This window comes from Pseudochaenichthys georgianus, chromosome 7, assembly GCF_902827115.2.
Source record: "Pseudochaenichthys georgianus chromosome 7, fPseGeo1.2, whole genome shotgun sequence".
Classification (NCBI taxonomy): domain Eukaryota; kingdom Metazoa; phylum Chordata; class Actinopteri; order Perciformes; family Channichthyidae; genus Pseudochaenichthys; species Pseudochaenichthys georgianus.
The window spans coordinates 23,273,963-23,418,141 of record NC_047509.1 but is presented as its reverse complement, the minus strand read 5'-3'; the positions used below and the strand labels follow the sequence as shown (position 1 = coordinate 23,418,141).

At 40.4% G+C, this 144,179-nt stretch overlaps 5 protein-coding genes across 20 annotated transcripts in view; all 5 read right to left on the bottom strand.

Moving 5' to 3' along the window:
• Positions 1-33,201: 33,201 nt before the first annotated feature.
• On the bottom strand, positions 33,202-40,818 carry ciroz (ciliated left-right organizer protein containing ZP-N domains). The gene is made up of 11 exons (XM_034086197.2): positions 40,742-40,818; positions 40,572-40,654; positions 40,388-40,489; positions 40,177-40,301; positions 39,942-40,085; positions 39,793-39,831; positions 39,060-39,197; positions 38,873-38,957; positions 37,808-38,004; positions 37,593-37,710; positions 33,202-33,677 (listed from the first exon to the last, which is right to left on the bottom strand). Exons 1-11 carry the CDS (start codon positions 40,777-40,779, stop codon positions 33,202-33,204), a joined length of 1,545 nt encoding a protein of 514 aa, XP_033942088.1. The 5' UTR covers positions 40,780-40,818.
• Positions 40,819-44,183: 3,365 nt separating this feature from the next.
• Positions 44,184-48,760, bottom strand: tardbpa (TAR DNA binding protein a). Of its 3 annotated transcripts, XR_004552458.2 has the most exons (7): positions 48,026-48,759; positions 47,371-47,534; positions 47,101-47,241; positions 46,670-46,840; positions 46,493-46,577; positions 45,539-45,685; positions 44,184-44,790 (listed from the first exon to the last, which is right to left on the bottom strand). XR_004552458.2 is itself a non-coding variant. In XM_071203808.1 (6 exons), exons 1-6 carry the CDS (start codon positions 48,264-48,266, stop codon positions 44,723-44,725), a joined length of 870 nt encoding a protein of 289 aa, XP_071059909.1. In that variant the 5' UTR covers positions 48,267-48,760; the 3' UTR covers positions 44,184-44,722. The 3 variants fall into 3 exon arrangements, 2 of the variants coding, with proteins under 2 accessions (XP_071059909.1, XP_033942557.1); XM_071203808.1 differs by lacking the exon at positions 45,539-45,685 and having other exon boundaries at positions 48,026-48,760; XM_034086666.2 differs by lacking the exon at positions 44,184-44,790 and having other exon boundaries at positions 45,592-46,577; positions 48,026-48,760.
• Positions 48,761-51,564: 2,804 nt separating this feature from the next.
• On the bottom strand, positions 51,565-59,724 carry pgd (phosphogluconate dehydrogenase). Its single transcript, XM_034086606.2, has 13 exons — positions 59,615-59,724; positions 57,076-57,151; positions 56,784-56,963; positions 56,636-56,701; positions 56,431-56,549; positions 56,234-56,303; positions 56,013-56,147; positions 55,708-55,897; positions 54,255-54,385; positions 53,602-53,735; positions 52,950-53,049; positions 52,206-52,328; positions 51,565-51,821 (listed from the first exon to the last, which is right to left on the bottom strand). Exons 1-13 carry the CDS (start codon positions 59,620-59,622, stop codon positions 51,702-51,704), a joined length of 1,452 nt encoding a protein of 483 aa, XP_033942497.1. The 5' UTR covers positions 59,623-59,724; the 3' UTR covers positions 51,565-51,701.
• Positions 59,725-60,685: 961 nt separating this feature from the next.
• kif1b (kinesin family member 1B) lies at positions 60,686-125,176 on the bottom strand. 13 transcript variants are annotated; one of them, XM_071203801.1, is made up of 50 exons: positions 124,879-125,167; positions 123,565-123,718; positions 108,015-108,091; positions 107,690-107,869; positions 107,177-107,245; positions 106,615-106,793; positions 105,871-105,982; positions 105,248-105,325; positions 105,089-105,154; positions 104,892-104,909; positions 104,465-104,540; positions 103,862-103,940; positions 103,632-103,774; positions 103,010-103,051; positions 100,941-101,152; positions 99,430-99,509; positions 98,838-98,913; positions 97,554-97,633; positions 97,076-97,182; positions 96,742-96,825; positions 96,248-96,428; positions 96,032-96,104; positions 88,106-88,220; positions 87,975-87,992; positions 87,183-87,331; positions 86,162-86,340; positions 85,236-85,373; positions 83,843-84,094; positions 81,409-81,527; positions 80,761-80,846; positions 80,063-80,192; positions 79,601-79,754; positions 75,170-75,260; positions 74,957-75,075; positions 74,694-74,749; positions 73,491-73,599; positions 72,911-72,977; positions 72,228-72,312; positions 71,303-71,408; positions 69,589-69,703; positions 69,277-69,410; positions 67,824-67,885; positions 67,595-67,740; positions 66,580-66,840; positions 66,384-66,455; positions 65,714-65,835; positions 65,467-65,619; positions 65,063-65,255; positions 64,016-64,134; positions 60,686-63,931 (listed from the first exon to the last, which is right to left on the bottom strand). In XM_071203801.1, exons 2-50 carry the CDS (start codon positions 123,668-123,670, stop codon positions 63,889-63,891), a joined length of 5,511 nt encoding a protein of 1,836 aa, XP_071059902.1. In that variant the 5' UTR covers positions 123,671-123,718; positions 124,879-125,167; the 3' UTR covers positions 60,686-63,888. The 13 variants fall into 13 exon arrangements, with proteins under 13 accessions (XP_071059902.1, XP_033942485.1, XP_071059903.1 ...); XM_034086594.2 differs by lacking the exon at positions 87,975-87,992; XM_071203802.1 differs by lacking the exon at positions 104,892-104,909.
• Positions 125,177-126,206: 1,030 nt separating this feature from the next.
• ube4b (ubiquitination factor E4B, UFD2 homolog (S. cerevisiae)) overlaps positions 126,207-144,179 on the bottom strand; it is a 19,428-nt gene continuing 1,455 nt past the window's right edge. The window contains exons 2-29 of one of the 2 annotated variants that reach the window (XM_034086610.2): positions 143,921-144,134; positions 141,999-142,134; positions 141,623-141,710; positions 141,168-141,312; positions 140,417-140,642; positions 139,678-140,157; positions 138,307-138,411; positions 137,182-137,320; positions 136,695-136,795; positions 135,202-135,316; positions 134,739-134,822; positions 134,378-134,434; positions 133,704-133,820; positions 133,464-133,562; positions 133,263-133,376; positions 132,574-132,772; positions 131,984-132,122; positions 131,764-131,863; positions 131,432-131,559; positions 131,168-131,266; positions 130,774-131,009; positions 130,529-130,655; positions 130,286-130,430; positions 129,809-129,943; positions 129,448-129,639; positions 128,700-128,874; positions 127,534-127,680; positions 126,207-127,310 (exon numbers count right to left, since the gene is read on the bottom strand). In XM_034086610.2, coding sequence (XP_033942501.1) covers positions 127,246-127,310; positions 127,534-127,680; positions 128,700-128,874; positions 129,448-129,639; positions 129,809-129,943; positions 130,286-130,430; positions 130,529-130,655; positions 130,774-131,009; positions 131,168-131,266; positions 131,432-131,559; positions 131,764-131,863; positions 131,984-132,122; positions 132,574-132,772; positions 133,263-133,376; positions 133,464-133,562; positions 133,704-133,820; positions 134,378-134,434; positions 134,739-134,822; positions 135,202-135,316; positions 136,695-136,795; positions 137,182-137,320; positions 138,307-138,411; positions 139,678-140,157; positions 140,417-140,642; positions 141,168-141,312; positions 141,623-141,710; positions 141,999-142,134; positions 143,921-144,134 — 4,107 coding nt within the window. In that variant the 3' untranslated portion in view covers positions 126,207-127,245. The remainder of the gene's footprint in view (positions 127,311-127,533; positions 127,681-128,699; positions 128,875-129,447; positions 129,640-129,808; positions 129,944-130,285; positions 130,431-130,528; positions 130,656-130,773; positions 131,010-131,167; positions 131,267-131,431; positions 131,560-131,763; positions 131,864-131,983; positions 132,123-132,573; positions 132,773-133,262; positions 133,377-133,463; positions 133,563-133,703; positions 133,821-134,377; positions 134,435-134,738; positions 134,823-135,201; positions 135,317-136,694; positions 136,796-137,181; positions 137,321-138,306; positions 138,412-139,677; positions 140,158-140,416; positions 140,643-141,167; positions 141,313-141,622; positions 141,711-141,998; positions 142,135-143,920; positions 144,135-144,179) is intronic. The other variant, XM_034086612.2, reaches the window with a different exon arrangement.

The following is a 144,179-nucleotide window of genomic DNA, read 5'->3' as shown; positions in this document are numbered from 1 at the left end:
TTGCAGTTGTTACAGAAATGTGCCCCTTGCAAATAATCACTAACCAAACATTTAAATCCTATTTACGTCCCTAAAGCCCTTGCGGCTCCTCCCCTCTCTAAGACACCATATGTCTCGGTGGATCAACTTCAGAAGTTTTCCGTAACCATGGTGTATGATTACATGAGAATTTCTCTCAGAGAAGGCCTCCAGGAGGAGTAAAATGCTAAATGCTATTTTTGAAATGAAATTCTCCTTCATGTGGCTGCACCTGTTTCCCTGGGAGAGTAAACAGAGCAGACGCCTGATCGAGTGGGCCTGCTCCTGACACACACCTAATTCTAAAATATTTATTAGCTTTTGACACTCTTTAAAGTCCCAGCCTGGGACAAAGGGTACCCTGTTCTTCTTGCACTTGTGTGTATACTTATTCCTCTCCCCTCTTCACTGTGCTGCTTCAGCTGCTTATCTGTGACGACAGTGACAGAGACATTAAATGCAACTAGCTCCAGTACGCACTGGTGCTGACCTCACACAGGTCGACATGACACAGACATCTTCCCGCTGTTGGGCCCAATCAACAGCACTGAAATTAATGATTTGCTTTTGTTATGATTTGCTTGTGCATGTGCATTTTTTATACACAACTGAGCATTCGTAGGGGAGCAAGCGTCCTCACTTGTGCATGTGCGTGCGGGGAGGGATCATTATTTGGCATGCCTCGTCAAGCCATCATGAAGGCAATGGGGACATTTGAATAATTGATTGAAATAATGTAAAGTAATCCATCCAGCTTTCATTCTTGGCTCACCTGAACCTAATTCTAAGACTGCTCTCAGTTGACAGGGGACAGGGAGGGACATTTCAGGACATGGGAGTGACATGGAGAGGCACATTTTACCCACCATTACCCATCGTCTCTTATTTCTCCCCCTTCATATCAGCAATGTTGTCCGAAATAAAATGATGTGTTATACCACCTTGAAATCCTAGGGGCCCACAATCACCAATAAGAAAACAAGTTATCTATAAAACATAGCACTTTGCTGCTACTTCATATTAGGCGTAAAGGGAATTCATTTCAAAATGATTTCCAGTAAGATCACCTGTTAAGTAAACCGAGGCTAAAATGTTGATAAACTGGTATTAGACGAAACTGCTGTACTGTAGGTTATACAGCATGTCATAATTATTCTTACTGCCCAAAAATAATGAATAGGAATGTCTTAACTTTGTTTAAGTGTGGCGCGTTATAGACTTTAACACTACATGAGAAATGTAAACTTGGTATAGGAAAGAGTATAAGTGATAACCTTTAGGGGTTTGAAGAATGAAACACATCAGTCACGCATGTCTGAGCGTATTTGTTTAGACTGCATTGGAACAATCAGCTTAGACTGTGTCACTCTGCTTTCTCACACTGTGATGAAGTTTTATGATTGACCATAATTATTCCCTGAGGATCTGATGGCTCCTTCTAAAATTATTTTTTTTAACATTTCGTGCCTTTAATAAAATCAAAGCATTAGGAATGTATGAAGGCACAGTTTTTGTGGGGGGTGTGTGTGTGTGTGTGTGTGTGTGTGTGTGTGTGTGTGTGTGTGTGTGTGTGTGTGTGTGTGTGTGTGTGTGTGTGTGTGTGTGTGTGTGTGTGTGTGTGTGTGTGTGTGTGTGTGTGTGTGTGTGTGTGTGTGTGTGCGTGCGTGCGTGTTTGTGTTTTTGATCATCTCTCCTGGTTACTGGAGTAACTCCAGGTGTCATTAACAGATGCATGCAGGCACACCTGTGCTCCACTTAACGCCTGGCAACAGTGCAAATTCTATTCATTCCTACTGTAGGTTACATATTGCTCAACTGCTGTAATTGTTTTATCATTTATCAAAGGGCCTTTTTGGGGAAATTGCTGAACATCCTCTGGTCTCTGTGTCCACGTTTGCCCCAGGCTGCCAGTTATACTGTTATGCTCTGGATTGGTAATTCCTCCCCAAAGCAGCTCTATTTAACATTTGAATATGTTTTAAAATTATCCCTTATTTGTCCTTCCCCGTTTACACCTTGAGCAACAGTAAGAGCTGTTTCAACAGTAAATAGGTGGTTGCTTAACTCCAAGGATACAGTAGGTGTTGAAAACTTCCCTGGCAGGCTCTGCAATCCCCCTCCTACTGCATTTGTTGAAACACCATAGGGACAAGCTGCGTTCTTTTCAGTGTGTCACGCTGAGTGCGGCTGGGTACACTAAACACCTGATATGGCGTTTATCCTTGAAGGCTTCATTGAATGCCTCAAACTCCCTTGGCAGGGACAGAACTTGACATGTCTGTCCTCACTACAGCTGCTTTTGTGTAGTCAAACTGGTCTCATTTAACATGTTGACATTATTTTAAAAGGGTGTAAAAAATTTAAACATATCTTTTTAAATAACCTATCACATACAAAGGCGAGGTTTCTGTCTCATAAGGCAGTTAAAGCAGTTTGTCGTCCCCTTCTCACTTACTCAACAGCACCCACTGAAAGTGTTCAGTTTTAGGACACAGGGGTCACACCTGTTGTGGAACTTGATAGAAGGCTTATTTATAAACTTTCTGAGCTCTAAATTCCTCCTTCAGAGAAAACGCTGACCCATAAAGAGAGAGGGGGTCAGCTGAAATGCTTGTTTATGAACACAGCAGCAACAGGAAAATCCATATAACTTTGAAATGAGGAAATTAACAAGCCATCTGATCTGGAGACTTGCAGAGTTTAGGTTCGAAGGACAAGAGCTTTGGACAATCACGCCAAATCGATATCATCTCCAAGCTGAAGCAAATCTGTATATATCATTGATAGTATCATTATCATAACATTATTGTGGTGAACAGACAATACACTTTTATTAATGTGCTTAAATTATATATCGTAAAAGTTCTGTATTTTGTCTTTTTGAAGCTCAAACACTGTGTGGGTCATCTGTGTTTTATTTGGCAGCGTTGCGCTCTTAACTGCTCCTGTCGTGAAAACACTCTTTAAATCACGTCACATTGTGTATTCAGGGCGACCTTCACTGAGTCTTCTTGGTTATTTGAAAACTAAACACCTCACAAGGACAGCCTCTGTGAAACACTCTGCTTTGCTCCCAAAAGAGGCAAAAGTCTTCATCGGGTCCAGGGGGGAGCATCTTAATATATTGCCTAAATGTAGGTACTGAGTTATGGCCCAGGAGATATCTGGGTGGGCTCATGTGACGTATGAAAAGTTCTGGAAATGCTGAGTGGATTTGAAGTATAAGAGGGAATACATTATGTCTTTGGGGCAGAGCTCTAAAGCAACTGATTTCATGACAGGTGCAAGTGTCAGATGTGCCCTTTTCAAATGTGAAAGTTGCGTTACTATTTGATCAAAATGTACTGGATACCTACAGTAGAGGCTATTAAAGTACATCAATCAGAATGCTAATAAGTATTTTTTACCAAATATTTCAAATATTAAAATAGACATTTCTCATTGTATCTTTCCTAACAAGTTCACATTTATCTAACAAAACAGATAAATACAAAATAAATGAAACATCAGACAAGGTCCCAATATAGTATAATTTGCAGAAATCTGCTTTAGGGTGCTTTAACAGAAGCGCACTAATAGAAGGATCATCATATTCTGCTGATCCCCTATCTCCGTCACTCTCGCTGTGCCATGTTATGTAATGTTGTTCCTTTAACATTTAGAAGGGTTCAAGTCATTCTGCAGTGGTCAGGAAATTGTAAGGACCAGATTGCGCTCAAGTAAGCAGATACTCCACACTTTATTATAGACATCTGGGTATAATATTAGTCATCTCTGCCAATACCAGCCATCCTAACAGGCAAACCATGTGACAAGGCGCAATACCCGACAAATCGATGCCACAAAATAGATTGCATTGCAGAGATTCCCTTTGCTGACAGGCCACGGGATAGTTTTGGCTTTTAAAAAATAGCGACATCTTTTAAGGTGACCCCTAGAGTGCTTCTTATAAAATTACAAGAGACAGAAATCCATTTGCAACTATGCTATAACACTGAGATTACATTGTTACTTTTAGAGCCTCGGTGCAAATTAATTTGAGGTTCATTTCATGTATTATATAAATGGATGGTGGTGGGAAAATGTAATCCCAGTATTGCGCATTTCTATATATTGTTTTATTTTCTACAGAGGGTGTTTGGATCACAGTGCTTACCATTCAATTGGCCAGCAGGGCAAGGTTCCAGCATATTTAACTCTTTTACTGCTTCAGCTGTCAAGAGAGGACAAGGGCAAAAACAATTCTAGATGCATCGTCCATAAATAAAAGACGAATGGGACTTTAACAAATACATATCTAAAAGTCAAGGACTAATAGTTGCCACTAATATAAATAACTCAAGGTCATGTTTGTGAATTCAAACCCTGAATCAAATATTTTTTGGATCTGCATTTCAAAGCAATAATATGATTTAGCGTCAAATTCAATATCATTTAAATGTGAGAGTTTTCCTGCGCTGCAGGTGTTCAGCTAAATCTGCATCTGCATTTCCAATGCAGTGAGCGCCAGTGAACTCTCCTGATGATTTAAAATCCATGTACTCAGATTGGACTGCAGCATTGTAAAAGAAAAGTTATATTATTGCATTGCTTTGTTTGCTTTAGACTTTTATTTCCAGCTATTAATCATGTTGTATATGCAGGTTATCAAATTGGATAAAGTTACAATCTTTTAAAAGCACGGCAAGTGAAGCTACCATAGTGTTTGATGGGTGCAATCTAATTACAGCTGAAGAATGTGACTACCGCAGACAACATCTCAGGACTTGTGTTTTTAGTCCACACCAGGGAAAACAATACTGAATTTTTCAAAATAGACCACTAGTTTTATTTATTTTTAAAAGCCCCATTACATACTTCACACTCACTGGCCACTTGAATATGTATTACTTTCTTAAGTGATTCAATACAACAGGGCTGCCATAAATGTTTCCTTTACAAATGTAATAATGTTCAGTTTTGATCGGTATTGGAATTGATTTTTCTATGTACATTATTGAGGTTGTAGGCTTAGTGGTGTTGAACTGGAATGCATTATATAGAGAGGTATTTCTAATATTTCGGCCACTCCATTTACATACATGAGAGGGGCAGAATATGAGAAAGACCTTTCAATATAATGCACTCAAGTATACCACCACCCACTACAACTTCAACAATAAACATAAAGTAGAATTATTACCTTTCTGACAGTGTCAACAAAAATTATAATAAGGAATTCATGGGAGAGCTGTTGTGTTGGATTACACAAGTAATGTAGTGAATGGTCAAGTATGTGTTTAAAACCTATAACTTCACATATTTTAAACTGTCTAAATGTACAGACGTGAGTTTCCGCTCAGTAATGTTTTTCACTAAAGTTTGGTGAAAAAATGTCAAAGTGTACCCAACATCCCTGAGCATGTACCTGTACAGTAGTAAACTGTCCAACCTGGGCTCAGCACCCTTTCACCCGAAGGCAGCCACACATATGGAAAGAGAGCACAGCGTGTCAATGGGCCAGTCCTGTCAGGGATGAATATCGGAGCATCTCACACCCTATCTAGGGACCTTGGAGCCATGTGTCGACATGCATCGCACTGTTAGCTACATCGCCTGGTCATATTGGGGACAGGAAAGAAGTGGCGGAACAGAAGCACTCCAGATGTTCTTCATCAGTGGGCCACAGGGGAAGTCTGTTACCACAACACCTGGCTCATTTTGCTCGGAGCTCGGAGGCAGAGCGGTGATGCTCTGCCACAGCCTGGCTATCTGACTGAAAAGAGACCGCTCAAGGATAGTTCGGGATCCTCTGTTCACATGGACTGTGCATGGAAACTTTAGCAACAATCTGTTCTATTAGTAATGAATACTAGATGCACAATGCCTACTGTACTGCACAGGTCTGAACACACGCACATGCAGGTTTGCCATACAATGCCTCAACCCTATTGCATTTAAAATGACACCAGTTTTTACATTAATTTAACAAAATAAGAACATTGTATACACTGTATACACAAAATGCATTTCTTCTGCTCACTATTCATGACTAATGCACTATAAATATTCAATAAATATCTAAAGTAAACGCTGCATGAATGAATGATTTAATGATTGAATAAATGTATAACTTTGTGAATTAATGCTCTATACTACCATTTCATGAGAATACAGTTTAAGGGTGTAAAAGCTTTCCGTTATAAGTCAGTTTTAAAATGAACTGAGATTCATTCTTGGTTTTATTTTCAGATTTGCAACTACAACTGTAACCTCACAGGCATCATATTTGGAGCTTTCACACTGAAGAGAAAGCTGTTTGTTTTCATTATGGCAGTGGAGAGTAGGGAGAGTGAAGAGGGCAGCGGCCCAGGTGAAAAACGACAGATGCCACGCTCAATAATACCAATGTTAAAATCTCCTTGACCTGCGGGTCATCAAATAGCAACCCCAATTCGTTTCATATTTTCTTCGCTGGATCAATGGTAGCATAAATTTGGGGCTCAATGACAAGAATAATTTAAAACAGATCTATAAACGATAGAATGCTATTCCCTGTGGTCACAGATGCATAACAAATTTCCCAGATTGACAGGATGAAGCTCCTAAAGCTTTGCCAAAGATTTGTGGACATGTGGGTGTGAAAAAAAACAGCACACACTATAATATTAGGCATGTGTGTGCACACCTTGCCCTGTTTGGTGGCTCTGTGTCTTTAGCTGGTGAGTTCAAGTACATATTGAGATATTGATCTTTTCTGAATTTCTTAGGCTTTTCTGCTCTGATCAGCAAAGATAGGAAGGACAAATTGTTTAGCATACCTGAATAAATAATAATGTCAATGCTAGACCACCCTCCCCCCACCCCTTTTCCCACTTGAGTCAAATGAGTCTGACTTTCGCCACCTCCAGGGAGTAAAAGGAGAGCAATAAATGTATAAGAAGTGTAAATATTTATAAATGCGCCCCGGAATAGGTGCTGTTGTTTAACATTAACAAAAATCCAGATATTTACTTAGTTATGTTTAAACTTTAGTCTAAAATAAGAATAAAAGAGACATCTGGTAAGCTTATCAGACCCAAACCTGTCTGTTCGAGTCTGCATACAGACACCATTTCCCTGCTTAGAGGACAAGATTATTGGAGTTCACGCTAATACTGTTTTGCAAAGCATAAAAGCCTTTCGCTGATAAATATTAATTTGAGCCTTCATGATGTATTTGAAAATTCCGGCTAAAATGTCACCACATGGAACATTAATGTAATATTTCAAGGCCTGAGAGCAATACTCATATTGATTGCATTTATTTGACTCTGGGGAGGAGAAATAATTCTTCAATGTGGAGACACATCTGGTAGCCAAAGATGCAAAGCAGGGAATGAGAAAATGCAAAATAACAATAAAAAATAATAGGACTTGTATTTAAATGCATTATGCCAGCATTGTTTGGATACCAATGCCTTATTATAGCCGAGAAAAGACAGATGGACCCAGGTCTTTTACTGCTACCTCTGAAAGGTTTAATTTTCTATAAAGTGTTTAATATCCAACAAGAGAAGAGCAGATCGTTTGCATTCGGCTATTTTCTCTCCCTGCTATTTTCAGCAGGTCCCCTGTGATAAAGCTAAACAGCTAAATGACAAGAGTCATGGGAGGGTCTGATTTTGGTCCTTTCTCCTTTAAAGTACGGCGCTGCTCTTTGCCTTTCTGCTCGTGTGCTTTTCTTTTTTTGCAAGGTTATCCGGAAAAATATCCTTAACTTTAAGGCGTTGTCACACGAAGATCCTGTCCTTTGTTATTACCGTTATTGACTCGCAGTGGGTTGAGGCGCCTGATTGTCTTTGTGCAAATGAACTGAAATGTGAGAAACAGCAGCACCTTGACCCCTAGCCCATCCGTCACCAGCTGCACCGACTTCAATAATTGGATCACAATATTTGGGCGTGTGGATCGTAAATTATTTGTTCTCGTTCATGTGTTTTTTATTGTTAAAACTATTTACCTTTTGAACAATAGACCCGCAGCTTTTATCTGTCATGTTAACGACTGCTGCAGACACTCCTATATAGTAAAACGTATAGACATTACGAGACAATTACTGCTTTCAAAGAAGAAAAGAAACGTTGATTAGTATCTCATTGTTTATCCATGTAATCGGCTTCTGCGTTGCACACACAATAATAAATGTCTCGCGAAGTGTTCATGGAAATGTCTTCTCGTTGTTTTCCTCTATGATATTTACAACCTAAATGGGGAAACATTTTAAAACATAGTTTTGAATGTCTTATATGTTCTGTATAATGTACAAAATAAGAGAAGTGTATGTCCGAAAAGTTTTCTCACTTCGAGGAGAAAGCCTCTCCATCGTGCAAACCGGCTCTTTGAAAACGACACGGCTAAAGCGCCTCCCACTGGCGCTTCTCAGTACCAGATCCTGCCTGATCTACACACCTCACCAACTCATTCTCTTCTTATTGCTCTTATTAAAAAAACCCGAATAGAATAGGGGCGGTGTTGGCGAAGTCGTTAGGGAAGTCCTTAGGGACTTGGGTTTGCAACTGGAAGGTCACCAGTTCAAGTCCCGGAAAGACCAAGTGCTACCGAGGTGTTCCTGAGCAAGGCACCGTTCCCTACACTGCTCCCCGGGCGCCGTACATAATGGCAGCCCACTGCTCCTAACACTAGGATGGGTCAAATGCAGAGAAACCGTTTTGTTACATAGTACCTGTACTACGTAATGACAATAAATGTAATCTTCTTCTTCTTCTTCTTCTTTAGGTATTTTTAACATGGATGCTGTTCGTTGGAAAACAATGCCGGCCACACAGAGGTACAGCAGGATAAAGAGGGAGAGAGAGTGTGAGGACACCACTAGACATTAATGCACAAATCATTTTAAGTCCTTTGAATTGTCACATTAGTTAAACATATGACACTCAAATCAATCTGGGGGCTGGCAAACTAAAACATTCCACATTTCCCATTAAATATTCTGTAAATATTTAATGAAATGTCCCTTTAAATTTCATTTAATGTGAAAAATCTGGGGTCATCTTTTAAAAAGGTACCAGCGAGTGTAATGTGTGACTGGTTAAATTATCCACTAAAGACACATTTTTCTGACAGTCACTGCTTAATGGGTGTTAAATTCTGACTTAGGTGAGGGGCCTTACCCACTAAATAAGTCCTTATTGGCCCCGCTAGGCCACTCTAGGCCACTCTGTCTGTGTGGCACCAGCTAACGAAAGCTCTTAACAAAAGATCTGTTTTGCAAAATGAATGTCATTGTTGTTAATTTAATTGTTTTTAAAGACATTGAGGAGCACATTTCTGTTATATTGCCAACTTTACAGAGAAGATAAAGAGGAAATATGGAAGACAGATGATGTGACAATGTATGTACCTTTGCCAAATAAGCCACCAGAATAATTTGATCCATGATACATCTATGTCAAGCTAATCTGTGAGTTAGTTTTCTAGCCAACCCCAGATACGTTTACCATATATTTCTGCTCTTTATTCAAATAAATACACAGCTTCAGTGTTAGGTTAGGATAAAAAGCTGCTGGGCCGCTAAACTGTTCTCATTCGTGTCTCACTTGTCATTAAAACTTTTGAATTTGCACAGGTAAAATATCCAGGGGCCTTTCCTTCATGCTTCACAACACCACCAGGAACCAGGACGTTTTCTCAAAAATCATAACAATAAACATCCAACCAAGGATATCCTAAATAATGGATTTACGCAAAAACCCAAGACAATGTCTTCAAAAAGCAAATACCTTTTATCACCATCTGTAGCAGGCACCTGGGAAAGTGGGCTTTGTTTGGAGCCGAGTGAGGAGGGAAATCACGGTTTTGGCGCAGACAATGTGAGCATTTAAATAAGAAATGGAATCTGAGCCCGGATGTTTACTTTATTTCTCAATTCCCACATCAGTTCACCCACGCAACATGAAAAAAGAAAAAAAACTGAAAGGTGTAAAGAAAAGAAAGTACCCCAGGAAATGACAAGTTCCTAACCAGAGAACAGTGTCACAGTGGGAAAGAGAATGTCGCCATATGATATGTGATGATTATGAACAATCTCTAGTGTACTCCCCCCGTCTCCCGATCCATCTCATACGCTCACTTGTCATTTTCACTTGCCGTTTGGCTGCATTCAATTGCAGGGGAAAAGGTAAAGAATTGAATATCACAACGGTCTCAAAGAAGGCTAGTCTGGCCCTGAACTGTATGTGACATAAAACAGAAGTATGTTAGGGCCAGACGGGTCGGCCAGGCATCAACAGCGGCATCAGTAAAGTGGCTGCACTGTGGCAGGTGATTTAATGGTTGTCACAGCAGCAGTCGAAGTGTACAGAAACAGGATTCCAGTCAAAGCTAATATTTGTGATGAATCACTGTCACGCCAGAGGTAAATGTAACACTAATAGACATGGGGAGATCTACTGTTAGCTGGTTTTGCTAATGAGCATATTCTTTCAGAGAGGTGGTGTCACTTCTGCGTTCTGGTTCCATACAGTAAGGAGAGAAATGAGGGGGCTTATATTGGATTGGGTGTAATGAGAGTGTCACGGTGCTGTGAGACCTCAGAGCTCAGACATGCAGTGCAGGGGGCCTGAGATGCTGAGATTTTGTTGTTGGAAGGCAATCTTTATAAATCATTCTTATACATAGGTGTTATCTGGTTTAATTGTGGCTAGCAAAATATCTGCATACTTGAGCAGAGGTTGGTGCTGTACTGTAGGATAGTTACGACCATCTAGTCTCCATCAACTATATTTCTCTGCAGAAACTTAGAATGAATTACAGCCTTGCATCACTGTGTATTTTTCACATTGTTTATTTTCAAACGGTAATGCACGATTAACCTGAAAGCAAAAACAAAATCCCCAAATTAAATATGCAATCTCCAATTGATATCATCTCTGATTCAGAATCTACCTTATTGATTGGCTCCAGAAACAAGTACCACACTCTAATGCATGTGGTAGGCCTATAATTTAACACAAGGGACCTTTCATCACAATGAGCACGATTACTTTTGACTGTTAACTTTTAAATCCTAAATGTTTTTTTGTCTTTTCCTAACATTAGGATTTTTTATATTTTATTTAAATGAAAATAAACATTATAACTCAAAAAGGTAATTTGCTATCCAATTGAGGATTAATCAACAACGTAATTTTGTAATTGATCAATTGTTCATGACTTCACAAAATACATATCAGCCAGTCAAATGTGAGAAATGTTTTGTTAAATATCATTGCAAAGTAAATATTGTGTTTTTTTATTGTTTTTTTTAGCAATTTAAAGACATTACCTTGGCCTCTGCTATTTTGTTATCATATTTTCACAGGTATAAATAATAACAATAATGAATAGTTGTCATAATGTGAAGCAATTCTTCCACTACTGCTCTTAAGTTCATTATGAAAAATCTCTGCGATGCCACATTTAACCTCCTGACACCTTGTAAGCCTCTTTTGAGTGGCACTGGGATGAGTGTGTTTGTGAAGAGGGGGATTTTGTTTTTGCTGAATGGCAAGTGTTTGGTTTCCTGTTGAGATCAGCCAACTTTAAATCAGGTGCTGTGATACTCAGTGTGAGGAGAGTTTCTTCATGTCCGAAGGTCACGGGGAAGTTAGTGCGACAGAGTGGCTGCGGAAGACTTTCTCACTCATGTGACTCTTTGGTTGACTTTTAAATTGAGTTTTCTCTCCAAGGACTCAAATCTGGTCCGTTTCATTTAATAAATCCAATCCAACTTTATTTATATAGCACTTTAAAACCTTCAGACCAAAGTGCTGTACAGTGAGATAAGCTCACACAACATAATATAAATACATTTAAAATACAAGATACAAACACAAAACAAACCAGAATAAACGTAATAATTAAAAAATAAATAACAGCCATATAATAAAAACAATAGACCACTGAAAGCAAATAAAAGCAACAATCTACTTGTTTCTGAATGCTAAGGAGAAGAGGTGGGTTTTAAGACGGGATTTAAAAACAGATAGTGTGGGAGCCTGTCTGATGAGCAAGGGCAGGTCGTTCCACAGTTTAGGGGCGGCAGCAGAGAAAGAACATTATGAGTGCAGCTAATAAAGACAGCTGCACCTACAGTGTGGATAACAGTACTGAAACACTGCTTTCGTTATTACAGTCAAGTTTTATTGGTTTACAGGACGTCTCAAAAATGTGTAAAGATTACATTTCATGTTTGTAAGTTTGAGCCTGGGTGAGACGTTTTGGGTGCAGAATCATGGATTTCATAAGACATATTTTCCTTTATTTAATTTGACTCTCTATTATTATTGCATGTGAACTAGTTTGAACTGTCTTTAATTATTTGATTCAATCAGAGAAATGTCAGTGTGCATGTGAAGTGGGGAAGATTTTAGATTCTCCAAACAAAACTTTTTAAAGCTTCTTTTTAAAAAACAATTTGAAGCACATTAAATTCAATATGCACATGCAAAAAACGGTTATTAAACAACAAAAAGATTGTGCGGCCATGACAGAACTACTTTCTACAGTGTTTGAGTGAATACAAAAATTCTGTACAAAAAAATAAACCCCTGACAATTTTAAAGTCATTGCACCCTTTCCAGCAGCTTTAGTTGAACCATAAAGTTAGACAGCGATCATATTTCATTTTCAAGTACTGGTGCCAATGTAGATTTACAAATGTGTCTATATAAACCAGGAACCACAAAAAAGCAAAAGTTAGTGATCTCACAATTACTTAGTCCCTTTGGCCGTGCCCCCAGGCTTTGAACTGTATCTTGTGAACTGAGAGTGCCTTCCTCTATTGGAACGAGACGTGGCATCACCACATGATATTGTTCAATCCACTGACTATACAAAATTACAATGCGGTCTGTTACATTTACCGAAGCCAAAAAATATCCTACAGCCTATCAAAGCCTGATGGCCTAATTTGTCTCGTCTCACTCAATCCCCTGCATCCGAGTAACACACAGTGCTCTTTCGCTTAGTACTCCCTCCCAACACATTCAGCCCGAGCCCTCAATTGCTTGTTTAACTTGACACATAATTACTGTGGAAATATTTGTGTATTTTGTACGAGTGCCACAGTCTGCATTGCAACCGACTGCCAAGTCCTCACAGCTCCCACTGCAGCTATCGCAGCCAGAATCCCTGATTAAAACAAGATGCTTTCATTTGGGCCAGCTTTGGAAGAAATCACTCCCAGAGACGGCCTCTCCCTGCCAAGCCCTACTGCAGTGGGTTTGCCATGTGTGGCAAAGCTGACATGCTCATTGTACCAAAAGAGATTTTTTTTTTTTGGTTCAAACCCAAATGTGCTACTGAATCCAGCCTGCTCCATCACAGAGGCGTTCTAAAAGACCACAGTGTAACTCTGTCAGAGCCACTCAGGTCAACATGAAACATCGCTATTAAAACTTTTGAGTTATTATTAAAATCTCATGAAGTCTGAGGTCATCTCTGCACTTTTTCACAAAGTGCCCTTTAATTTAAAGCTTATTTAATAACTTTGTATATTAAGTTGAAGGTAAAATGTGCATGAAATAAGCACTTTAAACAAATAGGAAAAAAATGAAACCAGAGTAAATCCGTTAATTTTGCGGATGCCCCTTAGCCTGCTCTAACGTTAGAGTGGAAACAGACAACTTTAACTTCCTCCCCTATGGGTTACATATTATATGTTATTATGTTTTGTGCAAAACGGTATAGCCTAAATTCATTTTAAGCTGCAAAGGGGATTGACTTTGAGACCGTACGAGTAGCAGACAGCAGGGCAAAGCCAACATAAACCATGATGGTGTTATTCTATAGCCATTAACATGTAATCAACATTTACTTCATAATGATGAATTAAGGTGAGAAATAAAACATGTCTATTGCTATTTGAATGATTAATAGTTTATATAATGTATTTCAAAGGGTTTTGCCTTATACTTGTAGGCCTACCTAATATTTATGGGGGCTCAAATGGTAAATGGACTGTACTTATATTACATCAAGGTTACATCGGGGTGTGCATATGATTGAGAATTGGGGCTTTAATAAGATTTTGCATTTCTCTTATCGTCCATGCCTTGTGAACATATTTATAGTTTTTTTATTTCATATAGCTTTTTTTGTCAGTTTTAATCAATTTAATTATTTGTCAGACAAAACTTATATGTTTGAATTCAAAAAGCATATTGTCTTTGTCTTTATGATTCACGATGAAACAGTTATACAGATCTAATTTCTTATTTTAAATTAGATATACTCGCACATAAAAGGTCTTGAATCACTTATATCAACATATAATTTCATTTATTAATCAAAAAAACGTATGAGAACAAGCAGTTTATGGCAGCTGTGACTACAGAAAGTTCAGAACAAAGCATGCTGGGTGAAATGTCCTCTGACAGGTTGTGAAGTCACTCTCACGCAGCGGTGACTGGACGTCTGAGGAGTCTGCTTTTTGTTGACCCGTCAGCTTTGACTCACCAGCAGCACAACTCAAGAAACTCCAAAGAGTCAGCCCAGCTTCATCCTGACACCTGTCATGCAACTTGAGATCCTGATTTGTTTTGTTTTTAAATTGTTCATTTGAAGTTCCAAGTTAATTTCTGGACAAAACAAATACAGTGCTAACAATCTATCTCTACTGTAATGTGAGAAATACAGTGGCACATTGCAACACACTCAAAGCAGCAAAATAAGTAAAACACACCACTTCAATCAATGTTGGGGGCCACTTTCATGTAAATTGGGACCTCATTCACAATATCCAAAGCAAATTATGTTCATTAGATTTCCAAAACCATGCCACTGATTTGTCAAGCTGTGAATGATAATGAAGTTGCCTGGTTAATGAAGGGCTGGAGATGCAGGCTTTCACAATCATGATCATCTTCTATATAACCCTTATGAATATTTAAGGATCTTAATTCTGCATATAATTGCGCACCAAAGCTTGGCATCTCTATAGACTTCACAAATAAAATATGTATTGGGGGAGGCAGACCAAGCTATATTTCATTAATCATTGACATTAATTAACTGGTGATAATATAGGATGTTACACTTGCAGGATCCACAGAAAACTGTGAAGAAGGAACTGTGCGGAAGGTGAAATTGTACGTGTGTGATTATTCACAGAAACTCACTAACACTTTAAGAGTTTGAACATGTTGCTCAGTCTTTGTATCCTGAGGCGAAAGGAAGCTTTAAATTGTTTTTGTTCCGATGGGAAAGAAACATAGGTTTTGAACATACGTGATATGCCGTGTTTAGCATTTAGAAAACTGTTAATTTATGTTCAGGCTGCAGCTTTGGTATACTGTAATAAGGTTCATGTCATTTAGGGGAAGTAAATCATCCAACAACACATAGAAGTGCACGTGTGACCCAGAGCACAGAGCTGGAAAACAGGAAGTAAATAAGCTCAGTCGTAGTGTGATCCTACCTGGTGCTGCCTGTTCCCAGAACAGCTTTGGGAGTAAACCGGAGTGGATTTGAGTGTCATGGTGGAAATCCTCAGTCAAATAAAACAAAGTGGGGCTGCATCGATGCTCTGTCTTGTTTTATATGATGGCTTGAAATAAATGAACTTTAAATGGAACCTTGGCAGGGACGCGGGCTATTGATCGATCGAAGCAGGAGCTGAAGTTTAAGGGCACAGCTTTCCCGGGGCTGGGGCTGTAACTGGAGTAATGAAATTGATTAGGCCAAGGGAGGGTGACAAGCCAGTAGAGTCAAGCCCTTGATGTAAGGAAACAAGAGTGCCATCTAATTGGGGTGTAATATGGGTCTTTAGAGGACATTAAGCACACAAGTGGCGGAAGGGAAGCCACTCTACTGGATGTTGCCAAGATGATGTTGCACCGGTGTTATTATTTTGTAATTATTCACCCAGCTGATTGGATTATAGGAGTCAAAACTAAGAGTCCAGCCAAGGGTCATCGTATACCCAAACTGTAGTAGCAGCATATAAAGCAACCTCCACTGTCTCGGTCTCCAGATATCTCTGTGATAGTACTGCTAAAAAGGACAAGAAAAAAAAGTGCTTTCTCTGGAAGGGATGGACTTTCTTTTTGGATGTTTTGCTTCCACTGCGGATTTATGTATTTTTACAATCACTATTCTGCTGCTTAATGTATGACTTTGTGAAATCAATTGCAGTGTCGAAGCTAAATGGGATACAAATTAATTAATTGATCCTTCCATTGTTTTGTAAACTGTTATTTTGAATTACGTTCTTTTTTTGGATGCTTTATTTCGATGCATGTTGTTGTTAAACCTTAGACTAACTGACTAATACAAATTACAAGTGTGAAGTGAAAATGGAGAAACTAGCACATAAACCCTTGAACAAAACATTTTTGAAGATTCATGGATGAACAATTATTCAAAGACAGAGAAGGAATTAAAAAGCCTTTAGGTTTTTATTACACAAAGTATAATTTTCTTATTTTTAATTTTCTTATTTGATTTTTTAATAGTAATAATGACAATTTGTTGGTCAAAAGTCAGTGAGACATGTAAAGGGTAAAAGTTTGTTAAAAAGGGCACAATTATATTTGTTATTTAGCAGCTTTTACTATATTTCCATGTGAAACAGAAACTGGATTGGAACACCTAAAAAGAGACATGTGTCAATCAAATGTAATCAATGGAAGGAAGTATGGAAGTCCTGACATCTTTTGACCCACAATGCAGTGCTTACTGGGCCGTCACTGTTGTGAACTACAGATTAACTCTGCTGGGATCACAGGGAGTGCAGTGTCCTCCTGCCAGCAGAGGCCTGTCCGGTGCATGGGGCATTTATCTCCTGGCCTGAACTGTCTCACTCAACAGGATGGCCAGAAGTTACGGTGCATTACAAGCACTTAGCGTAGTGATATCAAGGTTCACCTCCGATTTCCAATCTCAGGCCAGAATAGTGGGCTGGGAGGCCGTCATTAAAAAGCCATTACATGCCCATATTTCATATACCAGTCTCTCCTATGTTTCAAGGTGTTAAAAGCTCAATGTATATTTCCTCTATATTTAAGCGGCAGGACAACGGAGCAGCACATAGCATCTCACTAGCAGCCATTGACCTTGGCCTAGCCAGCCTTCATTAGCTTTTAGACACTTATCAGTCATAACTGGGTTTGTCCTCTCCGCAACGTTTCCTCCTTCACTTCACTTAGGCTGGAAAATAATGGCTGAAATCCATTTATCTGCCATTTCCAACAAGTGTGTGACATTAACAAATTATCTACTTTTCACTAAGTATGGCCAAGGTACCCTCTAAAGGATTCCTCCACTCTGCTGGCCAAGGTCAGTCCTTTTTAGAAACTGACTTTTTTCCCTTCTTCCTGAGCTATTTTCTTGCCTTCCCATCTTTAAATATTCATTCAGCTTTTGCATGCTGGGCTGGGGTTTTATGAGCACTATCAGCCATATTTCTCCAAACACACATCTTTATTTGTTTTTGATTATTTATGCCCCACTCTGACTTTATAACTCACATCCCTAGGAAAACATTGATCCAAGAGGCAAATGAATCTAATTAGGACCTCTTTCTTCTCTGCTGAATATTGACTTGTTTTGAAAGGTGCCTCTCCATTTCAAGCGAATGTCTCTGGAATGCTCTGTCCCACTCTCTTTAAGGAAAACGTCTAAATGCTGATGAGATATTTTTGTCCATAAATGCAATCCATAGTGGCGCCTGCTCGTTCATAATGTATTACATTAATTGCAGGATGTCATCAGTGCACTAATTTCCAGCTCTCAGGAAATCAAAGGCCTCAGTTGTTTTTGTAGTTCTTTTTTTTATGTCCTATTCTTACAATTCTTAAACATCCATTACAAGTGGAGAGACATGTAATCTCTGCAGTGCACTCGAGGGCTCAACCTGTCAATCTAGTCAACGAGGACAGTGAAGGAAGTGATGATGTACCATTAGTCAGGAATGATCTCGGCTAAGAAGAATCTTTGTTCTTGACACAGAAAACTTGTGTTCCATCTCGATCAGCGAGGAAATGGGGCCTGGCGAAGCGTGCGTCGTCTCGCATTTGTCTTGAGTCGCCGTCCCAAGGCACCAGTGCTTGTTCACAGCATTATGCTGCCGGCTTTTGATGTAAAGCCTCTGCATTTTCGCCTTTTCACACAAACCCAAACACTCCGTGGCGTTCCATGTACTTGATTTCTATTTAAAATGGTCATGATTATTTTATTTTGTAACATTAATGGAAGTACATTTGGAGGGTGGAGAAGGGGGGGGGAGGTGATGCTGGTGAGGCATTTGCAATTCATATTCCCCTGCATGATTACATTAAAAGTATGTTCTGTCATATTTGATTAATGCATCGTGTTTTCTTTAAAACAAGATTAAAATATGAAAACCGACAGAAAATGAAACCATTACAAAGAATGATCAATTTTTTATAATCTACTCGAGAAAAAAAAAATGAAGTGCTGCTCAGAAATGCACAGATCAGGATTCTGCAACACTTTGTAATCAGTGTTAGGCTGCAAAAACAAGCTTTGTTTAAGGCACAGACACAATTAACATGAAAGGCTGCCAGGCCAAGCTTTTATGACTTTTATGTTATGCAGCCTGAATTAGAAATATGACTAACTGCGGTTGCCAGGTGTACATGTAGTAACACACTGCATGGCACTTTTATGCTACACTGCCCATATCCTGCTACTTTATTAGCATGCTTTTGTGTGGAAACCCTATTAAAAATGTCCCTTTTTTTTACATCCAGCAACAACTATTGAAGATATATTTTCAATCTTCCCATCATTCACACAAACAATCATAACGTTTAATGCTCAGTCTTTAATTTCAATGGGTGAACGGAAATAATAAATAACAGAGGAATACAGACTTAACTATGAGTGCTTATTGTTGTGAAAAGTGCATTAACTGTCAGTTTCCAAAGAGGACGTAGTAAATCATCCGTTGTACGTTTAGATGTGCACTTTGTTACATATTCTGAAAAACATTTCCAGGAAATGTGCCCAATTCATCTCAGAGGGGAAGACATTTTTAATACACAAGCAAAAAGTACCACATTCAGTGAGATATCTAACCTTGTAGAAACACTGCAGAAAGAGCCGCTCCAGCTCTATTGTCAATGTCAATAGCCATTTTTTAAACAAAGTGTGTGTGTACTGGAATAAACGTGGGCCTCCAATTCCACTGTCAGCCATTTAGCCTGACCATGGGTGACTGTGAATTAAAAAGAGGGGCCTTTATGTGCGACCCCGCAGCACAAAAGGCTACATCCATAACTTATAGAGACAGGAAGGCCATTAGCCGCCACTGCCGGGCCACCTTTACATAATATGGTGTGTGGACTAATCACTGAGCTGAGGAGTCAAACTGCTTTAAGTCTATACTGTGCTACGTCCATATGCAGGGAAGGTGTCCTCCTCTTTCTCAGGGAAGACCTTCTACTCCGAAGATTCAAGTCTGCTACTCCTTAAGTTAGCATTGTATCATCAAATGACGGTTTGTGTGTTTGTGTGTGAATGGAAGCCTGTTTCTCAAAAACAAATCGCATCCATATGGCTTCGAAATGTCTCTGAAAAGCCAATTATTAATGCTCAGGCAATGCTTTTTCTGAGGGCAAGTAAAGACAACAAAGTGTGCTTTAGGAACCAGAACCACATGGGCCGGGCGAAGAGGCTTACACAGAAAGTTCCAACAACAAACTATTAGCAGCTGTCAGTATGGCAGAGTGTGAAGTCCATAGGAGGGGTTTTGTCCCAGGCTAATCAGGTCATAAATTACTTTTATACCTAAATCCTCCATGTGATCTTTTTCTTCTGAATAGTGTGTGCTGCTCCAAATACTTTTCATGTTTCCATTTCTTCTCTTCACTGTAATGAGTACCGTTTATCCTTTATCACATTTTACTGATAAAAAAAAAAGAAGTAAACAATATGAGAAAAATTTAATTGTTTTGATATCGCAATCCTGCCGCTAACCTTTCAAATAAAATGAAACATAAGTGTCTTTGATTGTGCTTATCGAAAACAGTTACACTCATGTTGCTACTTGTGCAGAGATCAGGTAAATGATACCGTGTTTGCTGCTTAAAAAGGATTTGCAAACCATTTGGCCTGACTTCTCTACATATTACCTTAATGTCTCCCAAAAGGCCAAAGCCAAGAATGAATTATTGATAGCCATCATATGGATCGCACGCTGTGGCTCCACATGCCTATTAGAGGGTTTTGTTCATTCATTTACGCTAGCTTGGACTGCTGCCTTTAACGACGCATCACTCTTCTTCTACTTTTACTTTTATCCATTAGCTGTTAACAATAACTGACTTTATGCAGGTTGCTGAGTTTCCAGCAAACAGTAAAAATCAAAGTAACATTGTGGGAGTCATTTGCACGCTCTGTGGTGTGCTGAGGCTGTACTTCCCTGCCTGTAATTTGACCTTTGACGTGTCTGGTTAGCCTCCAGTCCATTTAGGCTCTCTACCATTTCTGCATGGAAATTGGAATAGGGGGAGACAACACTTTCACGTGAAACGATAGTTGGAATGATAATAGCCAAGTTTAAAAAACAGAAATCTAATTGTGTGGATCCCCCAGGAGACTAATATTAGACTATCTTATAAAAGGCCCACGTATTCCAGCAATGATTTATTGCTGAATTCCTGTCATTTTCAATACATTATAGTTTCCAAATTGTGTTTAAATTGAGTGTAGAGGAGAAAAGGCCATTAGGAGATGCAGAAATGAAGATTATATTTAAATATTCATGCACTCGGTACCTTATTATTGAATCTGTACACTAACAAAATCAATATTAAGTGCAGTTTGACATAAATTTATTTATGAATTTCGACTTTCTAAGTACTTGCGTTTTTTCACTCAAAAAAGGATGAGTATAATGCTGTAATGATATCAAAACAGTGTGTCAGGGTGCATTAGTCTGGGAGTTTATGAACCCGCACATAAAAACTCAGGAGCGTCCCTCTGGAAATGCTTACTAGGCAGAAATGTCGCTTTTTACAAACATCAGTCATTTTACAGGCCTGTATCACAGGGCGCTCCTCCGCTGTGGGTGATAGTTAGAGAAAGATGCAGTCATCTTGTTTGTCCTAAATGAGATCTTTGCAATAAGCCTACTGGTATTAAGGCCTGGGAGTGGGACTGTGTAACATTTAATTAAAATGGATGTCTCTCGTCGTGCCTTACCTGTCCCCCTAACTCCCTCTTGTTTTCAGGCCATGTCTTTGTTTAGACAACAGCCCAATGTGACACTTATGACATGAGGACGCTGTGGTTCAGAGGATTTTCTCCTTGCATGAGTCTTAATAAAGCAGCATAACATAACATGTGAATGGCTGTCCCTTGCTGAAAGCCTCAAGGAGAATTATAAATATACTGCCAGTAATAAAATATCAATGTCTTCTCTTTTTATATGGTATTGTGTCAATGAGAGCAAAGTTTCTCATTCATATCACACACGCCTTGCGCGCAGGGATATTGTTAAAATATAATTAATTTCCATAAGTTCTTAAAACAGTTAGTCATCTTTTTGTTTTTTATAGAAACGTGAGCAAAGTTAAAAGGGTCTTTATTGGAGGAGCCACATCTCTGGACACAAGATGATGCCATAAAAGCAGGAAGGCATGGAAAAGCAAAACATCAATCTGAACTAAGAGGGGGGAAGCAATAAATCAGAGAATCATAGCGTCCTGCCCCACCTTTAAAATCATTTAAACAGATTCAAAAAGCCTGATTCTGCTCGAGTCTGTCTGTAAGCACCCCTATAAAGCCTTTATGTGCCTTAGACACAGAGGATAAAACAACAAAACCTCATTGAGACACAGAAAAAGGATGCCCTGTTCCTGGGAAGTGGACGCTTTAAACACTAGTATCGGTATCGGGATCACAGAGCGGAGCTGAGTAAGTAAGGATCAAGGAAGTTGTCCATCCAAAGCATTCCTCTAATATGTTTTACAAACCTTTTCAGGTCTCTGTTCCAATGTCCAGGTCCACTCACATCCAGAGTTAAAGGATTAATATGAGTTTATCAGATGCTTAGGACATCTACAACATTACAAATTCCCTTTTTAGAAAGTATCAGCTGCTCTGCTTAAACTCAATGCCAGTGGATGAGGTGGATGAAGATAAAAGTGTGCATCAATCATTGTAAAGTCTCTCAAGGTAAATATATCTGTGATATAATGTAACAAATTTGATTTAAGTAACAAAATATTGCATTGCTTTTGTACATTATAAAATAAAAACTAATGCTATGTGATTTAGTTCATACCCACATCACAAATAGGCCAATTAGAGTGCATAAAATATGCAAAGGCATCGGAAACATGACCTGCTTTGATAGGGCAGCCCATGAAAACTTCTCCTTCCTTTTTCTTTTACGTATCTTCACTATGGAGCTAACACAAAGCGCAAGCAAACATGTGCAGAGGAAGGGGAAACTCACTCTGCAGATCTGTGTGTACGCTAAGTTAAGGAAATAGCTTCACACTGCAAGTTATCTCAGGGAGCCATAGACGGACAGATACAGGAAAAAAGCAATACAAATTAAGATTAACAAGAAATAATTTGTGTGAAATAAAGTAACTACCAAAGATGTATACATTAATCTGGACTTATTTGACAAATACAATACAAATTTTTCTCAGGAATCAATCATGGTGGAAAGTAAATAAGTACATTTACTCAAGAGCTGTACTTCAGTAAAACCTTAAGGTGCCTTAAACTAGAGTATTTCCATTACCTGCTTACAATGAATTTCTGTCCATATTAATGAAGTTACATTTTCTAAAAAAACAGAGAGATAATTTGGACAAACCAGTTTTATTTGATGTCAGCTAGTTTTAAAAATGTCTTTGATTATTTGTCATTGTTTGCCTCCTATTTCTGTCTCACAAAATTGAATATTTTTTCAAACTGTGATATTAACATTTCTACCCAAATAAAGGATCTGAACACCTCTTTCACTTCCTCTGCACTGAAAAAACTGAAATGTTGACTTTAATTAAAGGTGTTATGTCAAGAGATGTCACATAACTGTATTCTGTAAAGGTTCGAGACGGAGTTCAGTTATCGTTGGTTGGATAAAATAGGAAAACAACTACCCTCTTGTTCCTATAAATGTGAAAATATAAAGAATAACAGATGTTTTGTAGCTCGGGATAGCGCGGCCAGAGATTGCATCTTTTGCGTTTTTGGCATTTACTGAGGTGATGGAAAAGTGATGATTTATATTAAACGGAATTGGAAATATATATTATGTGAGTGCACATTATATTATACCTTCCCATTCTGGTAAGATCCATTACATTTTACTGAATCAGCCGACAGTAAAACAATCCAGTCCTCAGAAGGAAAAACAGTGTACGAATGAGAATAAGAGCGCAGTGTGTTAAATGTGGTGAAAAAGGGATTTTAACAGAGATCCCAGACAATAAAAAATCTGATAATAAGGTAATAAATCTGTAGCTTAACCCAAATGTGCAAATTGTTAATGAGCGATGAATATTTCACACAGCTGTTTCAACAACACATTCAGTTCACAGCCAAGTTCATTCACATTTCTGCATGAATATCTATTTTAGACACTCAACGATCGAGGTTAGTTGGGACATTTTGAGTGAAAAGGTTTCATTGTGTTGGCGGCGGCAAAGTGTTTTTCAATGGCTCCGATGTGTCCTCTGTCTGTTCCAACCCCTCGGCCCTCTTTCATCCCTGTTCACCCAAGAAATGGAATCATAAAAACCATTCATGCTAAATGAAAAAGGGCATCATAAAGCTGCATTACACTGGAGTACACTCCTCTGCACCTTCCATCCTTATCAATATCTCTCTTCCCCCTCTGAAACAAAGCATAAAAGCCTGAGAAAGAGGCACAGTCTGTCATTCCTGTAATATAAGATAAAAGTCTTTAAAAGCTAAAGGCCTGGGTTGTTTTTTTATTCTCCATCGAGCCGGCAGTCTTTAAGGCTGCTCCCCGGGATTAGCAGCATGAAGAACTATATATATTATTTGCAGAAGAGCTTAGTGAGCAGAGTCTGAGCCTATACATATAAGTCAATTTATATTAGAATTTCCATACATGCATTTTCTTGTTAGCGTCAATATGCAAAAATGGTACTTACTAACAAATAATGCATAATGTACTAGAGGCAGAGCATCAATAACTGCATGTGAGCTTTAAAAGAAAATGCAAAAAGGCAGGGCATTAAGATGGGCCGTATGAAATATACAACACATTAAACAGGAAAACGTCAAAAATATAAAGATGGCTCTTTGCTCAGGAGACAGCGAGTCATTTATCTATAAAGAGGAGGCGGAAATAAAAAGCTTCCATCCCCGAGCTCTTGTGTATTTCATAGTCAGGTTATCTGCTTACAGACAACTCTCTTCATCCTGCCAGACCTCCACCCTCCATCAGAGAGAAAGAGACCGGAAGAAAAAGGCGACAGACGTTTACATCTCTCATCCTCTAAGCTCCCCTTTCAAATCAAATACAAAAATATACTCTTTTTCAGCTAATTCAATATTCCCTTAGGGCTATAACACGTGATTTGGTCCTAAAAAAGAGGCTTTCTTGTGTTTAAGACCCGTGGAGGGAATAAAAGACAGTAGTTACTTAAAGAGCAGCAGTTTGGAAGGCACTCTTGAATACAAAACCTGTCAATGTACACCTCCTTCGGGCACTTTGGTACACCACATAACACATGTTCCTCTCTGCCGGCTGCTCGGAGTGGGGGGGATGCTGTGTAGTTTTGTGGTGAGGTGTTCTGTTGCTTCTGTTGCGTTTTCTCCCACTGGTTTGACATTCAAGATCGCTCAATTATGTATGAACGGCAAGCAATATCCTTTACCATCAGGCCCCAATGTAACATATTTCATTTTCAAGGGCTGCAGAGCACAATCAGACCCTCTGTGTAATTACGACTTATTAAAAATGATTCCAAATTATCAGCGGATCTGTGGGCTGGTGTCTGGGTCCAAACTGAGAGCTGTTGCTCTGTATTACTCGCAGAATAACTTCCCATGGGTGGACGGTCTGTCAACAAAGATCCCCGTCCTTAGATCACTGAACACTACAAATTAATTAAAGGAAAATCACAACCATCATGGAATGTGTACACATACATACTGCATAATGCAACAAGTAGCACCTATAGAAGCTGGGGGTTTTTCTCTTTAGAAATTAGTGGCTTTTGGGAATACTCATTATTGGAAAGGCACCCTCACTGACTTGTTGCAATACACTTTGAGCACTTTCGTGACTAGTTTTCGCTCCCAATACATAGTCTCATAATGAGAAAACATAGTTCAGCAGAGAAAAGACATCTCAAACAGCATGTTTACCCTTCACACAACATGGAGGAATTAATAATGGATGAGCGCCCCATCCATTATTTCAGCCTCCAAATGGCAAAATCTGTATAAAGCTCTGAGTATCCGTCTGGGTGAAAATAAATAAATCAAATATGCACTTCAGCGTTTCCTGCTCTTTTTCTGCGTGATATACCGTGCCGTGTTTGTGGAGGGCACATCCTGCTCTTGGAAACATGATGAGCTTTCTAAACGTATATAAATAAACCAAGAGTTTTCAATTAGCTTTCTCATCTTTTCTGTTAATTCAAATGATTTTGTCACTTTTCCGGGGCAGTGCATATAATATTTAAACTACTTTCATACTTCTCCCAGCCCCGTTGTCCCAGCTGAATTCCCCCTATCTGAAGTATTCTAATTTGCAAACACAGTGGTGTCAGAAATGATTTTGCCGCAAAGTCACTAATTATATGCAACATCAATGTGATGTGGGGAAAACGTTAAAAATTTAGCATCACAAGACAAATGGAAAAATGCGTGCTGAAACAAGGAAAAGAAGCACTAACATTCACAGTTTTTCAATGAATAATACATGTTTTTTTCCCTGCTTCGCATGAACTCACCCAGACTGGCTTTAGTGTCGCTCTCATCTTTGTCCAAAAAAAGAAAATATGTGTTTATGACTTCTCATATGCAGCACTGCTGTTTGCATCCACTCATTAAAGGATTTGTTGACTATACGAGGCATTGTACTATGGGTTAATTGTATTAGCTGCATGTCTGTACAGAACTGGAAAACAATAGGAGTAAAAATAAAGAGTCAAGAGTTGAGGAAGACTATAGCTTTTACAATTCAACTAATCAGTACATTCCTCAGCATGAAGACAAGCAATTAAAAAAGCTAAAAAGCTAGTTACACTCGTTTCACTTGCACTGTGAAGAATGAGAATTCAATCATTCTTTAAAAGGGGTTTGAGCATGTTCAGCTTATAGATAATATAAACCAGCTTGTAATTACCTCACCTGTCTGCAACAAGACTGAGCTAAAGTATTAGTGCCTGCTGCGGTTCATTGTGGCTCCCCAGCCGCTCACCAAACAGCAGCCATGTGTGCCGTGTAAAAGAGGTTGATAAACTGTTGGTGCATCAAGTTGATAACAGCTAACACGACCTGCCCTCCGAACTCTGGTAGCCAAGACATTGCTGGACTGACAAACAACTTTGCTTTATTTTGAAGGTGTTTTCGTAGCTCCCTTTACACAGTAATTATATCCTAAATCATTATGCGTTGTAAAGTCTATTGACCCCTTGTAAACTTATATTTACCAATCCGGAACAGTTAATGAAATAGTCTTTTAATTAGCTCTCCTCTTAAGGGTGGGACATCTGAAGGGTCCCTGTTTTGTTTTGGCTTTGTGGTTGACTGAAGGGTGCAGATCCACTGTTCTGAGATAAAACAGTGATATCTTAATTAAGACGTGCCGCTTAACTGTTAACAGTCAAAGTCAGCGCTGTGTACGTCCCTCTGTGCCAGGGGCGGCACCTGCAGTACAGGAATATTCGCCGCACTATGAATCAATAAAACAATATCATAATTTCTTCTTTTGTTGTTTTGTTTTTTTAGGGCGAGGTCGTTTTTCAAGCTTGACTGATTGAAAGTGGTCTGACTACTCAAGGTAACAACTGGAGGGGGGGTTCTTTGCTGCTTGTATAATGCAGTCTTTGGCAGGCTCTCTCTTTGTATTAGATACATTAGGACGGAAAGGTGCACTAACTTAAAAATGCTCATGTGAAAAAACATGGAATGTATTAAATTAATGGTCTCTTTTGCCTCAGGGCAGTAATGAAAAGGGACCCCCAATGAGTTCATTTTTCACGGCTTTGGTTATGCATTCAACGCTCTAATTGAATTTCAATGTAAGTTTTACAAAGTCTTTATCACAGTGACTCTTGATGCAGATTTCATGTGATCTATCCTGGTACTTCCGCCCATTAAGTAATTTAATTGTGACATGCACTTTCTACGCACCTATGCTTTTATGCCTATTCCTCCTCATCTGAATTGTCAGTTTCCTCTGTTATCTGCGCTGTTTATGTGGATTGAGGAAAGTAGTCTGCATACTGTATACTCTCGGCAACTTTCACGAGAACAACTCCTTAAAAGGAGTAATTGCTGTTAAGACAGGGGACAGCACCCGACAGCTAGAGGATTCTGCAGTATACACAAGTCACAAGGATTTGCAGATGACTGCACACAGAGCACATTGTATCTGGGAAAATATTAGATGTACCCTTTGAAGAGGAGGAATACAGCTCTCAGAACTAATACAATGAATCGCATTTCCTAATTTCAAGAGAAGCTTTTTAATAAACACATAAGAATTCAAGAGAAAATGAAAATAAACAGACCGTATATTCTCTTTCTGCAATGAAACCTGGGAGTCAGTTTTCTCTGTCTCCATCTAGTGTTTCTGCCTGAAGTCACTTTTTGAGCTTTCGAACATGCAGAGCACAAATAGAAAACCATCGCCCCCCATTTCCTTTAATATTTGAACACAAAAGGTCTAAACAAAACATTCACACACTAACAAGACGGAAATGTTAATCACAAACTGTGCATTTCACATCAGTAGCCAGGCACTGCGGGCACACGTGTGAACGTGCATGAGACGTCTGAAATACTGAGGCTGAACTGACCTGATCATTAGAAAGGGGAAGAGGCTTGACCTGATATTTCCTCTGTTGTTTGGTCAGGAAAGGGACGTTATTGTAAAAGGGCTGTAAAGATAAATAACCTTGCCGTTACCATGGCAAAGGCACAAACAGCGGCAGCCAAAGACAAAAGAGCACAAGACAATAAATCCAACACTGTCAATTTTGTTTAGTTTTCAGAGTGTTTTTGAGGGAAATATAGTTTCAAAACAACAGGCCACGTCTATTTTTCCACAGAGAAAGGGAAATCAGATCGGTTTTTTCTGGGTTTTTTTAAACAGGCCACAGTTTCATCTTGGAGATTTCTTTCCAGGCCACGCCATCCTGATTGGTAATAGGAATATCTGACACCATATTTTGCCTCTGGATCAGGAAACTCCTTGTACAGCTGCATACATGTTTTTATAGCCTTCGAAAGAAAGGGCATTGTCTTTAAAATCCTAAGAATGCTTTGTCCGGCCTTCAAATTTAAGTGGAAAACCATCCCAGGCACGTCATTTTTTTTTTTACAAGCTGAACAATCAAGAGTGTATATGTGCACATATGCCTTTTTCCTGAGGTCAACTAGAGTTCATTTCATAAGAACAAATACAGATCATCAACGTTTTATATTATACAAGTATGAATTAAGGGGACTTCACACAAGTCTGATTAAAGTTGTTGGGAAGTACAACTGCATGTGCAAACATTTGTATAAAGTATTTTTGTGATATTAGGGAAGTAGAGAGAAATTGGACCAATGTGTTTTTAAACTCACTTCAGTACGTTTCAGTGTGAGCTGAAGACAGTTTGAAATGGAAAACAAATCTGGAGTGGAGTTAGAAAATATAGATCTTACCAGATCCCTGCTGGCTATCTGCTTGAAGCTAGCAGCTCAAGGCTACATCAGGTGCTACTAGCATAACACACCTGAATCTATGCTGGTAATAAAGCTGCATTATGGGTAATGTAGCACCATGTTTGGACAAGGGAGAAAAGTGCATGGAAGAGAAAAAGAAGACATGTAGTGTTTTGCTGCATGAGCTATGGTTAGCAGTTAATTGCTGTATTAAAAGCTCCTTTACTGTATATACAAACTAATTTATTCAAGACTCAAATTAACAGAAAAGATTCAGGTTTAACTTGAACTTTTTTCCAACTTTCTATCATCTCCCAAACACATACAGTGGAAAAAAAACCTCCATTGCTGGCCCCTTCTCTGTCCCCTCCTCAACACGGCCCCATCGACTCATCGCCAGGGGAGAGCATCGTCAGGAGCAAGGCGGGATGAGGAGGAGGCCTTATCACTCCAATACAAGAGCAAACACATGAGTCTTTACAGCACGTCGTCTCAGGAAGCAGCACACGGCAAGATTACTGCCCTTTAAGAAGCCCTAAGACACGGCCAATCCCAAGTAGTGTTTTATCTTGACAGCTTGCAGCGCTTTGTTTGCCTTTTCTGTGAAGCCTGGGGATAAAAGAGCAGCCTCTGTGAGCTGTGTCTGATTAGGATCTAATTGTTAACATTCACTGTTCCTTTTTTATTATCAGCCCGGCGTTGCCATACATGCGGCAGGTAGAGGCCTTTCTACTGTTGTGAAGGACTCTCCCCTTTGCTGCTCTCGTGTGTTACTCAAGTACTAGTTAGCACTAAGGTGGCAGGAGAGGAGCCCCGAGCTCGTCGACATCAACAACAACAACACAACATCAACAAACAGGAATTGATGGCGAGTGTTTATTATCTGGTTTAATTGCTCCTCATCTGGAGGATCTGACAGTTGCGGTTAATGAGAGAGAGAGAGGAGGCACGCACTGTTGGCAGTGAGCTTCATAGTGTAAGACTTGTAAGGGTGTGTGTGTGTGTGTGTGTGTGTGTGTGTGTGTGTGTGTGTGTGTGTGTGTGTGTGTGTGTGTGTGTGTGTGTGTGTGTGTGTGTGTGTGTGTGTGTGTGTGTGTGTGTGTGTGTGTGTGTGTGTGTGTGTGTGTGTGTGTGTGTGTGTGTGTGTGTGTGTGTGTGTGTGTGTGTGTGTGTGTGTGTGTGTGTGTGTGTGTGTGTGTGTGTGTGTGTGTGTGTGTGTGTGTGTGTGTGTGTGTGGTGAAGAAGAGGGTAGACCACATACAGATCTACGGAAGCAACACAAAAAATGTGGGAAACGTCAAACAATTGTTTACCAACTTATCAAAACAGGGCCCTAAAATCAGGAATTTCTAGTCCAACCTGAGGCCTCCTTTTACTGTAAACTGTGTGTCATTACTGCACAAAAACAAGAAATACACCTGTAAAGCTGCACACCCACACACACCCACACACACACACATACTCAGATCTTGCAGGCTGCGTTCACTAATCAGATGCCGAGCAAAGACAGGATATCACTGAAATCGAGCCTCTTCCTCTATATTTCATCTGGCCTGCAGCAGGCTTGGCTCAGGTCCAGCCAGGACCTCCCTGACATTGTGCAGTGTCACGCACACACTGACACACACATCCAGGCCCGGTGTGACAAAGGAAGCATCGGACCAGTAGGCCTTCATGTCCGTTGGGTATGCTTGTAGAAAAGCCGAGAGAATGAGGGAAATTGTACTTCAACTAACGATATTGCCCCTCTATAGAATGCCAGACACACACATAAACACACAATTAAACACACACCACCACAACCACCATCAAAGGCTCATTGTCCCATTCATAAATGTCTCCCCTTGAGGAACACTAGCATATCTTAAACAGGGCCTACCCGCCCCCTTTACTACTCCCGCTCAGCAGGCCCACATGGGAACAATTAGGGGTGTACGCAAGTTTGGCGAAGGTCCGTAGCAACCAGCTGCATCTGTTTTTATTTACCTTTTGCTCTGGTGCTGGATAATGTCATGAGCACATCTGCTACTGTGCAACGTAACCGTGGTTACATGCGTGGTTGACCCATGATTCTGTAATTACCCGGCGAGCGAGATGAAGAGGCCCAGCAAACCACTCAAAGCCACACATAGCCTTCCTCCCCCTCATCCTCCCCACGACTCTCCAGTGGCATGGCATCACGTCTGCCTCGCCAGAACTAACGCTGCAGCGAGGAGGAGGCTGAAGTGGCATTTAATGACCCAAAGTTGTCCACAATAGTAATTTTAACTTCATTTTGGTGTCATTAAATTACCAGTCAGTTAATGACACTCTCTTTCTATTATGAAGGATCAAATGTGGTTATTCTCAAATGAGCTGGGATGAGATGCACTTATCAAATTTCCTGATCTGATCTGATTGCTTGTTTGTGGTCACATGATACAAGCTTCACAGTGTGTTGCCCAGTCTTGTTGCTGGGTCACTCTGGGAGGTCTGGGAACTTTACCTAGAAATATTTCATTTTTGCAGCTTCAGGCAGGTTTGTTCGGATTAGATCACAAAGATCTAATCAGGATAAGCACATAGGCCACCCGAGGACTTACTGTTAAAGTCCTTGCTTAAAAAAATGATGACCCATGCACAACCGGTCACAAAGACACTGGGATTAATCAGCTGCAGGGCAGAGTGCAGAACGATGCCTCAGATGTGTTTCAGATCTGTGAATAAACAGCAAAACGTTTCACTTTCACCAAGGCCCTTTGAAATTCTGAAAGCTCACATTATTGAGCATCTTTACACGGCAAACTCAAAGCGGCCAATCAAGACTGGGCTTGTTTATAATAATGATGAGTGATTATGAGCAATAACAATGAAGACCATATATGGATCACTTCACAGAAGCAGTGTGTGTGGAGGTTGGGTGTCACCATGCTTAGCATCTCCCAGATGTGCAAACCATATGCTCTGACTGAAATTAAAACAAAAGAGAAACAGTGAAACATGAAAGGGATTTTTAACTTTGTAAAGACAGTTAACAGTCGGTACAGATAGGGTAATGACCGAGAGAGGCCACATGAAAGAAGCAGGGATGTTGGTTTGTTTTTTGCACCACTCATTCCCTTTCCTGCTCATAAGTTCACTGAGCAGATGGGGACCAAAGGCACAAGGAAGTTTAGATTTTCTGCCCCACAGCCCATTGTATATGATGCATGTAACTGCGTAACACTGCACTGTTATCATTTACAGACCCTTTGGTGCATACCAGGAGGTCACAATAACACAGGTGGAAAAAAAGGCTGGGAACAAAGGAGAAACATCTTCAGTCATTTCACTCCAAATAATAATTGATGGCAAGAAATACATTTAAGGTATATATTTAAAGCAATTATTTAACTACATTGGCAAAGATGATTTCAAAATAATATAAAATCTTCTTTCATCTAGATTTTGCTATTTTCAGTGGTCATACAGCTCATCTGTCAATGAAGACATATAGTAACTACAAAAATGAAAAGAAATTGAAGTAAAATGTGTTAATGTTAAAATGAGCCTCTTCAGGCAGGCTGCTGGCCTTGCGAGGTTTTCTGAAAACACATGCAACAGTGCCCTCTCCTGTTGGTTCAGCGTACTGCAGCAAAGACACATTTAGCAACATCACAGCTGATTTTTGTCAGAAAATGTATGAATTTTTATCAGAAGAGAAAAACTAAATTAAAAGGTGTCCATTTGTAATGTGTCGATACATAAAGCCTCTGAAAATCAGTTTAAAGTATCTGTTAAATATAAAGTCTTTATTACGAGCCTCTTCTCTGGATGGTGGCAGGCTGCAGGGTCTTCTCTACGTCAGCCTGTTGTGCTGCTCGGGTAGAGACATGTTTATTTAACGCCTGCCTTGTCTGCGTCTGGATAATATCCCCCCTTAGGCAGCGGCTGGCAGGGGCCTGGATGTATTTCTGTTTGTATAATCAACCTTCACAGCGCTGACTGACCACAGCGTCACCTTTCAAGACTGCAAACAGACACAAAGCACCAATGACAATGAGAGTCAAAATGCATAAAAGCAAAAGTTGTCACTGCGATGAAACTGTAACTGTAGTGTGTTGGCACTTGTAAAAACAAGACCAACGAAATTAAATGTAAAAAAACATATGGAGTTTTAAGTAATGGAAACATTGTGTTTGAATTTAAATACATCAGTCTTTTACTTTGGTGATTCAAATGTTGTTTGCCAAGCTTACAACTAAAATGAAATGCAGGTTGTATCATGAGATATTGGAAAAGGTTGATTTATTTAGATTATAAAGATTAGGCCAAATGGACAGTGCTGTTTCTGTCCGTTTTCTAGTCTTCCCAGATCCACTTCAGTCTTCTCTGCTTTTCTTTATTCCCTCGTGTTGTGTTGAATTGTTGGTATCCTGGTTCAGGTGCAGCTGTTTGGAGGACAGATGTTTCTGATGGTTCAGCTGATGACTGAAGGAAATCTGATTCTCCTGAAGTACGTATGGTCACATTTAGAAAATCAAAAAAGCTTATTTCAGTTGAATTGGTGTCTCCGTAAAACCAAGAAGACACATTTCCACTTTGACTCTTTGACAGATCATCAGTGTGGGAATGAGAGCTGCTGTCCTCAGTCTGTGTGCGAGGTGGAATAGTTGTGGAAAACGTTGATGTTGTTTCTTTGTATGGAGCTCTCACGTTTAAGCGGTCCAACAACGTCTGTTCTGTAGCTGAACTCTGGGGTTTAAAGTTCAGAGTGGAGCGGGCTGTGGTGTTGGGACCAGGAGGAGGGGGGGTCCTGTGTGATGCAGCTGGCCTGGCTGTGGACGTATACTTGCATAATTTAGTTACAGTAAATTCATTAACATTCAAAAATGATATTTATGAGTCTATATTTCTAATATTTGGATTTCAGCTGAAGGAGTAACATTAGTAACATCTAGCTCTGAAAAAAATTAAGAGACCACTGCAGCATTATCAGTTTCTATCAGTGGCGAACCGTCAGGGCCTTCAAGCAAGGGCGGACTGGGGGGAAAAAGTGGCCCGGGGATTAATTGACAGACAGGCCCACTTAATGCGTGGCATGTATCGGCCGGCCGGCGACGAAAGTATGTTACTTAACAAAAAATCCTATGCCTTTAATGTTATTTTGGACAATTATTCATATAGTAATCACATTTAGCCCTTGAGTTGCCTAGAGCAAAAATAGTTACGGCATATATTTAGTGATTTTAATGTTAACAGATCATTGATGCAATAACATTTTGACCGAATTTGCCTGACTTGACACATGGAATAAAACATGGGCTACGTACGAAGCATCCTCAATGTGGGTGAGACAATTTAACAGGGGGTGTGGGCAGGTGATGGACCTCACCTCCTCTAGGGGGGTCCGGGGGAAAGCTCCCCCGGGAAGATTTTTTTTTTAAATGTTGAAGTTAAATGCATCAATTTGGTCCATTTTGAGAGCAAAATTAGGGACTAAATCTATGGCAGTCAGTTGGGGCTTGGACTGTGAGCCGTAGGGTCGCCGGTTCAAGTCCCCGACCAGACCTATTTGGAGTGTGGACTTCTACTTGGAGAGGTCCCAGTTCACCTCCTGCCCTGCCGTGGTGCCCTTGAGCAAGAAACCAGACAAGGCTGTACCTTTAGTAATGAATATTACATGTTGTAAGGAAATCTTTCCACCAATAATTCCAATAAGTAATCCAAAATGTATTCACTTCAGGTTTACGAAAGTAACTGTAATCAGATTACTCGTTTTTCAAATGTAACACGAGCTGAATACAGTTACTTGATTTTTGTATTCTGATTACGTAATGCCGTTACATGTATTCCGTTACAACCCAACCCTGGCCACATCCCACTGGGCTGGGCTGGGCCGGAACACTTACAAATGTGGGCCGGTAGGATTTAGGCAAAAAAAAAAGATTTTTTTTTTTTTTTTTTTTGGAAACTTTTTTTTTTTTTTTTTTGGAAACTTTTTTTTTTCACACAGCACCGGCCCACCGGGGAAACTCCCGGTATTCCCAATGGCCAGTCCGCCCCTGGCTTCAAGGTATTCAGAGAATACCCTGGAACACTCAGATAAAACAAACAAAAAAATCGATTTAATTTTATAAATAAAATGTATATAAAATGAATAAATGAGAATCGTATCTGTGTTGTTGATCTAATATTACAGTGTTACGTTGATTTGTTTGTCCTTCTCGGACCATGCACTACGCATTTCAGTGGTTTTGTGTTGAAAAGAAAGCAACCAATCAGATCTTGTTCTGGGTCTCTGGGTAGAATATCCTTCAACCAAGGTATTCTACATCCTTGATCGAATGCACTGAATGAGAGTGTACTGAATGAGAGTGTACGTTTGGACTGACAGTTTGATCAACCAATCATATATTGATTTGTAGCCAATGGGCGTATTCTTTCAGAGTTTCCCTCGGTTCCAGGGTACTCGTCTAGAAGGCCCGCTAGTTAACTGGCTCGAGACAGAGGATCTAGATCAGTGTTTCTCAAACTTTTTCATACCAAGGACCACTTAACCAATAAAAAAACACTCGCGGACCACCTAACTCCACAAATATCCAAAAACACATCGTTTTTTACAAATCGCCTGAAAATGGTACAAACAAGCGGCCACATGTGTGATGAAGGTATTTATCTGGGCTATATCATGCAATCGAAAGTGAAACTTAAGCTTGCTCCATTGCGGAGATATCCCCGCGAGAGTGCGGAAAACTTTAATTTATTTATTTATTTAAAATGTTACCAATATACTCACGGACCACTAGGGGGTGCTCACGGACCACCAGTGGTCCGCGGACCACACTTTGAGAAGCACTGATCTAGATGAATGCGACGAAGCAATTCATGGCGTTTTATTGTTTTTAATGTTGAAATGACAAGTGCAACAGGTGAAGATGAAGTTGTTGCGGAATTGTTGTGAGTACCCTTTTCAAGACGACAATTCAGTGAAAAGACGGACATTATAATGCCGGTTCGCCACTGGTTTCTGTGGATTTATTATTTATAGGTAGCCTATAGCCGCGTTCACACTGCGGTACTTTTCCCACAAAGGTTCATGCGAACTTAGTTCATGCGAACTCTTTAGTTCGCATGAACTAAGTACAGATCGCGTTCACACCAGAAAAAGTCCCTGGGGGTGGATTAGGCAAATGAAGCCGCTGACGTCACTTCTTCTTCTTCTGCTTTGGGTTTACTGGCAGGCCGCCAACCACTTCACGGCGTATACTGCCGCCCAAAGTCCCCGGCCGGAAGTCCCCGGAGTTGGGGACTGGCTTCAGTAGAAGCTGCTGGGAGTCCCAGCAGCTTCTACTGAAGCCTTCCGAGTAAATCGCCAGAACGCCGACACCTCCTCATCTCCACCGCTCCCATGTTTTATTTTGTGTTGCCATAAGTTAGTCTCTCTGCGTTTCTGCGCTGGGCTAATGCTAATGCTAATACGAGGATAATAAAATGGCGGCTTCACAAAACTTTTTGGGAGTTTTACGGGGCGTGGTTTGCAATCCGCCCAGCCAATCAGAAATATAGCTCTTTTCTCAAAAAAGAGCCGCTCGAAAGTCCCTGCTCTCTAGCAGGGACTTTCGAGGGGATTAAAAGGTTCTCATGAACTACTTTTAGTACCGGCTCTTTTTGGTGTGAACGCGATCATGAACTAAATTCGCATGAACCTTTGTGGGAAAAGTACCGCAGTGTGAACGCGGCTTAGGCTATGTGTTTTAGTAAAATCATTTTTTAACTATTCTATAAACTACTGGCAACATTTCTCCGTGTTTGAATTCAACAGACACTGGAATGGAATGGCTGCAATATATGTACAGATTAAGATTTAAGAAAAATAAAGAGTGGTCTCTTTCAGCATGCAGTAACTCCAGAAACTAAAGCATCGCTGTATTTTTAACGTTCCACCAACTTGATTTGCTAGTTAAAGTCCTTCTCCACTCAGACATTGGTTTTGCTTATTCTAACTTTTCTTGGATGTTTGAGCTTCACAAAGATGTATGTGCAGAGTTTGACACTTGAAGGGTGTTTTTGAATGTATATGCTGAAGGGGGGAAATGTATGTGTTCATCGGAAATCTGATTGTAACACGTGGACATATATACGCACATTCACAACTAAGACAATCATGACCCAGTATGTAACTCACACAAGCATGATGCTGAACTTGCAAGCCTTCAGTAAATGAATGTAAGAAATATTGTGCCCAGTAAATTCAACTTTTCAAAAGAATTATAAAAGAATATAACTATTCATAAATATGTTTTGACAAAGGGAGTGTGTAGTTGCACTTTAAAAATGTCTTAATTATCTGATTGATTTTATTATCTGGACACTTGTTTGTATGCAAAGGAAACACATGCGAAATCAACAGATGAAAATAGATGAACATCTTTTCGCCATGAAGATTATCTGCATCTAAATTATACGTTTTAGGTGTTCAAAAATATGGGATTGTATTATTTTATTTTAAAATTGTATTTCTCTCTGTTGTGTTTGTTTCCCATCAATCACCTCTGTTCTCACTTCTCTCTCACTTTGAATTGTTTGAAAGGTGCTAGATAAAGTTCAATGATTAATTGACTGAGCAACAAACAAAAGTAAGTGCTTGGTGTGACTCCACAGTAAAAGCCTTTCAATGGCTAGTGGTCAAAATATCATCCCATAATTAATCACCACTTTAGCTTTACTGTGTTCATCAGCAGCACACTCACCTGTGCATGGCAGGGTGTTCTCCATGCTCCACTGCATTTTGTGATGTGTCTCTTTGAAGGTGAGCACAACATCCACCCGGTAGAAAGGCTGCAGGAGGCGCTTGCTGTCTGCACAGGTCTGTAAAACAAACACACCATAATGAGTCCTTAAATGACACAGAACTTAGACTTTAAGAAATGTCAGAAACAGAAAATGAACCACCATGAGCACCAACCTTGGTCTGGAGTATTTGGGCTGTAGGAATAATCAGTGTCACAAATGCACTCGTCTCGTGCAAGGTGAAGTTATCTGTCTGGTTCACCCACACGTCACTGACAGTCAGAGCTTCGTTTTCCCGGCTGCCTCGCTTGGTTAGACCCATACGCCGTTTGAAAATGTGCAGCACAGTCTCTTCTGCTGTGAATGTGTTCACTGAAAGGGGATACAATGAGTTGCTGGAATTACATTTAATCAAGCACACTTTTTAGGCTCTTTTATTTATATTTTCATATTTTTACAATATTTAAAACTATATTTATGACAGATGTAGTTACTAGAGCCCTTTCAAATCATTGATTTCCGGCTTGTGACCACAACATTTTTAAATTTCAAAAACTAAATCCAAATGTGTTTATTAGAACTTAGTTTGTTCTCCTTTCCAATCCTCGTTGATCATCTAATAACCCTTTTTCTTTGGGGAAACATACTACAAAAAAAACAATAGCAAACTTAATATAAAGAAGTTAAAAAGTTTAGCTCCACCTTGACCGGCTGCAAGAGTCAAATAGAATGTATATATAAACATATATGCATTACCCTGTAAATACATCCATATCTTTCCAAATATATATTTTTGACTTAAGTAGGTGTCTGGTGGCTCAAAACCCGAGGGCCACGAGCCTTCGCAGCAGCTGGCCCCAGGCTCTGGAACACTCTTCCCCTCCATGTGAGGTCGGCCCAGACCCTAGGGGCTTTTAAATCCACACTGAAGACACACTACTTCTCTCTGGCCTTCTAGTTGGAGTGGGGTCACGACTCCTGACTGTTCCATGTGTAGTTTTTATCTGTTGTGATTTATTGTCTTTTATTGTGATGTAATGTGTTTTTATGTGTTTAAATTACATGTACAGCACTTTGGCTCGACCAAAATCGTTTTTAAATGTGCTCTACAAATAAAATTGGATTTGATTTGATTTTTTTATTTGAATGCAGGATTATTCCTTATGCAGGATCTGAGTACCTACAGAGTACTGACTGGGGTAAACACCCTAAAGTTTAGAAAATAACTTCCAGTACTGACCTTTTGGGCATGTAGCTTCCATACTGTAGGCGTACTGACCACTGACCAGCTTCAAGGCCAAGAAGTCCCCCTCATCTTCCATCACCTGTGTGAACCACAGACAGACCAAAACACAGTGATGATCTGAACCTCAGTTGTAATGTTGCCAGAGGCCACTAGGTGGCAGGATGCTGCAAGATAAACCTACTGTGACAGGGCTCAGAACCTCCCCCCTCCTGCCCTGGACTGTGATGTCTGAGCCTCTCATGTCGATGTTCATCTGGATCAGGCTGGCGTCCTCCAGAGCCACGATCAGCTGATCGCTCAGAGACAGAGACCACTGCAGCTGTACCAGCAAACATTAAACACAAAACCAAGGTGAGACAAAACTCCTCTGTTCTCTTTTTATTTTCTCAAATGTATTTAAAGTAGTTGATAGAAGGCTAAGTACATGAACACAAGTACAATACCTGAATAGGCTACTTTACTAATTGTATGCTAGTTTATAGTTCTACTGCAACATTTTTAAGGGAAAATATTGAGTCTTATACTTCACTATGTTCATTTGACAGCTTCACTTACTTTGCAGGTTTAGATTATTGAGATATATAAATCACCAAATATAATATGGTTAATTATTAAGCAGTATATAATTCAGTACCAACTGCAACATTAGGTGATTAACACATTCATAATTAGAATCACATTCAATTGAATGTATTATTCTGAAATGGGACTAGCAATCTTGCTTTTTGTATATTTTCACATCAATACTTTTGAAATGTTCACACCAATAACCCTTTCTACCCTGTTGAATAAATACTTTTACCGAGCTACCTAATACCTTCTTCCACTGCAGGCTATTTGTTCACATTTGTCATGCAATCATATTTTGAAGCGTGATTTCATCAAAGCATTGAGTGATTTATTTCAATGTCTACCTCATTGTCCCAGTTGTCATAGGCAACTTGTCTGGTCACCTACAGGCAAATATAAATCGTATCAGAATAACAAAGCAAAACACTTGTTAAGATGTAGAAATGTCCAATGAAAACAGTGAAACGTTATGAACACTGCAGTCGGCAGTTACCTGGATGTACTCCGGGTCACACTGGATCTTCTCTCTGCTGGGCAGCACAGAACCCAGCGGACACTTCATCATCACACTGTGAGGTCTGCCTCCAAATCTGTTTATCCTCTTCACCAAATTCAGTGTCAGGACATGATGGCCATCCTGAAAGATACATAGCAACCAGATAATTATCACCACAAGGCCCAGCTTTGTTTATATTATGAATTACATATTTCTTAAAAGAGTGACCTACCTGTTGCTGGACCAAACATCCAGTGTAGCTGACTCTAAAAAGAAAGTTGTTGTCAGGGTCTTTGTGCAGTGAGAGTCCACAGGAAGACAGCTGCAGGTTGAGTTGATCCAGAGAAGCCAGGTTGACTTGCAGAAAGATAAAGGAGATGTTGAGGCATTTTATCTCATATCCATGTCAATATGTTGTCCCTTGTTGTGTCAGAAAGAACTACCTCGGATCTTTAAGGCCCCAGACAGCCAGAGCCCCAGCCCTTCAATCCTCACATTGTGAATCCGCATCTCCATGTAATCAGAAAAACATGACACATCTCCTTCTGAAACGCAAAACATTTCTGAGGTAATACTTGAAAGAAGTACCATAACCAATTGTTTTTTATCACAGAAAAATATTTGTACCTGTTAATCTTGCTGTTGAGGCATCAATCCATTCTCTTTTCTGAATGGAAAGTGCACTCCTCAGGATAAAACAATGAAAAACACTGGATAAAACAAGAAGGTATTATTAAGTTCAAATCTGAAAATGATGCGTCCTTTAAGTATTTTTGATTTTCAATTTTGATACTCACAAAGTTTTAAATGAGACCCCAAATCTTATCTGATCCATTTTGCTTCCACTGATGAAAGCTTCCACGGGCAGTTTGACCCTGACTATTTGTAGGTAAGTGGGCAGATGTCACTTTGGAGGAGGAAACATCCCAGTGTGTTTGTTTTGACATGTTAAAGTGAGAAAAAAAGTCTCAAAGAATGATCATTGTTTCCAGCATGGGTGAAAAACAGGTGTTAAGGCTCCATTCAATCAAATACAAATATTTGTTATATATTCTTAGGCACATCTTTTTTTAAATGTATCCTGCCATGGTTCATCATTTTGGAAACTTAGTGGGGTATCCACTCAAATATTAAAATAGAGTTATGTTGGATTTAACAAGGTTTTGCTGCACATAATAAGTATGGGTGTTGGATTCTCACCTTATTATAATACATTTCGAAAAAACATTACATTAAGTCTATCTAAATATTAATCATAATTCAGCACATTTATGTCCTGTAAAACTCTAAGGAATTGTAAACGTACGGCAAATAAAGAAAGATTAAACTTCAAAACAGGGAATAACATTTTTAAATCATTTATGGTAGTATGCTATTTAATCTGTATCAAGAAAACAAAAATAAAATACAAACTTGGGTGTCACTCTTCGTACATTTTAGCGGTACACTCAAAGACATCATAGTATAATTCATGTATAAAGGGTAGGTGTACACCTTTTTATGTCAGTTTAGTTTAGCTGGTTTCACTTTACTTTATACGTTTATCACTTATAAAACAAAAATAAACTAACCAAACAAAACTCTACACTGCTAAAACAAACAGAATTCTTTCCCAACCCCCACAAGCCCCCCAGAGCAGTGAGGGACATTGTACCTGACAGCAGTGCGTCACAGATGCTCTTACACCTGCTGTCACAGTTAACAAAGCCTCACCTCAGTGCACCTGTGCTGCGATGGCTTTTATTCAACCGTCCTGGGACGCTTCAAAGACCTCCTTGTTCGACTCTTCATGTCAGAGCTTTGATCCTGAAGGGGAACACAGCAGAACAAACAATATAAACACTGTCATTCATACACTTTACTACATCCAAACACTTCACACACCAGAACAGGCAGTAGGAGCCCTCTACATATGATTGCTAGGGTTAGGGTTAGGGTAACCCTAGAAATACTCCCATTGGTTAATGAAAACTAAATGTCTGTGCTGCTCTCCCTCTCCCTCTAATGCTTCATGAGACCAAAGTACAGAAGATTTTACTGTTAATGGCCTTGTGCTCTTTATGAGGCCGGATGCCAGGCGGAGGTAGCACTAGAGCAGGAGAGGCCATTAGAGCCCGGTGCAGGTGGAGGAGTAGGAGCTGAGTCATCTGTGGACAAAGCAGCAGCAAGGGGACACCAGTCAGCCTGATGATGCATAATGGAGCAGGCGGAGGAAGAGCGCACAACACATGCTGATGGGTTTCATCAAGATCAAACATCCTCTACATCCTGGATTTCTGATACACCAATAACCAGAGAGTGGATGTCAACAACCACCCTTTAATGCAGCTGGGTAAAATGTTGTGTTTGTTATTAAATATTTTTGTATTTATGTTTATATTTTAGCCCTATATTTTGACTTGCACTGCTGTATATCTTAGAACAAAAAGGTTTATTCTTTGTGCAACAAAGAATACTGACCATAGATTCTCTTTAAGTGAGGAGGAGACGACAAAGGAGATTGTGCCAAACAAAAGAAATAAGCATAACAAAACCAGGTCTATCTCTACATATATCCTCTGAAACCAAAACTCAAACACCCACTAACTAAGCTACTCAGAACTGGACAAAGCAAAATACAGGGGTGGCAACAATCCGCTAACCTCGTGTGTCTAACATTAGTTACCTACGTGATGAGAAATGTACAGGGTACCCCAGACTTACCTAACTCTAAAATAAACAATGCTGCCCAAGCCCATTGTTGCCTACTAGAGATATAGACATAGAAATAGGTAGATTATACATTTTAGTAAACTCAAATAGTGGTAAATAGGTCATTTGCAGGGGAATATATTAATTATGGTAATAGCTGCATGAGTATATCTGGCAGCTGGATGGTGTATTTAATCTGAAATAAACTGCAGTGCAGAAACACTGTGTTCCTAAAAGCTTCTTGACAACAAGGGAGGTCTATGGTACAGAACAACAAGCTGTATCCGACTTTAACACATACATTACTTGTTAGTATCATCAATTCATTGTTGGTGGTCCTTTTATTGGGCTTATTGTACCTCTTGTGCAGTAAATAAATAAATCAGGTATCAAAGTCTGATCTCCAGCAGATTGAACAAAGCAGCCATCACAAGAGAGTGAGAGATATATCCAGCTGGTCTTTATGTTAAGTCCTGTCAGAGATCATATTTATGTTACCAATCAATGAAACATTGGTCATTATCATTCCCTATAATATATACAATTTGAGTTGTGTTGGTGGCTTGTAAGCATTCTCAGGCTTCTCACTTGGACATTTGAAAGATTGAAAACAAATTATTTGAACATGAGTTTGTCTCTGAAGGCAGAAGCAGAAATGATTAAAGGACAGTGCAGGTACATGGATCCAGGGGAAATACCTCAGAAGCTGGAGGACCTTCAGACACCACATCGCCCCCCGGGACAGACCTGCAAGACCCTGTTCTGGAAGATCCACTCAACCTACTATCAATATGAAAAAGCAAATCAATTCACACCAAGTTCCCACAGCAGCGAGGTTCTTTTTTATTAAAGGTATGAAGGGATATCTGTTTCTGGTAAATGTAATGCAAAAAAAAGCCTTTGTATGAAAACATATTGATATCTGTACAAATTATTTGTGTATCAATCTTTTAAATGAATGAATCCAATCAGAACTTCATCATTTCTCACTTTCTCCACACAAAAATGTTTTTCGACAACTTTACACTCTGCTTTTATATTTAATTTAGAGTAATGGAAGAATTATCTACAGGTTTTATGATCTGATCTTTTTTATTTTAAAGTGTCATAGTCACTTAATTAAAATCCAGCAGGAATGTCTTTCAGGTTTGCATCAAACCACACGCCTCTTCAGCGCGGCTGTGCATCCCAGAGGGACTTTTACTACCCCACAAGCATAGAAAAACACAACTCTCCCAACTGTTCACAGCCCAAAGGTTAATGCGGAAATATTTCATGATAAATAAGGTGATTCGAGCTTCTTGTCCCAAAAGCTTTTATAAATTAGCACATCTGCACCAACAGGCAGACACCTAACAGCCAGCAGCATAACAACAAACAGACTCCTTTAGGCATAGTTTAGCCAATGGACCAAATCATGCCTTCAATACAATATCTGAAAAAAGCATTGTATTGAAGGCATTAAACACCTTAAGATAGGGAGCTAGAGGTGGAGCCAGGTGAATAAAATACTTATATATATAAATCTATATGAAAGACGACAGGCAATTAAAAACTCAAAACTTTTATTTTACACCGCAATACTAAAATATTTCAATACAGAAAGTGTGAATTCCTGCTGGCACGTTCAATCAGTTCTTTAAGTCCCTTTGAAAATCTTAGCTTAAACATTCCAACCACTTTACAATCAGAACAGACAACACATCCTGCCTTATTGAAATTATTTTCGATCACATTGAAAATAAACCTACCACGTAATACTTAAATTATTAGACTGTAACGAGGACAAAGAAGAAAAGCATTTACTGACAGATGCATGTTGTAGGTTAAGAAAGCAGACTTTGTGTTGCACATATTTGGAAAAATAACTATGACCACCACCTATTGCAGGTGTGACTTTGGTCCTTTTTGTGACCCGTGTAGGTATAAACAAATACCTCAGCCCAATTGAGGATGGTCCGCTCTAAATTTGGTTATGTGATGGTCCAAGGTTTTCTTGCTAGTGAGGTGAAGAAGATCCTTTTCAGGATTAAGGCAGTCGTGCAGCAATTCCATTGTTGGTTTGTGCCGGTGCCCCAACAATGTCTTCAGCTTCTCCATAACTGACTCCAACCCGGATTCAGACGAAAACCTGGGCTGTCCGTGTCCGAGGTCCCTATACATGTGAATTAAAGTGTTGGCAGTTCAATTAATGTTACGTCAAAAATAAGCCACTGTCAAGATTGTATTATACCTAGTCAAATTCAGTTTTATTTTAGACTTCCCTTTGATTCACAAAACATAGAAAATGCATTCGTAACCACTTCAAACCCAAACTTTCAATGGGAACTTGTCAGACAAACATTCTCCATATCAACCTCAAACTTCAACACACTTTCAGTGTTTTCCCAACACAGACTACACGAACACAAAGTCACATTTTCACACAGAGAGGGTGGTAACAAGGAGAAAAATAAAGCACACAACCAGACACAGCATTCACATCAAACCAGACAGCAAGAGAAAGCTACAAAAAACGTACATATACTCAAAGCACTTGACATTTCATTGTTTTTTAAAGAGTTAATAAGGTTGATAGAAAACAATGAGAGAAAGCAGAAACCATAAGGGATCTCAAGACGCAATAAATGTCCTTGTGATGTCATTAGGGGCACACTCGTACTTGCTTCTTCCTCTCACACTCGCACAAAGCCACTGGTTCTTCTCAACTCTCGCAGGCATTTGTTTCTTTAAAAAAAAAAAAAATGCACAAACAGTCCTTCTCACACTTCTTTCATTTTTCTCTCCCGTTCGCTCACTCACTCGGTCCAACATCAATCCCACTCATTGAGCTTGAGAAGTGAAAAGAGCAGACAAGATTTCTATATCCATAAAAAGGTGAGAGGAAAAAAGACAACACCCACCGTCTAACACAGTATATGCAGAGTGAAGCTGTGTTCTTTGATGGCAAAGCATTTACACATGGGAAGAGGGGAATTGATATTGAGACCGGTCGAACATTGCTGCCAATGAGGCGCTTCCTCCCGGGAAATTGGGGAAAAGTTGGTGAACTGCAGAAGAGATTTTCATGAAGGCGTTTCCAAAGACCACAACAAAAACAAACAAAATAAGCAATCAACTGCATACAGATATACAATTATAATAAGCCCGTTTTACAAAGGGGATGAGGGGCTCTAGAGATACTCGTGCATGTTTATAAATATTTATCTCGCATGCACAGTCATCTCTCTTTAACATTTTCTAAAAAAAAAACAAAGAAAATGGAGTGTGGCAGTTTCCACTAACAAACTAAACTTTTCACCCATTCAATGCATGACTACATTATCAGTCACACGCAAGTATAAACTTTCTCTTTAACAAAATAAAAGGCAGTATATTTTAGTAATAGGAACATAGGATATAAGCAGTCCCCAGCTGTAGGTATACTTACCAGATTAGCCTAATAGCAACTGAAAAGCTTCAAGCTATCTACACTCCCCAACTAGAAGACTTCGACTCCATAGAGGTGCCAAAGCCGGAGCTGAAGCCACTGTTGGAGGCGGTGTTGGTACCTGCCGCCCAGCCTAGGCTGGCTGAGCTGGGGCTGCTGTAACTGGTGCTGGAGGAGCTATAGGTGGGGTCTCGGGCCGTAGTGGCTGTGCCTGCCGCCGTGGTCAGACCCTGCTGGTTAGCCAGCATGCCCATCATCCCCCAACTGCTCTGCAGCGCTGCCTGGGCAGCCGCCACCATTGCCGGGTTAAGGCCGAGAGCCCCAAAGTTAACCCCCCCACTACCGCTGCCTAGCCCTCCACGGTTATTGCCATAGCCCTGACTGAACCCCCCAGCCCCAAACCGCCCTCGATCCATCATTTGCCTACTATTATTGTGTTTTGGCTCAGCGTTGGAGATGTGCACGCTGATGCCCTTGATGATCAAGTCCTCTCCACACAGGGCTTGGGCAACCTGAGAAAAGTGTTAGGAGAAGATTATCACTACAGTCACTATTATACCCTTAATTTATACTGCAACTTATAACACTTTATAGTGAATCTCACCTGGTCATCGGCAAACGTAACAAAGGAAAATGCCCGAAAAGGTTTTGGAATGAAGACATCAGTGACTTCACCATACTGCATGAAGTACTGCCTCAGCTCATCGGTGGTCATGTCCTCTGTACAGCGGCCGACAAAGATTTTACGGCTCCTCATGGGCTCATCGGGACCCGCCTGAGGAAAAGAGGCACAGCGGGAAGTTCGGCCATCTACATGATTGTTGTGTTTTTTCAGGTCGGATTCTAACCAACATTATGAATAGGGAAAATAACTCAATATTAATGTGCATGGCTAAATAGAGATGTCCAACAACAAAAATCCAGATACTGACTACCAATAACTAATCAACTGACCCATGATCCAAAGAAAATCTTATTTATTTGTACAATGAGATTCTTAACAATACAATGTGCTAAAAATGGTGACCAGAATACCTTAGAGTTGGGAAGTTTGCAGTCACACCATCGTCCATCAATCATGTGCCTCTGAGCGACCACTTTGGTTTGTGTCTCATACTCGGTGAACCGGACAAACCCAAATCCTTTTGAGTTGCCAGTCTTCAAATCTCTTTTGACCTGGAGCAAATACAGAAGACATACAAGCTTTAAATACCAATTTTTACAAAACCAGATATAATTATTACACTCTTAGCCTGACAAAGAAATGACGGCAAAGATATTCAGAGCGAGGCGTGTTGTCTGTACCTGCACCATGATGACCTCCCCAAAGGTAGTGAAATAATCTTTCAGGTCTTGTTCTGATGTTTTCCACGGCAGCCCGAGGACAATGAGATCTGACGTCTTCTGAAAGCCCCTTTTTACTTTTACAGCCGAGGCAGCATCTATTTCTTCCATCTTCCTTTTGTTATCTGTGGAGAATAAATAGATGAGTTACACAAGGAAAAACAAAAAGAGCCAATCACATGTAAAACTAATATACAAATCTCCTAGGCTGATAAACCTTTGCTAAGTGCAATTCAAACCAAAGATGCTCCAGAGGTCTATATTAAAAACGTGTTTGCAATATTTATACCAACCCCATATAAATTCTACCTGAATGTAGGTAGGATTTAATTTGTGTTGTAGCTTGGTGAGCATTGCAAATAGCAGCATTTGAGTCGTTATGGACAGGGTTGGCAACATGTTTGGAGTCATACAATGTTGGAATCATAATACAGTTAATTGCCAAGTACGTTGTGACATACAAGGGAATGCGTTGGTGTACATTGGTGCTGATCCTAAGTAAATAACTTAAGTATAAGTATTTCTAAATAAAATATGTTCAATATAGAACTACTTTGGTATATAGTACGACATAATATTATTGTGAAAGGCCAAGCCATTAACACCATCATCTCACCTTTGGGGTAATTGACAACATACACCAGGTTTCCCCAGTCGTTCTCAGGTGCATGCAGGACCCCCTCCACGAGCCGGACCCCTCTCATGCACTGGGACTCCGGGTTCCTGTACCGCAGCCCGCACGCCCCTGGAAACTGTGCTGCTACCGAGGACAGTAAAATTGTCCCATCGTCCTCTGAGGGGATCTCCATGGGCTCTTCGTTTTCATCCTCGGCCACGCGAATGTACAATTCGGACATGGTCACGTATTGGCTGGTCGCTGCTAGTGAAGGCAGCTAACTGAGCTAAAGCTAAACACAGGGACGATGCACACGAGTTTGTAGCGTCGAGTTTGTTAATGTGACGCACCAAAAATGCACACGACAGACGGACGGAGACAAAGCGTGTGAAACGCCAACACTCACTCAACAGCTTTCTAACATACAATATCCCGCGGCCATGAAAACCACGTTATGTTCTTCTCCACTTGCAGCACGCGTAAACAAGTTAGCTTGCTAGCTAAAAAGCTGGCTTGAAAAATGAATGACAATTCAGTTTCGCGCTCTGTTTACCGTCATTAAAGACACGAGTCGTCTTCTTTGTCAATGAGCTTGTGGCCGGAAATTGTAACACACCGACACAATAATGTATTCGGTGAGATTTAAGTATATAAATCGTAAAGGCCACTGAGAATATTTGCAGCAGTAATACGGCTACCCTCTGTAACCTCAAGCTAGCTAACAAAATGGCTGCGCACTTTGTAGCCATGAGATCATTCAGTTGGGCGGGTACATTATTGATTTTTGTAGGGATGTCAAACATGTTTTAATTAAAAACATTAGGTATTAGTTTAAATTCGGGTCATCGGGTTATCGTTCGTCTTCTTTTTTAAATATATTGAAGTGTAATATGGTCAACCTTCTTGTATTTTCCGTGTTTCTTTCTTGCAATGGGCCAAGCTAAAAGGTCGTGGTTTACCCATTGAAGTATTACCATTTCAATTCACCCAAAGAGCCCAAACAAAGGCCCAATCCCAAATCACTCCCTCGACCCTACCCCTCCGTGACGAAATGAACTCCGTCTGTAGCAGTCTATGGTCTGTAGCCACCTCGAAGCTGAATGAAGTTCCCTCCATTAAGGGTTAAGGGTATAAATCATAGACTGTATATAAATGATATAAATACAGCGGCAAGCTTTGGGACGAACTCCCCTCTCTCCGGCAGAAACAGGAAGTGCCGTAACTGTATGTAACAACGGTTTCAAATCAGCATCTCTTTGACAAAAAATGTAAATTAATAACTCAAATAAAACTCCAAACATCTTTAATTGTGTTACTTTTTTGTAAAGCTTTTAGTTTTGAACCTGATGTTTTTAAGCTTCTTAGTTTTTGCAACAGTCTGTAAATATACACAACTTTATAATAAAATGCACACATTTACCTTTTTCTAAACTAAACACAGGTATGATCCTAAGTTAAAAACACATGAGGCTATCATGAGGTTGTTAACATCGCAGTTTATCAGTGGATGTTTGCTGGAACTACTTGTAAACAGCACGGACACACACAGCGTGGAGACCGGTCAGGTAGAGACCGGTCTCAAGTCAGCACCGATGCAGACTCGCTGTTTGAGGGCTTAATAGCCCACTCCCCCTCCACACCCATGCTCCACACCATGCTCCACACTCGTTGGTTTCGGAACTGCCCTCAATATGGCGGACCCTCTGCGTGAATGCGCAAACGGAGGGGTAGGTTGTTGGGGGCGGTTTGGGAATTGGCCAAAAGGTGCGCACTGAGAAAAATAATAAACATAACACTGACGAATATTTAATACATTTGAGACCGATTTACAGCTGTTGTAAATATGTTTAATCTATTTTTTGTTGCTATTTAGTACATTGTGACAGTATGGTTTGGAGATGTTGGCCATTGTTACCATTATATTTCAATGAAGAACTGGACATTTGTGAATATATGAGACTTAAAAATATTCAAGATTACATGAAAGGGCCAAGAAAAAGTGCTCACTTACCTACAAATAAGTCAGACTGCCCGTGTGAGCTTCCTCAGTGGAAGCAAATGGGATTTTAGCATTATAATTCAAATGTGAGCCGTATACAGCATTTTCAAATTAAAGTTCTATACCTTCTTGTTTTAACAGTCTCAAGTCTCAGCCCATTTTTTATGATTAATTTGATGTCTCCTGCTTGTAAAACCTCAACTTTGTACTGCACAATCATGTAATATACATCCTTCCTTTTTAGGACAAACTAAGCTAAGCATATGTAGCCTGCAGGGATGTCTGATGAATGTATGTTACATTGATTTATCATGAGTGGGCTTTTCATTAAGAAAACAGAATTAATTCATAACCCAAGATTATTGTGCTATATGTCCATATATTATTTCTTCATGTTATATTACTTGTCTTCACATACGCAACTTTGTGGTTGTATTAGCCCAAGTTTTCAATTCTTTTGAATTACTTATGTCAGGGTTTAAGGGCCACCTGCTGGTCAATCACTTAAAACACAATACATAAAATGTTTAGTAAACATTTCATATATTGCAACCCATTAGCACTAAAATGTTGTTTATACCCCTGTTTGTTAGCTGGATAACCCCTACACCTGAATGGAAATTTAAATTAAGTGTAGTCTTGCAAAGGACACATTGTAAAGCAGCATTTCCAGATTTTGTGAGAATCGTTCACACTTTTCTAATAAGCCAGTGTACTAACTTGAATACAAAAAATCTGGTAAAAGTATCCCAATACTGTTTGTCACCAGATGTATTCGTCACCCCTGAAGTATCAAATAAAGTACAGTTGTTATATAGCTCCCATGAGTGCAGTATCTTAGCAGATCAACAAGTTACCTTCCAAGCTTAAGTCTGAAGAAGAGCCTCAGCTTGAAGCGTCACTTGTGGATGAGCTAATAAGGGCTATAGTGTGCTGACCTTTGTTTGTTTTAATTGATCTCACTGAAATAGCCATTAAAAGGATTGTACAGCTGTAGGGGTGGTTGGCATTGTTATCTTGCATGATTATATATATATATATTCCTATTTATAATATAATATTAGTATTCACTGTATATGAAAACTATTACTTCAGAAATGTATTGATACACCCTGAATAAGCCAGTGATTCAAAGTGTATAGCACCAGACACTGAATATCCTGTTTTACATATCAGGCAACTTATGTCACTTGTTGCCTTATTTAGTGCTGTACACAAACACATCCCAATCCTGTTGACAGCACCCAGAGCGTAAAGACCATTCAAGCTAATAATAAAGGGATTAACATCTTTATTTAGCCTAATACAGTACAGTGCAATGGTTCACCTTAATCCAGTGTTAACACCGTAAACCCTGGCGCAAACGTGACATGTGAACATTAGCCTGATAGCCAGCATAATATCCAAAATAAAGTCAAAACTTATTTTGCTTAGCCTCTTGTGACTGTAATAACAGTCACTAAACCAAAACACACAGGGTGTAGAGTTCACAACACACATCATTTATGATTCCAATTCTTGATAAATAAAACAGCACATCTTCGAGAGGAATAAAGAGTTTATTTTGGCTCTTAAATATTGAGGCATTTTCTAAAGATGGAATGTGTAACATTTCCTTTTTTCTCACAGAAATGTTCTTCCTTTTTTTCTGTGTTTGGTGTTGTGTGAAGACGATCCTTAAGCATTGTAAGAGGATGAGGAGACATTTCCACCGTGGCCAGTCCAGTTGGTATGGATGTATTTACCAGGGTTTGACAGCAGTTCATAAGTGTGGGCTCCAAAGTAGTCTCGCTGGGCCTATAAAAGACAAAACAAGAAAACTAAGTATGACACAGTAGCAGAGATACTAATGATTCATTTAACTACTGTTAAACGGGTAAATAGTGCTGTTAAACCAGTAATATTTGGAATTTAGCTAAATCTAAAATGTCAAGGTAGTTAAATATATTCCAATAGAGTCCAAAGACAGATGAGTAAAATAGTTTAAAAAGAGTGTATTTGAGTACTAAGAAAGTGCATTATAAATGCAATGTAATAATACAAATAATACAAGTGTTGGGGTCTTAAAGACAAAGATCCCAACACAAACAACAGCTGCACGCTAGCCTTTTAATCTGATATGCTCTACACTCGGCCATACGCTCAGTGGGCTCTGCGGTGCAGCATCAGCTGTCGTGTTACCTGCAGGAGGTTGGCTGGCAGCTTCTCATGTCTGTACCCATCGTAGAAGGACAGAGCTGTGGTGAAACAGGGCATCGGGATGCCGTGCTGCACTCCAGTGCTGACGGTTCTGCGCCATGAATCCTAAACATAGAGATTACAAGGGTTACAAAACTGCTTTATTTTCATCAATATAATGTAATTTGATGTGACTGATGAGGGCTGTACCAAATGTTTTGTTTTTCAAAAAAGACTGTCGTCGTATTTAACAGTCATCACAGAAAAATCCTCAATTAATAATACCTCAAATTGAAGTCGAGTAAATTGTTTTAAAAAAACAAAAAACACTTTTAAAAATATAACTTGTCAGTTCCTCCCTCCCTTTGTGTAACAAGCAGAATATGGACTCGTGGAGTTATTGGCAATGCTAAGATACTTGTTCACAAAAGTCGAAAACATTCCTACGCAGCCAATACTGGAATATAATTCTACAAATAATATAATACCAATTCTAAAAGTGAAGCCTAATTTATCTGAAACGCTTTAGAAATACCGGGTTTGCGCAACCCAACGTCACACTGAGGAGGCCAATGACGAAATCAAAGCCCCATAGTGCCGCACAACCCTGAGAAAAGTTGCGACACCTGGTTTGGTGTGAATGTAGCAAGAAGAGCCGTCTACTCTTTGACAAAGAGGAAGTAACTTATTTTGTGTGTCTTTGCTAATGTGGGTGTTGGAGAGTGGTCTTCGGTTACTTCCTCATACCTGGCAGTCCTGCACCGCGTTACTGAAGAAAGTGTCCAGCAGCAAGTTCTGCAGCTCAGCGTCCCGGTCAAACGCTTCTTTGATTTCACCCAGGAAGACACTGGTGGTGGGGGGGGGGGGGGAAAGGACAGTGGTGGTGAAAATAAGATTCAGCTCATAGAAGGAACTATCTTAGCTAGCTTATCTAAAAATGTATTTAAAAAAGATAAACCGTTTGAATGGAGGCTACAAATTGCAAGTCATACTGAGTATTATATTTGATTAAGGTTTACACAACTTATTTACCAGATTACACAAAGCAAACTCACACTTTCCTCAATCTTTAAAGAAAGGGTCATGTTTCTTTCATCTAGATTTCTAACTCCATCATGACAGTGACAAAATAGAAATCACAACTTCCTATAGGGTGCTATTAGGAATTGAATAAAAAAAAACATATGGAAGACCTAACCCTCAGTACATAGAATTATTCAACATTTAAAATCTTACAAAGTAAAATACATCAATAAAATAAATGTATGAATTGTCTTGCTTTCTCAAGAAGTCTCTCTTGCACTGCCTGACCAGTTTACACCATCATTATGAAATAAGCCTGTTGACATTAAGTTGCACAAGGCAGCAGAGGTATGAGGACACACGAGGTTAATGGCACCTTCGGATGATGCAGCCTCCTCTCCACATCAGAGCGATCGCGCCGTAGTTCAGGGACCAGCAGAACTCTTTGGCCGCCTGCCGCAGCAACATGAAGCCCTGCGCATAGGAGATGATCTTGGAGGCGTATAGGGCCTGGAGAGAGAAGGATGATTTAACGTTTTAGTTTTCAAAAACGTCAATCTTTGATTCAAAATGTTACTATTTTAAATGATTATTGGTCACTGTAAAAACAAGTGTTCAAGTCATCATCGAAAACTCACCCACTCATTGCCTTTGACCCCTAACCCATCACAGCCCCCCTGCTTCCACTCCCACTGCTATTTATTGAATGTTTTACTTTATTATTTGCCCCACTTGTTTGTTGGTTTGTTCACAGCAAGTAAAGCGGCCTTGATTCCCTTGAAAGGCGCAATACAAATTGAATCTATTATTATCATCATCATATATAATATTTGGCATTCATAAAAAAGAAAGTTCTTGACCGCTTGAAAATGTTTCTGGTAAAAAAAAAAAAAAAATTGTAAACTAGAAGCATCTATTCTCTCCATAACAATTTCAATAGAAACTGAATTTATTTCAAGACTGTTTATATTCAATTACATTTAGCTTAGTTCCTAATAAATGACAACTGAGTGTGACTGTGTATTCTACCTTTCTAATGTCCTCCAGGAAGGCAGCCTTGTCCCCGCTGAATTTGACCCCCTGTGGCCCTGAGAGGCTGCGGCTGGCCTCCACTCGCTCATCCTTTAGAGAGGACAGGCATCTGGCAAAGACAGCCTCCCCTGAAGTACAAAGAGGGGGGGAGAGGGGGAGAGCGGGGGGAGAGAGGAGGCACAGAGAGGGACAACAAAGTTAGCTCTCTAAACACGTCACTTTATTGGAGCTTCACACAATAACAGCTTGGTAAACAGCTATTTAATAGTCCTGTCACCTGACACAACAAATGATGTCACAGGTTAGGCTAACCCAGGCCATAGCTACATCATGCTGACATGGAAACAATTCCCAAGGATCAGCATGACTCAGCAGAAGTGACGACACCGTTTAAAAAAACAGGGCTTGCCACTTCTACTTCAGTGCCAGAGGGGACATTACAATGGATAATTATATTCACCGCTGTATCAAGATAAGGGGAAAGCAACTGGTCAATCAGCATGACTCGCCAAAGAGCAGCTCTGCCAGGTGAGGCAATCCTCAGACCAAGGGGCAGAGGGACAGAGATAATGTCCAGAGAGGGAACTGTTCTGGTGAGGAAAGTACACTGCACCGGCCTGTCAGCCTGCTCCACAAACACTGGATCAGCTCTCACACAATGAAGCCCTTTGTAATGCCTCGATCCCTCTTTATATACAGCACTGCGAGGGATTGAGGAAACAAATATTTAAAAGAAATCTAGTGGTTGCAGGGATTTGGTGACAGGCACGTTTCTGCATGATTGCACTTTGACTAAAAGTGTATCATGCATGTCCTTTTAAGTTACACTAGGCATTAAAAGTATCCGTTTAGACGCACAGGACATACAATTATGACTTTTGTCCATTGCTGTTTATAAAACAGAGACGTTCAGAACAAAGAGCAAAGCTGAGGAACAAATCCCCCTTATGTCATTTAAGATGCGCAGCCCTCTAGGAAAGCCTTCAATCTTCTTAGTGGCAGCCACATATCATCACGTTCTCTTAAAGAAGATCACAGGCCATGCTAAACTTCAGCCAAAACAACTCATTATTAGGCCTATCATTTTTTGAAGCAGTGTTGAATGTATTCAACCTTTTTTTAAAGTTGAAAATACAATGTGACAACATTTATAATATAATAAAAACCAAAAAACTCCTAGGCACTAAGGAACACAGAAGAAACGTAATACATTAAGCAATTTTCATTTAGGAAAAATTAAAAAAACGGTAAAGAGCAATTTGGGTAAAAGCTTTAAATGTTGTTCAATGATGCAGGTGCACAAAGAGGTCAACTGTATTTTCAATGCTCCTTTGTGACATGTCCTTTGTCATTTTATGACAAACCAAGCTTACTGGAAGTTGCCAGCATTGGAAGAAGAGAGAAGGAAACCAGATACTTCCTTGTCTACAACCTCCTTTCTTTTTCTTACCGATCAGAGTCACAGGTGTGCCGTACTCCAGGGCTGAAATGGCCGTCCACTTCCCCGTGCCTTTCTGTCCGGCACTGTCGCGGATCTTGGGCAACAGATGTGTGTTGTCGGAGTCGCGGAATTTCAGGATGTTGGCTGTGATCTCGATCAGGAAGGAATCCAACTCTGTCTTGTTCCAGCTGTCGAAAGCCTGAGGGATTTATCGAGTGCGATGAGACAGTCAGCCACATAAATCATCTTCAGTTGATTTTAAAGAGCTGACAGGAAGCATGAATTACTAATAAAGAATAGATAGTGTAGCTAACCTGTGCCATCTCATCGTGGTCCATTCCCAGGACATCCTTCATCAGGTGGTAGGCCTCACAAATCAGCTGCATGTCTCCATACTCAATGCCATTATGGACCATTTTCACAAAATGACCTGCACCCTCATCTCCAACCTGTACAAGCAAGCCAGTCAGATTTAGTTTGTGAGACGACACAAAAACAACTGGTACAACTTACAAAATATTTTTTTTAAACTCACCCAGTCACAACAAGGCTCTCCTGTTCCCACCTTGGCAGCGATGCTCTGGAAGATGTCTTTTATGTGTGGCCTTCAAAATAAAGCAGCAGAAAGTGATTTAATTGTTTCCTTTTTTTTTCTAACCACGTCTGTGTCTTTTGTCCAACATGTAGCGTGAAGTGAAAGTTAGAGCAGTTAAGAAGTTTATGCTGTCTTACCAGGCCTCTTTATGTCCTCCCGGCATCAGTGAGGGTCCATAGCGTGCCCCCTCCTCTCCACCACTGACTCCACTGCCAACAAACAGCAAGCCCTTTGCCTTCATACTCTGACACCGCCGCTGTACGACAGAAATAAACGAACATAATGAGAAAATCCAAAGAGAGAAAACAATGTACTGCTCGACAGTGATTCTGTGCAACTTACCGTCGTGTCTCTGTATTCAGAGTTTCCACCATCAATGATGATATCCCCGGACTCAAGAAGAGGAACCTGAAGAACAACAAAGCCAGTTGAAGTAACCAGTTAAGACTCGTTTTTTCTTAAGGGATTCATGCACAGAAACTATACCAACCAGTTTGTCAATGAAGTCGTCCACAGCCTGTCCAGCCTTAACCAGCAGGATGATCCTCCTGGGCTTCTTCAGCTTGGACACCATGTCCTCCAGAGACTCAGCTCCAATCACCTTGGAGCCCTTCGCCTCATTTTTCAGGAAGTCGTGCACCTTGGACACAGTTCGGTTGTAGGCGCAGACCTGTTGGAGGAAAGGCTTGGTGATCACTGAGTGAACTTAAGAAGAGTAAAGTAGAAAGAGTTTTACTGCCATATATATATATTTGGACTAAACACACAAGTCACCATCTTACCACAAAGCCATGGTCATTCATGTTCATGATGATGTTTTGGCCCATGACAGCCAAACCAATCAGTGCAATGTCTGCTCTGTGAGGAGAAGAGAAATAATCACATTTACTGGGCGTCTGTCTGGTCACAGACTGAGCATCAACAACGACTTTAATAAAGCTTCCCATCATAATATCTGACTTTTTCAAATGAAATACATTTGAAACAATGTATGTTGAACACGCATGTTTAAAATCTATTTTTTACAAAAACAACGCTTTTTGGGTTATTTTCACGCTGAAAGTCTTTCAGGGTTGCCAACTCTCACGCATCTGGCGTGTGACACACGCTTTCACTCTCAATCTCACGCTCTCACGCTGCCCAAACTATTCTCACGCCAAAAACAAGAATACCGAAGACAAGAAACGGTTTTGAAAACTTTTGTCACGTAGTGATCGTCTTCTCAATAGAACATCTTTGATAATGTCTTCTGGCCAATCAGAATCAAGATAACTGCGTGGTGTTGTTGCAGGAAGTCCCCACGGAGAATATGTTTGCTGTAGTACATCTCTATATACATCGATACAACATTACGTGTTGATTTCTATCAACACGCAATGAAATGAGACCCCACGGTTTGATGATTGATAGGTGTGTGGGCTGTCTTTCATTTTGACACACAGAACAATGGGGGCTATCCACCCTTAGTAAAGTAATTCACAGCCTCTTCCCTCTCTCTCAGGTTCAGCTTTCAGAACAAAGTAACACAACTAAAATACCATTTTTTTTTTTTTTTTAAATATGTCGTGTAGTAATAGATGTATTTATCTTTCTTCTCAAGAGAGTACCAGAATGTGTATTTTATGCTAGTATTTCAAAAGAGAAAAGGAGAATCCCCCCCAGACCCCCCTGCAGGGGTTGGGTTTTCAGCATGTCAACTCTTTCACCTGTGGGGAAATTGCAGGATTGGCTCCAGGTCGCCCTTTTTATTTACTACAAGACAAATGTGCCTTTTTATTTCATACAGTTTTATTTGGATTGAGACAGGGAAATAAACTAAACCTCACGCGTGGCGTTTCACTGTTAAGGGAGGCGATATAGCGTGTATGTAATTACATTGCAAATACTGACTTGAGCCCCACCACTGTATAGGTTAGCCCCACCATGGAAAACCCAACAAAAATACTGCCGACCCTAAGATCCGGTAGAAATTATAAAAAGTAAAGTCTGCTGCTTATTGTTCTACTAGGCCAAAATAGAGTCATTAGGCGCATTCACACCGCAGTACTTTTCCCCACAAAGTTCTCATGAACTAAATTCAGATCGCGTTCACACCGGAATACGTCCCTGGGGGAGGATTAAATGAAGCCGCTGACGTCACTTCTTCTTCTTCTGCTTTGGGTTTACTGGCAGGCCGCAAACTACTTCACGGCGCTCAAAGTCCCCGGAGTTGGGGACTGGCTTCTACTGAAGCCTCCCGAGTAAATCGCCAGAACGCCGACACCTCCTCATCTCCACCGCTCCCATGTTTTATTTTGTGTTGCCATAAGTTAGCCTCTCTGCGTTTCTGCGCTGGGCTAATGCTAATGCAAGGATAATAAAATGGCGGCTTCACAAAACTTTTTGGGAGTTTTACGGGGCGTGGTCTGCATTCCGCCCCGCCAATCAGAAATAGGAACCTTTTTCTCCCACGAAAGTCCGTGCTCTCTAGCAGGGACGGAAAAGGGGGTGAAAAGGTTCTCATAACTAATTTTAGTACCGGCTCTTTTTGGTGTGAACGCGACAAAAGAGTTCTCATGAACCTTTGTGGGAAAAGTACTGCGGTGTGAATGCGCCTAAACAGTATATGAGAGTGAGAGTGTGTTAATTAATATATTTGGCAGTTTGGAGTAAGTCTGTAGATTTGTTTGTGTGTGTTTCATGTAAAGGCCTCTCGATAATTAATTTTGTTGGATACATTTTCCCGGAAATTGTTTCGATAAACGATAATATTGTCGGCACCGTTGTATGACAATTTTAGACCACTGACATGATAATATATAACAGTAATTCAAGTACATCCTTTCAAACTGCTAATCAAATCCTCATGTAAATGGCAATGTATCGAGTTCAGTTCTATTTATCGTACGATAAGTCAATGAATTGCTTATCGCGACAGGCACACAATAAAATAGTGGAATCAAACATGTGTTTGACTTTCATTAGTGAATGAAACTTTGTGCCCTTTATAGTCTGTGTCCAATATTGTGCATTTGTATATATATATCCTATATATATATATATGCTAAGGTCCGGCTGCTGACACGATAGCAGTGATTTCGTGCGCATAATGTGTAATCAAACCATACAATCAAACCCATGATACCAAAATCTCACTTCAGCCAGGAACCCAAAGTTGGCAACAGTAACACTGGTTAGCCAACAAGCTAACTAATCAGGAAGATTATTTAAAAACAAATGAAACCACTACAAAGTATACAGTGATTCAACCACACGCATCACCCACAACCTTTCAAAATTAACCGACTATCTAAATAAGTAAAAACTAGTCTGAGCACTTACTGAGCCATGGTTTCCAGAGGGTTAGGAAGTCGTGAAGTAACAGAGTTCAAATGACTGTCAGGCTCCTCTTCACTTATATCTCCTGCTCGCTCGTTTTACTTCCTCAACGTGACAACGGCGAGGGCAAGCTCACGTACGCCTTCTCACAGTATTCACCAATCAGACTACTGCCAGCAAACTGAAGTGATGTTTTAGCGAATTGTCATTGGTCCAAAATCCTGAGCAGAGATATTCGTTCTCCTATTGGCCCTAGCGCCCGCCACACATAATACGTCAGAGCACAACCTCTTTAGAGTTAATGCATCGATGGTTGGAGAGCCGTATATATTTAACAAAAGCTGTGTTGCTATCGGGACAGCAACACAGATGTGTGTGTCCAAATCAAGCTAATGTCAGTTATTTAATTAAGTGCCGTACTTAACGTGTACTTATACTTGTATTACATTGCTGAGGTACATTTACCTTCCAAAAAATAGAATAGGCTTTATTGGCATGACGTTTGACTTGAGTTGCCAAAGCATCAAAAGTAACAGTGAGTAACAATAGTTATAAAAAAAAAAGATGAAAATAGTAAATGCAATTAAATAATAATCATGATATTAAGCTTGTGTTGGTACAATTATATTGTTAATTTCCTTAATCTAAAAGTAACTTAAGGAGGTGGTAAATTGAATATTGAAACAACTATTACATCTATAAATGTCTTCGTCTATTTCCTATAGTTTTGTCTGTTTTGCTCTGGCACGTATTGCAGTCAGAGTAGGCTACAATATTTATTTTCACCTACAATCAGGGGTAATTTCTCCATTTCAGAATTAGAGGCAATTAATTTTAAGATTAAGAAGCACAGGTTACTAATTAATAATTAAGAGACATTATTGATTTTGTCCAAAATAAGAAATAAGATGCTAAAACAAAACATACTACATAAATAAAAGTTACTATGACAAACCACATTTTTGTTCCTCATAAAGATGCTTTTAAAGCACACAGGTATGAGGAATGTGTACCATGTAAAAAACAAACCGATGGGAGTCAACCTGCATAAAGGATAAGACAAACACACAGCACTTGTTCTGCTAATGCACAGTTTGCACTTTTATTGTTGCCTCATTCACTAAACAGTTCAATGGTGCAAGATTACCATACACAGAATTAGGATATCTGCATGACACATCTATGCTATACAGCGAATGGATTATAATTATTACAAATACAGTAAACATATTTACATTTTAATTCAAGCTCCATACAACACGGATATTTACAAAATAAGTATGAAAATGAAACCAGTCTAACAAATAATGTACAGTGTTAATGTTGTGGTTTGTCGTTTTCTTTTATGAACTAATCCAGAGGGAACGCAGTAAACTAATATTACAATGTCAGGAGCTGAGATGGAGAATATCATGGGTAGTTTTGTTTTGCAAGGCATCAACGGAAGAAAAGAAAAAAACAGTGTTGTGAAGAAAGACACCAGCACAACATTACTAAACTGTCTTTTAAGATGTCACGAGCTACTTTGCATTATATTCCCTGATATTAGAAAAAAATAAAAGGAGTTAAAACCACTCTTGTTTTGTTATAATTCAAGTGGCTGGAGTAAATATTCTTAAAGTCCAAAGCAAACTTTCAATCAAACCACTTTCTCATAAAGAGGAAGCACTAATGTAACTCACCTTCTCTGAAAAAGAGGCAGTGAGAAACATATTAGTTCTCTTTTCATCTTTTTTTTTTTTTCAAACGCTGGAAAAACACTTCATAGTACATTCAACGCTCTCCCAGTTCAGACCAGAAGAGGCTGCCCCACCGTCATTTGGTTCACTCAATAGAACAACTAAACCGCACAGTCTTTATTTGATCAGTTAGTTGAACCTTTTATTAATATGTGCAAAGAGCTGCAAACTAATATTTACATTGCAAACAATAAATACACAATCCAAAATACACCTCTGCAAAATAGTCAGCAAAGTGAAAATGTTTGCTCTGACAGGTCCTCATGTTGATATCTCCCACAGTACGCTGAGGTTAATGTGTTGCACTTAGAGCCTGATCAGTGCATAGATGGTTGTTCATTATTATTTTTCTCGACAGACCATTTCTCTTTTCTAATTTCAAAAGTTTTTTGTTTCTCTGACTGGCAGGTTGGCCGACCTGAGGGCAGTGACGCTCTGAAATGGTCACTCATTTTGACTTCCGAGGCAAATGTTTTCTATACTTTAGAAAACATTGAAGACACGTACCTAATAATTCCACTGATACTTGTAACAGGCGATGACTACCTCCGTTTCCTCCCACTCAACCCTATTGTCTTTACATAATATACACTGGGCTACTACTGGTTGGTTGGCCAGAGTTTTTATTGCCCTGCTGTATCACACTTGAAGAGACAGAGGCATCCTTTATGTTTGAGCCAATTGTAGCAGCTGTTTTGTACAGAGCAAATATTTCCACAAACAATATCAGAAATAAAACCTTTGTATATATGTCGTCCCTTTAAATATCACTTCTTTCTTTCTCATAAATAGCTATCCAGTGTAGCCTCGATATGTGCTCTAATCAGTGTTCCTGATACTCAGAAATAATCTTGGACTCAACATGTGTGATCTGCCCTTGTCTTTCTATAGATATGTGTTAATGTGCAAAATAAGGTTAAACACAAGTAAAGCTGGTTACAACTCAAGAAATCAATGCCCTCTGTTACATCTCGTATAAAACGTCACTGTGGAATGGTTAAAAACAATGTTAATAATTTAAAAAAAGGAAAGAAATGTCAACCCAATGAGTTAGATGAGTTTAAATTCAAGAACACAAATAGAAAATGAACACGTGGTAACCTGTGGTGCTGATGAACAGTAAGTACGTCACTATCATGACAGTGAGGGGAGTCATGGGACCGTTCACTATCTGTCCTGCAGGCTATGAGCTAGCAGCTTCATCACTTATCTTCTGGCTTCAAGGCTAGAGCATTGCAACTTCATTCTCTTTCTTACTCGCTTTTCCCCAGGTGTTGTTTTGTCTTCGGTATCACAAGTACAGAACGGCATGGTTAACTAAATACTCTCAACATCCTAGTGTAAGGAAAGAGGAGCCTAGAGGAATGTCTTACATTTGAGTTAACTACCACACTGATTCCAGTACAGACATTATGTACAAATCATATTCTCACTTTAGAGTACCGTCAGTCTTCCTCCTCCTCCTCTACAAAACCTGTTTCTTGAGATGAAATGGCAAAAGGACAGGGACAAATATCTACTCCTAGCAGGAACAATCCATTGTCACATTTTCACTGCTGAGATATGAAATGTTCTTTACACATGTTTGCATGTTAGCGTGTATTTTCGATGTTGACACAAATGCATGATTGTAAGAAATCACTGGCTGACGGCACTATAGGGGTTGGCGATGGTGAATGTGTACGGACTGGGCGGGGTCTATATATTACATGGATGACAGTAGGAACCCAGCGCTGCCTAAGGTCTTGCTGAGACACAATTTTCAGACATTTTGCTTCTAACGGTTGTTTAGTAGACGGCAGAGGGGAGCTACAGGGGGCATCCTATTGCAAATCTCATTAAGAGAAGAAAAACCTATGAATTCATTAGCAGCAATAGATCTTGAAGTAGCCTTGCCTTCTGTAGCAGAACATGAACTGATACGTCACTTTAGGAGATATTTGTATATTTTCCTTTCACGGTTTAAACTTTAAGTTATCAGATTTACATTTATTTTAGGTAAGCAAAACTGGTTTTCTCCTGAGGACTGCTGCAGTTATCATGCGGGCATATTAATAAAAAAAAATAGTTAAACTCTTCTGTGGAGACAGATAACACTGATAGACAATTTCTTTACAGATGATTGGCAAACTGAAAATTAGTGTCCATAAAGAACCGTTTCTGAAGAATCGTGCACACACAAGTAGACTATTACAACATGCTACTAGTTAGGGAGTTAGGGAGTGACAACAAAGCAAATCAAATTAGACCCAAACTTTGTTATAAAGACAAAAACACAAAAAGCGGAGGAGCAGGGAGAGAAAAATAGAGAGCAGGAAGGCTAAGTTGGCATAGGGATGTGGAAGGGAGCGGGGGAGGCAAATGTATCTGGAACTGAAACTTTTAGTCGCATGAAAGGAGACTCAAGCCACAAGTCCACTTACAAGAGAAAACTGTCAAGAATCACAATATGATTAATAAGTGTTAACACTCGGTTTGTTCAAAAGGCTTTCCAGAAAGAGAGGAAGCCGTTGTTTTTCTGCCTGCCGCTCGACCCACTCAGTTCTTAATCGGGCCGCCGCGCCTCCTCGCCAGCTTAGATCTGTGGGAACAGAGTTGAGTGTTGTGACAAGATGGCAACAAAGCTTCCTGCTAAGGGAAGAGTAAGAGAAGTGTCTGTGCATACCTTATCGTTCCTGCCAGCAGGGGGTTAAAAGCGTACAGCCAGTCGTTCATGTCTTTCTCGTTGTTGGCCTGCAGGAGGATTCCTCTGTGTTTTGTGCACACAGCAAATGTGTTGGGAGTCTGAAAAGTAAACAACAGTATTTGTCATGCTGAACATTTCCTTTTTGCTATAGATGAGAGTAACACCTACGTCACTTCCGGGCGAAAATTACAGCCCGTCCACTTTTGGGGGAAAACAACCTGTCATTTGAATGGGGGTCAATACAAATTCTGAAATTTTTGCCAATCCGATCAGACATTTAAGAAAAACCGTGGATTTTTGGATCTTCAAAGAGCCCGATTACGATGGCCAGACAGGCAAACAATTACATTAAATCATTTGAAATCGACAATCGGGTTCGATATATGGTTAAATTAAAATCAGTAGGCGAGGCTGTAATTTTCGCCGGCTGTTACTCTCATGAGCGTGGCGGAAAATAATTGTTTTAACATGCCAAAAAGCTGCTGTGTCGTTTATTGCACCTCAAACATTAAAAAAATGTTCAGTGTTTCTGTACTTCCTCTAAGAAAAAAGCACAGTAAAAGAGGACCTCTGTGGCTTCAGGCTTGATCGCCATTCAAATGACAGCGTTGGTTTCCCCCAAAAGTGGGCGGGGCCGTAAAGTGTCTTAGATGTTACTCTCATCTATGGACATCGATCGCCTACTGCTATATTAAACCATATATCGAGCCCAATCTTGGATTTCCAATGATTTCATGTAATTGTTTGCCTGTCTGGCCATTGTAATCAGGCTCTTTGAATATCCAAAAATCCATGGTTTTCTTACATTTCTGATCGGATTGGCAAAAACTTCAGAATTTGTATTGACCGGCATTCAAATGACAGCTTTGTTTTCCCCCAAAAGTGGGCGGAGCCGTACTTTTTGCCCGGAAATGTGTTACTCTCATGTATATAGTTTAAGGTTGCAGAAGGAGAAGAGATTTTAAAAGTTGTTATATATTGTGTGTTTATTTAGAAGCAGAAATACACTCGGCGTGTTTCCCCTACCTTGAGCATGGCCTGCTGGTCTTCACTGTACTCCACCTGAGCTGTGGAGAGGTTGAGGACCCCCCGCTCCACCGGGTCCTTGTCGCTGTTGTAGATGAAGACATAGGGGCGGCGCACAACCACAAAGTGCTTCACCCACGAGTTGGAGCGCGGCTCCATGAAGCTTAGGAAACCTTTTTTGGAAACTACAGATCTAAAAAGGAGAAGAAAAAAAGAGCAGTCAGGAAAACTCCTTTGTTTGATGCAGTGCTTGTTTTCTGTGGAAGAAAATTTAGTTCACCCAGGTTCAGGAATCAATTCAAATGATATCTGCTTGGATTGTAAAACAGGATTATCTTTTTTTGTTTGTGCTACAAGATGCAGCACATATTGACTTTTGGAAATTACTTCACTGCAACACTCACCCTGGCCTCATTTCTTCAATATCAGGCACCAAGTTGAGGAACTCTTTCTTTCCAGCGCGTGCTAGGTAGGACGTCTCCGGACTGGGAACCATGGGGAAGTTTTCATAGTCCGAGCAGGAGGGACTGGAGGCACGGGAGCTGTTCTCTGGGGTCCTGAGGAGCAAAGCACACTCAGTCAGCATCTTGATCATGACAATAGACATCCCCAATAACAAAGAGGAATTTAGTATAAAGTATAGAGTTTTACTTTTGGTCCATGGATCCACAGCGTGAGTCGGACAGAGAGGGGCAGGTGGAGGAGGGGGTGAGGGTGGCGCTGCTGAAGCTCTGGACTGATGGGTCCCGTCCCATTGGGGAGATGTCAGACAGCTGGGAGGAAGAATGATGAAATATATGTCAAATGCAGTTTTCTGTTTCCAGGACAAATACTGCAAGTAGAAAAATACTAGGGCTGTTCCAAAAGTTTTGTTTTCAAGCTTATCTTTATATATAGTCCATCAAAAAACATGTGATAGACCATTTTGACTTCACAGCGCTCTGGAGTTACTTGGAATCTTATTAAATAGATAGTAAGCTATAAGACTAATAATATTACATTAGCTTGTAGCCCTTTAACTGCACATGTTCAGAAATACCAAGTTTCAATGAATAGACATGCAAAAAAAAGAAGCTGCACAGCATTTAAATGTTGATTTTAATTTCGAAATGTAAGCTTTAAACTATTCACTACAGCGTTTATTGTTTGGAGAGTGCACTGCTGATACTAAAGTAAGTATGAGGGGACAAAAAGTAGATGTATATTTAGGGGTCACTTGCCTATTTGGTAATTCTCTACAGAATATGACTTAAAGCTAAACCGAACCATGAAGACGTTTAAAGTACTTTTAAAGTAAACATTTAATTCCGTCATTACTCACCTTGCAGTCACTGATGCTGTTGACCAATTGGTTGTATTCACTGTTGAAGCTATGTGTCAGGAGGCGCAAGCACTACAACAGAACAAAGATGAGACTGATTTGTACACAGCAGAGGAGTAGAGGTGATGACCATGCAGCACGGCACACAGTACATTTTTCACATGTCAGTATCCCATAATACAGCAGTCGCCCTCACCTTAGTAGCCAGCTCCTTCTCACGATCCACCAGGCTCTCGATGTCGGCCGAGTCGTAGCCGCTGCTCTCGCTGGGCGTGATGGCGCTCTCGAAGGTGGTGCTGGAGATCTGCGAGGAGATGGAGGTGGAGGTGGACAGGCTTCCGGTGCTCATGCTGGGGGACAGCAGCTCGCTCAGGGACTTGGTGGGGGGGGCTGTTCCCACAGGAGCATCGTCTCCCAGCCTCTCCCTCAGCAGGAGCAGGTGGCGGGTCTTCTCCACCTGGACCAATGACAGGGGGGCGTTTAAGTTTACATCGCAGGAAGAACTTTGAAAGTTGGTATTTGTGTCTTTGTGGGATATTAGACAAGGGCAAAGCAGGGAGACACTTTTTATGCTGCTATGGACAGTCTTGCACTAATATACATTTATACCAACTATGTGCAATATGTGCAATTTATATATATATATATATATATATATATATATATATATGCCGTTAATAACTGTGCAATATATACCTGGCTGCTACATCTTCAGAACTGTTATAGGATGTGTATTTTGTAAATTGTGTAATTTTTCAATTGTTTTTTATCTTTAATATTTTTTGTATGCATGCTTCTTGTTAACATTAAGCTCTCTTTTCTTTTGCTGTAACAAATGTAAATGTCCCCTCTGTGGGACGAATAAAAGTATTCTGATTCTGATTTTCTTTACAGTTTTTGAAGTGACTGTTATTTTATATATATTGATTGTTGTGCTTTTAGTTATGTCTTTAATGTGTGCATATGTACAAATGTGTGTATATATATATATATATATATATATACACTGTATATACATATTTTTATATATATTTGTATTTTGTACTCCTCGGGATTGTGGGAAACGGTATTTCGATCTCTATATCTGTACACACAAAGTGAAAGATTGACAATAAAGTTGACTTTGAGGGAGACGAGGGAAAGCTTTGGAAGGTCAAAAAAGGGATGTTTTTGTTTTACTTTAAGAATGCAGATGACCTTTGAGGACCTACCTCATGCAGCTGCTCCATTTTCTCCAGCTCCCATTGGTGCTCCAGGATGAGGCTGTCTCCTCTGGGCCTCCAGCCAGCCAGGTTCTCCTCTCCACGCACGTAGGCCACCGATGTGTCCAGGATCTTCCTCCTCCTCCGCTGCATCCCTGTTCAGGACATAAGCACTCTTTAGGAAAAACTGAGAGGAATCAGGAATAAGTAGCAGCCTCTTTTTGTTTTGTCTGCTCACCTGGGCTGCCTGTGTCGGACATCTTACACAAGCTCAGCTCGTAGATGCCAGTGACGCGATTGCTGTAATGAAACAAAGGAGATTCTGTATTATTCTGTTGTATACTTTAAAAGTCACATTTTATTGAAAGAATAAATGTTACCATTTTTCTTTATTTACTACATATCTTATTTTACAAATAATCTGCTTTAATCCATGGGGGTATAATTCAGGGAAAACTCCGGCTTTCCGGTCATCCGAAGCTGGTTCTCTTTTTAGCAGGCTAGATCTCCATGGTAATATATGCTAAGCAGCTAACCTGGTCGGGACCAGGTTAGGTTGCAGGCTAAGAGCTCAACTCAGTGAAAGCACCGCCTGCTGACCAATCAGAGCTCCGTGTGCGGAGTTTAAAGCGATCAAGTCATATTACAGGAGAAAGGAAATACAGAAAAACTGCCGTCGCAGGAAAGACGGCCGGCAAAAATCACCGACTGTGTGAACGTGAACATGAATAGAATATCACCTCCATCTTCAGAGCAATCTGACTATTATAACATTAGCGTTAAGAAAGCTTACTTAAATATCGGCCACAACATAAGTAACCGGATCAGAGTACATTAAGTACAGTCCGCGGCATATCACTTCATAATGTATCATATATCTCCTTATCTGAGTCAGCTGAGCCGTATCTGGCCGTGCAACACTCAGTGTCACATACTGTATGCAGAAGTATTATTTTAAGCAACACATAAGTTGACGAAACACTCGAGACAAATGTAATTGAAGTCAGATCGTGTTTTAGACGGGGCAGTGATATCATAAACCTGTTAATGTATGCATTCAAACACTTTTTCTTTTGCCAGCTGTATTCACCTTGCAGGTGCAGCTATGTGGCTTTTATCCTGGATAAAGTGTTTAAGTCATGGATGTTTAAAGTTTAACTTCTTCATTTTTGACTAGTATTAAAGTTCACTTTTCATTCAGGAAGTATGACGCTGCGCTGTCAGTGCGCTTCTCCATGTTTGTGATTGGTCGAATGCTCCAAATACCACCCCTTTCATGTGAACGCGCACCTAACTAGATAGGACACGGCTGGCTTGAGCGATCCACTTGATAACCAGCGTCGTAGTACAGTTTAGCGAGAGCGCGTATGTTTTGGATTAGGCCAACCGGCTAACTCAAACATATCCAGGTTAGGTTGAACCAGGTTCGTAGTATAGGCCCCATATGTGTTGGCGTTAAGCTTTTCAAAAACAACATTATGACTATATATTAAAGAGCTGGTAAAAAAACATCCTCCTTAATGCAAAAAGGGAGGCAAGCACTTATGATTTATTTTCATTAAAAAAACAAGACGGATGGTTCACTTGATTGAAATTGAGGATATACATTTTTTTTTATTAAAAAGTTCTAAAAAACAACAACATTTGGAACAGCCCTAGATATATTTCATCCCACTGACATAAAATCTTACCAGTCAGGGGTTTTGGAGTATCCACTCCCGAAGAGGTTCCTGAGGGAACGTGGGGGGGAGATCTTTGCGTCTCTTGAGTAGAAGACCATGCAGATGTCTTTGGTAATAATAGCAGGCTGGATGCAGTGGTCCAGCTGTGAAGAGGAGACAGAGATTTGATTTTCTTCCTGTATGTTCCTGCCTGTGTACATGACATAAGCTGCTGCTCATAACCAATTGCCCCTTGCAGGATTAATAAAGTTGTTGATTGATTGATTTGTTGACCTACAGCTTAATGCAGAACATTTCCAACACATTCGGAGCAATACTGACCTCCAGATATGCAGACAGGGTCATGTAGATTTTCTCTCCATAAGGAGTGACTCGGTTTAGCAGAAGGGAGTTGTGCAGGGAGCTGTCCCACACTGCCTCGAAGCGGTAGAAAGTCCTGAAGGAGAACACCAAAAATATATTTAATTATCAACAACACGAGAGAAATTCACTTACCTAATGTTATCTTCTAATAGCGCTATTAGAAGTCCTAATCAGTGCTGTGTTAACAACAGAGAGTGTAGGATATTTATGCAGCAGTGTTTAAACTACAAGCAAACCAACTAGTCTAATTTGGGTAGTAACCACATAAAGTCACATATTCTGGAACTGATGTGGTGGGTAAAACAACGACAGTGAACGCGCCGCAGTGACTGACACACTTATCCTAAGTCACAACAAGATGTGAGGAACACACCAAGGTGAAAGCTTAACTATAGACACAACAACACGTGTTCAGTGTTAGAAAATGTGGCAAGAGCAGTGAGTCGTGTGTCACAGTTGGCACATACCAAACATGGGAAGCAGGTTAATATGTTCTACATATCATATTTAAGTTTTGATATAAATATTATACCTCATTGTATCAATGTGAAGACTGTTAGAGCATTCACAGTTTAAAAACTAAACTGAATACATACATTTACTGTAATTATTTGCATTTAATAGAAATTACTGTTTTAAAGATCTCCTATCATGCTATTTTTAAGCATATATTATGGGTGAGATTTCGGTACGGAGGAAAGGGGAGAGGGTTTTGTTTTCTGACACTTTGTGAGTGAGTTCCCTGACACATCGGGGGGGACAGTTATGTATAAAGTGCATTTTGCATGATAGGGGACCTTTAAGACTCTTTTAGGATTGACACATTTCCTGTCTTTGGCAGCAGGGGGCGCTGTGCCCTACTGACTGAGAGCCAGCCTGCCCTGTTGGAACCTCAATGGGCTTGGTTGTTATTGAGCTATGGCTCAAACAGTGAATAACAGCTGAGAGAAAAACATTCATTTGGAATCTGGGTGCAACAGCAGACCAACATAACATGATACAAACTAACACAAAAAGGGTTTTGCATTTGCATGTAAGCTTGCCTTTATTTCCATAAATGGTTTACAATTTGATTTCGTTATTCAGATCCTAATATTGATTGGAATAAAGGCAGACCTAATGCAAAAATGCTAACAAAAAAACACAGACTGTGGAGAACTTATTTCTATGAATCTATAGGACTAAAGAGAAGCATAAGGGTCTTTCACAGAAGGAGCCTTATGTTCTCCGCTCACTGGTACCTATCAATATCCTTATCAATAGAAAGCCTGAGCACAATCAAGAGTCCAGCCGCAGCAGGAGGAGAGAGAGAGTGCACAGACAAAAAGAGAGTCAGGCAAACAGAGACAATGGAGCAAATTAACAGGAAAATTAACAGCAGTGAAAATGGAAATGGTCATGCAATGATTACTCCAAGCCTTCAGCCAATATAAAGACACATACACAAATGTTGTTTCTTAACTGTTTTTTAAGGATAAATAAATCAACAACCACATGATCACGATAAGATAACTGAGTTGAGATGTTCTGGATTTAAAACAATATAAAAATGTTATTCAGGTTTGGCTTGGATTAATAAGTGTGCATCAAACCTGTACTTATAGTAGCACCTAAAAAATACGATGGGTTTAAAACGTGTCATGTTTGTACAATTTGAGTGAATCTCAGATACCTGTTGGAGTTGTGAGATGACTTGATGTTTTTGGCAGAGATAATGTTGAGGGACAGGACAGCATCAGCAGCGCTGTCGTCCACCTCAGCCTTGCTCCTGATACGACCTGATGGACACAGAGCAGCACAACTCATCAACATCTTGCCTGGAAATACAAAGGAAGAATACAGGAAATCAGAAATTCCTCTTTTATCAATATTGAAAGTCTAGATTATTTGAAAATGAGGAAAACATTTACATTGTAAACGTCAGAGAACACTTCCATATAAATTAAATGTTCAGGTGTGAGCAAAAATGGGTTGAAAGCAGCACACATGCCTGCTTACTTATGAGTCTCTCTGGATACAAATGTCAGCTTCTCAGAGTATACAATGTAGTTATTTCCGTCCATCGGCGAGAGTATAAACTACTTTTAAAAAGTGGCAACCTGAGGGGAAACTGAAACAAATCCCATAACTGAGGATTTTCTTTTAGTGCAGCCTCACAAAGCAAGCTTCCTTTGAGACGATAATAGGTGCTGCACCAAGTTTTTGATTTTTTTTTTGATTTTGATATACTTTATTAATCCCCGTGGGGAAATTGTTTCTCTGCATTTGACCCATCCTAGTGTTAGGAGCAGTGGGCAGCCATTTTGAACAGCGCCCGGGGAGCAGTGTAGGGAACGGTGCCTTGCTCAGGGACACCTCGGTAGCACTTGGTCTTGCCGGGACTTGAACTGGTGACCTTCCAATTGCCAAGCCAAGTCCCTATCGACTTCGCCACCACCACCGCCCCAAAGTTGTCACTGACTTTGTGAATGAGGAAACAATCATGTAGCAACATCCTGTTTTTTTCTGTTCTACTGTGAAACAGCTGCGTTTGGGTCTCTGCAGCCTGTTTCCTGTAGAAAGATAGTAGTAGTTATCCTCTGAGGAACCCTGCTCACCCACGACCAGCTCACGCACGTCCTTCCAGTGGAGCTCGCTTCCCTTCTCATGGATGAGAGTCACCGTGATCCTGCGCTGGATCCCCTGCAGCGCACATAACGGGAGCTTAGGATCGGAGTATAGACATCTAGAGCGCAATAACACTTCTGAATGTTTCTTGTAAAATAGAAATGGTATTTACTAGGATGTTGTTCGCTTTACTTTTGTCAGTGAATAGTGTGTGTAATAAATCTGACTTTATAATGGTTCACTGAGAACTACACCTGCACACACTAGTCTGTGTTGGACATGGCGCGTGTGTTATGTTGTGATCATGGATGTTGCCCCTTGTGCCCATTATGTGATTGTGATGTGCTATATGTGACATGTATGTAGTGACGTGTGTTGTTTGCATTTTATTGTTCTCTTTTATCCATTCGCCTCTATCTACTTGTCTTTCATCCTTTCTTTATAACTAATGCTGTTGATGTATGGTGATTTTAATGTTGGCTAAAGCTTTCCCATTTACTGTTTTTTGTGACAAAAAAAAGTTGATTAGCTTGATTGATTGACAGCTAAATAAAACTTTGGAATGGTATTTACTAGGGTGTTGTTCGCTTTACTTTTGTAAGGGAATAGTGTGTGCAATAAATCTGACTTTATAAAATTAGTGATTAATGTACTATTTGTAGAAATGCAGCACCTGGTGCAGCAGGTAGGTGCCGTTGCATGGCAGTCCTCCGCTGTGATCCACTACAGCCGGGATGTACCTGTGGAAAGAGCGAGGAAATACTCAATCTGATCATACATAACATATCTCTGGTATTCTAATTGATTAATTGCATTAAAAAAAAAAAGATATCGACCAATTGAAAAAGGGCACACACACAGGCTATTTCTTTTTCAAAGTCAAAGCTCCTAGATCTTAATTCATGGTGATCATACTGACTGATTGGTCATATGTTGCTGGAATATGCCCAAGTAGAGCCATGATATCCACAGACTCTCTAAACTATACTGACACTTAAAAATTCCCACCTCACTATTTTAAGAACCTGTCATATCAGGTTTTTACTATGTTTGTGGTCATGCGTCATATGGAGTAGAACGGGAAGGTTCTGACATTTAAAAACATATTTTTAGGTTTTAGTGGAGCACTTTAGGAATTACAGTAGACCCCACATCATGTTATTTGTTTAATTTCCAGATAAAGAACTAAAAGTAATTGATAGATTTTTATTTTCTTCTGTATGTGAATATAAGATGAATGTGCAGACACTCACTCTCCGGTGGGCTCCAGCTCGCTGATCTCAAACCAGACCAGCAGGTCATATTTGCTGACACACTGACCCAGGTTGGACTTGGTGATGGTGTTCAACTTGGTGGCTGGAACTGACACACACAAACACACATTTGAAGAAGGGATGAATGAAAATAAGTGATAGATATACACTCTATAGATTAAACTGCTGAGCCCTAAGCAATCAGCCTACATTAAACTCAACAGTTGGACATACTGAGATGCTATAAGGAGCTAAATCACAGATTACACCACACCCTGCTGTCTGACACGTCAGGATTATGTTCCTGTTGAAACGGGCTAATCTCTGAGGCACACGGCTACAATTATTTGTGTTCAATATGGTTAAAAAGAACATTATAGCACATGACAAGTACTGTAATTGGACAGCAGCTGAACCAATAAAGGCTTAAGCCTCTGGGTTTATGCTGTGAATGCTAGGTTGCTGATCCTCTATGCTTACTGGTTTTATAATGTACCCGAAGGTGTCAGCAGTGAAAATGACAGTGGAGAGTTTGGCTGATTGACTTATTCTAAACAGACCTGCAGCAGCGAGGCGCAGCAGAGCACACCTCACCACTGCAGAGCTTTGTGGAGCTACTTCCTGCAGTCACACAGCACATGAGACAAACAGAGCTAATTTCTACAACAATGGTACATCTAATGGCTTAGCTACTACAGTGTCTGCTGTACCAACCATGGTGCCTGGGCACAATAAGCACAGGGTCATTGGACACGGGGAGGAAGATGAAATGAGAGAGCTGGTCGGCCTCATCCTCCAGACTGGCCACAGCAGAGGAGGCCAGGGCGTTGGCGTGCTCAGACAGCTGGTCCAGCACTTTGCCGTTCATATAGCCACTCATCAGGTAGCGCACTAACTCTATCTTACGGGCGTGGTCTGGGGTGTCAGTGTGAGATGTTTTACGAATAGCGAGGAAAATTGGAGGTGAATAAGGAGATTTGGGAGTGGGAAGATGGAGTTGGGTAAGAGGATTACGGATGGTGTGAGAGTGATTAAATAAGAACAAAAAATCCAGAGGAAGCGAGAAATGAAAGAAAAGTGGAAGAAAATATGAGGCATGCTGACAGAACCATGACCAACAGAAGAAACATGCTGAAATGAGGATGACAGGTGCAGAACAAATTGCTGTTTCAGAATGGGATGAGATGACAATAGAATCCTTACCTGGTCTAGAGAGAGGCATGGGAATAGGGTAGTACTTCCTTGACTGTGTTGGAGGACTGTGGAAAAGAACGTACACTTACTTAATATAGAAAGCAATTGGAACATTCTCACAAAATGTAACTGTTGCATTCTAGTAGTCTGTTTGCCGGGCATAAAGGGAAAACAATTGAAGAGGAATCTGTGTCGTGATTAGTACAACAAAGGAAAAACACTCAAGGAAAAGAGCATTGCGACTTGAGAATGTCTTTATTAACTGCACAAACCTGATGAGCTCCTGGCCATGAAGGTGCAGCGGGTGCTGCTGGTAGTGGCCGAACACCTCGAACACGATGGGCTTGGTCTTTATGTACTCGATGAAGGACTCTGTTACCTCCACAGAAACCTGCTCCAACAGTAAAGAAAGGTATTGTTAAAATGAAAGTCAGTTACATAGAGCTGTTGAACTAAAGTTTGTGTGTGTGCGTGTGTGTGCTCACGTTCTGGACGTGGTAAAAGCCCAGAGGAGCTCCTTTGCCGGTGTTCTTCAGAGGCTCAGTGGAAAAAGCCTCATCATGACGGTGCAGGAAACTAAGGACAGAAACATAAATGGATGTTACTTTTATTAATAAACAAGATAGGGGTGTTCTGTTATCACACAAAAGACATGTCAGCATTAAGCCTTCATTGTTCTTTGTATTCATTATTGGCAAGGTTCCTATTTGAAAGATAAAGCAGTTCTCATTCATAACACTCCGTTCGATGTCTCACTATGGGATGCGCCTCATCGCGGAGCAAACAGAAGCATCAATCTCATTACGCCAATCCTGATTGGCTGGTGATCTTGACGTCAACGTCAGGGAATCGCCCTCTATAAGTAGCCTGCGCCACAACGCATGCGTCATTCAAACACCTCTTCTCGCTTCAGAGCACATCTCTAATGGTAGCCGGGCTAGCTTAACAGTCCACAGACTGAACCAAAGCTAATTTCGGTCGACGGGCGTTAGCCGGCTACCCTATTCTGCCTCGCAGAAGAGTATGGTATTAACACACCAGTTAGTATTATAGTCAACCTCGCCGTTCTTCCTCTGGAATTAAGGTAAGATTTTGATTCTCAAGCTAGCAACACACCTGCTGCCAGCTTGTGTTTTTTTCCCTCACTGCCGACACCACGGTAGCGAGGACGTTTTTTCTTTTCTCTTCTCACGGAGGAGAAAAGGATTAAAAGAATATTACCACACCAGGTAATATTCTTTGAGGAAAAAGACCCACACTGCCCTTTTTTCTCCGGATTAAAGACACATTGGGAACACCTTTTTTCTCGACGTACCTGTTAAGAGCGGGTCCTCTCCACGCCTCTCTCCCTCACACCAGAGGAGTCAGGAACTCGGAGGCTCGGCTCTGCGGCTGCGGGTTGAAAGTGTCAGGCACAGACTCACACCAGATCTGTTCGTCCTGCCTCGGGCTGGAACACGCCCAGGAGGCCATTGACAACCCCGGCTCGTGCGGGCATTGTGCCCGCCTCACCATGAAGAGCCTCCGCCGAAGGTTAGCACAACAAGCTAGCCTGTCGGGACAGAACCCCCTCATGTCCACTGGTTTGCCGGCTGGCAATCAAGACACGGGGGCGTCCGCCGCAGAGATGGAGCCCCTCACTGGGTCGGTCTGGGGCTCATCGACAGCGGCAACCGCAGAACCGGAATCCCGCGCCATATCAGGCCGAGACCAGGTGGCGGCAAGAGACGCGGGAACGGGGCCCCACGCTTTACCAAGCTGGGGCTCCCGGCTGGACCTCACCATGGTTTCACCCGCGGAAGATGTCCTAGAGTTAGACTACATGGAGGACGAAGAGGATACCTCTAAGTTCCTCCTGTCTGACTCGGATGAACAGTCCTCTGCCCAAGCTGCCTCGAACTCTGCTCGGTTTAAAACACCGAAGACGCAGAGGTCGCAGCCCACCCCGAGTCCCCAGCCCAGGCTGGAGACAAGGGCAAGTTGGCCGAGAAAATCTCCGGTTCCGGCTGCAGCTCAGGCTCAGCCAACCCAGAATTTCGGCCAGCAGTTGAAGAAGAAGCGAGCGGCGTGACAGCCCCTCCTTCTCCCCTCCGTGAATGTGTTCCCGCCGCCTCGAGAGATGCCTAAACACCATCCTCAAGTCCGCACAAACACATGTCACACATTGGTTGATCCTTCTGTCATAAAACATTTGCTGCTGACGCATCCAGGCTTCAGGCCGAGGGCGCAGCTCAAAAAAATGAAGAGAAAATCAATAAAACCAATAAACAGCCCGCCAATTTTCTCCCCTTTTGAGAGCAGCTACGGCATCTCTCAAAAGGCGGATTATTGACGGGTCCGTGAAGCCACCGCCACGCACATGCGCGGTGCCGGCTGGGGTCGTGAAGGCTCCCCCGCCACGGCGTGCGGAGAGTTTTGGTTATTATGTAATGCGTAGTGGCAATACACCCGACTTTTCTAATGCGGGACGCGCCTACAGGTGCTGTCCTTTCACAGAAGGTGGTCACCACGGACGCAGGTCAGACAGGCTGATAGGGGATTTACGAAGGTCGCCGGTGAGAGGTCCCTAGAGCAGAGACCTCCAGCGGGCACACGTAAACTACCCGGAGCTTTTAGCGTTGTTCCCCACCCTAAAACGCTTCCTGCCTTCTCTCAGAGGACACCATGTCCTCGTGAGGACAGACAACACGATATCGTGTATGAACCGCCAGGGGAGGTTGCGTTGTCTCCAGTCACACACACTGGCACACAAACTGATCCCTTGGAGCGGCAGACGTCTCCTCTCTCTGAGAGCGACACAGGTACCGGGAGTGATGCACCCCGGGACAGAACTACTGTCCAGAGGTGCACCACTCTATGCAGACTGGACTCCACATCCAAGGATCGTGAGTCCGCTGTGGGTGCGTTACGGCAGAGCCGCGTTAAGTCTGTTCGCAAAAGGAAAAAATGCTCAATGACAGCTGTTCTCTTTAATGCACGATTTAAACGCACCGTTAGGCGGGGACGCACTCGTACACGATTGACCTCCGGGTCCTCTGTACGCGTTCCCACCCTTGACTCTGTTACCCCCAACTCTGGCCAGAGTGAAGGAGCAAAGCCACACACTTACTCTGATGTTTCCACCCTGGCCCGCAACGTACGGGCTGGCAGAGATATATCAGCTGTTGTGCGGGCAGCCATGGCAGCCCCCACCACGCAGGGACAGATTGTCTCAGGCGGGAGGGGGCGATCCTTCACCCACGCCCAGAGCGCGGGGCACTATGGGCCTGACCCGTGAGTGGTACAATCTGAATACAGTGGGACTCCCTCAGAAGGTGATAAACACTATTCAGAGTGTGAGAGCTTCCTCCACCAGGTCTCTTTACGACTGTAAGTGGAGGGTGTTTGAGGAGTGGTGCATTCAAGAAGGACACATCTCTTTTCAATGTCCTGTCGGGGTGATTTTATCATTTCTACAGGACTTGATCGATAAACACAGAGCTTTCTCCACGATCAAGGTGTACCTGGCTGCTATTGCTGCATGCCATGTGGGCTTTGAGGGTAAGACGGCTAGCCAACATCCTTTGGTTTGCCGTTTTATGAAGGGAGCTCGCAGGCTCCTCCCTGTCTCCAGGTCACTTATGGGACTTGGCAGTGGTTTTAAATGGGCTCAGAATGAAATGGGCTCAGAATGACCCCATTTGAACCCCTGGAAGGAGCTGACATGAAACATCTGTCACTAAAGACAGTGCTGTTACTGGCTCTGGTATCCGCCAAGCGGGTCAGCGATATTCATGCACTGTCTGTACATCCCTCATGCACTCAGTTCGCCCCAGGGCAAACGAGAGTGTTGTTGAAACCCACCCCTGCCTTTACACCAAGGGTGGTTGGTTCGTGTACCCCGATTGACATTGAGGCAGTTCCTCCGCAGCTGGTTTCCTCCGGGGAGCAGCAGCAGGATCTATTGTGTCCAGTCCGGGCTTTACACACATATATGGACAAATCAAAAGAGCTTCGTCTTAATGACCAACTCTTCGTGTCCTGGGCTAACCCTCACAAGGGCAAGCCTTTTACTAAGCAACGGCTCTCCCACTGGATTGTGGAGGCAATTGTTTTGGCCTATACGAGTCAGAATTTGCAAGCACCTTCGGGTCTGCGGGCTCACTCGACTCGGGGCCTGGCTACATCCTGGGCTTTGTTCAAGGGTGTTTCCATCCAAGACATCTGTGCAGCGGCGAGCTGGTCCTCGCCTCTCACTTTTGTCCGCTTTTACAGGCTAGACGTCTCCGCTCCAAGCGTGGCCCGAGCAGTGCTGGGCACCTTGTTGAGTCAGGACTCTACCTGTTAAATTCTGGTTGATCGGTGATCTTCGAGATAAGCTCGTCTGGCAATACGGGAGCTACAATATCCCATAGTGAGACATCGAACGGAGTGTTATGAATGAGAACTATAGGTTACTTACGTAACCCCAGTCTCAGAGTAACATGAAGTGAGATGTCTCACCAGACGGCCCTCCTTGCTATGGTGAAGCGAGAAGAGGTGCTTATTTTGAATGACGCATGCGTCGTGGCGCAGGCTACTTATAGGGGGTGATTTCCCCTGATGCTGACGTCAAGATCACCAGCCAATCAGGATTGGCGTAATGAGATTGATGCTTCTGTTTTCTCCGCGATGAGGCGCATCCCATAGTGAGACATCTCACTTCATGTTACTCCGAGGACTGGTGTTACGTAAGTAACCTATAGTTTCAAAGAGATGTCTTATCCATTTTTTTTAAATAAAATGCCTTTCAAACCTACAGGGCGATAAAATACGGTATCTTATTTAAGTATTATAGTTATTTATGAGTTTCTCCCTCATCAAAGCTGTTCTCAGCCGTATAGCTTTGATTTTAGGATTTAGTATTCACAGCATATTTATGAGGATTGTTGACTCACTTGAACTGGCAGAAGATGTCTGCGTACTCCGGTGGGACGCTGCTGGCCTGGAGCACCGTGACACGGAAGGTAAAGATGCTGCCCACCTCCAGCTGACCTGCCAGACCCTCACCACAGCTCAGCTTGGGGTCAGCCATGTCACCCAGCTTGAGATCTGGAGAAAGCAACAGGGGAAAGTTAGAGAAGGACTTGTGCTCCGATTAATTGAAAATGCTGCACCTGTGTTTTGTTATCTGCATATGAATTCTAAGCTCTGCACAATACAACCAGACTAGTTTCCGCACTTTATGTGATTTGTAAAGACATTCCTTCACAAAGTATGAAAAACTGCATGAGTCTCATTTCCATGACTATACATGTGCAGCCCTCCTTTGCATTCAACTGGAACATCTGCCCAGTGTTTCCCTGCGGGCTGAGAGGTGGAGATTTACGAGTGGAGAGGAAAAAGTCTGGAAGCCTTACCCATGTCATTGATTCTGTTGAGCTCCTCTGAGGGTGTGGTGGCCTCTGAACTCTGGCCCTGACCCTCCACAATGCGCAGCTCTTCCAGGGACAGGCCGGAGTGGGTCATCACCGCGGAGGAAAAGTCATTCTGGGGAGGAGGATAAACAAGACATCAGTATAGAGCTGCTAGAAGGGGTGGAAGAAGTACCCTGATCTTTTACTTTAAATAAGTATTACCAAGGTTTAGAAATATGAAGTTACAAGTAAAGGTCCTGCATTATGTAACTTGGGTAAAAGGACAAAAGTATTAGCAATAAAACATAATTACAAAAAGTAAAAGCGCTCATTATATAGGGTAGCCAATTTCAGAATAACCTATAGAATATATGACTGAATTCTAACCGTTTTACTTTATATAATGTCGGGTAGCATTTGAATTACCCACAATAATCTATTAAGTCTTTACACCATATTACATCATCATTTTATTATTATTAGTATTGTATTATTAACCTGAGTCTGCAAAGTAACTAGTAATGACAGGTATTAAATAAAAGTATTGGAGGAAAGTGTGACATTGTTTGTAGCAAGAACATTAACACATCTCCAGTCTCTGTGACTTTGTTGTAAACTTTGTGTTTGATCCTAAATATTTAACACCCACTCTCTCGCAGTGTCTTAGGTTTGAATCTTCTTCCATCTGACTCAGGGCTCACCTTTTTGAAGTACTCGTCATCAAAGGAAATCTTGGCGGTTCCTGACTGTCTAACTCCTGACCCGTAGTCTGGGGCCTCCTCGTCAGCTACAAAGAAACAAAATAAACTTTTATCAGGATCTGACGCAGACATGGCAGACTCAAACCGACAGAGCACTTTAAAGGAACACACAGAACATCTGAGGGAGTGTTCTCTCTGCCACCAGATCTGTGGCTTTGCAAAACGTTCTCACAATGATATCAAAATAGAAGTGAGAAACAGTTATCTAGCTATTAGGTTTGAGTTACATATATTTTGCCGTCTAAATAATAAAATATGGCACCGATACATGTAATTGAAACATATTATGTAGGTTTTTTTTAACTATATTATTCAAATGTAAGTTAAACAGCCTGTTTCACATGGATATCGCACAGTTTTTATTATCATTAGTTTATGTTTTTATATTCTTAGATCTGTATCTTCTTTTGATTTACCCTCACCCGTCTATTTATGTACACGTGGATTGTTTTTTACGGATGCAGCATGGGTGAAAGCCTAATCTATAAAGCACAATAAAGTGAATGTGGAATGAGTGATTAGCAGGCATAACCTTTGCATGGAGATGCTAGCAGTCGTGCTCATTAGAAAATCTCATTAATTACTCACCAGCTATAGCCTGGACCCCCACACGCAGGAAACCACGCACCTCGCCCTTCTCTGTTACTATGGCAACACGGTGCACCAGTGGCACAGGGTACAGCAGGTTGCTCAGGTACACGAAAGCTCTGCGAGGAAAAGGAGGAGAGAGACTTGAAATTCTGCTGCAGTGTGAAACAGTTGAAGTCCTTGGATCCAGGAGACACATTTTAAATCGTATTAATGATGATTTCTGTTTTTTTGTTGTTATATAACTGCAATGTATTGCAATTAATAAAGCTTATTAAAACAAATTGCATAGCTCCCAATTGAAAAGTATCTGAGTAGTGACAGACAATGTTCTAAAAGCTTTACATTATTTACTGACATACATGTCTTTACAATGATTTAAATATCATAATGTGCAAATAAAGCATATATTAATAACTACTATAACATACAGCATTAGAAACAATAATGTTAAGGATTGAGCAAAATAATGAAAAAAGAAAAAACATGTGAATATTACATTCTAATTGCTCCAGCCCTCTGAAATCAGCAGCAGTTTAAAGCATCCTCTTTATTTTTAAACTGTGTGACAGGGAGATGACAGATCGCCTGGGACGCAGCAGTAAAGGTTGTAAAAGACTTGTTTATTGTGTCGTAATACAGATATAGAGATGTTGGTCTCTCACTCACACACTCGCTGACGTGGTTTTTTTTAGGGCTTGATTTGTTTTGCTGCACCCCTGGTGACCTACTCTTTGTGTGTGTGTGTGTGTGTGTGTGTGTGTGTGTGTGTGTGTGTGTGTGTGTGTGTGTGTGTGTGTGTGTGTGTGTGTGTGTGTGTGTGTGTGTGTGTGTGTGTGTGTGTGTGTGTGTGTGTGTGTGTGTGTGTGTGTGTGTGTGTGTGTGTGTGTGTGTGTGTGTGTGTGTGTGTGTGTGTGTGTGTGTGTGTGTGTCCCTCCTCCTCCTCCTCCTCTCCCTCTAATGGGAGACTCGAGGCCGGGTAGGAGGAATATCAATCTGGAAAATCTCTGAAGTCACAGTGACGAAGAGGCTGAGCTACGTCTGGTGCGCAGTCTGGTGGCGTGCATGGCTTGGCAAATGCTGTTTATGACTCAGCTATGACGTTACCGGTGCTACGGCAACGGTACAGCGTGTGCTCTGATTTCTAATGCTGCTGCAGCACATTACTTCCTCTTGACAATGAATTAAAAACACAAATAAGCATGATAACAACTAACAGTGAGTTAATAATATCTACAATACATTTCAAGAGCAATGTTAAAAAACACATACAGGGTTATAAAACAAATTCATGTTATAAATAAAATAAACAAATAAATCAAACAAGGGCTAAAGGATAAAAAAAAAAATGGACAGACAGCTAATCAACTTAGACACAGCAAATCCACAGATGGAGTTAATACAGTCAGTGCGATGATGGTGGCAGGGGATGAGACATCACGCTGGGAGGAGGTGGAGAGAAGAGGATGGTGGCTTTTCAATTTTTGGAAACGGAGTCTAAATTAAAAGTAAATCATACAAAGTGGGCCTGTGAGCACAGAAGCATGACTAATCATGTTAAATTGCAAAATTGTCCAATGTATCTCTGCAAAGCTGCTATGAATACTTGATCTGTTTCTGAAATTATGCTCTAAGCATGGAGGGATTTGCTGATAAATAATAAAAAAGATATGGTTATTTATTCGCTGAAATGTTTAAATAATCTACTTTGCCAGCTACCATAATAATATATAAAATGATATCTTGTATCCTAAACATCTCCTGAACATGCCTCCAGGGTGAAATCAAAATCCAAAAATGGAGATAATTCTTGATGAATTGAAGGAAATGGGGGATGCGTTTAACAACAGCAAAACTATATTAAAGAATAGCATAAATCTTACTCTCACAGAAAAGAAATGTGCCTGCATAAGTGTAAGACAGAATATGTTGAAGTGTTTTAAATAGCAAGCTTTTAGAGACAAATGTGTTTGGTAAGTAATAAGCATACTAATAAATAAGACTTACTATAATATTGGAAGGGGAGCGTGAGAGTTTCTAAAACGATGTTTTGATAGTTCTGCTGTTGTTGAAAGCATTGAATTCAATTAATCAAGACTTTTTCTATTTATTTGTATACTTTGTTCACCGTGGAGGCCTGAGAGGAAACAAGGAAATTCTTCAAGTATTCAAGATAACATGGGGTCAGTTGGTGACATAGAAAATAATATCTTGAGGGAGAAGCATTACTTTAAATATCATTCATCTGCATTTGATTATGTTGCTCTATATCCTGCACTCATTCATCTTTATGTTATGTATTCCCCCATTTGTGTCACTTTGCTCTATATGTGTATTAAAGATAAACATTATTAAACCAAGCCATCATCCCCCCCTACACCCCTGTTCCAGCCTGTGTGTGGAGGGCGTGGGAATGCCGCTGCCGGTCACCAACCTTCCCACCAGGATGAACCAGGGGGAGCGGTCATAGAAGGGGTCCTGGCCGTCGCTGAAGATGTCCGAGCCCTCCTCGGTGCCGGCATCTGAGCTGGTGTCGTCCACAAAGGCCTCGTCGTCCATCAGGTCGGACATCTCGCTCTGACGCTCGTCCGCCAGCTCGGTGATCTCCGAGTCCGTGGTGGAGAAGGTCGGAGAGGGCGTGCGGTCGGCCAGGCGCTCATTTACACAACCGTTGAAGATCGGGGAGCTGACGGGTTGGAAGTTTGGAAATAGTGGCAAGAACCAAGGAAAGGTACAATGGAGCAATAAAAAGAGTTAAAGAGGCCATCGAGTATAGCTTTGAAAGGACATTTCACCTTGGCATTGTGTTCCCATTAATGGCATGTTGTTTAAAAAGAAACAACATAAATCCATGTACTAACATACAAATAAATGTTATATTGAAATTGCAATGTAATTGCCACAAACGGTATCTGTAAATTCATTGGTAAAGATGTGTTGATTTTTACCTCTATCAATTTTGATCATTAACCAAACCAAATCTATTGAGAACATATTTGTTAATACTACTACTTGGAAGCCATTGCAAGTGCAACATAAGGATTCATTTAATAAAGAGCAGGTATTACAAGTAGCTGCTAGCTGTCAAAGATATATATATTTATAGAAACTATTTTATACCAAAATGAAATGCCACTTTAAAAAGGACTAAATTCACATCTTCTAATGCATGCTGGTTCAAATACAAAATGCCACATGTTTCCACTTTATCCAAATGCACTATGTTATGAACAAGCTTTTGTATGAACTGGAAGGCACATCAATATGAGAATGGCAACAGACAGAAACATTTCACAATGGGTAAATCAAAATGACAGAAATGTGCAATAAAGTTTAAATTAAAAATAAATAAAATGTGATGTCAAATAAAATGTATAAATACAATAGACCGTATATAGATAAATACACAAAGGAATATTTTACAATGAACATGAAATCAAAAACACCAAATGAAATGACAAATTCACCAAATTATACACATGACAAAAAATACAATGAAAGATTCAAAAAGAAAGAACAAAACAAAAAGCTGACATAAATTATGCTTAAACATGTTATACCACTTATACACATGACTCCAATGACAGAAATGTAATCTGTATAACAGAATTTGACGATGAATACGGAAAGATTTTATGGAAGTTAACACATAGATCCATTTTAAATAAATGGATCACAAAAGCTGATTGAGTTTCACCACAAAAACCAAACCTATTACTTAGGACTCAAACAGCAAACAGGCAGCACCACAAACACTATTCATGCAGAATATTAAGTGAGTCACAACATACGCAGTATAGTTTGTCTCCATCGTTCCTGTTACGTACCTCCCAACCAGTTTAAACCAATGGAAGCGATCATAGAAGGGATCATTTCCTGTCAGAGAGCCCTCTCCGTCCTCCTGGTTGGTGGAGGCCATTTCTCCAGCGCGGTCATACATCTCCCTCATCTGCTCCAGCCTCTGCCTGCAGATGACGTCACAGGCCAATTAGCATTAACGGGAAGCAGAACGATAAAATACATCTCATCTAATGGATGGAGGGCGGAGATGTCAGTCTTATAATTTATGGTATTTTTTTTTCTGTTACTCAAGGCATGAGAAATGATCTGACAACAGGCTGATTGAGAAAACTGAGATCAGAACAACATGGGAGCCAAAGCAGACTGAAGAGACTGAATGTGCACAATACACTAGATGTTGCGCTTGTGCTGGCTAAGTATGAAAGGTTCCCTATTATACAATTTTTTATCAATATATTATAGGTCTCAGATATATACAAAGCATGTCTCTGAAGTGTTTGGCTCCAAATACCAAACAGATCATGAATTGTAGCATCCCATAATCCCCTCTGTTTCAGCCCTGTTACAAAAGTGCTGATGAAAATAAGGAGCCACTCCCCACGCCCGTCTGACAGATATTTGGTTAAAAAGAACACAATGGTGCTCTAGGAGGAGATTCAGGTGATAAGGTGGGGGGGGTTACCTTGGTTGGTGATTGGCTAATGGTTACACAAGCCAATCATAAAGTGGCCAAACTCTGATCAGCTCATTTTCAGGTTTTTATATAAATGGATCAGGACAAAAAAAAAGCGACTCTTTTTTCCTGAAACTTTCAGAATCTCTTTACACAGAGGGGACACATGTTTATGTATAAGAGACATGAACAAATGGATTTTGCATAATAGGTGGCCTTTAACATTTAAAACATATTCAACTACAAATAGGATTAGTTAATTTAAGGTATGGGCATTACTTGAGTTTTTCGAGGGACCAGTAGTGTGTGGCTCCGTTCTTCAGGTCCTGAACCTCTACGGCCACCACGGTGCGGGGGAAAGGCCGGGCGTCGCGCTCTTTCTCTGGCTCTGGAGACACGAGCTCAGGGGGCAGCGGAGAGTACAGAGTGTCTGTCAGCAAGACAAACTGGAACTGGACCTGAAGAGTGGGAGAGGTGGTTGGAAATAAAGAATAATTGGAGAGTTTAAAAAAACATCAAGGCAAGTCAAATACAAAAAACATTCAACTAGCATGAGAATCCACTCAAAGGATGATGACTTTAAGCTCTGAACCTTCAAGATTATTTTTCATTAAAAACACTCCGGAGACATCAAGGGATAGGTATTTTTCCATTAAAGATATACCATGATGGAAAGGTCAAACAAATCCATAACGGCTTCCATGTTGTGGTCTTACTCTTCCCAGCATCCTCTGGGGCAAAAATGCTAAACCAATTAACATCACTGGATATAAATAACAGACAGAAAGGAAACCAAAGATAAATAAAACTCCTGTGAAAATGTCTATGTGACAGACGAGCCATCTCCATTATCAATCTAGAAGCGCCTGGAACTGGACCAGTGTATAAATCACACACACTCCGGATGGGAAGGTGGACCCCCAATCGGGTGATGTGAAAGATTGCCTTCTTCACAAACACACATGTTTTAAGATCGATGTCCAGTTTAAGAGGCTAAAGCTGTCAACTGACTTAAATTAGGGCATGAAAAAATAAACGTTACTGTGGCTCTCCAATAACTTATTTTGAATCCATAATTATTTATGTGCCTTTTTCTTTGTATTCATTTTACAAGGTTGACCGCTCAACTGCTTTTTTTCAGATTTTTTAAAAGCAATTTTAAATTTTAAATCTTCCTGCCTTCACTAGCACTAGTTTTGTGCTAAACAAAAAATGTTTCTCTTTAATGTTAAAGCTGGAAAACCGGTCTTAAATCACTGCTTAAGAACAATAACGTAAAGCGCAATATCAGTTTTCTCACTTTCTTCTTTAGCTCCACACTGATGGCGTTGGCCTCCTTCAGGTAGACGGCGCTTCCCCACAGCTGATCACGGAGGGAGGTGAACTGGTGGTACCTCCACTTCCTGAAAGACCACTGAGCTAACTCAAACTCGTGCTGAGTCCACGGCACTGCGGGGGAATCAGGTGATGTTAACATACACGAAAATAAACACACACAATGATAATGCACAAAAAGGACCATGCCAGTGGTTGTACTTGTTTTAGCCCAGTGCACTTTACATTGCTGCCTTCAAATCAACATTATCCATCATGCGGAATATGTTGTCTTCTTTATTTTTACTCAATATTTCTTGCAAGCACTGTGCTGTTAACTTTAAATAAATTACTGTCAGCTTTAAATTATGAAGCACTCATTTATAACAAACAGAAGACAAATTGAGAGGAAATACAGACTTTTAGTGTGTTTCTTGTAAGACCACAGGACAAGTTAAGCTCCATCCCCAAAATTAGAACCCGTTATCGCTCTCAACTTGATTTACAACTGTATTTCTAGTTTCTTCCTTCGGAAAATATAGCCAGTAATGTAGAAGAAACTTTGGGCTAAAACATGCAAATCTTTAATTATGGTCAAAGTAAAATGTGTTTTGTTTAATTAGTAGTATGTTTATTTCAAAGAAAGTATAGGATATTGCATTTATGGACTAGTTTGACTTAAAACCTTGAATTTGTAATTAGTTAAGACATTTCAATTAATCTAAATGAAGTTGATATTATATTCTTCTGGTTATGAAATGGGAAATACTATACGCACATCCCAGAAGTTTAGGCTCTGGATAGAAAATGTGAAAGAAAACAAACATTGCATTTAAATATTTATACTTTTTAGCCCTAAATACATTTGATAAAGAAAATGCTGCAGGGCTGAAGATTAACAGTACACACCTTCCTCCTCCTCCTCCTCCTCATCCTCCTCCAACTCTTCTTCATCAGGTGTCTCGGTAACCACAGAAATAGTCTCCACCTGTTTCTGAAGCTCCTGCAATTTGCTCTCGTACACCTGCACACCAACACACAGGGACGAGGAGAGAAAACATGAACAATTCTCCATCAGCCGCAAGAAAACTGTGAAATTAGACTGCCATCTGTACCACATTTAACCCAAAATACACAGTGATATGTTGGGAATACTCGATACTACCAGAGTTTTATTTCTATATTAGAGGCATGTACTGAGAACTTTGGCTATACTGATCCAAATGATACATGCAGCTGGATGTATAAATAATGCAATGATACACAGAATTAGGTTTACAAATACATTAAATATTATACAGTAATATTTTCTTATACTGTACATTTCCAGACCCGTTATTAAATACTGTGTGTTTTGGATGTAAAACACTCGCAGTGAAAGCTATTGATAACTTGAAGAGGTTAAAATATATTACACTAATCATAAATAATAACATGTCTATTGTTATCAAGGAAACATATGACACAATCCAAAACCAAAAAATATTTAATAGTTCTAGCCGAAAAAGCAAAAAAAGCCCAAGAAATGTTTAACTTTTTATATACGAAAAAGTGGGTATCCGAATCCTAGAGCCGATGCAATTGAACATTTAAAAAAAAATATTCTGAAATAAATAAAATGAAAACAAAATCATGTTATAGTCAGAGAGAAAGGCTGGGATGGAAGAGCAGAGCTGCTGGTGGGAGCTGAGTCAACTGTAATCCAATGAGAGGCGCCATCATCATCAGGGCAGGACAGGCCGTGGTCCCGATGACCTCATCCTGTTTGTTCAGTGTCTTCTGGGAAGACAATGCAGCCTTTTCATTCGTCATTAACCTCGTCCCTGCTGAAATCCCACCAACAAGCCAACAGCTAAATTCTATCCATTCAAGAACATTTAGAAATCTAAAAAAGCAAGTTTTACTGAATGTAGAGATCTGCATTTGTAGCAATGTGCACCGAAATGGTTCATGTGAATACAGTATTTCAAGCCCATTCAAAAAAGTCTATTAAAATTCACAAATTACGTTGCAGCATGGCAAAGACTACATTTAGTGCCTCGATTTATGTTGATGGGATGAAGTGAATAGCACCTAATCACACTTTCATCCCTATCCCATGTTAAAGTATATGTGATGTGATTTCAGTAATAACAAATAGCTTATAAAACCCTTAGCAATGTATATGGTTAAAGTATAAAGACATGTACCACATTCATTTAAAATGTTTTAAAAATAGAAATGAAAACAGCCCATATCTGACGTAAGGTGTTGTACAGTGTCTCACATTGGTACTCCTGTTTAGTTCATTCATGCAAAAAGGCCTGCCACGATAAATACATTATGGTAAATACTTATGGACCCCGACCATTTTAGCTGACCTCGATAATGCTCTTTGTGTTTACATATGCAAGGGTTTAAATAAGGATGTCACCAACATTCAAGCCAGCATGAGGCCAGAATGAACAGCAGGGTTTTGCCTACTTTTAAGACTTTTTGTTGTCAGATCCTGAGTCCATTTTTTGTCGTTTTGATTGTGTGTTTTTTTTTAATAGTATTTACAATTTATTTATAAAAAGGCCACTTTAATCTGATTTAGCAATACCATTCCAGTGATTGAATTCTTAAGTATAAGAAGTATAATGCTCTTTAAAAGGGTGCTCTTACATTATTTTTGCTATTATAACCATATAAATGCTATTAAATGACAATATTGATTTTCGAGGTCATTTATGTGACTGTATATTGGCCAACTAAAGTAGTTATTGTGACAGGCCTAATGGACAGATGAGATGATGTCCCTAAACCGGTTTAATGGCAGTGAAAAACAAATACTACCCATATAAAACAAATAACTGCACTTGGAGCATGTCGTTTTATTTCAGTCATATTTTGAAAATCCTCCAGCAACACAGAGACTCAGTATATTCTTACCTTGTTCACATATGTATGTTTGCACAAAGTGCTTGATTAAGGAGCAACACAACTTGGTACACAGCTGCACTGAGGCACTTGATATTGCAGATTCAGAAAGCAGACGCACAACACTCAACAGACACTTTGAGCTGAGACCTAACACAGACATATATGTATTTCAAAAGAACAGCGCACTGTTCATTTGAAGTGGTTTACTTTCCAGCTTCCCTGGTCACCATTGGCACCAGTGCATACGCTAAATAACGTTCTTTAATGGAGCACTTATTAGGGATGAAGAAATGTAAGCTATCGCATGCAAAGATAGTCAAAGATATGAGGCGTAAGGTTGAGAGACTTGCACATGTCATTATATCATTTGGTTTTTGTTACAGCAGAGAAAGGCAGAGTATATACTGTCAAAACGTAGAGTATAAAACACAGAAAATCATTTCATCATTGTGAACCAATGTAACATTTTGAAAACCTCAAAAGGCCTCTGCTTTCTGCTCAGTGTCACTGATTCTCAGATGATTTATAGGCCATCTTGTACTTAAATGTTCAAATGAATCAACATTTCTTTTAAAGAAATTAATGCAGCAAGAAAAGGCAGATTGACAGGCAGGTAATTCAAATAAGCATCAGCTATAGCACAGAGGCAAAACACTGACTGAGTTCAGAAGCCATCGCTCTGATAGATCTATCCAGGTAGTGGCGTTTTGATGCAGCTAAATCAAGGCAGTCTTCAAAATCTCCATTGACATTGTAGTTCTCCCAAATAACATTATTCAAACACGTCAAGCCTTTGTCCTCTCTCCAACATTTTTAAGCCAAGTCTTTGGGAGCCATGACAACACTCTGAAGGACACTGAATTGAAACACGGAGAACTCTGTGCTTACTCAGTGAACCACAAACCCAGAATGTCATTTTAAGAAATCAGAGCTCAACTGAGGAAGTGTGGTTGATACAGGAAGAAACTCAATTTGTTTTTTAACTTTCTGGATTAGTGGAACTTGTGAAACATAAAAATAGATTTTGTGGAACTTGTGTTAAAGTTAGGTCCACCCCCCTAGGATTTCAGCATAGTGGTTCTTGTATTTAATAAGCTCTGTGGGTAGTTTTTAAAAAACAGTTTTAATAGGGTAATTTATGACTTAACATTGAAATGTGTGTCTTTACCAACTAATTCATTATTCATGAGGAAGTGCAAGTACTGAAATACAAGATGAAAGTTATATATTTGAAATACATCTAAGAAAGAAAGGTTGGGATCCAGCAATCAAGTGGCTTGAACTAAGCATTTGAATAAATCAGTGTTATTACTTAAAAAAGGTTAGTTTGGTTAGGCAAGTTAAGAAGATTCCTTTGCACATTTTAGCTTAAAACCCTGTGCATGAAAACTGAATTAAAAAGCAAAGAAAGAAAATATTGAATTTGTAATGCACAGCGGGATTAATATGTTAAGGCATAAAGGCACCTTTTGAATACCACTTTCTTTAAACCAATATTTCAGTCTGTTTAAAAAGGCAGTCACGCAATTGACTAGTGCATCAAGTTATTCCATTATTTAAAATGTCCAGCAGGCTGGTCTTTTGATTCTAGGCCAATGGTAGTTTATGACAGTAAATGTTTTATGAAGTACAGCAAAAAAAAATAATGAAAAACTGCAAAGATAACTGATGTTTCCATCCTGAAATTCAGTTACATGGTACATCAAAAAAAAAAAAAAAAGAAAAAAAAAAAATATATATATATATATATATATATATGGTGTTTAGGGTACAATCACAACCAAAGTCTAGACACTTCAGTGTGTTTATATTGTAGTGGCTAAAAACATTCAAGATAGATCAATGATAAAATGGCAAATATGTAAACTCAGAAATTCAACCATGAAGACAATTTTGGCAAATCAAAGCATGATTGATGAATTGTCACACATGATAAAAGATGAGCAGAGTAGGCATGGCATGTCTCTTCAGAAAAAAACAAAAGAACAGTCCCTTTATCATCTGTTGGCTTCAATTCCTTATGACAGCTCTCCCAATGCTAGTGATCACAGGGCACACAATGCAGCACAAACTCGTAAAACGGCATATATTATGGTGATGATGATGATAAAATGTCTTCTTATAATACATACAATACTTTTGGATCAACCAATAACACACTGATCAAGTGCAAAAGTCACAGTCGGTTTGAATTGTGTGACTCACATGATTCTGAGCTGTTGTGATCTGTAATGTATTTTTTTACTACTCAAAGTATATTAAAACTAGTTCCTCATTCCACATGTCCCACTCAAACTGCAGTCTCTCTGCTGGCTTTTAGATTTGGAGCAGACATCTGCCTGCGCATTCTCGGAGGTGGCTGAAAGTTGATTGGATGGTTAGCGTGGTCAGTGTGCTGGTACTGCTGATAGCCATTGTATCTACCATCTGTATACATCATGTTATCGTAGTGGCAGGGCTGTTGTTGTTGGTGGTGTTGCTGGGGATGAGCCTGATGTTGGCGGGGCAGGTAGAAAGCTTGTGTGTGCCTCCTGTTGCTTTCAGACTGCTGCAGTGACTCCATGGAGCCAGAGGGCCGCTGGCGGTAATTAAAAGAGTTGCTGCGGCTTCGTTCATGGGGCTGCTGGTTCTGGTTGTTCCTATAGTTATGTCTGTGACCCTGGCTTAAACCTTGCTCCAAGTCTTTGCTCCTGAACTGGACTGATGGGCTTGGTAATGGAGGACTGACTTGGATCAGTGAAGCAGCCATCCTTTCTTTAGACTGCAGTCCTTCTCCATTCAGGCTTTCGCCCTCGTCTTCCTCTACAGCTTCTTTGGGCACCTTTAGCTCAATGACTTGCTGATCTGTGATTATAATATGAGTGCCTGGGCTCCATGAGTTGCGGTGCTGAGGGTTGCTTTTGAAGGGGAAGCGCAGCTTGCGGTCTTCTGGGGGTATGAAGCGGTGTGGTCCGGTCTGCCGGCGGAGCTGTTTTGAGATCTCTTGTTGCTGAAGGTTCTTGAGGCGCACCTGCTCTTGACGCATCCAGCGCATGTGGCCTCGCTTCAGGGTAGAGTCATCGCCTGCACTTTGGCCTGTTGGTGAATCTACATCCTCATAATCAGGCTTTTCTGGCAAGGGAGGTTTAGCTTCTCTTGGGGATGTGGCAGAGGTAGTGGAGGTGGCTACAGGAGGCTTTTCTTGGCTCTCTGGGGTGATGAGTGGAAGAACCTTTTCCATTTTAACCATCTTATTTCTGAGGGTACGGATCTCCTCATCCTTCATATTGTTTTGCTTCTTTACCTCGTGCAAGATGTCTTCAAGTTTATCAATGTGCACCTTCAGGTCATCCATTACAACCACTCCTGGTCGTGGCCCATTGGTAACGACGTCCTCAATGCGCTCATCACCGACCCCTACAGTGTCCCAAACGTCCCGAGCCACCGCCCTCCACGAGTCCCGCTCGTTGGGGTCCTTCTTGCTGTAGCTAGCACAAAGCTCCTTCATTTTTACTATGGCCAGTGCTTCGATTTCCTGCCGTGTTTGGCGGAAGTCATTGAGGGCTACTTCATAACAAATTTCTTTGACTGCCTGGATCTTCAGGTCGGAGATGGTCACCCACTTGGAGTCCTTGGTGATGCGACGCCGCTGAGGGACCTGGTACATTTTAACTTGCTCTCTTATCTTCCCACTGCTGGGTAATCCACACTTTCTCACTATGGACTGTAGCTTGCTGGGTGGCAGCTTTTCCCTCAAGGAAGTGATCAGTCTCCAGCTCTCTTCACAAGACCTCTTATCTGAGTCATCCCCACTATCAGAGTCTCCATCCTTGAGAAAACAACAGGACACAAACCAAAAGGTTCCCAAAAAAAGGAGAAATTAAAATGAGAAATCAAAGAGAAGATGAAGGGGCGACTTTTAAAATAAAAGAATGATTAAAAGTTATGAATATGCAACATGGGAACTTCAACTATGAGTAAAGTTAAAGCTTGATTAGACAGAGCTTTGTGCTTCAGAATTGTGAGATTTAGGATATTTGCCAAAGATGACTATTACACTGTAATGTTTAATAAATATTGTGCATACATCATTATTTTACGATGTATGGCAACATGCAGTATACATCCATCCATAATTATGTTCAAAATAAAGATAGAAATACAAATAAATATCCAACAATCAGTGGCTTCCATTGACTTGCTTGCCTGTCAGTTTGTTGTTCTGATATCGTCTCTAGTGAAATGGTGATATTGATAAAAATAAATGCATATTAATATAAGTATCTATAGCTCAAAGGCTTTTCAGATATAATAAATGGGGTTATCAGCTTTAACAATATTGTTCCCAATGTTGCACATTGATATTAAAAGTAAAGGTAAAGCATGTCTATCATGATTCGAAAATAAATATCAATAGAGGATAGTGGATGATCGGAGCACTTCTGTTCGTTTGTCATGTTCATCTTCTTAATTAAATGTATTTTGATTTGAAAGCTGGATCCCAAACATGCTACAGCGGCATGCATGTAGATGCATTTTGGAGCTTTCTCCCTTTAGTCCAGAAGGTTTGAAAGGCTTTTGTGTTAGCAGTGAGTTAGAAGACAAAGTGTTCTTGCGGTTGATCAGAAAGCCAGTAGAGAGAGGAGAGGCAGGCGAGAGGGTAAGTGTTAATCCACTACAAGAAAGATGTTAGTTGGAAAAAAATGCAGTTTCTCATTTTTCGTAGACAAAGTACATTACAGATCACAACCATTTGGTACAAATAATTCATGTATTGTGTATGTAGTGTATCTATAGCTAGAATTGGATGTGTTATGTTGCTGGGAGTCTGAACCCCTATGCCTGAGGCTCTGCACATAATACCAGTCGTATGAGTAGAGGTCTGTGATTCACTGATTTAAGCAGCGATAACTCTGTTGTTGAGCCGTGCCCTCAGTGTGCTATGCCGGTGCTATGTAAGGCTAGCAAAGAGAGGTAGCCAAAGAAGTCAATGAGAAACCACATTGTCACTATCTGTCAAAAAACTATAGCGGGATATTTTTGTTATCACAATGCATTGGACATGTCAGCAACTGCATTGGAGAGATGAAACTCAGGATAAAAACAGAGCAAGAAAACTAGAGTAGAAATCTAATCCAAGCAAATCAACAGCCGCTTCGAAGCTGACCAGCTCAACAGCAAACACTGCAACTTAGTCCAGAACCAGTACTGAACGAGTTAGGAAAACATGCTATTAACATGAACCATGCAAAAGCAGCGTCACTTTATAAAAACGAGGCAATGTGTTTCAATCGTTACTGACCAATATTCAGGTTTAAGATTAATTTTGAATATAATATCAAAAAACGTTAGCCGTAAGTTGCTGTTTTGCAAGATTCAGATCCACTATAGAAGACACAAGAAAAATGAAAACATGGATTTGGAAAGCTTCAACATCTAATTCTCGCTCAATTAAAATGCTATGGAGAACCCAAGAGATGGGCAATCTTTCTCAAACCAGAAAACCAACCATGCAAGAAGAACAGACATGCGCTAGCAGTATAAGTGTGAATCACGCACACAGACATCTCAAAAGTGTCAGAGCACAGAGTGAGAATTAGTACTAGTCAGATTTAAAAAGGACCAAGTGAAGCTATCATCCAAAAAAACAGAAACTAGCTTTCAAAATGGTATTGACCATAGAAAAACCATGCTTTAACTTTGAACTCCACTTTGAACTCAGCCAAATTAAACTCAAAATATCACAAACTATCTGAATCAAGAGAAGCTGCCTTGACTTAAAAAATAACTCCCAAAAGGCATGAAATAAATAATGGCTTAATATCTAATTAATAAACCCACAATGCAGCTACTACTAACTTGTCTAAAACTTCTAACATTACAAATACAGAAAACTGAATCAATAACATTTACAAAGTGGGTTTGATTTCATTCCAGCTGATTTGAACTCACCAGTCGCTGCTGCTCCAGAAGTTGGTCTGCTTCTTCCTTTTCCTTTTTGTACAAGATTTCCATCTCAGTGAGCCTATGTAAATGACAGCATATTGTTTATTATGAAATACATCACAGAAATGATGATATACTTTAGCATCCATATTTGAAACCCAACAGATCACTACAGATACTTATAGGACATTTAAATAAAGGCCAACAGGATGGATTGCGTACCTTTTCTCCATCTCCTGCTTCATGTCGATGCCCTGCTTCTCCAGCAGCTCTCTCTGAGCAAAGGTCCAATCAACCGGCTCCACGGGGGTTTCTGCCGTTGGCGTCTTTTCCCTTTCAGCTCGTGCCTGCTCTGGATGGTTAAACCGGAACACATGGTTCTTTCCCATAATGATACGGTTACCTGAAAGAAGACGGGCAGAGAAATGGGCAGGGATCGTTAAATTAGCAAAGACATTGTTTATTAAGTGCTGATAGAACAGTGTAAATGTAAGAACTCCAATATTTTGTTTAAAATTAAGGTTAAAACATCAGAATAGATGCTATAAACCACATTGTACAACTGTTATTTATGACGCCACAGGAAAAACCCATTATACAAATTCAATTATCTTTTTATTAGGAAATCAGTCACCTCATTCCGGCTTAAAAGAAATAACAAAAACATCACATTCACAGATCATTTATAACTTTATTTACAAAAATGTGAGATTTACCTGAACGTAGCTGGATTGAATCCTCAACACGCTTGCCGTTGACGTACGTTTCAGATCCCTCGCATGGCACCAGCATGACGACAACTTTAGCAAAATCAGAACAGCCAATCATCAGTGACTCATTCTGAGAAGATCTAATTCAGGGTATGTACTGATTACTGACAGGGCAGAATGTTTCCATTAGCAACAGAAGATAAACGTTGATTATATATGTATCCACCAATGCCATCCAGACTTATTGGTTTGTTTCAAATCTGATGATAATAATCCAGATATTCAAATCACATATGCCATGGCAAAGTTAAGCAAGCAAACTCATAATATAGTGCCTCACCATTTCCATTGAGATTCCTCTCGCTGCGGAAGACGCAGTGCTCTTCCCTGATATGAGCACCACTTAAAACAATGTCCTGACGTCTTTCAGCATCAGCCTGACCCACCCTGAAACAATAAGAGATGCCATTATGAGAAAGTGAAGTCTCTTTGTGTTGGCAGCCATTTCATCTAAAAGTCAGCGGCAGAAGTTAAATGGAATATTTTTTAAGAAAGCAACACCCCCAAAGGACAATAGGTGTTTTCGTCTGTAACTCTGTCATCCGTTATTGTCCCCCTGAGGCGTGATTGTAACAAAATACTCAACAGGAATAGTCTTCTAAGGGGAGCACAAGGACAAAGAGGGGAGGACAGTAACTTTAGAAGGCAACACTTTTGGTGAGCAGTGGCAGATAAGGAAGGATAAGGAACTTCCACTGCCTGGAAAGAATGCAACTCTTACACCTTCATTTCAGTGTCATCATGCAGGTTTGGGTTACCTTGTAATTCCGTCTTTGATGTAGTAGAGCAGGCACTCTGACATGAGAGGATCCTCATTCAGGTTAACCAGGTGTGGAGTCTATACATGAAACATAAAACATAGACGGTTTACCACAAAAATATTTCTAGAATTTCTCTACTTGCATCATGTTTTCACAGACCAATCTATACCAACACTAACAATAAAAGGTGAGCATATTCTTAAATCACTGCCGTCAGTGATACATGATATACAGTACACGGACAGAAAGGGTCACATCGACACAGTGCTGACACTCCTAGAGTCTGAAACATCACAGTATCACTAGATATTATGCTAGCAGCTAGTCTGCTAAACCACCAACCTTTTTTGGGGAGAACACCCCATTAAAGTCTGTATAAAGTTCACAAGACTTCTCAACGAAAAGCTAACCCATAGAGCAGCAGTGAGTGAAAGGAGAGAAAAAAAATGAATGGAAGAAAACAAATGAATATGCAGTGGAGGAGTCGGGAAGGATTCAAATAGGGGACATTTTCTGAAACCACAGCTGATCTAGGGACAGCTAGCGCGAATACCATAATACACCTATTGGTCTTCCTGGTCTCCTCAACTGAGAAATGCTGGAGCGGTAAGGAGAGCGAAGGAAATATACCATTGCCTGTAACTTAATAAGCCCCATGACAGTGCTAATAAGCAGCTTAAGGACACATTTAAATAATTTACTTGGAGCTAGGTATTATATTTAAAGATAAACCTCCATTCAAGTGGTCTGTGTATAATTGTACTTCACAGAACCTTAATTAAATCCCATCATTATATAAAGTTAATAATGGAGAGGGATATTAATCGTAGATGCTACACACAGGAGTTACAATAAATGTAGATCTGTGCAACAGTGTGGTAACCATAGGGACAACTCTGACAGCATTTTAAGGATGTTAAAGCACTACTCAACACTTATCCTCATCTAGTGCAGGAAGGGTGCTTTGTCTGCCAATTCTAATGAAAACAAACCTTCTTGGTGGCAAAAGAATCAAACTGCTCGTCAAATGGCATTTCCTGGCTAAGCTGAGTGTGTGAAGGAAGCAAATAACAGAGTGGAGAGACAGACAGAATGATTAAGTGAGGAGATGAGAAAAAACAGTGACAGGGAGGGTTCTCATGGAAAAAGATAACACAGGAAATAGAAGAGAGGAAGTGATGGTGGAAGGGTGTGCATCAACACCTATGATCAACACCCATGGGGAAATCAAAACGGGCAACCGCCATCACCCTCAGTGCTCGTGTCTCATGTCTGATTTACCTTTTTAGGAGAGAAGACCCCCAAAGTGCCTCCATCTTCTCGGATTGCCACACCCATCTCTGCAAGCAATGCCTCCCTGTAAGGAAGTAAAACATGTGTCAGACCCTCCGGAGGAATAACACACATTGTTGCACATATTCTCTGGCAGATACTTTCTGCAATAGAGTTACACACACACTCGGTACATTTATTTCCAGCAAAGCGCCTTTGCGTTGATAAGACAAACAGGATGAGAAGTGATGGTGAACAGCATCACAGTGTGTGATTTGTGGAGTGACAACAGGCAGAGAATGGCACCAGTGAGACTCAATGGACAGACCGTAACATGGTTTATGTCTGCAGCCACAGATGAGTGGATAAAGGGGGAGAAAGGGGTGTGAGAGGGGTGTTTGTGCGGCTGAGTGTGACAACAGAGAAGGGAAGGGAAATGGACAGAACAAGTGCAGCGGAAATGTGGCAGATAGGTGAAGAAAGGGAGCGGCACAGAGGGGGGAGAATACAGAGACGGGGCTATGGGGGGTTTGTCTAGCACTGACAAGACACAGATTAATTGAGGGAGGGGTGGATGCACACGTATGACGTTAATACTGACCTCTCCATGCGGATTGCCTCAGTCTTTCGCAGTTTCTCTTCCCAGGTTTCATTGAGCTCGGCAATAATCTTTTCTGATTCCTGAACAACAGAGGCAAAGTGTGAGGAAAACACAATGATTGTAATTGAGTATTACCTGTAGCTACAGGGTGTTAAACTCAGTAACACCAAGTCTGGATTAAAAAGATTTAAACTAGTGATAAACAAGCTTTCTTGGCCATGCTCATATGCTTTCTTTCATTAAAGAACATTTTGAGTCAGTCACGACAACAGAGAAGGGCAGTCCCACATAATGGTCTATGTTATGGCGTGAAAACATAACTTTATGAGTTCCCCGTTCTGACAATGTTTAATATAGTCATCCTAGTTTAATACAATAATGAATTGTTATGTTGGGCAGTACTGAGCTTTAAGGGGAATTGTAAAGGTGACTTTGACTGTGATCTTTGTTTCCGTCTCACTCACACAGCTGTGACACCTTTATTAAAGATCACTATTAAATCTAAAAGCCAATGAGACTTGGATCTATTTTTGTCCCATTTCGTCCTTGTCTGCGTTGGTGTTTGACGTCATTGGATGACAGATAGACTGGGCACCATAGTTGCCATGGAAACTGCAGCTCCTCATGGTTGGTGTTTGCAATGTGCTTTCTTATAAACAGAGAGAGTGTACTGCGAGCGTGAGAAGTAAAACTCAGAGGTCATATGAGGACTGAAGGGAGGAACGTGTTTTGATTAAAGGTTGTGTGTGGGCTAAACAAAGATTAAACAGCCATCTTGACATTCACATAAGAACTTTAATTTACTGTTTAAATATTACAGTGTGAGGTTTATATTAAGTTGGCGTTTTATTTGGTTTACTAATTTATTCACAGATATTTCAGTGATTTAGAAAGATGCACCTTCCCCAGTTCCTATAATTCACATATTACTCTTAATATTATATTAACTGAGGTATCTTTTCAATTGTTTAATAAAATTAAAATGTTCTTATGTTATGCACAAATGTTTGTTATACTTTGATGAACAATTGTAGGATGTGTATGTAAGCCATATGCAGCATTGCAGCTAAGGGATGCTCCTCCTTTGCCACACAATAGATATTTAACACCGCAGGCAGAGGAGAAATATGACGAATATTATGAGAGACACAGAACAGTGTATTTTAACTGTTTGATCATTTACATACATTTCAATGATGTTTGATCATCGTTAGTATTTAACAAAGAAGATACTGATATACAAATATATGTTTTAATTTAAGAACATGCTTTACACAAAACCGTGAAAGCCATCCTATTGCCACACGCAACACAACATGCAGCAGCGTTTGATCAAACTAGGAGCAGATTTGAATGGCAAAACAAAAAGGCTCTAAAAATGGACTTAAAGTAAAAGGTAAAAGTATCCACATTTGAGGGTCTTGGCAGAGTGGACAAATAACTGTGGGACTCTTCTTCTCTCTTGACATAGGTGTGATTTCACTGCAACCGTCTACACAGGCCAACTCTACCTTGAGTCTCTCGATGGCCTCCTCTCCTCCAGGGGTGGACATGATGCGCTCCTGGATGCTGGTGGCAGACTGAAGCCCCCCCTGGTTGCACAGCGAGCCAGAGGACGGTGAGGCTGTCAGGGAACCAATAGGGGCTGTGGAGAAATGGCCAGGGCGTTGATTCTCTGAGGCTATCAAGTATCTATGCTTATTGTTCTGAATGTCTTTCAGGTCTGAGCCAACAGCAGGAGAGAAAGAGTTGGAGAGAAAAAGAGCACAAGGAGACAAAAGGTGGACAGGCCCAGGGCAGCAGGAGAGGGGGAATAAACCACATAAAATGGAACGGAAAACCAAATAGGAGGAGAGAGGATAGAAAGAGGTGGGGGGGGGGGGAAGAGAAAGGACAAAAGGAAGGGAAGACCAATGTAAGACACAAGTTGTACATCAAAGGGTTAAGACAAACATCCAGCATAATAGTCAGCTACAGAGAGAAGCAGTTTTCACTCCAGGTGGTTTGCAAAGGTCTGCCTGCACATTTCAACAGAATATATTAGACATTTTAGTTTGTACTCTGTTAGAGTTTCCAAAGCGCCTGTTTCTCTGTGGGCAGAATAACAGTGCAGAGCAATTTACTCCCAGCAATTAATTTGAATTGTGTACAATTCTGAGGAATACGCTGCTGTCCCTTTGTTGTCTTGAATGAGAAAACACTGCGTGAAAACTGCAATCCATGTATCAACTACAGGATGGGAGGGTGATAGCGGGAGGACAGATGAGTCACTGACACATGCTGCCAAAGTTCAACACACACACACACACACACACACACACACACACACACACACACACACACACACACACACACACACACACACACACACACACACACACACACACACACACACACACACACACACACACACACACACACACACACACACACACACACACACACACACACACACACACACACACACACACACACACACACACACACACACACACACACACACACACACACACACACACACACACACACACACACACACACACACACACACACACACACACACACACCTCGCTAAAGGTCAGACAACTCATGTCAATATAATGACCTCAAAAACTCAGACTGTGCCTTCTAAGAAATGGATAAAAAGAACAACAAATTTAAATATTTTTTGAGGTGCTGACATTTGTGTCCAGTAGACACCGTCAATAAAGTATTTTCATATTTCAGAAAAATAGGAAATACATCAAGACCAAATTACTGAAGAACTTTATGAGTACTTCGTAAAAACTTGATTCTTTATTGCTGTTAAATCAACTATGAAGATTAGTCAAATCAGGTAAGGACCTGTTTTTGGGCAGGAACTCAGGTTAAAACATGTATACAGATTATTAGTGCTTAATACTTTTATCTTGTTAAATAACAGTTAAATAAAAAAAATACAGATTATTAGTGTGAAAGGGGTGGAGTTATTCGGGATTTCTGAGAATACAGCAGAAGGTACACTAACTATTCAGTACAAACTATTACATCAAGCTATTCAACGCTGGTGCAGCTACTGAGAAGTTTAAAATCAAGCACCTTTCCGTCTGTAATTCTGAGCCTCAGGTTGGGAACTAAAGATTTGAGCATTTTCAGCTGCAGCGAATGGTTAGTAAAAGAAAACAAAATAAAAAGCAGAAAGACCACAGTCAAGAAAAGTAGCATTAGAAAGTAAGCCAAAGACAGATATGCTAAGAGAAAGTGTGGGTGCTTGGGGGTAGGAAAGTCAGACAAGCTATTCTAAAAGTAATGAGACCAAAAGGGATATTCCAAAAACAACTTGTGATACAGTTGGATTGGAGCCCGCAAATATCTCCCTCCCCCCATCATCATCATCATTCAAGCGCAAAGCATGCTGGATCAGCAGTTCTAAAGAAGCCTTTCATTTCTGAGTCTACTTCTATAAAGCATTTGCTTTTAGCATCAACATGCAAAGCCGGTAGCAGATTTAAATATAGGTATGGGGGGCAAAAGCAATGTTCGCTTTTATCAATAGGGCAAATAAGGATAGACAATTCATGAGTTCCACACATATACACACATTTGATTCCACTTCCGGGGCAATCATCCCCCATAGGATCAACTGAGGGGAAGCAGGAGAAGATGAGAGGGTCAGAGGTCAGCACCAGTGAATGATAGGAAAAGGTTACAGACATTTCTTAGTGAGCTGAATGCGAAGGCACTTGTTAAGTGCCATGTCATTAGGCATGATCTAGGCAGGCATTAGCAAGTAGGCAGGTTATTAATCAGCCCACATATTAGAAGTTATTAATGGGTGTATTATGGCTCTAATTTACTAGGCTATGAGCCATTACTCTTGTGTATAGCAAATTGAGTGTGATAGTTTAATGCATCTTTAAACTACCATTCGTGTTGTCAGTCACAATTAGCCAAATATGACCATTTATATTTTTGGTCAAATTATTTGTAATATACTATGCAACCTTAGAATGTGTTCTATTATGCATGTTATAAATAGTACAACATATACTCTATAAGGAGGTATTTGACAACAAGTACGTTTAGTAATTGAGGCATGACAACAGACACAGCGATGAAAACAAAGTTAGATGACAGTGAAGTAGAAAGAAGATGTTGCCAGAGTGTGGTAGACCCGAGTAGACGCTGTCTGGCTCTAGAAGCTTTGGCCGCATTAAACTCACTGTCTAGGATGTCCCCTAGGCCCTGAGCACGGAGCAGCTCCTTCAGTCGAGACACTTCGTCCTTGAGGTCGCGCACCAGCCTGTTGTTGGGATCCTCATTGATGACAGCATTACATTTGATGTTCTTAGCTCGGTCGGCATAGCTAAGAATTGTAAAAGAAACAAACTGTATTTGTAGCAAAGGATTAAATCCAAATGAACTACAATCATTTTGTAATTGGAAACCTTACCGGAGCGTGCTGAGAGTTTCATCGTAGTTGATATCTGCAGGACTGAGGGCAGCTACCATGGCCGTTCTTGAGTTTCCACCTGATAACAAAAACAAGTCAAACGTAAATGAAGTGATACATGTAGGTAAGATGACATTTTCCCACTGTGTGAGGACCAACACAAGATAGATTGTTGTTGGGATCCTCATTGATGACAGCATTGCATAGGATGTATTGCAACATGATTTCCACTGCACTGTAAAGTAGAAATGCTCAGAATAGAAGAAGAATAAAAATAAATGCTGAATACTTACTCCCTAAATAAAAGACTGCAGTCTAATTAGACTAAAATGCAAAGTACTGTATGTGTCATGTGTGCTGAGATTGAAGATACACTGAGCGAAGGAGATGGCTGTGCTTGTCTAGTTAGGTTGAAATACAGTCTGCTGACAGTGTTCTTCTTAAATTGGTAGAGAGTAATGTACACTAGCTCCAGTCTGGGACAGGATACAGATGGTCAAATGTGTCTTGCTGTTCAGGAATAAAAAATGTGCTTCACAGTTTACAAACTCCATCATACTCCATTTGTAAAGGATGTTTAGCAGGTGATATTAATATGCATACCAAGGTTCTCCCTCAGCAGCCATGTCAAAACAGAATCTCTGTACGGGATGAAGTCAGTCTTCTTCTTCTTCTTGCTCTGCAGTGAACAAATATTAAGTTGGTAGGCAGAAAGAAAACGTATAACTTATGTAAGACTTACGACGAAAATTATGGATGGCAGTTAAGACTGAACACTATTATGTTGTAATATAATAAACACCTCATATGTGATGGAAAAGAGGTTGGGTAAAAGGAGTAGAGGCCTGATTTGATTAACTTTTGCTCTGGTGAAAGGCTTGTGGATTTATCACTGCGATGCGCCTTAAAGCAAAGCACTTAATAAAATGGTTCTGTGCCGCAACTTCAGCATTGCACATTGCAAAAGGCTGTCAAATCTGCCTCATTGGGAGGATTCAGAGGTTACTGGTTAAGCTGTCGAACGGTTTACCTTGCTGGTAGAGTTATCCTTTGTGAGCAAGCATTACAAGGACAGGAGGAGAGAAAACAGAAGGGCAGACATTACAGCATGCCAGGCTCGTACATTAAGTCCTTAAGAAGACAGGGTCGAGTTGTAGAGGAAAGGCTGAAAGTAGGAAAAAGGTAGGAAAAGACAGAAATGAACAGAAACAGGCATACAACACTCACCACTTCAGCCAGGGCGGAGATAACCTTTCCTAACGTGGTGAGGGATTTGTTGATGTTGGCTCCCTCCTGCAATCACAGATTTAAAGATATGATTTAACAACCATCAGTGAAATACTAGCCAACAGTTTGCTAAATGTGTTCTGATGATGGGAGTCTTACCTTTAGCCTGGTACCTGTAGCTCCAGTGGAATCTGCTCGTTCACTTCCTGCCAAGTCTACCAGACTGATTTTACTGACCTGAAAAGGAAGTAGATACATTTTAGATGAATCAAGCTCATGAATAATTGACATTGGAATTATGACTAAGTGTGAAAGGATGAGAATATTATATCAAAAACTGAAAGGACTGACTTCCAATTACAAAGCGTATATATATATATGTTCAAAAAATGTTCAAATAGTAAAAAGGAAAATAAAGTATATACTATTCTAAACATTTAGACATAACCGTCACGTGAGATGCAGCTAGGAAGTTAATGGTGGAGTGGCTAAACACAATGGGCATTGTGTTAACAATAACACACTGGTCTTTGTCTCTGCTGAAGTCAGAGGAAATGCCAGGAGTCAAATCTAAAATGGCGATCAAGAGGACCATAGGAGACATCTTAGACTAAATCAAAAGGTGCAAACCAAATAACAGGGCTGCAGGTAAAAAACGTTCTAAAGGAATGCACTCCCAACAGCACAGGATAAAAGTCAGTTATAGTTTACAAACATGGTAAAGCGACAACAGTTAATGATATTATTTGAAATCAGAAAATGTCGTTCCAGTCTCCTCTGACCTTCTCTGTGGAGAGATCTGATTCGCTGTCGTGTTTCTTTTGTGTGAAGACGATGGTGAAAACAGCGTGGGACCGGCTGCTGGTCTCATTCATGTTGGTGGCAGCCACGGTTCTGTAGGTTAGCACACAGACCATAGTTAGGAAATAATGGGTGCAACACGTTTTTCTGAGCATTTAAGTAGGAATTATTTAATGATAATAATGCTAAATTCATGGTCTTGATAGCTTTATTAATGGAGCTATCATTACAGGGTTTTACGCCTATTAGGAGGAATTGCGTCCTAGGGATTACTTTGTATGGCGGAGGTGGATAATACTATATGGACACCAAACTGAAATTCACAAGGCGCATTGAGAGGGACAGGCACAGGGGAGATACAGGCTTTTCACGCCATGTTCCAGAAATAAGCTGCCTGAGTCAGCACAGGAAGATTAAGGGAGAGTTCACTCCTCCCCACAGGAGCTCTCGTAACACACGCACACACGCTAAAACATCACATGCACTCATTTAAATGAGAAACACTCACTAGCTCTATGTAGAATCTCAGCCATCCAGGTCAAGCTATACTCCCAAATATAACTAGCTGTTCTTTGATGTGATACATTTCCTGCTTTTAAATGTTGTTATTTTGCCAACAATTTTCCACCTTATTAAACTCATCCTTCTGAGCATGTGGGTAATTACCTCTTCACCACTATAACCCCCCCTTCTTCCCATGATTACAGCATGATCCCGGGGCTCACCTGGCCTTGTTGCCTGCATCCATGAGGTCAGCGATGTCTGTGTAGGAGGTGACAGCTAGCTTGGACAGGTCCTCCACGTAGGGACCCAGTAAAGGGTGCTCTCGCACTCGTAAATTCCCCTTGTTCTTGGGGTTAAGCAAATCTCGCACCCGCTCACAGTAGATCTCCATGTAACTGACCTATACAATATTGCAAAAGTAACAGATTATGAGTTCATGTGCCACTGAAATGACATAAAGCAGTAATATGAAGCTCAATATAATCTATTATACTGCAGTTAAAAATATATCTATGTTCGTGCCGGCCTCACAGTAATTGATTTCTTTGATTATAATCAGAATTAGTTACTTTTTTGAGACTTACAACCTTCAATTGTTTTCCAGTTTGAATAAACATTTTTACAATTTAACAAAATGATCTGAAGGAATGTGCCGAGGTAACCCAGCGTTTTTCAATATGTGATTAATGTCTGACTTCAACCCGATATATTGTTATGAGAAGGCTAGGAATGAGGCGGGGCTAAAAGCACGGATCACAGATGTCAAAGCAGTCCGAGGCTCACCTCTACTGAGTAGGCGAGCTCCTCTTTGTTGTCCTCATCATTGATTTTAAAGAATAGATCTTCACAAAGCTGAGGGGCAGAGAAAGAAGATGTTTAGTGCAAATTAACAGGATGTGGGGAGGTGAAAGGAAGGAGAGATCAGTGGACCAACAGATACAAACAACTTATTTGGATTTATAGCAGATCATTTAGGACACAATCCCATATAGAGAGCCTCAGCAGATAAAACACTGAGAGCAAAGCACTGCACACAGCTCTAAATATGGTGGTAGCTGAGCTATGTCTTTACAAGAAATGTAAAGGTAAAGCTGCAGAAACATTTCGGAGGTGGATCAATTTGGTTTAACATTTTGACAGGAAGTAACGGTAAAATTACAAAAAGTGACCAAAAAATAGATTCAGAAGTTGTGTTACACTATTCCGTGATCAAAGAGAGGTTAATGAGAAGTAAAACACAGTGCGCAAAGTCTCTTAATATCTGCTATGTATTGTATGATGTATTGTAGAACAAACCATGGGAATGATTCCTTCCTGCCCCTCGTCCTGCCGGCCCATCATGGTGTAGGATTTGCCCGATCCGGTCTGGCCATAAGCGAAGATGCAGACGTTGTAGCCCTCAAATGCGTGGGCCAGCATTTCTTTGCCAATATCATTGAACACACGGTTCTGTGATGCAAAGCTGGGGTCTTCCGGCTGTGGGAAAGACGGATAAAGGGCTTAAATGTATAGAATTTCAATACGCTTGTGTTCCAAAGTTTCCAAACTGACAACATATCAATAAGGTTTTTTTTTCTTGTTGTTGTTTATTTGTCTGGACTAAGGCACAAAGAAAACTTACCGTAGTGTGCGACCAGTATGAGTAATCAAAACTGAAGGTCTTTGCCGGTTCCTTTGGCTGTTTGGGGTTGAGAATAGCTGTGGGGGGAGAACAAAATTAGTAAAGTGGTCCTTAACATCTGGTTTTAATTTCAATACGGAAAAAACAACTAATCCCATGTGATTATCTTAAGTTCTAATGAAGTTAATTTATATATCCCATGTCACGTTTGAATTACTCAATTTTGATACAATCCCCTCGACAACGATATAGTATTTAACAAAAGTTGCTTCCGTGTAGTAATGTTTTCATTTGAAATATGGCAGGGACAGTTCAACCAAATAGTCTTTGAAACACGAGGTACCTGGCCTTGTGATTGACTGCACAGTTTTTATTTATTTTGTTGTATTGTTCTGGAACATTCAGTTGCTATTGCCAGCAAACTCGCTTTGTCTCACCCTTGGAATAGTTGAGTCAACTTAAAATTCAAACATCTAATCAAACTCCCATTGCTCATTTAAATTGATTATTAGGGTATTTATTCTGTTAATTAAAAAAAAAAAAAAAAAAAAAATTACATTTCAGTTTAAATGGACCTTGATTAAATAGTATTTAGTGTTATCCTGGTTGGCAAATAGTGGGTCTTCAAAGATACTGTTCAGATCAGATGTTCACATCACCAACCATTAAATATTCTACACAGAAAGTCATGAGCCACTGGCCTTTTTGAGAACTGCAACTCTTGTGTCAACCTTTCCAAACACGCCATCTTTAACCAGTGTGTGAAGACAAATGCATAGTTTAAAGAATAAAAACATGTAGCCTAGTGTCATTATACCGCCATCAGCTGTTCTATCTGCTAAAGGCATGATGACTGACACTGAATGTCCGCACTACCCCCAGCCGGTCCCTATGGCCACACACACATTTCTTAATGAACAAGAATCTGCAGCCATGCCTGGCATCCCTCTCAACCTCGCTTGCTGTTACCCCCTGGGAGTAGTGTTCAAACCTGATACACTCTGCACTGAATATGTACAGGAGGGGATTAAGGCAATTACTGAAGGATATTTTAAGATACCCATACCAAAGTTTTTCAAAATGCATGTATTAACTGTAGCTGCCTTGCATCAAAGGGCCAGGGCAGAGAGTTCATTCAGGCTGTACAGACACATGCATACCTCCAGCTACAGTAAAGAGGGGGGAGGTGAACAGAAAGGAGTAATATAGAGGATAGTAAAAAAATATGTATTTGGGTCTGATGGGTGTGCTCGAGGGCCTAGCAACACTCCAAACAGAGCAACAATAGAAACCAGAGTTTGTAAAAAGAAAAGACGATTTAAACTATGCATTTAGTGCATTTTGTCTATTGTCAACCAACCCTCCAATGTGGGCCAGAATGGAGTAATTGTCTTTGTTTAATGCAAATGCAGTTCTTTGCTAATGGGCAAATAAAAGCCAGGTCTGGCTCCTCGATATGAGTGTGCTTGAGAGGCTTTAGCATCAAGATGTCCTAGGCTGAGTGCCTTACGTGTTCAGAGGATTTCAGCTAACTTATCAATAATGCAGAAGATGTGGAGAGACAGGGGTTGCATATCACCCTCCACAGGTCACATGCTGTTAGAAAGAGCACAGCGTGTCCTCAGAAACCAGAACACTAACTGCTTCATGCTAAATATGTGATGATTGTAGAGAAGCCATTGCCCTAAAATAGGGTAGCTACAACCTAGCACAGGTAAAAACAATGAATGACTTTGTACCCCCTACAATCTTCACACAGGTTAAGGTGTGGGGCCACAGCGGCCATATTGGGCACTGGAAGAGGATACAGCAAGACAGGTGGCTAAATAAAGCCCATTTTCACCTTTGACTGGCCTCCAAATGTGAAATTGGAACCAGGGAATGAAGTAACGAAGGCAGGATTTAAGTTACCAGTGTGCCACTTCTACTTTCCTGGAACAATCTATTCTACATTGGCTATTAAAAAAGAGGTCATCTCGTTTGGAGTCATTCAGTGTCCGTCACATTCACTGTTAAGGAGGCAACTTAGCAGTAAAAACAGAAAGTTGATGAGAGTGCCGTGTGGGCAAAAAGACAGTGGGATGCCAATGACAGGCCAGTGGACTGACATTGAGTAACTGGATTTACTGGGAATCCGCCGTTTAAAAGAAATAACAAAGCAAAATAAATAAATGAAAGCTTTGTTCCCTGGTTCAGAAATAGTCTCTCATCAGAGAACTTGGTGGATGTAGTGGTTTAAGAATGTACCTAAACGCACAGTTAAGCTACATGATAGCAGCTAGTGGGAGACTACTCGTCTCGGTGAATAATGCTCACGATGTGGCATGAATATCTACTTCAATTGCCCACTCCATTGCTCTCAGAACGGATAGATGCCTCACCCAAGTGGTCCTGTCAGTGCGTCATTAGAGTGTGTCTCTCATGTAAGATGCTAGAAATGTGTATTAAAAAGAAAGGATGCAGTAAGGGATGTGGCTAGCAAAGGTCCATGTGTGCAGTAGCGCTGCAAGTTGCAACTAACAATTATGTTTTACTTTCAGTTAATCAGGCAACTGTTTTCTAGATTCATATGTTGTTCTTGATAATATCAGAGAATAGTTCAAAGAATTTCATCGCAGTTTCAGTCAAAGGTGATTCTTTTAAAAAGGTCTTGTTTTGCAAGTCCAAAGCCTAGCGGCCCGTCCACACGGCGGCGTGCGTTGAAGCGTCAACGCTTCTTCCCATTCACTTTGAATGGGGTGACGTCACGCTTTGCCGAACTGCATTGTGGTTCCTTCGCTTTGCTTTGCTCGCTTCAAAAGTTGAGAAAAGTTCAACGGAAGCGTCAGCCAATAAAATCATATGCCAGTACAAACTAGCCAATCAAACCGCGTGCTTGTGTGTCCGGGGCGGGAGATTTATGTGATTGGTTATTGGTCGAGTTTCAGACACGCCCACCGGCAAGCTCCAACGCACGTCGCCGTGTGGACGCTGCGTAAAACCCCAAAACTAAACAGTTATAGCAGCAGAAAATCTCTTTGAGAGTCTAAAAACTCATTTATTTTGCACATTTTGCATGAAAACTTACTCCAATTAAGAAAATGGTGTGGACCGAGGAAGAATGAGGTGAATTTAAGTGCAGCCAACAGGATTCCCCCTACAGGTATGTATGTGAAAACTAAAGAGTTACATGGACTCTGGGTAGTTTTATTGAAGATTGTATCTACTGTTGAATAGCAGGACCGAATCCAGAAAAGATTACCCTATGGGCGGGGACATTAAAAGTCCATCTCATCTCTATCAATATCTTCCAGCATAATTCACCTAATTTATCTCGAATGTATATCAGTCACTTTGCTCCCTTTACACTCCTGCACATCACACTTAAAAGCAGAATGTATGTGAGCACTGATACATAGATAGTATAATAGTCACAGGTTAACATGTCAATGAGGAATACCTCTGTGTTCCAAATAGTATATATTCCCACCAGTGTCACATACCGGAATTAAAATGGCAGACTCACTCTGATGCCTATTGAACGTCATCACTCCGTCTTTCTCAACCATGGCAAGAGGTATAGGACCATAATCTGGTTGCCATAACAACCGCAACTTGGCACAGAAGGGGAGGATGCAGCACAGTGCGCTCTCGCCTTGAGCATCCTCTATTATGACTCTGTAGATACTACATAGAATTATTAAAATGTACTTTTAAAAACGCACTGTAAATGTTGATGACAACTATTTATAAATCTGATTTTCTAATCCTTTAAAAACCCGAAAATATGCAAAAGTGATCTGTTACTCAAGTAATAAGATGATCATACCAGACGCCCTAAGCAATACCAGAAACAATTTTAGTGCAATAAAACCTTTTGAAGACTTCCTAAATTTGAATATTAAAAACATTGTAGTGAAGAAAAAAAGACAAATATGTTATCATTAAAAAAAAGTATTACTATTGGTGACACAGCATTGATTTGCTGCATACCAGGTAACACTAAGACAAGGTCTGCAAGCATGAATTCTACACTATCAATAAAAGAGCAACATAAAGGATTGTTGTATCACTACCCTGTCATCATGAGGCCATCACATAAACTAAACATCCATTGCACAAAAGGATGACTTGCAAATCAGCGTGGGAACGACAATGTAGGAGAGTCTCTGTATCTCTAAAGTTCAGATATTCAGTCACAACCCCATGTGCAGTGAACAGACACGAGCTGCTGGGTGGTATAACAGTTCAAATGTGTATTTGTCCAAAATGCCACTGCTTTGCATTTTCATTTCCTGTTCCGCAGAATATAGCACTGACATGATGCTGGCACTCCACGGGAGCTTTCCATTTCAAGGCGGGTTGGGCACCAGTTAACTAAAGAACATCACTCAGCTGGTTGTAGCCGGCAGACATTTTGTAATCCAGCGTTCGACATGGGGTCTATAATCCAGCTAGGGAAGCAAAGATACCCCTCAGTAATTAGGTTGTTAGGAGGTCTCTGAGCACCAGATGGGTACTAAAATCTAGCTCCATTCACCTGAGACTAGCAGACAAGCAGGGTCTAAAATGGCCGAACACATGAGCATCTCCTTTCCAGTAACCCTCTAAGGAGCTGCTAGCCGTTAGTGCAAGCTGATCGATGCCTGTCTGCGATCACAGGAAAGGGCATTAAATGAATGCACATGCAAAAATATAAAAGGAAAACAAATGGCTGGGTTAAGAGCCAGGCATTCAGAGGAATACTTTCTGTGCAGAACACCATGTGTGCTTCTTTCAGCTAGACTGAGGAATTGTAATAGCATCCCTGGGGTCTGTGTGCATATGAGCAGCAGTGTGATGTAACGGTTCACTTCTATAAATATTATTGCATTCAGTTAATTCACATCATTTAATCCTACAGACAGCATTTCCTGACTAAACAATACCTTTTGTCCCATCAGCAGAACCTACAACCCTTACCATATGTACGGAATAATGGGACAATTTTTTTTCTGTGTTGATTACATTTGGCATAGCAAGCCTAAAGGCAATAAAAGAACCACCAAAGTAAAAACACATTTAAATTCAGTGGCAAGTGGTTACCGTGAATGCCATATAACATACAAATACAAATCTTTTTTTAAAAAAACGAATTTAATACGAGATGTTTGGATTTTTTTGTTTAGGTCAGGCATGTTGCTTCGGTTGATGTAAACAGCAAGAGTCACCGAGTTAGCTGTGGGTTTCAACTTAAGCCCCAGACCCCTTTTTTTTGTCTTGCCTACAACTTATTTGTTTTAATATTTCACAAATTAACACCTTTTAAAGAATGCCGAATCTCAAATAGGGAGCATTAAGATTAGTTCTGAGGACGTGGCCACAGAAGAGCTCTGGGTGTTGTATCCAGTGAGTGTCTCTGGAAGAGAGTGTGTGATGGCTCAGTTGCCAGGGCAGCAGCACAGGTGACAGAGTTGTCACTGGACTCGGCTCAAAGATGAGGGCTAAAAGTAGCGTCGGAGCACAGCTGAGCTTGCTGCAGCCACAACACAGGACGTACACCATCTCCAAAACAGAAACAAACATGTGGTATCTTCATTACTGCTTTGGACACATTGCGCTTTGACGTCTGGTCAGGGAGATACCTTGTGGCCTTTAATTAAAATCTCTCTGTACAAGACAGAGCCCTCCTGTCAGAAAAAGACCTGGGACTTCCTGGGTAGGCATATGAGTTTGTCCAAAGCAGGAGTTGAACTTCCACGGGAGAATCACCATCGTCAACTCAGACAAACAAGCTACAACAAACTTCCTGTTAGACCATGCCTTGTCATTTCATTAAATGAACCGCGACATCAAAGTAATACGTGTTCAAGTACAGGAAGGCACAGACTTCCTACTAACGAATCCTCTGTTTCTACTCAGAAGGCTGCTGCTCACGTCATTTGTCTCTTCCTACTAGGAGAGAGGAGAGGGGGGGGGGGAGGCACAGGAAGACACCAGAACAATGCACTGAAAGCAGGGTATTGCAATTGACAACAGAGTCTGCAAAACACGTTAGGTAATCTGTTATGACAAGGCTTTATGTGCCCAGTCCCCTATCACAATGAACCTTTTCAAACGCGCCCCCCCCCCCCTCCCCATGTGATATTTAGAATGAAGAAATGTTCAATATTTCTGATGGAATGGGACTAAATTCAGACACTGCAAATCAAGGGAATTGGACAGTATGGAAACAATATTAATTTAACAAAAAAATACACAATACAGATATTTGAACTGTAACTGTTTACGAGCACTCGAGAAAACCATTTGATGAAATCTTATTTGGCCAGGAAATACAAATATGTGTTCACACTGTAATAAATAGGTACACTTTTACTAGCAGCCCATTTATTTTTTCTTTAATAGCATTTGGAATGACAGTAAAAATTGTGGGAGGGCATGATTTTTCTTATCATGCACATATCATTCTTTACAAGATTTCTCCCCAATTCACACCCAAATAAATAAAAAAAGACAGGTTTCTTGCTTTTTTTATTTAGGAAATAAAAAAATTCTCAGAATACTGAATTTCATAGTGCTATTAAACAAACAAATGAGTTTGATCTCTTAAGTTTTTAATTGTTTTACTTTTGAAAAACTCAAAAAGTAATACATTAAAGCAGCATTAGGTGGGGTTGCCTGTCTAGCTGGAAAGCAGTGGGAAAGGGCGCTCTGCGCCAGCTGTTCCAGCTCTGAATACTGTCTATTTATACAGCAGCAGATGGCAGCTAGTGCTTCACATGCCGACAGACTGTCAGTGACAGGAAGGAATGGACAGATTTCAGCCGCCCAACCTTTCTGCCGAACTCTTGGCCAAACCATACATTGGTCCCTATGCACAGACACTGACAATGCGCTTGATGTGAGCAGCTCACGCAGACGCAATGAGTTTAGGATAACAGAGACTAAAGAGAAGCTTCTAGAAGCCACCAGACAGAGAAAACATGCCAAGCCAGCAGGACTCCATTCAGAAGCTAAACAAACACAGAACTACAACAAAGAGATAGGGATATCAGACAGCCTCTCAGGTGATGACATGGGGCATACATAACGGGCATGAAGTCAGAGCTGAAATAACAATAAACATCTAAAAAGGACATGCCAATTGCTACCAAGTTTAATGGCTGGTTTGTCTGGACACATCCCCCAACGTGTTCAAAGAACATATTTGTTGTTTGCACCTCAATGGTAACATTAACAAAATGATACAGGATACTTAGTCAGGAGTTCAGCTGTTTTCAGAGCTCGAGCGGCAACGCTTCTCATGGATCAGGTCCAAGGAGGATATTCTCCTCTTTGCAGGTGCTGCCTCGAAAGATCAAGGGACTTTCCAGACACATCCTGTGTCATGGAAAGCTAGTAATACTTCCCCAGCTTGAGACGTGTCTGCTATTTCACAGTTTGAAAATAGCACTTCATCTATTGACCATTCAAACTTGCCTATCAACCTTTTCACAATTACACATGAAGAAACAAAACTGCTTTTGTATTTATAATAAAGCAATCTTTCCATAGCTATATCATATCAATATTAAACTTCTCTGCAAAGAGAGATGCTGATTCCAACAATCTATGAGTTTAAAATGAGTGCCTTGCTTTGAAAATATGACTGTAATTATTCAATTCATAGAGAAGTAAAAGGCATAACAAGAAATACACCAAGGAAACTTGACTTGCATTAAAATGTTAATCTGTACATTTAGAAAAGTTGCATTTTTATTGTGTCAGATGTGTCTCTAAACAACATACAGACAGACCATCATATGATCCAGGCATTGTGTTGAAACTGTGCCGGCGAGGCTGTTCAGACAAGGGAAATACAGAGGCCCTTACATTCACTGCTTACAACAGGCACCCATTTTACAGAGCAGTGACCTGGATTGCCTCAACTAGCCTCCACTCAGACACTGAAGTCCCGCTTTAAATGCTCTCTGGCTTTATATAAGCTCCATGACATCATGGCACAAGGATCTGTGAACATCTCGGATAGTTTATGTTCAAAGCCCATCTTTAAATTTAAAACAAAAAAATATATATAGAAGAAGAGGTATCAGTTGTTTGACATTATCTGTGAAGCTAGAAAACATGTGTGGCCTCAAGCAAATGTCAGATGACTAACACCATTTATCCAGCAGTTTCCTTGTGGAGGATGTTAATGATGCGTGGAACCGTGGTTCTGCGTGTGACGCGTATGTATTAATGTGCATGTGTGTATACTCTGAATTAGCTTCATTGTATTCAAACACAACATAAGACAGCTCCATATTGGAGCAGCAGAGGATTCCAGAGTCCCGTCTTATTAATTAAAGTTTGAAAATTAATATACTGCCAACCCCTCTGATTTCTTACTCATGAATAATACAAAGTGAACATCATGCCCACCACTAAGCTACCCGTGCCCGGACTGCAAAGCTCTCCAGTTTGCCTCTGAATTCAGCCCTCAGACTGTGGGAGGAAAACAAACAATATAGCCTGGAAAGAGCGGTTTCAGTCAGGGCACAAAAACTAAAATGCATTCACTCTCTCGAATGTGGGAAAGTCCAGCCATTACACCCAACTTGGGCAATGAACCAAAGAGTCGGTTAAGAGGAGCAAGACAGGAGTAACAAAACTTTAACGCACCATCCCCTGAATGCATCACCAAGAATAAATGAAGATAGATATGCGAGCACAATCTGATTTTCATAACTTCATCAGTATAGGTCAGATTCAATAGAGTGGTTGAAAAGATCCTCCTCTAAAAAGGAAACCAGGCATTATACAGCAACCTTATCTATCATGTGACTAGGGCAGGTATTCCTTTCAACTTGTGGCTCAACTACAGTCTTTATAATCTTCTGCACATGCCCAAAAAAGCCAAATGGGCACACTAATACGCACATTCCTAATACAATAGGAAAACATCAGCTGGTGATATTTTGTTCAAACAGGCAATTTCTTTATCCATTACACTAAAGTGGTTCTATTGTTAAACTGAGAGACCTTTTAGGATCTGGCTGAATTGTATTTCAGAAGCGAAAATCAGCGATGCATGGTTCCACTTTGTCATGTGAGCGAGCGCGGGTGGTTGGTCTTTTATTTCTGGTAATATTACTAACATTAATGGATTTGTGTGGTCTGGATCCCAGCTGCCAATTGAAGCAGAGCCCCCTGGGAACACTTCATTTGAGCATCAATATACTCTACAATATTATATAGTATTTTTCTGAAAGGTTCTATGAGATCTACACCTGTATAAATAAAGGCTAAATAAAAATTCTAACAAGTTATTTAATTGAATAATGGTTCTGAAAACAAGAAATCAAAAGTAACTCTCTGCTATTGAGACTTGCGTTGATGTCTTGTCAAATGCATTTTTTTTTTTAGACATTTCCTGAAACAAGTGAAACAGCATCATACATTTAGAAACCTTCTGATGCCAGTGATAGATGTCTTTTATATAATACAGAAACAAGATGACATTGGTTGCAGTAGGCATTAACTGCAAGACAATGACAACACATGAACTGAAGTCATAGCTTTGCCTTTTCTTAAATGTTGATCCAATTGCATGAATGCCATTAATCCCCCTTCACCAATATCAATGAAATCTTCATCCTCTCTAGCTGGGCGACTGTATTTGATGCTGCCTCACGCTGTCCTACACGTGAACAGTGCTCGTACACAACTTTGCTGCTGTGGCTGCGTTTACATCACCCCTCCCCCTCAAGTCAGCCCGATGCCACCCTCCCCTCTGATATCCCACATTTTCTGCAAAAGCCTCCATCAGTTTTTATCACAGACTACCATGGAGAGTGGGTTACAATAAAATGAGGTGAGGAAAAACTGAAAACAACCTCACATTCATCTGTAGCTTGTATGCTACGCGGAATCCTCTTTTAAGAAAACAATTGAGTCACAGATCTGACATAAGATAACTTTATTCTACATTAAGCATTGACACCGATACAAATATTGTGCGTTTATACTTAGAACTAAGACAACCTTCTGCATCAGTTTATTGTTAGATAAAGAAAGGCTTCTATAAACAACTTATATATTTATGTGGCAGCAAAGTCAACTTAAAGGTAGGGTATGTAATTTATTTCAGAAACACTTTGTTATATATTCCAGGGAATGCTCTTAACATCCCGATAGCAATGAATATATGAAATGCTTTGACAATAAATACATAAAACAATTTCATCTGTGGAAGCCGTAGTACTGTAAAAAGCACGACCAATCATCTGAGCCGGCCCAGCTAAAATAACTGGATGGCCTACCTGCCTGTCAGCCTTCCATCTGTGCACTAACTTATCTCGTGCCCTCATTGGTCATGTTCGCGTTCCTGTGTGTTGGAGGAGGGGCTCTGTGAGGAAGTCTGAAGGAAGGGGCAGATTTTTTCAAAATGACATACCCCACCTTTAATTTTATAATGTCGATCGAGCAAGACTATTATCCAAGGGTAGTAAGTGAATATACCTCAAGATTATTTTAAGATACTGCTAAAACATTTATTCTTTCAATGATCAAATGGTTTATTATTTGCTGAAGGGGGTAAGAGATATTTCTTCACTAAAACTATACTTTTGGTTCAACAATTTTGGGGCCATAGAGATCTCCAGCAGTGGAGGCAAGACCCACCTCACTCATGAGGTCATGGGTTTTTCATTGGTTTTCATGATGTACTGTTTTTCGTCACTAAAAATACCTTTGTTTAAAAACATCTGTAGCTGATTCCTCCAGCCCTTAGATGGTAACAGGAGAACAATGCCAACACATTCAGCAGTTACAAAGACTCATTGTGACTGTACAGCTTTCTACCACCGTTTGATATTCGCAGAGGTTTTGATACCGTCACAAAAGTATGTTTCTATCGATTTTGAGGCCCTAATTTAACGTTATTAAAATGTCTTTAAAAAAAAGGTGTTAACAAAGAAGAGCTTTTGTCATTTAAGTTGCAGAGTAGAAACCACAAGTGGCTTGGTCAGCAAAAACCACAATTTTGAAATAGGCATTTATCACTTTATCGTTCACATTAAGAACATTCCAACCTACAGACTATCCCTATTAGGCAATGCCACATTGTGGTTTCTTATTCCCTTTAAAACACTTAATGAAAAATGATTCATTGCCAATGGGAATGCTAACAGGGCTTTGTGAAACATTTTAATAGGCAATATAAATAGTATTAATACAATTTGAATTCATGGCTTACTAAACTGCATTTACTTGAAGAGAATTTCACCAAAACCAACCATCAATATTAATCAGCATGTCTCAATGTTGTTGAAGAAATAAACTCTATTAACAGAATAAAAGTCATAGACAACCTGATATTCCTACCAGATCCACATATTTACCTATGGCAGTCAACATGAGCCCAAACCAAACAACAATCATGTCAAACCTCGGCATCATTCACATCTTGACAGACTGCGACCCAATCACAGTTAGCTGCCCTGTGGCAGCACCAGGTTAGAAATGAACAGGCAGAAAGACATCACTCAAAGTAAACATAAGCACATGATGTTATGAAAAGAATGTAAATGGAGGAAGTAAAAAGCTTTTATTTATTCATTCATTCATTCATTCATTCAAGATGCGGTTTTGCAGCAGAAAATAAACATTGCTGTTGCCTTGACTACAGAGTGAAGAAGATGACCACAGAGGATATGAAAGCGATATGAGATGTGAAAGTGCTGTATGACTCATAAGATTATTGTCTGTTCTTCATTATCATTTGAAAAAGTGACAGAGGTCCCACATGCTCTCAATATCAATAAGGTTAAAGTCCAAATCATTTCAAGTGTGTAACAAAGTGCAACATGTTAGTTATTTTCTGTTTCCGTTACAGGTAAGTGTACAAAAAACTGGCTTAGCTGCAAGCCATGCACTTGCGCCTCTGGCCTGAAATTCCTCAGGCACAGCATGAGCAGATCACGACACGGACATCTGCCTGTCGTCCCTCCTCATTACGGTCAGTCTGGAATGTGAAAGTGCTGCATGTGTGCAAATGCGTGTTGCTCAGCATGAGGCGATGAGGAATGTAACACCCTGAGTTGGTGTGCGTTGCTTGTGTACACCTACAAGGGTCACTGGGATTACAGCAGCAGGGCGTGGCGACCTGAGGCAAGACCGCAGATTACTGTCTCTAATCAGGTCAATCGTCCCTGTCTGCAAAGGGTTCAGCCGCAGGATAGATGATCATCCCTCAACCAGACCCCCATGATCCCCACTTGTCCTGTTAGCTCTCTGCTAGCGGTTTATTCAAACAATATGGGCTCATTGTCGGTTCTGCTGAGGTGATAGCCTCCTCTTTGCTGTAACTGACACTATAGGTGAGCCGATTCCTCCCTGTAGGGTTTTTGTAAGGTCACCGTCCACTTAGCTCAAACTGACGACACTCAGCAAAATTCTATCTGAAAGGTGAATGTTTAATTGACAAAGTGACCTTTTGTTTGTTCTAGCATTAGATTACGCTTAGCTTAGGGGGATAATATCGTGCACCATTCAACCAGTTCTGGAAAACATGGGTATAGGCTGGGTTGATATCTATTAATAAAGCATGTATCTCCCATACTGTAAATACAATTGATAATGTGGATGATAATGCATCTGAACGGAGGTTTGTTCCAATAAAGTCAATGTAGTGGTCTAACATATCAGGGGGTCTGCTTCTCTTCGCACTATACGAGACCTATTGCCCATCTTTGGCCAGCCATACATTCATGCTGCTCATTGGCTGAGGGGCAACACAACACATTGTTACATAACACTGACCGAAGGCAGGCTTTGGGTGTCCTGCCGTGATTCAACATTCGGAGCACCAACAGTAAACACTAACGCAACAGCCCATCACGTCACCCATTTATAATTACATTAGCTCTGGTATGTTTAAGAGCTTCTCGTGAAAGAGGCCTTTACTTGTTTCCAGCCTGCCTGCAGAGGCCTTGGACACATTTCCTGCACACTGGATAATCAATTTGCTGCCCCTCTGCCTGCACACTATCCCAGACGACCCTCCGTGCATGGTGAAAAGAGAGGAAGAGAGAAAACACATCCTGCCATTGCCTCCAGGCCCTCTCTTTCTCTGTGCCTCTGTTGACACAGCACCAACATTTGCCCTTGAGTGAGTCGCAACAATAAGGGGTGTGTCATGGCCTCGTACACACATCTGCAAACACCTGCAGGCTGACCAAGCAACTCCATAACACATCCCAGCTCTCAGTCTCATTCAGATTTTAGCCAATCAGAGGGCATAAAATAATAAAAACCATCACAGGTAATGTATACACTGTGTTGTGCTAAAACAATGGCACCATTGATTCAGATTAAAGCAGCATAATATATAAAACATTGAAATTAAAAGAATGAATTTTAGCTGAGCAAAGAGAAAGTTAATGACAACAATTCTCCTTTCATTGGAGAGTATTTGATACTTAAAATATGTTTTTTGTTGAGTACAAAAAAACGTGTTGATAAGTTATACAGCTCTGGACAAATAAAGAGACCACTCCAAATGTATCTTAAATCTCATTCTCTGCATGTACGCCAGCCATTCCATTCCAGTGTCTGTTGAATTCCAACACAGAGAAATGTTGTCAGTAGTTTATAGAATAAAATAAAAATATTTCCTTTTAATCAAACACATACCTATAAATAGTCAAACCAGAGAAACTGATAATGCTGCAGTGGTCTCTAAATGAGCTGTATATACAATGCCTTATATGGGCCAAAAGTCCATCTGTTTTGAAAACCAGTAATAAAGGAAAACACAAACTTGCCAAAGTTTGCACAACTTGCACAATTATTGAGACATGTTGTTCAAATTAAACCACGACGTAATCTAGCCATAAAAAGTCATAACGGGTGTGCCAACAAATTAACACATTATAGAAACATTGAGCACCTTCCAAACAAACTACTGATGCATAGTTTATAATAAGAAATGTACGTTGGCTTTGGTAGACTTTGGTTTGAAAAATAATGCAGAATCACAACTACAGAAAAGTCACATTTTGTCACTTCGTATCACAAAGTCTCATCTGCATGTATGAACATGAGCATGTTGGAGCCACAAGGTACCATTCAACCTCTCAGCATCTCAATAGGACAGCATTCTCAGCATACCATCTGCAATGAAGTCCTGGTGAAGGGAGAGTATGGCCGCCTGCCAGCCTCCCTTTCTGCTCTGCAATCTGCCCATGTGATAGAGGTAAGCAGTGCTGCAACCTCTTCCTCTCCCTCACTCACACACACACACACTAAGCCTGAAAAAGCTGCATATTCTACTGCAGTTCTGCTCAAAACCACGAGTCACCCTTCAGCACTTCCTAGTGACTTTGGCATAATGAAAACCCAAGGATATGGAGCAAAAGTACTGGGGATTTGACACAAAGCTTCTCTTTGGTACAGTTTGAGAGATAAAGGGCATGTGAGCCATAGCTAGTAGGGACACTTGATCTTATGGAAGATTCATAAAGGCTTAGTCTAATGAGCCCGGTAAGACTGACAGACAAAAGTCGAGGCAAATAAGAGAGCTGGAAGAACAGGTTTCTGCTGTCACATGCTGTCTAGTTACTGGTTTTAAAATGTTTCCATGCTACTGTCGGGGAGATTGTACTCATCTGTCAGCTGGAATTGGAAATACAGCACAACCATGAGCAAGGGGGCAGCTGGCACTTACACAGTACATGATGACTCGCAGTCACAAGTAGGCAGGTTGATCACAAGACTACAACCCACATTCAAGTCTTCTTTTTCTGCACTGCAAGTACATATTAATACATACAATTGGATTTAAGTGTATATTTTATTCAAGTACATCTATCTTTCTATTCACGAATGACTGACGCATTAAGCCTCTGGGCCTCGATTTAAAAATAACGCTTCAGAAACAAATCTGGTCGAATTTATGATTCATCCATCTTATTTACTGATTGCAATAATGTGTTGTCAAGGTGACACAAATATACGACAAAACATATGAGAAGTTGAGTCATATTTTCCTTAATTTCAGCAGGCCAATAAATGTAACCCCACCATTTGTTTTTGTGTGAAATGTACAGCAAAATAAAAAGCTGCACACAACATAAATAATAATTATGGCCATAACACTTAACACAACTCTACAAGTACTTTACAGCCGCTTGTATACACTGACTGGGAGATAAGACAATCATAAACTACAAAGTAACAGACAAATCCATTCTAAAACATGAACTGTGGGATAAAGCCTTGATGAATTGAAGGTATTAGTGGGACAGGCTGGGATGCGACCCCTGGGTCTCTCAGTATTGAGCAACTCAGCGTTTCTCACACTGAGACTCCTAAGGCATGCAGCCCCCTTCAGAGGAGGAGGAATTTCCCTTGGTAGGCCTTTTATTCCCTTTCAGGCTGTTTGTCCCCAACCGTCCACTATTCAGTTTGCTCATTCTACTGTCCCCTGCTAAGAGGCCTGAAGGAAGACCACGTGGGTGCATGTGTGGTATACCAAACGACTCTCAGCAGACAGGCCTGCATACATTCAAGACATATTGTTTGGTTGTGTGCACGCCAGTAGACTTACTTGTAGTGTTGCCTTGCATGTGAATGATGCATTTGGAGTCCTTGCCCGTCTCCCTGGAGTTGAAGGGCCGAACTCGAACCGCAACTTTTACAGATGCCCCCGACATCTTTGTGGTTTAGAAACGACCACAAGTAAGATTCCTTTGATATCCCTCCTGAAATAAAGACAGAAAAGAGATGTTTGCATCCAATTTACAAAGAGAATATCTGGTTTTTAATAAACGAAGCAAGACTGTGTTTAAGGAAAGATACACTGAGAAAATGCAATACCCATTATCACATGATGTACATCAAACACAATGAAAGTCCACCCCCTGCACATTTCTATTCATAACAGCATACAACAAATATGGCCGCTCCAAACCACTGAAGGGCTTTAATATGTTGTAAACAGCAGCAAATTATACATTTAACATCTAAAATAAGGATATAGGACAATGCATTTTATATATATTCCAAAGCATATGCAAAATACGGTTATTGACAAATACAAGATATGAATAATGCATGTGATAATTGATATGAATACACATAATAATGTTTTTTTTTCTAAAGACAACTTTCTAATGGGTCTACTGAAGCCTTACATCCCGTGGCCAGTGGCTACATTTGGCAATGTTTTTTTCATGTCCTTGCAGTCAGCCATACTTGCTAAAAAGCATACGCCCATGAAATTCTATCTACCCTATTTTGTGTTAGCTACAGTCGGGCAGTGAGCCGGGCCTGCCTGCTCCATCCAAATGGGTTCATTGTGTGCAGGCAAACCGCTTACATTTCCTCCTTTTTCTAATTAAATTCACCGATGTTAGGAAGTAGGCTAATCCACGGCGGCTGTATGTTGTGGAATAGTGCAGGGAGGAGTTGCATTCTTATTTAAGCAGCACAGACTCGACACAATGTTCATGTTTGACGATGTTAACAGTGGGTGCAATGCTTTAAACGGCAACTATTATGTATATTTAACTGCAAGATAGGGTTGAAACATGAAATGTTAATGACTTTGCGCTCTGTTTATGGCCGAGACAGAAGTAACCTCCGGTGTCTGTACGAAGGATATAAGTATCCAACCAAAGGCAAATACTATGATCGTAAATAAGTAATAGTATACGATTTGCAAATGATGTATGACTGTAAAACGTTTATCGAAACCAGGACTATGAAGCTATCGGTGCAAATACACTAACGTGACAGTAACGTTAGCTAAAACTGCTCACCAGCCACCGACAACTCCACAAATAATATTGTTATAACAACCTCATGCACTACAAACGTTACAAAATATAAATACATATACTAATCCATCGTTTTGACTCACGTTTGAAGACTTCACCAAGATAACACCACAGGACAGCGGAGAGAACTAACGCTAGCAAGCGGGCGTTTCAAGCTGTGTTGTTTTCTATCAAAATCCGCAAGCGCGAAAACTGTTGTAAAGTCCACTCAGGTGGAAATCACCCATTATAGCGGTATCCTCCGCCAGATGGACTGCTGCCGGCGACCCCTTGACGAGTTTATTTTCCAGTAGAGATGGGAAGGCGGACGTCTGATCTGCACACAGGCGAAAAGAAGAATTGATGGATTGCCTTGATTTACTGAAGAGATTACGTCAACTCCCTCTCCTGACAGCCTGACAGGCCAATGAACGAAGAGACAGCGGTGACTAATGTATCGTAGAGCCAATGACGAGGCTCGGAATCGGAAAGGGAGTGGGCGGGGTTTCTTCTTTTTTTTCCCTGTCCACCGCATGGACGTCGTGACGCCACACTGCAGGATTTCTGCCCACCGCTCCCCGCACCGCTGTCACCGCAACACCGGGGTCACCGCGAAGAGCGCCGCCTAGCGAGCATGGAGCATCTCATTGCTTAGATAAATAAATGGTTTTGCCAATTCATTAACATCTATCTACCTATTCTACATTTTAACATATATATTTGACCACTTAAGTGCCAGTGCCACACATGCTTTCATAGTTAGGCTACTAAATATAAAAATACAAAGAACAAACCTATTTTTCTGCTCCGTTTTCTGTTGGACGCAATTCATTTAATTTAGGTAATACATACTTTTTTTGCAGTAAGGTTGTTCATGTTGTGCAACAAATACAAAAGCCTAAAGCCTTGCTCCTGTTTTCCCTTAAACACAATGTTTAAACCTTTCCAATCAAATACATTGGGATAGTTGCCAAGTTTGATTCATTACTTTATAACAATTACAGTAGAAGAATGACCAAGCTTGTGCATTTGGGAAACCACATTTGCAAAAGCAGCTTTTGTGCTGCCAGGAATTGCAATGCATTGATTTTTTATGTTATACAAAATAATCTTTAACAGGAGAATTGTAAATTAACCATCTAATCTTAACTGGAGATTTTCTCTTGTTTTGCTATTTGACTTTGGGTGACTATTGATCATTTTGATATTTATTGTACTTGTCAATTTTACCTAGATTGCTGCATGCTTTTTTACATAAACATTTATTAAAGATATAAGATAAAGACTTTCAATAATCTCTGATATTCTGATGCAGAGTCCATCCTTTCATAAGGTTAAATAAAGTAAACCAAAAAAGCTTTGCTCAGAGAAAAAGACAAATCATAACCACTACAATATCAATCCGTAGATAAAACAGTGACCAGTTGTAAAATAATGTGCATCATCATTTATTTCAGTTCAAAATCCTAGCTTCCAAAACAAGTCTGTGGTTAAAGGAAATCTTTTCCTGTACAGTTAAGGTCAGTACGGTAATGTCACGTACAGTGCCATTAAAACGAGACCATCTTGACGGGGGAGGTCAGTGGTTCTGAAGAGCAGACGTTTAATGGTGTGCTCCTACAATGGTGTTTCTGGTGGTCATGCTACATTCTCTCACGTTCTTTCCAGGTCGCCTAAAAGAGGGTTATTTGTCCATGAGGCGCTTAGGAGGTTCTGGACTTGAGGCCATGCACACAGAAGTAATTTCAGTCTATTGAAGTCAGCAGGGGAAATGTGCCTAAAAAGGAAAGACTGAACATACAGTATTTCGTGAACTACTGCTTATCTTCCTACTGTACTCAAAAAGAAGCTGACATTTAGGATTAGTTTGCCTTAAACTACATCCTTAATGGATATTCCCAGTTCTGAACTACAAGCACATAGCTCTGGAACATCAGCAAATATTATGTGGACTCAAGTTTATCATTGTCAGTCTTGATAATGAAAACTCGGAAATAGCAATTTTATCAGAACCCACCCACAATCTCCCACATGTATTGCCCTCCCCCCTCTCCCTAAAACCACAAGTATTTAATAAAGCCAACATACAGAGTAGTACAAAGGAAAATGAGAACCTTAAAGGAAAATGATCAATGAATGGACTCTATGCACCTTGCTGGTATACCCGTTGGTGTTGGAAACGTATTCTTGCAGCACTATAATGCATTAACTAACTTTTGTTAAATATATGTATATATTTTTGATATATATATACACAAACTCATGAGGAAAAAAAACTTAAAAGTCTTAACTTTATTATATTTTGTTTTTAGAACCATGATAATGGTTTGAGACAAAAAAGGATAAATGCGAATAAAATCAAATCAGCTCTTTTTTTTTCTCCATTCAAATGGTTTTTTGTAGTCGTGACACTGAATTCAGTCGATGGACAGCTCTTTTAATGATGGTTAACAGGCCAGGCGTAGGTGTTCTCAGACAGGCCGTCCGCCCTGTTTCTCTCTCATCCAGGTGTGGATCCTCTCCTTCAGCTCAGGGACTGTAGAAATACAAAACAATTGTGAGGAATGTATAAGAAACTAATATTTGAATGTAGTAGGCTGTCATTTCATTTAACATTAAGGTATCCTGAAATCACTTGCCTCAAATCTAAAACAAAATAACCTATTGACTGTACCTAGTAAGAAAGACTTTTGCACTTGCCTTCCTTGAACACAACTTAATGTAATAACTGTTGCATCAACAGCATCATGGTGGGTTACCTGACTCCAGCATGCTCTCTGTGAGAGGCTGCCTGTTGAAGGGATCAGTGGGGGAGTTGAGCAGGTGGCGCAGGATGATGGATCGGTCCATGATGTTTCCCGAAGGCAATATCACAGGGTCAGTCATCAGTGTGTCCATCAGAGGGTCTGTTTCAACAAGGTCAAGCATACATTTATAAGATGATTAAGAACATATCACTTTCGCAATAAGAAATATGCTTCAACTAGATATCTTGGGAGTTAAAGTTTTCCCAGAATCAGCACGCTAAGTGCCATTGTCATACAAGAGGCTATACAAGAGGCTTGACAAACATCATAGCCTAATGAATCTTCATATTAAAATGTTGTGCATACATGTGAGCAGAGGTTACTATTTATTCTACCCACTGGCTTTATTTATTTATTGTGTTTTTAGCACTTAACACGTGGCTTTTGTGGTCATGTACAAAAGCCACGTGTTAAGTGCAAAACATCATAGGAATCATAAAATAATTTATTTTATGATTCCTATGATGTTTTGTCAAGCGCTTTATAAATAAATGTTACTTTCGCAAATGTCTTTGAATTAAGAATGAATTCATAAAAAATGAAACAAAACAAAAATAAACTACATTAAATATTATCAAGCTGTAAGGCGCGTCATCACCAAACGTTGGTGACATGTCGAAGCACAGCTGAGTAAAAAAAAGGTTTTATAGGAAACACTATTTGTGCAGCCATCATAAACAACTGTAAAAGAAATATCCAATAAATTCTCAATGAGGGCCGTCAAAAGTGTGCCCTTTATAGCAATGTCACATGGATTTTACAGTAGGACTTGTGTGTTACAAAAATAAAACCTGGCGTGGGAGATTTTAACCGCAGAGAAAGGCGATACGCAAGCCTCCCGTACGGCACACTCCCGCAACCTGTGGTGGGCTGGCTGGCATATCTGCGAATCAAAGGTGGTATGTGGGCCACGTTCTTGATCTAGATTATATTAAGTCTGTGGTTACAGGATAGCCTCGCTCTAAGCTCTCTATATGACCTCTATGAGCTGCAAAATCCCCCGCTAATGTCTGGAATTCAACAGCAACAGAGGCTTCTGAAGATCTTGTCTGTCTGCACCAACTGACTTTAGGTCAGACAAGATTGCTGAGCAAGTGACAGTTTTTCTAGACACACACCTTTGAACTCGTCAGGTGCGTCGCTGTAGTCCATTTCGGATTGGGAGTTCTTGGCGACTATTTCCTCCACCTTGTCCGATAGCAGCTTGAATTTTTCAATGGCAATAGAAGACTTAATACCAGCCTTCCTCATCTTCGAGATGACCTCTTCAAAGAGCTCACGGCTGTACGACCGCTGCAGATAAAAGAAGAGGGGAAAATGATTAAAGCGCAGCTGCAGGAAAGCATCTCTAATGTGATGTCAGTATCTCGTCTCTTTACAAGTTACCCTAACATATTATTTGTAATCAAGTACACATATGAGGCAGGAAGGCCAAAACTATTTAAATCTGGAGAGAAAAATCTCCTTGTATTAAGGTTAGTAAGAAATAGCAAACACAATAAATGTAAGTAGAAAATGCTATATCATCAAGGCAACCCAGTGCAACATATACATGTTACAGTGACTGCCCTCACGGCTTTTGAAATCTACTCTACAGTATTTGGTCTGCTTCCGCTTCCTGCTTGCATTATCTGGGGAGAAGTGGGTATTGATGAAAAATGGTTGAAGCACGAGATATCATTTATTAAGTACAATGGAGTAATTCATGCCGATGTCCTCAAGGCAATGCGGCCATGCTTGTGACGATGTAGCATAACTTCCTGTAGCCTTTCCCAATGGCCATTATAACAACCTCTCACTTGTGTTTTCTCATTAAAGTCAACAACAAATGAAATGACAGTATCTTCTATAAACTTTAGTACAAACCTGGTCATCTGCAATGGCTTTAGCAAAGCGTGCACAGTCTAGCTGCAGGTAGATGTCAGTCAGCTGGTCTAAGAGCTTCTTGGGCTCAAAGCCATACTTCTCTGGGTTTTCTACTTTCAGGTCCCGACACTTGGGCCCGCAGAGCTGCTGGAGGTTGAAGTTTAGCATGGCGGCTAAACGAGGCCCCAGCTCCTGTAAAGAAAAAAAGAGTAATGTTATTAAAGCTTGTTGTGCTCAGAGTGCCTAATGTAGGCTGACTATGTTACATTTACAGTAATGGTTATTCTTTAATTGAGAATACATTGGGACAATACAAAGTGTGACAGTTTTTTAAATGTCCAGTGGGGGCAGCGACACTCACAGGCCTGAGGAAAGGCTTCTGGACCTGCTTGGTGAGGATGTGGAACATTTCAACCGTCTCTGTGGCGAGGGCCAGGTAGGAGCGAGACACACGCTCATCCTGAGTCAGCTGGGACTGCCGGCTCTGCTGCTGCTCCTGAAAGTTTAAACAGAAGGTGAAAGTCAACAATGCTTTTGCATGATTATTTTAGGGGGAACAACAATTTTATAAAATACATAAACTAGTCTAACAGATGACAAGATAAATTAATGTACTCAGAATGTCTAGCTATTTTCCATCCTTTGTTTATGCATTTTAAATATTAATTATTATTATTTTCATCATTATTTTTATTATTTTAGTGCCTTAAATTCCAATAACTAACTTTTGCAGCATTGTTTTGTATGTAGGTAATTATATAATTGCATATATAGGTTATAAAGTTTATCATCAGGAAAGTTGTATTATCATATTATTACAATTAGGCTGAGCACTAACCCTAGGCAGCTGGTCCCACTGCTCCTTATTTTTCATTTCTTCTTGAACTTCGTGGATACGCTTCAGGGACTCAAGGCTCTCGTCTAACAAGAAGGTGGTGTCATTAATCAGCATGTTGATGTAGCGCACAAACTGCTTGCCAGAGCTGGAGGGGAGTAAACATGAAAGAAGTTAGACAACCACTGAATCAAACCTAAACTGTGCCTTCTGTCTTTTACATGACACAAACTATGCACTACTCACTTGAACTCCTCCATGAAGGTGCCATGGTGGGCAAGGTTCTGCCACAGACTCTTGAAGATAGTGCTTATATGGTACCGTATAGTGAACTTATCATAAAACTCGCTGGTGGCTCCGGTGTGCTCAACATCTGACAAGAGGAGACAGTTTTTTTTAGGAAAAAGGATCAAGGCTGTAGAGCTGTACATCTACACTACATTTAATTTTCTACAACAACAGCTTCGAATTACGGTTTCCATGAAACTCACCAGTGTAGAACTTCATGAGGGCGGGAACCAGCTGCTTGATAGACAATGGGTGGTTCTCCATCATTTCAGAGAAGCGCTGAGTACGAGGCTGTACGGCAGGGTTGGTGACGAACAGCACCTCCACCAACTTGGCGATAAGGTAAGGGTTCCTGATGTAGTTCTGACTGCAGATGAACACCACCAAGAAGGTGACTATGTCCTGCACACAGGGCTCATATAAAACCTGGGGGGAATACCTGGATGATGGGAGGAGGTGGAGGAGGTTATGCATCAGTCTTGCCTTTTTTTTCATTATTATATGGTCTTATAACATCTACTCCCGGACACAATATGTGATTTGTTTAAACATGGTTGAAGAATGAGGCGAGTGGTTAAGACTGAACTATAAACTTACTGCACGACAAAAAGCAGAAACTCTGCCACATCTTCAATGTAGAACTCAGGCAGAGCAGCAAAGCTTTTAGGAATCTCCGGGTGCAGTGGCAGGTTAATGCTGTGTTAGGAATGAAGAAACAAACATGGTACTTAGATTTCTATTCATGATACACATTCAAGTTAAACACAGCATAACATCTAGCACAAAAAATGCCTTGTGTGATGCCATATCTGTTCCTTTTACTTAATATCACAACAGTGTGTCAGTGGCAGGGAGACTCACTTGGGGTAGGCGGGGTCCACCATGCGCAGAATGAGCTGGATGACTGTGCTGTAGAACTGCAGACATCTGCGGAGCAGGTTCTCATCCAGAAGACCCACGTCAGCACAAGCTTTGGCTCGCACCAGTTTCTGACAGCACAAAGTCACATGATAAGGATCACATCACTGAAAATATGTTCTGTGACAGATGTGCATGTTTCAGCATTTAGGGATAGTGCAGGATCCTCGGATTGAGAGCTGAATATTTTGAGGTTTGTACCTTTAAAATCAGTGCTAAAGGTTTAATTAATCAAGAAAAGACAATGAATTAATCTACAAGGATGTTAAACAAACCTTGAGCTGGGTTTTGCATCTCTTGAGCATCTCTCTGTGCCGACTAGCTAGAGGAGAATCTTTCCATTGGCTCTCACTGTTCTTCAGCTCCTCTACAGTCCTGTCATGGGGAAAAACACCATTAAACACCCGTGGAAGAAGCATGCTTTATTTGTGTGTATACTTTCATAGAGATGTTCAAAAATGTGCATGGTCACTAAAAAAAAGTATTAATTAATACCTGTTCAGTTCTCGGATAGCCCGCAACCTGCGGATGTAACGCCTGCAGCCAGGCAGGATGGACAGATGGTGGGCGTGAAGCGTCAAGAAGAAACACTCGGTGGGGAACTTGGGTTCTGAGAACTTGCTTGGGTCATCCTCTGTCCACAAGAAGAAAAAAAATAGAATAATTTTTTCAATATGGTAACACATACCATCATCAGTCAGAACAAGCACAAGTTTAATTATAGTTACATATATCAGCTTTAATGCTTCCAAAAATAAAGCCAAATGAGGTCACCATTATGTAGGACATGAAGTGTATACAGTGGAACATGTGTAGGTGCACATTTTTTGTAGGCGACCTGCCTCTGCCTTATTTGGTTAAGCAGAGGCAGAAGAAATGCGGAGGCAGTCACACAAGGATGCATAGAAATCACACATAGCAGGTTGATGAATCACTCTTAAAACATACTGCGTCTAAAAACGACTCCTATGGGTATTTCACAGATTTCTGATAATGGCAGCAATCCATGAACGAGAGTACACTTTTTGTAAAATAAAAACTGTCCAAATGATAAAGCTGTTTTTTATTTATTTATGTCAACTCACGCATGTCAGTCAGCCAGCTCTTGAGCTCCTCCATGGTGGCTTTCACACGCGTCTCCTCTAGGCTGACGACAAGCCGACACCGGGGGTGGAAAATGTAGTAAGGGTCCACGGTCTCCAGCTTTATTTTCATGCTGAGCTGCTGCAGCACCCATAAGAAGTTGAGCATGAAGCCGTCTGTCGACACAAGCTTATCATCGGTCTGGGAGAAAAGAGGGAGATTTTAGAACAAGTGAAAATCCATGTTCAGAGGATGTACATAAACACTGAATATGAGAACAATCAGGAAACCCACATTAAGAGGGATGTTTACTGTAAAGTACATAAGTCCCGATGGCACAATGAGGGGACATTAGATAAAAAAGGATAATCCTTTATTAGTCCCACTGCAGGGACATATGCATTGTTACTGCAGCAAAGGGGATAATGCAATAACACGAAGCATCAGTATAAAGCCTATACTTGTACTGCGTGTAGAAAAGGTTGATATTGCAGTTTAGTATACAGAACTTCATCATCACATAACCTGGCATACTTTATTTCCATTTACTTAAATTATAAACTTACGGCAAAACACTAAACAAGACTTATGTAAACATTATAACTGAACTGTTCAACAAGATGACGTTTTTAATAGTTATGTTGGATGTGAAATCTGTTGGATGAGAATATGAAGTACTTTTGCAAAATACCTGCATCTGGGCTTTCTTCACATTGTAGTTGACTAGAGCTGACATGTAATTAAGAGCTGACTCGCGAGTTTCCCCATTTAGTAGGATGTTATGGAGAATTTTGAACAAGTCACCCTGAAAAACATTAAAAATAACTTTAACAAATTATTCTTAATACAAAGATAAGCAATTCAAGTAATACATTATGAAGCTGAGACTCACCCTTGCTGACTCCAGGTAGTGCTGCAGGGACTGACTGACCACTCGTGTGTTCTCTATGGTGATGGCAGGGCCAGAGAAATACTTGTCTCCTACTTTCGTCTAAAGGACAACAAAGCGTCTTTACATTTAGCAACTTGTCTCTGTTCTTAGAGGATTCAGCTGTTCAGTATCCAAATCGGCTACAATCTAAATGCTACTCAGGTTTGTTGATAATTGGATTGAATTGATTAGACTACTCACATCATCCTCAGCAAACACAGAGAGGCTGAAGAAGGCTCCCACGTAGGACAGTCTCTGGATCTCTCGGCCACAACCAGGGCTCAGAGGTTTGGGACACCACAGAGGCAAAGACGTAGCCTGCACAGAATACCAACACAGACTCATTTTACATAGGGTCATACAGGGTTTGTTTTTTGTATTGTTATGTTGAACAAATCCCCCAAAGGGTAAATTGCAGTGAAAGCCAGTATGTGTCAGTCAATAACAGCGGAAGATAATGAGCTAAAACGAATCAAATATTTACTGACACAATGACACTTTTGGTATTGATTAAATAATAAACTAATATAGATAAGCATCCTATAGAACTAAATGTGAACTCAAAGAACTCTGATTTCAGAAGTTGTTGGCACTAAATATAGACTGAGTCCTTTTCTTTGCACAGGGGAATTTCGCCTCTCCATTCTTCTGTGAAGCATAAAGACGACTTAGTGGCATGAATAAAATAAGCAGAGGACATTCTTCTGTGCTGACGTCAATGCTGGTATGATGAATATATAAACAACAGAGACACTAGCAAATACTTTATAGAAATAAATACATTACGTTTTTTTGGTACTTGATTTGGAAATAAATAGCCTAGATAATCCGAGCTTCTAAATAAATGAGCTTTGGCCATCCAAAGGTACACTCACCAAACTGCAGACTGGGTGAGTCTTTCCGAGCTTGATTTCACAAAGCTCAGCTAATGCCTGCAAAAACAAAACAAAACAATGCTCGACTCTCGTTCGTTTTACAGGTGAATCAGGTTACATGGCATGACCTACAAACTTCAGTCAAATTAACAATCATAATTGGAGATTAGTTTATTAGTCAAGATATGATTTACTTGATACAGTCGTAATAAGCTACACAAACAGAAGTATTTAGAGTTAACTAACTATTAAACAAACCAAATGAACAGAGGGCCCAAAAGACATTACAGTACTTTATTATCGTGTATGCCAGTACGGATGGTACTACACTAGGGGTGAGGCCATTACAACATTTTCTTACCATAAGAGGGAATTTAAAGTTGTCACTGTCAAAGGAACATTCTTTTACTGCAAGAGCAAGCCCCCGGAGGATGGGAATAAAGATCTGAAAAAGAAGATGGCAAAGATGTCATGCATCAGAGCAATATCACATTTCATTGCATGTCTAGGTAACAGTTTCAGCCTTTAGCCTAACAATGGCTTTTTATTCCAAGCGTTTGCATTAACGCTTCAAAGATAATAAATGTGGTTTTCATTTGTTATGATAGAAGCATCATATACTTTTGTGTGCCCTAGAATTATAGACTGCCATAGACTGAAACCCAATGGAAATGAAAAATGTGTCATCCCTGCAAAACTTGATAGGATTGAAAATGGGTGTGTTTGAGGGGGGGTCTTCCTGCCACACTGTATGCAGAAATGAGTTTCAGCTAAAGTGAGCCTGAATCAGCATGTATACAAAAATGGATGGCCACGCTTCCCACCTGACTGAAGACCTCTTCCTCCTGCTGAGTAATGCGCACCAGCTCCTGAATAAAGCCGTACGGGAGGTTCCGACACAGCAGATAAGGTACCAGCAGAGACTGATGGAGAGGGCTCCTGCAGGAATAAAACAGAGAAGCATTGAGCGGAGAAGAAATAAATATGCTTTCTGGAGCCAAGGTGATAAAGTAGTTGCCATGGAGACTCGGACTAGAATTGAAAAAGGAACATACAGAGATAAAATGACAGATCATTTTATAAAAAAAACAAAGATTGTCAGTGTGTTGCTCAGGGCTCTCGACTAACTTTTTTCACCATCCTCCCGGAACCGTCCCGAAATTAATGTGGACCGTCCCGAATTAAAAAATGTTAGTTTTTCTACATTATCATTAGTTAAAATCATTCAAAGTGACCTTTAACATAAATAAAACATCATACAAAATCATTAGATGATGATTCATCAACCTTTTTATTTGAGTAAATCATTCAATCACATAAACAAAGGCCAAATATATTTAAACAAACACACAAACGAGAAAATTACTCTAATATTGAATCCAATCAAGTCCCATCCAATTATCAAAAAAATCCAACACTCTGTCCTGAAGACAGAACGCAGAGTAACCACTAACGAGGATGACAGTCTGTCAGTCAGGAGACCTTTACAAACTGCCCACAGACGGGAGAGAGAGATCTCGTCTGGATTGGAAAGCTCGAAAATACATCACAGACGCATGTTGTAGTCTTATTGCATATTAGAAACTGAGTTGGCGAAACTAAAACGATATAATGTGTATGTAGCAATAATACATATGACATATTTTTTAAATGTCTCCAGTACCGACAAAAAGTCCGATAACGTCGGAGCTTAACGTTACCACTGTCTTTAATAATTCCGGCCCGGGGCTCGGTACCCATCCCTACATGGGGAGAGGCGCAGCATATTGCTAAGGACTAAATACGATGGAGGGTTCTCTTCTCAGCCTTATCACTCATAGGGGATGAAGAGGAGTAAGTAAATAAAGAGGCCGGCGCTCCAGGGTCTGGTTCTGCTGTGCGTTTTTGTGATGTAACGGTAAAACATTTCAGAATTCCTCCACGGGATGCCATTGTACATCACTCAACCCGCGAAATACACACACTCATTACATAGCTAGACCATAGAGAGCTAGACCCGCGAATTTGCGGACCAGGAATTCGCAGGCACAGCCAGCGGCACAGCAGTAGCTACATGTGTGTGTATTTCGCGGGTTGCTAAATGTTTTGTGCGTGTGTGTTTATGTTGACAAGGAGGTTTAATAACTGTGTGCTACACAAAACGTGCAGTCGGTTTCATTTTCATCGCCGTTTGTAGTAGAGTTAGCAGGGTATTTTTATTTTAACTCTCGTCCCAAATTGGTCCCAAAATTATTTTTTATCCTCCCCGACACTATTTTTTTCGGCCCCGGGACGACGGGACGTCCTTAAGCTCGAGCCCTGTTGCTGACTTTCTTACCGTGGCTGTGTCAGGGTGCCCTGCAGGACGAGGGCAACATGGGAAATACATTGAGAGCGAATGTTGCTGAGAAGCTGGCTGGCATTTGGTTGGCTGCATATCTGAGAGAGAAAAGAGTAGGAGAAGAGAGAAAAAGGTGAGAGGTGTTATCAAAATGTGCTCCGTCGATTTCACAGAAACTCTCTCCGGAATCTGATGAATCAGTGTTCTTTGATGAGGAGAATCCTTCACTTGTTTCCAGACCATCTGCCCTGCAGCTAGTACAGACTGTACTTCTGTCCTCAGGACATTTTGTAACCAAATTAGACATGGAGAAAATCTCAAACGAACTCTGCAGTTGGTACTATAAGAAGGATCATTACAATCGTAAAGCCTTGATTTAATCTCTTAATGGGTTCTCCACTTTAGCAATAAAGAAATAGGGGACACAATCATTAGCGTAAATCATCTGAATAACATTTTTTATGTCTTATAGGCAGACACTAACCTTGGGAGCTTTCCTCTCTTCCATGCCAACACTGTCAAAGCGCTCAATGAGGTAGTTCAGCATCTCTGTCTCTTTACATGTTTCAATGGTGAAGCGGTCGCTGGCTGTATCGCAGGACATCCCCCCTCCACAAACAAGACTACAAACAAAATGTAAATAGGAAACAAAGAGGTTGATTAAATAACAGAAAACATCAGAGCACAGAGAGATCCATTGTTAACTGCAAACACATGTAATGTATGTATAGCAAACAAACTCAAACCCACTCTCAAGGGTCCTGAAAGAAACAAACTACAAAGCATTAGGGACAGCATTGCAGCATCTCAGTAATGGGCTCTTGAAAGAGAATATCACCATGTCAAACACTCAAGAGCCGTTTGCAGATAGGATAGGAATAGGATTCAGCTCACCACATGAAACTGTTTAAATTGCTGTTAGTGGTCAGTTGTTACCACAAAACCTGTTTGCAAACATTTAGCGTTTTCTCTCAAAGCTCAAAATGAAATCAAAACTTTATATTGTTAAATAACAACTACATGGCAAAACAAATGTCCTCTTTCTCTGCTAATGATACAGTCAACACATTACATTAATAACACAATTCAAGTCTACCGTAGGCATGACCGTTTGCATGATGTACTATCAGGGTGATATGATATTGGAAAGTTTCAATGCTTGATCACGGAAGGGCAAGATCTTGTAAATAAAACTATACTTCATAAACATTCATATTAAAAAATTGAAGTCAACCATTATATATAATAGGTGGGTACCACTTAGGCAGGGAATGTCTTAAGAAATAAAGGATTTTTAATATTCAAGGTTGCAGAATAAAGACTATATTATATGGAGTTTCTGCAAATCTGTAGAAAGCATATTTAATACTAACCCCACCATCAAATATATTACAAGTTATAGTCAACAGACATTAAACCTGTAACCTCTGATGACAGTTAGAACACTCCTTATAAAATGGCCTACAAGCATTTCTTTTTCATTTCTCTACCCAGGTGTGTTTGTGCGCCGTTAGTGGTAAGCCTCGTGGGCCCACTGCAAAATGCAATGGACTCCAAACAGAGCAAGCACAAACACACACGCGCACACACACACAGTGCAGTGGTGTACCTGGACCCAAACTGAACCCTTGCAAAATCCTCCTCCTCCTGAGATTCTTCATCACTGCTGTCCTGAGACATGTCAGAGAGGGCAGAGAATAGGACCGACAAGGGGCTAACATGACGGGGGAAAGACACAAGGTGAAAGGTTGGAAGAAAAGAGGATGTTGTGCAACATGAGCAAACAGAAGGGAAGTGAAAAAACATGAAGACAGGGATGAAATGGTAACAAGTCACACTGAAAGATGACAAGGAAGAAGGGAGCACCAAGAAAAGGATGCTGGAGGGTTGCATGCTTGCTTGAAGACCACTTCTCGCGCTGCTTTTTAAATATTCATTCATGCCTAATGGCTAGGGCTGTGCAATTAAAATCGTATTTTAAATCGCAATTACGATTTTGGCCTGCCACAATTACGAAAACAACATAATCGAAAAAAACTATTATTTAGCTTTGCTAGGTTGTGACAGTGCACTCCAACATATTTGATCTAATTTATTTTTAGTCTAATTTATTTGTCATATTTATATATGTTTAGTAGCTTGTGGAAGTGCGCTCCAAAATATTTGTTGATCTTGTTTATTGGTATTTATTATTTTGATATTATTTATTTAAATGTAAACATAAATGTATCATTTATTTTAGTACTGGTTTTTCAGTTGAATTATACGTTCAGGGTAATCAACATTTAAAAAGATACTGTTCAAGTTATTATTTGTATTCGTTTTAATGTTCAATAAATTGATATTTTGAGTCAATGAATAATTGTGATATAAATTATTGACCAAATAATCGTGATTATGATTTTTGCCATAATCGAGCAGCCCTACTAATGGCTGCAGCTTTTTATTCCTCTTCAGAAAACATTTTCCAACCAATAACTGAACTGACTGTCACCATCACTTGTCTTGAGCAAGACAAAGCAAAGCGGGGTCAGACGCATCTAATTTGCCAACGATTTTAAGCAATGTAGGACAAATAAAACATGTTTGTTAAACTATGCTTGTTATTCGTCTGAAACTGTGTTCGATTTTTTCAAAGTAAAGCCGGTTAGCAACAAGCAAAACCAACCTAATACAAAATAATTAATTAAAGCTTGAACCCTCCATTTGCTTTTAACTTAAGACTTTAAACATAAATATAATACAATATCAGGTTGTTCATTGACTTTCATACAAGCAGTCTAAATATTAGCCATTTGTTTGTTATGAAGCTTGTGTATATTTGAAGTAACTGCATGAAACTTAGCAGCAGAAGCAATGTAAACAAGAAAAAGGATCTGGCTAAAGACTCAGTTCACAGCCAACTTCAAATCTGAGGGTTCACAAAGAGTTATGGTTTTAGTATGTTTGCACACTGACATGCAAAGGACTGATGAGATACCTAGATGGTGGGATCCTGGAAGCAAAGGCAGACTGTCGGGCATTCGTTCTGGGAGAAGGGGGCACAATGGGAGGGGGTGTGGAGGAGGCTTGGTTGTGAGCCCTAGATGAGCTCAGGGTGAGGGTCTGGGGGCTGGTTGGTGGAACAGGAACTGGGGTGTTTGGAGGAACAGAGGGTCCTGCGGGGCTAGGAGAAGGTCCAGAGAAGGTAAATCCTCTTTGACCAGGGCTGGATGGGGAAGGAGCCCCCCAGGGAGAGGTGACAGAGTAAGGCCGATAGCGCTGGGAGATGGGCATGGGTGCAGATGGGGGGTTGAGAGATGGTCTCAGAGCGGTAGTAGCAGTTGGGCTAGGGGGCACAATGAACTGTGGGGTAGAGGGTGTGGAAGGTAGAGAGGGTGTAGTAGGACTGGGGAGAGATGGGAAGGTCCTATTGGCTGCATCCAAAGACATCGGGTGAGGGCTACCACACCCATACAGACTGTGGACAACATTGAGACGAAGATTGGCAAAACTCATCTTACAATGATGTCTTTAGAATTAGAAATAGTCAACGCTCAAAAAATACGTAAGTGTATAATAATAATTTTTAAAAAACACATAGGTTATCCGATCATGGAACACCAAGGCAATAGCATATCAATAAAGAACCCCTTTAGTGTAAGGGACCGATACAGAGCCTAGATATGTATCTGGGAGTTACACTGCGAGAGCTCATTACATGGACTCAAAGGACTTGCCTGGACAGAGAGCTGGCCCCAAAGGACCCTGCACTGGGGCCCATCGGGCTGCCACCTTGGCTGGAGGGCTGCACCAGCGTCAGGCGGTGGTCGGGGGATTTGGCTGCAGCAATTGGCTGAGAAGTGGCGGTCAAGCTGGCGAATGGGTTTTGGACGCGTGAATGGGAGGACATCATTAAGACTTCCATCAGGATCTGGCCAATCAGGTCTTTGAAGTCAGAGTATACTACAGGAGAGAGATGAGAACAGAATGGTCATGTTTTTAAAATGATCATACTTGGTTGTATACAAAACACAAGACTTTTCACAGTTTTGGTGTCTCAGTTTTTGTTTTCTGTAATTTTGAGTGCATAAGTCTTCACATTGGAAAGAAGGGCAAAATGCAGTGTAGTTCAACAATTTGAACACTTTGAACACAAAGTGGACCCTTCTCACACTAAGTGAGGACCAGAATAACCTCTTCACCAAACTTGTGAAAATGGCTCAAGATGAATCTGTAGCAGTTGCTCTGGTACACTGCATTATACAAATGTTAGTTATACAAGTGTAAAACTAGAATGATGTACATTTTGAAGAGGAAGAAAAAAAGAAGTGTGAAGCAGTCGTGTTTGAGATAAAACTACCCAGTTGAGATGTACCTACTATGCAAGTAAGTACATACATACATTGTAACCTAGGGAAGTGGTATCCCAACTGAGAAACAGCATGCCTGTAATGCCATAATGAGTTAAGACGTTACTCAACGACATACCATCTTTAGGGTTCTGGTGGAACTCTGCAGCCAGTGAAGGGAGAAAGATGACATCTCTGTCCTGCTCCTTCCACGATACGCGGAGGATCTTACAAATGAGCTGCAGAGCCTGTTCTTCTGAGACATCTGAGTTTGCAGAGGTTTCCTGAGGTCAAGAAAAGATAGATACAGTAAAGGTTGGATCACAATCTAGAGCCATTTCACTAGCATTACTCTAAATCTCATAATACTCATTATCTGGTGGTCACTATCTCTCTCAATGAAGTGAAATAAAAAGAAATTGAAACCAAGAATGGCGTGTATGGAAAGTCCCTGGGAATACACTTTTGTAAATACCCAAAGACTCCTTTTATGATTTGACTGACTTCCTTGATCTCAATGTGGGCATGATCAAAGTCAAGTAATACAGGATTAAAGGGCATCTTAGTTGAGTAATGCTCACTACTGCCATTTACCTTGTCAGTCAAGTTCCTCTTCTCCCTGCGATCGCTGTCCTCCACCTCCATGTTCTCGATCCCTGAGTCCACATCCACCTGGGACATGCTGGAGGGAGACAAAGGTGAAGTGCTTAGAAAGTCTCTTCATCACTAAGCAGACTTGTAGTAACCGAAGGTTCAAGTCACTCTTGAATATTGTTGCAACTTTATTCAAAACAATCGGTGATCATTATTGCATGTCTGTGGTTATTTGGAGGATACATGTGTTCCAACACAGAGCCTGAGATTGATCATCAAAGAGCTTTTTTTGGAAAATCATGTTGATCATTTTAATTATCTGGGTTGTTTAAGTCTTTGAACTAATAGTTCAATGTGCCGTTCGAACAACTCTTACCTCTTTTCACAGGAAGCAGTGTCAATGTCCATGCTCTGTGACCGGGACAGACTCTGGGACTGAGTCTCAAGGCTGTTGGAGGGGGAGCTGGAGAGGGAGCTCACACCCTCACTGCTCTGACTTCCATATGCCACCCCTGCAAAAGCAAAATAATACAACTGAGCACCTTCAAGGTTGACCATTTATTTGCATTGCTGTTTTCAAATCCCATCTACCAAAGCCTTCTTAATTCAGATTGATGTATCAGAAGAGATAAGGTTCACAAAGAAAGTTTCATCTTCTAGGTCTCCTCTGAAACACAAGGCATTTTTCCTTCTACTCGTTTTATTTAAATAATGCTATTCCTCAGATTTAGTTTTGGTACATTATGTATTGCACTATTTATAAACTTTGTTCATATGCTTTAAGCAGCCAGTTTAAATTAAAAATGTTTATTTTAGGCCACACTTGGATAACAAAGGCTCAGATTGCCATTTTTTAAGAGAAACATGGTGAGCCATACCTTCATAAGCCCTGATTACAGCCAGCAGGTAGAGAGAAAGCTGATTAACATGCAGGATCTTACTGTGTGAGAAGAGCTGGAATCAACCACTCACTCCTGGTTGCACAATAATCATCAGAACCAACACTTAAGTCAAATAAATGGCATATACACTGTTTCAGAACATATTCATAGAAGATGCATCAACATGTACTGAAGCTTTGTATATCTGCAAGGAACAAATTAATCAATTAAAATAATTATGAGTAGCACCACTGGCAATTCAAGCATTAAAAGTAGAATTAAGTTCCTCTGGAGCCCATGTTGTTCTTGTTCGGAGCTATACCTACAGACACTTACGATTCAGACCAGAGGTACATATTACGGATACTGTTATTAATTGCCAAAAAGATTATAACTGTGAACTGGAAAAATGCAAAATCTCCGACCATCATTCAGTGGAAGCACAGACTTAAACAAGTCTACACGATGGAAAGAATGACGGTGTGAGCCTGCAGATAAAAATGGACTCTTTTACCCAAAGATGGAACTGTGTTAAAATATATCTGGATGTATCAATGGTTGAAGAGGGTTGTTGAAACCGAACTGAACTTAAGATGAATACTAGGGGAAAAAATCCCTGTGTAACTGATTCTGCTGTGCCAAAGATGTCAGTCCCTATGTAAAATGCTTTCATTAATATGTATTTGATTTTATTTTATTTATTTTTATATCCCAGTTTGTATTTATTTATATTATTTACTTAATTATTTCAATTTATAATGGATTTGCTTTATTTCAATATTAACTATACTTTGCTTTGTCATGTAATCATCTGCCATTTGAATGAAAACGTCCTATGTCAGGATATGTCTCGTCTTGTTTTGTTAAGAGGAAAATAAACAGTTCAAAAAAAAAAGTAGAATTAAAAAGCACCAAAACCACATCTAGGCATACCAACAAACAATGCCAGGAAATGGTTACTCTATCAATACAAGGCCCACTGGTGAATTTTCTAGAGCATTGCATAAGCATCAATTCTCACTCTGTTTCGCACAGGGAATCTGTTGATCTCATCAAGCTGCTGCTATTTGTGTCATTCAGGGACAGAGTGTCTGACTGGCTCTTGCTGTTCAAATATCAAGGTCTCAAATACATAAAGGACCCTTTCAGTGGTGTGCTCAAACTCAAACAACCAGGGTTGTTTATGTTCAGAGATAAAAACTCAGAGACAATGTGTCACTGGATGAGTATGATGACAGAGTTAGACTTATGATCACAAAACAGGCTTAAAACAATAACCCTATGCTGATAATAAGAGAAAGCTGAGTGGATCTGTACCTGTGGTTGTCAACATCCTAATTCACCAGAATTAAAAACAGTCATTTTGATAAACTAACTCATGCATCTCAAAACCTATAGATCGTATTTAAAATCTTACCAGAGGTACCCATAGGGGATGTGGCCGGTGTACAACTGTGAACATTGAGCCCCAATGATTGAGAGGCAGCTGGTGGCTGGGGGGCAACACCTGAGGGTCCAGGGAGGGGTCCAGGGGGGGTCTCTCTCTGTGGGGATGTCAGGGGTGTGCTGAGAGGGGTGCTGGGCTGTGACGTCTGTCCACCTGCCAGTCGTGCCAGTCTCCTTCTGCGAATCTTGAATAAATAGACCAGCAAATTAACATATTTACTGTATGCCTA

Bases quoted from the DNA above. Each gene is read 5' to 3' on its own strand.
- pgd (XM_034086606.2), bottom strand. The intron at 56,550-56,635 runs GTAAGTTGCACA...TCTGTCGTACAG, and splicing joins CTGAATACAGAGACACGACG to CGGCGGTGTCAGAGTATGAA. The intron at 54,386-55,707 runs GTAAGAAAAAGA...TTTGTACTTCAG, and splicing joins CACACCTGTGACTCTGATCG to GGGAGGCTGTCTTTGCCAGA.
- ciroz (XM_034086197.2), bottom strand. From the start codon at position 40,779: ATGGATCAGATAAGATTTGGGGTCTCATTTAAAACTTT. The intron at 40,490-40,571 runs GTACAAATATTT...TTTGCGTTTCAG, and splicing joins CTCAACAGCAAGATTAACAG to AAGGAGATGTGTCATGTTTT. The intron at 40,086-40,176 runs GTAGGTCACTCT...TGTATCTTTCAG, and splicing joins GATGTTTGGTCCAGCAACAG to GATGGCCATCATGTCCTGAC.
- kif1b (XM_071203801.1), bottom strand. From the start codon at position 123,670: ATGTCGGGGGCATCTGTAAAAGTTGCGGTTCGAGTTCGGCCCTTCAAC. The intron at 97,634-98,837 runs GTAAATCAGACA...TTTCATGTATAG, and splicing joins GGGTCTTCTCTCCTAAAAAG to ACTCCACACCTGGTTAACCT. The intron at 73,600-74,693 runs GTAAGGATTCTA...TGTGTGTGTCAG, and splicing joins CATGCCTCTCTCTAGACCAG to TTCCAGCCACCAAGTTGAAC.
- tardbpa (XM_034086666.2), bottom strand. From the start codon at position 48,266: ATGTCCGAATTGTACATTCGCGTGGCCGAGGATGAAAACGAAGAGCCC. The intron at 47,535-48,025 runs GTGAGATGATGG...TATTCTCCACAG, and splicing joins TGTTGTCAATTACCCCAAAG to ATAACAAAAGGAAGATGGAA. The intron at 46,578-46,669 runs GTGAGATTCACT...CACTTTTCTCAG, and splicing joins TTACGTTTGCCGATGACCAG to GTTGCCCAAGCCCTGTGTGG.